A 144179-nucleotide genomic window follows, 5' to 3' on the forward strand; every position below is an offset into this window, starting at 1 on the left:
CAAGTAGAGGAGAGGCTTTTAGGGCCATTTCTAAGCTTTAAAAAAGGCTTAAAATTGATGTGGGTATGTTTTCAGGAACTCTAAACCCGAATGAGTTGATCAATTGGATCAATGAACTAGAGCAATATTTTGAGTATGAGGATATTAGGGACTCAGAGAGGGTTAAGTTTATGAAGGCCAAAATGAAAGACCATGCAAAAATCTAGTGCCAAGAGATTTAGCTGGAAAGGAATAGAAGAGGAAAGGAGAAAATCACAAGGTGGGATCACATGGTGGAAAAACTAAAGAAGTAGTTCATTCCTATTGATTATGAGCTTGATTTGTTCAAGAAAATGCAAGGGTTAAAGCAAGTAGGAAAATCTATCTAGGAATATACAGAGGAATTGTCTTGACTTCTTATTAGTGCAAGGCATGAAAAATCTAATAAGGAGAAGGTTTCTCATTACCTTAGTGGGTTATGACCTAGCATTCAGAAGGAGTCAAGTTTGGTTAGAATGGCTAGCATTGAAGAGGCATACCAGATTGCCCTGTGAGTTGAAGAGACAATAAAAAAAAGGTTTGACAAAAGGAAAAGAGGGTGCAATCAAGGAGGAAGGGGTAGTGGTAGGTCATTTTGAGGCCGAAATCAGACCTAGAAGAAAAATGAAGATGTGGGTACTAGCAAGAACAAGAGGAATGAGGGTTTCAACCACTCCCATGATCAAAACTTTGGAGATTAGAGAGGAAGAGGTAGATGACATGGAAAAGGTTAAGGAAGAGGAGGGTTTCATGGTACTTTTTTTTATTGCAATGAAGAAGGTCATTGAGCATTTGAATGCCCTCAATGACAAGGAAGGATATATAGGAGAGCTAATGGTCAAGAAAGGGTTGCTCATGTGGATGAGGATGCATAGTCATTACATTCTAAGGATGCAAAAAGAGGAGAGGTTCTCATAACTATAAGGGTCTTACTAAGTGGTGAGATTGAACTTGGCCAAAGGAGGAGTTTGTTTTGTACCAAGTACAAGTGTGAGGATAAGTTTTGTGATGTGATTTTTGATGGTGGCAACACTAACAACTTGGTGTCTGAGGAGATGGTCTCTAAGATAAAGCTCAAGAGAGAGAGAAACCCCCAACCCTATCAAATTTCTTGAGTGAAGGATGATCATAAGGTCCTAGTCAATGAACAATGTTTGGTGAAGTTCAAGATTGGGAGTTACCATGATGAAGTTCTCTGTGACATTATTCGAATGGATGTCTACCATTTATTGTTGGGAAGACCATGGCAATTTCATAGACATGCTATACATATTGGTCATGAAAATACATACTCTCTAACAAAGGATGGAGTTTGCCACAAACTAAAGCCCTTGATAAAGGAAGGTGAAAAGATATGCATTAGTGCTAGGATATGTCTTGTTGATGGCAATTTTTTTTTGGATGGTATGAAACATCAGTATATATGTTATGCTTTGATTCCTAGAAGAGATATGAAATGTAGTAGTGAAATTCCACCTAAGGTTTCAAGCCTATTAAGTGAGTATGGAGATGTCATCTCTAATAATGTTTTAGAAGGGATGCCACTAGTAAGGTAGATCAGTTATTAGATAGATTAAATCCCTAGAGCTAGTTTGCCTAACAAGGCTTCTCATAGGATGACTCCTACTAAAATTGGAGAGCTAAATAGACAAGTTTAGGAGCTATTGAGGAAGGGTTTGATTCAAGAGAGCTTGAGTCCATGTGTAGTACCTATAGTACTAGCACCAAAGAAGGATGGAGAGTAGAGAATGTGCATAGAATCTTGAGCTATAAATAGAATAACCATCAAGTATTAGTTTCGTTTGTCAAGAATGGATGATCTTATGGACTGCTTGAGTGGAGCTCAGTAGTTCACAAAGATAGATCTCAAGAGTGGCTATCACAAAATATGGAAACAAGAGGAGATGAGTGGAAGACTACATTCAAGACTAAGGAGGGTCTATATGAGTGGTTAGTCATGCCCTTTGGACTGACCAATGCACCAAGCACCTTCATGCAAATTATGAATGAGGTACTAAAGAAATTCTTGGGAAAAATTGTTATTTTCTATTTGGATGGAATTTTAATTTTCAATAAGACTTTGGATGAAAATTTATTGCACATTCATACTATCTTTGAAAGGTTGATGAAAGAGAAAATGTTGATTAATTTGAAGAAATATAGCTTTGTAAAAAAAGAGTTAGTCTACTTAGAGTTTGTTGTATCATCTGAAGGTCTCAAAATGGATCTAAAGAAGGTAAAGGCCATCTTGGAATGGCCTACTTTGAGGTCTACTATTGAGGTGAGATCATTTCATGGTCTGGTTATTTTTTATAGGAAGTTCATTAAGAATTTCAGTGGCACATGTGCACCCCTGACTGAAATAATAAGGGGGAATAGGAAAGAGTTCAAGTGGACTACAATAGCTACAAGGAGTTTTGAATTATTGAAGAAGAAGGTGTCAGAACAACCTATGTTGGCACTTCCTAATTTTAGTAAAGTGTTCCAGGTAGATTGTGATGCTAGTGGTAGTGCTATTAGGGTTTTATTGAGCCAAGAAGGTAAGCCTATTGCATATTTTAGTGAAAATTTGAATGATGCAAAGAAGAAGTATTATGTTTATGATCAGGAGTTCTATGCAATTTTTTAGGCCTTAAAGAAATAGAGGCATTATTTATTACCAAAATAATTTGTCTTGTATATTGATCACTAGGCATTACAGTACCTAAATAGCCAAGGTAAATTAAACTAGAGACATATGAAGTGGGTAGAGTCATGAAAAGCTATACATTTGTGTTGAAACATAGAAGTGGAAGGTTTAATAGGGTTGCAGATGCATTGATTAGGAGATAGTCATTGGTTATAGTAATGCAGGTTGAAGTGGTTGGGTTTGATGAACTCAAGAACCTATACCTGGGGGATCCTAATTTTGCTGAAGTATGGAAGGCTTGTAAAGGACCTATTATTGTAGATAGAACCAAGTGGCTAGATTATTTGATTTAGGATGGTATGTTGTTCAAGGGTAGTCAATTATGCATTCAAAGGAGTCCCATGAGGGAAAAATTGATTAAGGAGAAACATAGTTGGGGAATGGTAGGACACTTTGGTCGAGATAAGACCATTGCCATTCTTAGAGAACATTGTTTTTGGCCTCAAATGTCACAAGATGTGAAGAAATTTATGCAGAGTTGTCAAGTATGTCAAGCAGCCAAAGGATTTAGTCACAATACAAGACTTTATCAGCCATTGCCCATTCCATCAAAGCCTTGGGAGGACATAAGTATGGATTTTGTTCTTGGATTATCGAGGACATAAAGGGGTAATGACTCAATATTTGTGGTGGTTGATAGGTTCTCCAAGATGGCACATTTCATCCCATGCCACAAGACTCATGATGTTGTACATATTGTAGATTTTTTTTTTAGAGAGGTGGTGAGACTACATGGTCTCCCAAAGAGTATTGTTTCTGATAGAGATACTAAATTTGTGGAGTATTTCTAGAGGACTTTATGGAAGAAGTTGAGGATAGAATTGAGGTTTAGTTCTACACATCATCCGTAGTCTGATGGATAACCGAAGTGGTAAATAGAAGTCTAGGTAATTTGCTGAGGTGTTTAGTGGGAGATAAGCCTAAGGGATGGGATTTGATTCTGCCACAAGAAAAAATTTCTTACAATAATTCTGTAAATAGGAGTACTATTAGATCACTATTCCAAATTGTGTATGAAAGTCACCCAAGGATTGCACTAGAATTAAGGAAAATAGAGCAAGGGGAGAGGACAAGTGCTGAGGTAGAAGAATTTGTTGAACATATCAGGAGCCTACATGAGGAGGTCCACGCACACATCACTAAGATGAATCAATGATATAAAGCTAGCATAGATCAAAGGAGGAGATATAAGAAGTTACAAGTAGGGGATCTAGTTATGGTACACTTATGAAAGGAATGGTTCTCAGTGGGTAATTACAATAAGTTGAAGATGAAGAAATTTGGCCCCTATAAATTTTTGAAGAAGCATGACTCAAGAAATGCATATGAGGTGGAGTTGCTAGATGCAATTCGCATTTCTCCTATCTTCAACATTGCAGACTTAAAAAAATATCATAATGATGGTGTAGATGAGGGGTTGATTCTAGAGCCATGTCCAATTCCTGCTTCTAAGAAGGAAGAGATAGAAGAGATTCTAGATAGTCGTGTGGGTAGGAGTACCAGAAATAGATAGTATGAAGAGTACCTGGTGAAGTGGAAGGGACGACCAATAGAGGACTCAACTAGGATATTAGTAGTGGAGGTTTCCCATTTGGGTTTTCCTCTACCATAAAGTGATAGGGTCCCTTTTCAATCTACCCTAGGTGTCTGATGCAGGAGCATCCCGTGGTGTAAGGGCAATCCTGTATCACCCAAAAATATACTTAGAGATAGTTTCTGTTTAATGTGTTTTTATTTTTGGATACCCATTTGTGTCAAATAAAGGTTCCAACTCTCACAGTTCCACTATTAGTTTTTTGGGTTAGAGTTTTTAAGCACCTTGGGATATGTGTAAATGTAAAAAATGGGTTTATTTTGTAATATAGCCAAAATTGTGCTGATTTAGAGGGTGTAATTTGGAGGGATGATTAAACTTGTAATTTAAAGCGCTTCAGAAAAAGAATCAGGTCAAAAGACTTTACAGTTAGAAAGTTATTGTAGTTTTTAGTTTCTTGGAGACCACCTAAGAGCACTTCAAAGTCAAATTTGGGGCACTAAACAGTCTCATACAGGGCCAAAAAAGGGGGACAAGTGAAGCTAGTCCATAGGGTTGTAGAGGGCTTCAAGAGCTTTTCAAAAATGTAATCAGTTCGTCAATTAAAGTCCCAGTTCAAAAGTTATGCCTCCCAGAAGCTGGACTACTATTTCTGGATTCTTCTAATTTTACACCGACTTCTAACATGACTTCTGGAACCTTTTTTTTGTGGTGGATGCCAACTAGCATATTCTAGAATGTATTCCTAACCCTAAACAAATTGCATCTATTTAAGAACATTTCTTGCATTGTAAAGGCAATTCTTCGTGGAGTTAGAAAGAAGGTACTATGTGGAGGATTTCTTTCTCCAGAGTCATACTATTGAAAGCCCATAGGGAAATTTTCATTGATAATAATATTTCCCTTTTCTTGTGTGCTCATTCTGGTCTTTGGTTGTGTCTCCATTAAAAAATTAGTAGCTAGTTACTTGGTGGTTTTTCCCATATTGGGTTTCTATGTTAAATCTGGGGTCTCAAGTGTTCATGTTATTTCTTTTATGTTTGCATGTTAATCATTGTGAATCTTTAAATATCAGTAATAAGTTAACATACACTACATCTACCTAGTTACAACATTTTTTTGTATGTTTATTGAGTGACAACAGTAACTAGTTTATTAGACATCTAAGGGATCTGTGAACTTGTTTTTGTACCTTACCTTTTGACTATAACTTAGCTCTTGAGTGAAACTTGTCTCCTAATTGCAAAAAAAATCACTAATTCTTGTTGATTAAAAACTTGACTTGTAGAATTATCATCATTAGTAGACATTTCTTCATAGTAGTATATAATGGTTCTATAATTGTTAAGTTCCTTCTTTGGTCCATCTTCATGCACTTCTATGTATTAATCAAACTTTACATTTGCACTTTCTATGACTTTTTAAGTGTTAGTATTTAAACACTTATAAGCTTTACTTCTTGTGGAATAGCCTAGGAATATACCTTCTTCACTTTTTCCATCAAGTTTACCATTTCTATTGTCCTTAAGCTTGTAACACTTGCTTCCAAAAATCTTAAAATATTTGATATTGGGTGAGTATCCATACCATAATTGAAAAGGTGTGAAATTTGTACCTTTCTTGACTTGTACTCAGTACAAGGTATAGATAGATATACTAAAAGCTTATTTCAAGTATTTCAAAGAAATATTATTCTCCATCATTTGTGTTCTACCACAATCTATTACATATGTGTTACTCCTTTCAGCAATCCCATTCTGTGGAGGGGTCCTAGGTGTAGACACTTTTCTCTTGATTACTCTATCATTGCTAAAGTTTTCAAACTCATTTGATGTAAAATCTCCACCTTTGTTAGATCTCAAACATTTTGATCTTTTAACAGTTTTCTTTTCAAATTTTTCTAGATACTACTTAAATTTTTGAAAAGAATCAATTTTTTTCTTATAAGTACATTATTGTCATCATTCTTGAGTAATAATCAACAAATAAGATAATGTACTTGTCATCTTTGTAGCTTTGCTCATCAATTGGTCCACATAAATCAGTATGAACTAATTCCATAATTTATTTTGAAGTATGAGTCTTACTTTTGAAACTATACTTTTTCATCTTGCTTAACTGATATTGTTTGTAAGTCATATTATCAAGATAGTTTAATTTTTCCAAATCTCTAACTCTTTTCATCTTACTAATACTAACCAAATTGTCAAAATTTACATGACATAACCTCTTGTGCTATAGAGACACATCATCAAATTGTACAAAAAGACAAGTAGCATCATTTATATCACTATAAAATAGATTACATCTAGTATAATCTCCACTTCCACTTAGTTTTCCATCAGTATCATAGATCTTAGCCTTTTTGTTATCAAATTCAACTTTACAACTTGAACTATTCAATTGTGACACACTCAATAGATTATAGTTAAGTCATTCCACATAGTAAGCATTTTCATACATGATCTTATCTATCAATCTTATTGATCATTTTCATTTCATCAAATAGGGTACACTATTTCTGTTGCAATACTCAAGGGTAATGAACTTGCTTTTGTCTCTAGTCAAGTGATGTGAACAATCACTCTCAATGATCCATCTATCACTTTTCTTCACATAAGATATCAATTTAGTTGCCTCATTTGCATTAGACTCGTCCTTCATAGCAACATAGATAACTTCATCATCATGATCTTCATATTCATCATTGGATTATTCTTCAGCAATGTAACAAGCCTTCTTTCCCTTGTCCTTGTAGCCTTTGTTAATACCATCTTTTCTACCTCTAATTTTTTTTTCATTCTTGTTGTTTGACTTATCAAGACATCTTTCTACAATATCACCAACCTCATGACAATTAAAGCATATTATGGGTAGCTTACCTTTGTATTTTCCTTTGCCTCTATGAAATTTCTTAGCCAACAATGCTTCTAGTTCTTCTATCTCTTCATCATCTATATCATTGTTACTAGTAGTAGGTTTGACAGTTTTCTTTTTCTTATCTTTAGGTTCTTTTAGTGTTAGTTTATCTTTGAAAGAAGATTCAACATTCTCAGATTTGAAATTATCAAAATTTTAAATTTTAAAAGTAGTGAGTCTACTAACTAATCCTTCAAGGGTTAGATTACTACTAGGGGTACACCTCAGAGCTTTTATAGAAAAAACTCTAATATCATAGATAGGAAACAAGATTCATAATACCTTGATGATCATAGTCTCATCTTCAATCTTTCCATTAGATCCTCGAGTTTCATTAACAATATCATTGATCCTTGGACAATACTAGACTATAGTCTCACCATCTTGCATTTTGATTTCATTAAATTTTCCTCTTAGGCTTTCAACATTGGCTCTTAGCACATTCTTTTCTCCTCCATAGATCTTTTGTATGGCATCCTATATCTTCTTAGTAGAATCTTACTGCTTGGTGTCATCAAACTCTGAGTAGCTGAGGGAAGATGCAATCTCCAAAATTTTCTAAGTGTGTTCCTTCTTCTATTTCAATTATTTAGTAGTTGGGGGCTCCAGTTGGATCAACAACTCAGTGGTTATAGTTGTCTATGTGTAATATTAGGGACCTCCTAGATGTAGCTTCATCAAACTTTTCCATGTAGGAATTTTTTCCTTATTTAACTTGGGCACCTTCTTTATGTACATCTTGATCTTTCTCTCAAGCACTTGGTGCTTTGATACCAATTGTTGGAATACCTTATAATAATTAAGAGGGGAGGTGAATTAGTTATCTAATGTCCAAATGTAAAAATAAAACATCTTAGTACTACAACTTATTCTTATGCATGCATTGACCATTCAATATCTTAAGCATATAAATAGTGTTGTCCTATGTTAAAATAACTTTGTAGAAATGTAAACATGCAATATCAAAAAATCAATCACATATTTTGATACTATTGGTCACATTTTTACTTCATGCCTTTTTGAGTATGTTTCACAATAAATGTTTCTATTTCCTTGTTTGCAAATTAGGGTTTGGTCTATTTTTAAAAAAATTCTAACCATAAGAAAACCCTAACAAATTATTCTAAAAATTTGTGCCCTAAGAAAGGCTTTAAGGTCATTTGTTTCTTCTTTTAATTGAGCAAGACAATCATTTTAAAATGACCTTTTTTTGGAGCTTGTTAAAAGGTTTTGTTTCATTCCCTAAAAATCTTGAAATAATCTTGATCATCAAATTTCTTCAATATATATGATGGTCTCCATATTGCTAAAATAACTTGCATATATTTTATAGCACATGAAATGGTGACCAAGCAAGTATCACATATGCGACCCACTTAGCAAATGAATATGGTTTCGAGGTGGTTCAGCCACACTGTCAAATCTTTTGAAGATCAACGATGGTCACCATCTCACAACAAAAAGTTGTAAGGTTTTTACCGCACATGATATAGCGATTATTGCAAAAGAAACACAATGGAACCGACTCAAAATAGGGGTGCCAAGATTTTAAATGCTATTTGTAGAACTCAGTGGCATGATGGAATTTTGGACATCTCAATTGCAATTAAAGAAATATCTTAATGAGAAAGTTCTATTGATCTTTACTTCTGGATTTCCTTGGCATCGATGGTGGTTGCTATGTCTCAGATAAGGAGTTGCAAGAAATTTACTAGTTGTGACATGGAGACCTCTTGTTAAAAGACAATATAGTGGGACTTGTTTTTAAAAGTAGCACCGTAAATATTAAATATGATAAATGGCCCTACTAGCATGTCAAGGTGATCTAATGTCACATGCCACTATGGAGTTGCAATCAAAGAAATATACTTGTTGATTTGTGTTGTCAAATCTCTCTCAAATCAATGGTGGTCACTATGTCACCATGGATATTTTCTCAATCTTTAGTGCTCATGACATGAAAACCAAAGGGAATATAGAAGGACCCATCACATTTACAATAAAATAATCATGAAACATGCATTGTTCGATCAAGGCAACATCAACAGTGGTCACTATGTCACTATAAGGAGTTGCTCAATGTTTATGCTTAGCAACATAGTGAGAGCATGACATATGTTCAAAAGTGCTAGTGATCTAGTATAACTTGCCAGTAGTAAAAGGAAAGGCCATTTGGAAGATTTTTATTGGGTTGACCACCAACATGGAGGATTGAAAGTGAGTCATTAATAGTTTTATTCCTAGATCGTTAGATTTTAAAAAAATTGATAGTTTATTTTTAATATTAGAAGATGGTGCCACCCTATTGTTCCTTACAATCCATTTATGAAAATTAAGGCTCCCTATATGAAAATAGAACCAAACATATATTGGAGGATTTCACAAGCTCTTCTTTATGTAAACAAATTTAAGATTTTCAAAGAGCTAAGAGTCCGTTGAAGAGTTGTTTCTCACCTAATTAGAGTTGCAAAATAATTTTCAGTATCCACCATTTTTTTTCAGAGCTTTGATAAAAAGTAACAAAGAGCCAAGTAAGTATCTTAATCCATCAAATAGATCAAAGAGTTTTGATATTATGCATTATTATTGAACATATCTCTAAAGAAAGGTTTTTCAAGAAAAGTAGAATATGCAAATAATAATATACATGATGACTTTCTTGAATAATTAACTTAGTCTACAACTAAGTTAACCCATGTTAAAAAGATAATTCTTGTGAAACTTAGGCTCAAAATTGTAGATGAACTATATGATAAAGGGAATTGGGTTAGTGATGCCATGACTTCCAAAATAGGGCTCCATCTTTTTAATTAATGGTCTTCAGAAAGGAAGTTGTTTGCCCCCCATGGGAATATTTGAAATTTTGATTTAGGTAAATTAGTGGTACTAGGGGTTTTCATGGACTGAGATCTTCTTATAGCTATAGCCAAAATTATGATGCTAGAACTGCGAGAGTAAGGAGAGTGGATGGGGGACCTCTGATAAGGATTAATGCTAAAGAAATCTGAGACTTCTTTGGTCTAGAGCCACTATCAGATTATCATGAACCCATTGACTTTTAGGGTTTAGAGAAAGAATATGTGTCCAAGAAATATTAGGCTAGGCATGGTGAATTGAGAGAACACCTTGCCACAATTAGAAATTTTACTTTTGTTATAGCATCCACTAAAGAACCTTTTAAGAAGGAATTTTTTACTAGCTAGGCTATAGATATTTATATGACCTTGTGTAGGGTTTTGGGTGAGGACAAACAAAAATTTATGCCAGTAAAATTCATGTACATGATGACATAGATCTCTTCTTTTGGTGTGGGCATCATTTTTATTTTGCATCTTATATAGCAAAAGAAAACCATGTAGGATTAAATGGGATTGCAAAAGGTAAGGTGGAAAATAAATTTGGTCATTATTCATTGTTGATGCACATGTTCTTGTTTAAAGGGGTTACCTATTTTGAAAAGAAGATGGTTTTGAATAGAGAGTATGAAGGAAAGGCTATGTCAGTCTATTTATTGAGTGCAAACATGACCTGGAATGCAGAGGAAGCTAGTTTTGTTAGATTTGATAGATATTTTGCATCTAGGTTAAGATGCCTCATATTGAGGAACAATTCTCAAATCCCTAAGACACTGCTAGATTTTATAAGGCCTATGGATAATCCTTTTGGTTTCAAAGTATACAACAACTAGGCTGACATTATATCTTACATGTTTTCTACATTTTTTTAGGGTTTATGGTTTCCAAACGACTCCCCACATATTGTGCTATCAAGTACCTTTAAAAGTAGGGATTGCTAAAATGTTGTGGTAGATAGGAGGATTGGAGGAAGCACAATTGACTGGTAGATCTAGGGGCTCAATTTTTCCTACTTGTACTATAGCTCACTAGTTCATAATCACTAAGGGTGGTTGGGTGTTTCTGTACAAGTTCTTGGATTAGTATAAGATGGCTATATCCCATGCCCATTTTTGTGATAATAAGGGATTTTTTAATGTATTTAGGCAAAGAGCTAAAATTGGTGCAAAGGAACATCAACCTACTTCCCTGAAGATGTGATAAGAAATGAGTTCTCTTTGAAAGAGCAAGAGGTAAAAAAGGAGAAGTGGAGGGTTTACTCCAAGGTAGTGGAATTCATTCATTATTTTAATAATAAATATAACCCTGTTGATGATGCAAAAATAGAGGCAAATAAATTGAATAAGCTAATGACTAATTTTCCTAAAATTATAGAAGTCATGAATGAGAAAAATTTTATTCTTTATTAATTCTTTCCCTAATAAGGCCCAAGAGATCATGAGGAGATTGTCGTTCACCCCTACAGTAGGATCAAGGCAATTAATTGTTTAAAATAGACCTAGTTATACTGTGATTCAAAATGAAAGGGCTATAATAGATAAGGGAAAACAAATAATAGGGTCAACTAGTGTTGTTATGGAGGAGAGACCTAATGAGCCCATGCCCAAGAGGTAGAGGATAGAAAAGGAACAAGTGCCCCAAGTAGAGAAATATTCACCCACCCAATCCCCATTACACATAGGAGATGAACAACTCACTAAGGAACAGGTGGAGCAATTGGGATTCTAGAGTGGAATTTTCATTAATACTTTAGAGTTTGTGAAGAGAAATCCCTAGGAACGTTCTATGCCATGAGTTGATTTAACATTTGCTGATTATAGAGGAAGAAAGTTAGACCCACTGGTGGAACAGGCCAGCCAAGAATTCATTTTTGATGATAATTTTGTTAAATCTAGAGCCTTCTACTAGTTTTCTTGGAGAAAAAACATTGGATTGTTCAAAGAAAGGTGTAATAAATTGAAAAAAGAACATCCAAAGATGGAGGAAGTAGCTATAAAAAGCCAAATAAAGGAAGATATGATGCAAGAATTTAAAATCTTGACCCCTAAAGAAGGGAGACAAATGATAAAATCATCTGGGGTTCTGTTGCTGCTTAATTGAGATATTGTAGACACAATGATTTTTAAGTTTGTTACAAAGAAAATGAGTACATAGGAGAAGGGGAAGAAAGAAATGAAAGGTGCCAAATTTAGTGAAGACCATGCTACATTTGTAATATGGTTAATGACAAAAGGATCTAGGACCAGCTCTTCCCAGCTTGATGACACTGGCATAATATGAAACTTGATTGTGAAAAGAGCAGAGGAGAATACTAATGTAGAAGTTGCACAATTAGGTGTTGGATCAGCCAACTTCACCTTAGCCACAGCTCAAAGATATCAAAGGGAAAGGTTGGAATTACAAGACAAGTATGAGAAAGTTCTAGCTACTTAAAATAAAAAAGTTCAAAAATGGATTGAAATGGAAGATAAATTAATGGGACATAGAGGGCAATATAGTAGGCCCAGAATCACCTATCCCTATGCACCAGTGGATCCTTTTAAATCCACTCCTCATATTGAGATTCTAAATACACCACAAAGACCTCAATACTATATTGTAGAGGATTTTGAAGAAGAAAAGGCTAAATTGTGGGCATTGCATATAGAGTTAGATATTCAACACAAGGATAGGCTAAGGGAATCTATCATATATTTATCTTGGAAAGTATTAGAATGTTAAATTTGAACTATTTCTACATGCTATAGATGAAAGGGATAAGTTGAAAAATAAGGAGGATTGGGCCCACAAATTGAATGATCTATTGTGCCTTCAAATGAATAAGGTTATAAATGAAAAGAGAAATGCATGGTGGGTAGCCACAATGGAAGAAGTTGTGAAAGTTCAATTATTCTTTGAATCTTTGAGGTGCTATTTTGTTGAGATTGACAAAATTGGAGAGTATGCATTGAAGAAGTAGCATGATATTCTACACTTTGATTGGCCAAATGACACACTTTTTGACAAGTGGATGGAAGAATTAGCTCATGCAAAGTAGTTAGAATATGGTGAAACTAATGATGATGAAATGGATCAAAACAAAAGTAGAAGAGGACAAGGGAAAGAAACCAATTGCAATTAACAGAGTAGAGCCCCAAAGTGATGACTTGACAACAAGACAACTGATGGTGACTATTAATTTGTCAGTGCAAGAGGACATGGATGGAATACTTTAGGTCTAGCTTAGCCTACAAGTACCATAATGAGGCCCACAATATGTAGAATCAATAAACACACATTCTGAGGAAGAACAACAATAGCAAGAAAAATCTTAAACTCCTCTTGGTAGCAAAAGCTACAATTGAAAGTGGCCCCCACTAAAGAATATTCATGATGAAAGACTTTCTGTTGCACAAATCTTTGTTTTTTTGGGACAAATATCAATATAAATATCTTCTTGTCCTAGGGATAGTAGTCAGTATCTTCTATGCCAGAAGCTTGTTGCATCTCAAATTATATAAGTGAGATTCCAAGGATGGAAGAAGGGTATGAGTCACTGTACATTTTAAAGTCTTTACTAAGCTTTCTTTGGTCCAATTTTTGGTATAAACTTTATTGTGTATTTTCTATTTCAAAATTTGAGAATGCATTAATGTTACAGGATCATAGTGTCTTATTTTTCTGAGTTATTTTGAGTTCTACTCCAATTGTTAAACCAATTTTCAAAGAGAATTAGTAAAAAGATGAATTGTCCCCATATCATTTCTTTCTAAATCTTGTCTCCATTTTGTTACCTAATTATCTTGAAATTACATAAGCAAAGCTTGTTCAATTGATTGCAATTAGGATAAAATTGTACATCACTTCATTATTGCTTTTAATTCAATGAATTAGGTAAATTCTTCAGTGAATATGATAATATCTCTAGGTAGTAGGAAGGGTATATGTGAGAATGAGTTTCAGTGAGGATCGTTGACAAAATTGATTGTAATACAATCAATTAGGTCAAGGAATTGGATAGATTTTGAAGCCCAATGGATAAGGCACTAATCAATTAAGGTCAGTCTATGATTGGAAAAACCATGAATATGCATCAAGCTTGAAATTTAGTCTATTTTACTTTAAATGTTTGAAGAATATCAATGCTGGTCAGCACTTGTTTGCATTTGATCTCTGAGTCTTAGTTAACTACTACTACCCAAAATTATCTGTAGATCTAAGAAGAATTGTGACCAATCTTTTACTAGGGATGAATGTTATTAATATGTCATGAAATGAGTTAAATATGAATATAATATCAACATTGTGAATTATGATGTGAATATCTGTAGTTAAGCGCGCTCAAGCTGGAGTAGTACTGGGATGGGTGACCTCCCAGGAAGTCTTGGTGCTTCACCCCTGTGAGCATCACCTAGATCCAATGAGTGTTAAGTGTTCCATTTATTCTCATGAGAGATGGATTCATGTTGAATCACTACTCATGAAACATGGGTCAACGAGTTTGACTCAAAATCACACAGTTAAATCCTAATATTCACATCACAATTTGACTTGCTATGGAAATTATCTCCTACTTATAAAGATTGTGAATCTTTTATCCCTCAAGTGCACCCACCTTGGTTTTGTAGAGCCAAAAGAGTAGAAAATCTTTCATGATTTTGTTGAAGTTGGGTCTAGATTTGAAGAACATATAGTTGTTTATAGGAAGTAGCTAATCCTTAGGTTATTTTGATCTTCATCATCTGGGTATTAAGTGTTTTGTTGCTTACTAGTGTAAAAACACCAACAAAATGGTGACTCTACTTGGAAGTTGTACAATCCATGATTATATGTGAAGTTTTCTACAATTTCTTTGGTCATGTTAGTATACATTTTCTTAAAATTACCCATGGTTATATTGGAATTTTCTAGTGACAAATCTTGACAAATTAAAAAAACAAAAAAAAACCCTAAGTACCACTGGTGTACAATAATGTATACAATCCTTATAAAGTGTCTTATCTATCAAGAAAGAATCAGAGTTTGTTTTTGTGTCAAATTTATTTATATTATCACATGGTATTTTCCTAGAGTCAACAAGTTATTGTATTATTTATTTTCCCTAGAATAGGGTGACAACTCGGTCAAGGTTTTGAAGTTACTATTTACTGACAAGTAATTCCCATAAATGGCTAACAAAAGGAAGAGCACATGATCATATGGAAGATCCAATCCTGACATACCATTATATAGTGATTTACCCCTAGGTGGTAGGAAGAACCAAAAAAGAAGAAGGTAGATATAAATCCTACTTGGAAGCCAAGGGGTAGGACATCAGTAAACTCTCAATACCAACTAGTGGTAGGTAGAGAATCTTCTTCATTAAGTTTTGACTTAGAGACCACAAGGCTCTTAGGAGGGATGTTTAGTAATCCATTACAAGAAGATCAAGCTTACCAAGATAAGAATGTTTTCTCAATGGGAGATGCATTACATAGACCAAATGTGATAGGAGAAATGAATCATAGGCTAGGATATGGGAATGTCATGAAAGATCATTTTAATCCTAGAGTAGTTCCATATGGGGAGACAAACCTTATAGATCTTGATAACCCTACTAATTTGAAAGAAACTTCTATGAATTTAAAGGAGGTATACTCAGAGATAGGACTCTTAAAAAAATGGGTCATAGAAGAAGAATCCAAACATGCTCATTTGGAAAAAGAAAGAGAGTAAACTACAATGAATGCTCTCCTTGAGAGAGACAATTTTCTTAGAAGGATGGTTGCACTAAAGGATCAAAATAAGAAATTGGAGAAAAGAACTTCAGTACTTCATGCTTATGTTTCTAGGGATATAGATAGTTTGAGGGCTAAGGTTCAAGAATAAGAGAAACTCATAAGCCAAAGAAAAGAACATGTCATATCTCAAGTTCAACCCTACAAGCCTATCTAGATAGACCATGTAGAACCTATTGTGAAACCCATAGATAAAGGAAAAGGTAAGTTTGTAGGAATCCAAATTAATGAACCTCAAGTTATACAAAGTAAATATGTAAAACCTCCCATGTCAAAACTAGATCTGGACTTAGAAAAGACCAGAAAAGAGAAAGAAGCTCTTGCAAAGGAGCTTGAGAAAGTGGAGAATGAAGCTCAAGTAGTAGAAACTAGGAGAAAGATTCAATTCATCAAGTCCAATTCTACCTTAGCTTCATGGCCCAACTTTTCCACCCAAATCACAACTTTTGTACTTTCTTGTGGACTAGTAGTTTTCGACTAGACTATGTCTTAATCTACCTCTACTTCATCATCTACCACTAGTACCCAGATCCCTATTGTTCAAATGAAACAGTTTGAAAATGTTGTCCACAACCAAGCTAATGCAACAAGCACAAAAAATTTTGTCATTTTTCAAAAGAGAGCTATATACATGGAAAAGTACAGGAAGATATCATTCTTAGATATCTTGAGTTTCCCACATCTAATATCATTTGACCTAAGAGACAAAGTTGTGAAGTTTTCAAGAAATAATGTAGTTACTAGTGAAGAACATTTGAGAATCATTATTGATTGTTAAATGATTTTGAAGTCGAACATGAAGATGTAGTGATCAAAATTTTTGTGCATTCATTGATAGAAGATGCAAGGAATTGGTTTAGGAGACTGTCGGATGATAGTATTGGTTCATGAAGTGATTTAGAAAAACTATTCAAAGAGCAATATGGAGATAACACTAATGCTAGTTTTATGTTGAATGAATTCAACAATATCAAAAAGAGCCCTAATGAATCTACATTTGATTTTAAAGTAAGATTTCATAAAGGAATATACAAATTATTCTAGGTTATGAGATTGAATGAGGATGTATGCCTTTTAACATATTTCAATTCCTTTGATAGTAAAATGACTTATTAGCTAAGAGATAAAGAACCTAAAACTTTAAGAGATGCTTTTAAGATAACTGTGAACATTAAGAATAATAGAAAATAATTTGGTAAGCTAAGAAGGAGGGATGACCCAATGTTATTTAATCCTAAGAAAAATAAAAAAGAGAATGGTAAAAATCTTGCAAGAAAGAAGCCCAAGGAAGCCACCATAGACCATGTATTGGACTTATTGAAGAAAATGAACCCACCAAATTTCAACATACACAAGTCAAATGTTGGTGAAAAGGCCCCAATGAACAATAACCATTTGACTAGACAACCAAGAATGCAAAATTATCCTTATACTACTCAATGGAAAGATGGTAAACCAATTCCTAATTAGACCCAAAATGTGAAAGAGAGGGCTACCCCAGATCCCCTACAAAGAAATTCTATCAATATGAATGATGATGTGCCATGCTACATCATATGCCAATCACGTCACTTCTTAGATTATTGTGTAGTTGCTCAATCATTTGGTGTAGACCAGAATATACATAATGAAGAGGAAGAAGATAAAAGAGCCATGATGATGTAAGCTATAACATGGTTAGTATGTTTGATGACTCTGAAGATTTTAACCTAGAATAACATGGAAATAACATTGCCAATTAGAGAGATTTTTATCAATTACATCATCAGAAAATATTCTTAGAGGATGAAAATTATGTTGAAGATAAGGTATATTTTACATCCTCAGCTGTTGATCATGTAAATTTGAGAATGTCTTCTAAAGAAGAGATTGATAGAATCACTGTAACAATGATTTCCCATGTTCATAGTAATTACAGTTTGAGAAACAGAATAGTGAATAATGAGGTTGGTAAGCCTTTTGGTATTTTCATAAAGGACATTACTCATAAGAGTAAGGATGACAGTAAGAAAAGTAATGTGGAGACAACAGAGGTGAAAGAGAGTAATGTTAAGAAATCGGAGCCTAAAAAGTAGGTCCAATTTCAGACAAATGAGAAACTTAGAAAAATGGTGCCAATACATGGCCATAGTAACTATTGTTCAAAATGCTACACCTCTAGGTATGCTTGCAAAACCTACTATGTATGAACCCATTGACATGATATCTATGTTGTCCCAAATAACTATCAAAGTTCCTTTATCTAAATTGTTTAGAATTGATGAACACAAGAGTAAAGCCTTCTCATGGTTAGGTGGGATGGGTAGTGGTAGAGATGTTGCTAAAAAAAATGTCATGTAGTGAACCCTAGTGGTGGTTGAAGATAATGGCATTGTATCTCAAATCCCTCAAATGTTTCTAGATGATTCATCTATGGCTTATTTACAAGATATTGACCCATTTTTTCTCAATCTGATTATAAAAGGGAAAACTCTAAAGAATTGTATGATTAACTCAAAAGCCTCTAACACCATTATGCCTTTCAAAGTTATGGAAGCCTTAGGTCTGAAAGTAGATACCAAACAAGGTAGATTTAGAGGTATGGATGCTAGGGAAGTCCCTGTCATTGGCACTATCAATGCATTACCCTTCAAATTAGCCACATACCCTAATGTAGAATTGAGAATGTCAGTCATTGTGGTTGATATTCCTCCACATTATGTAATGTTGCTCTCTAGGAAATGGAGTGCTACTATGGAAGGTAGCCTACAATGTGACTTATATTATGCTACTTTTCACATAGGTGAGAAGGTTGTTAGGGTAGACAGGGAGTCAAGAGTTATTCATATTTTGGGAGATGAGACTGATAAGGATTCTACTTGCTTTCTCGACACTGGTGCAAATACATTCATGGTTGAGCTAATTATTCAAGAAGTTGATAAAATCCATTTTGTGATTGTGCATGAAGTAGAATGTTTTATGGACTCACCAATTCTATGGACCATGTACTTTGATGGAGCCATCTCTAAAGAGAGTTCAGGGGTAGGGGTGGTTTTTTGGCCCCATGAAAAGAACACTTTTAGGTATTCATTTACTTTGAATTTCTCTTGTACCAATAATATAGTAGAATATGAAGTTCTCTTGTTAGGATTAAGAGTTTCAACCCATCATGGAATCAAGAAATTAAATGTTATTGGTAATTCTAAATTAGTGATTTCCCAAGTTAGAGAAACTTATGCATCAAAAAATTAAAGGTTAAAATAGTATAGAAATGTTGTATGGGATTAGATTGAGTTATTTGATGCATTTGGTATTTCTTGGATGGAAAGGATTCAAAATAATATGGCTGATCTATTACCAAATGTAGCTATCAAGACCAAGGATATATCATTTGTAGGGATTTCACAGATTGAGGTGCATAACTGGCCTTCAATACTTGACAATATAGAGCATTGGCAAGTATTTGAGGATGATAGAGATATTTTAAATTTCTTGTCCAGTAACGATAAATACCATGGCCAAAAATTAGATTTTAGTGCTTTAATTGAGACCATAGATGATAAGGAAATATTTTTTTGTCAGGAGATTATACAATAAAAAACCAACAAAGTACCTAAAGGGTTAGTAGTTTTAGAGAATATGTTTGATAACTAGGATAGGGTGAAATCTAGAAAAAAAGAGATCATAAACCCCAAGAATTAGAAGAGATAAACCTTTGAACTTCTGAGACCCCAAAGAAAGTTTATATTGGTCAAAATCTATCACCCAAAATTAGAAAGCCTCTGATTAATTTTCTAAGAAAGTATATACATGTTTTTGCATGGTCTTATGATGACCTTAATGCCTATAGACAATATTTATTCCAACATGTCATACCACTCAAAGAAAATGTCAAACCTTTTAGGCAAAAGAAAAGACTAGTAAATCCCACTTTAGCTACTAAGATGCAAGAAGAGTTAAAGAAACTAAGGGATGCGGGGATAGTTAAACCGATTAGGCATTCCACTTGGGTAACAAACTTCATCCCTATAAAAAAGAACAACATAGAAATAAGGCTATGTGTAGATTTTAGAAACTTTAATATTCCCTACTTAAAAAGATAATTATAGATTACCAAACATGGAAGCCATGTTGCAGCAAGTAACTAATTCTAAATTGATGCCTATCATGGACAGATTCTTAGGATACAATCATGTCCTTGCAAAAGAAAAGGAAAAGTTTAAGACGGCTTTTACAACTCCATGGGGCACTTATGTATATGTGAGAATTCTAGTTGGGTTAATAAATGTAGGGGAAACTTTTTAGAGAGCTATGGATGTGGTTTTTCATGATTATATTAACAAGTTTATGGTAGTGTACCAAGATGACCTCACAACTAAGAAGGCTACGGACCATTGTAGGCACCTAGAAAATATTTTCATCAAAACCTTAGAATATGGAGTAGCCTTGAACTCAAAGAAGTGTACTTTTGGTGTAACAAAAGGATGATTATTGGGATATATCATGTCAAAGGATGGTGTAAAAATAGATCTTGAAAGAGTGGCTACCATTGATAAGGTTTCTAAGCCAAAGAATGTAAAAGGAATATAGTCATTCTTTGGGAAAGTGAATTTTTTGAGAAGATTTGTTATAAATTTTCCTAAAATTAGTAGACCTATATCCAAAATGCTAAAAAAGGGGGCTATTATAAATTGGAATGGTGAACCTTCACAAGCTTTTCAAGGCATTAAAACTACTATTAAAAATGCTCTAGTCCTTAGGACCACTAATTATACAAAACCAATGCACATATTTTCTTTTGCATCTTTCCATATTGTGGCAATAGTTCTATTGGAGAAGAATGAAGAAGGGTATGAATACTCTATTGCATTTTTAAGTAAGTTCTTCAACCTTCTAAATTAAGGTATGAAATTTATGAAAAATAGGTGTATGCCTTGGTAAAAGTTGTCAAAGCCTTGAGTTGTTATCTGGTAGGTGCCATTATTATTGTATTTGTACTAAGTGTAGTTGTTAAGGGCATATTTTCTCAGCAGGAGGTGTCAAGTAGAAGATGTAGATGGATCAATAGTATTCAAGAGTTTAATATTGACATTCAAATTACCAAATTGGTAAGAGGTCAAGGACTAGAAAAGCTTATGGCCCAATCAAACTTGGATGCAAATCAAATAAATTTCCTAATAGATGATTTAAGATTAGGGTTATGTGATATGGATCATTGTGAATGGTACACAAATGTCATATATTACTTGCAACACATGGAAGTTCCATCTCATTTGATAGATAATGAGAAAAGAGGCATAAAATTACAAGCCATTAGGTATATTATTATTAAAAATACTTTATGGTGGAGGAACTTTGAAGGAGTGTTACTGAAATGTGTTGATCAAGAGAAATCCAAAGAAACATTAGATGAGATGCATGCAAGAGTTTGTGGAGGACACTATATGGCTAAAACCACTACCCACAAAGTGATGAGAGCTAGATTTTAGTGGCTTTCTCTTTTCATAGATGCTCAGGTAATGGTTATAAAATGTGATTCTTGTAAGAGATTTGTAGGTAAGCTAAAATTCTCTATGAATACTCCTTTAAAACTAGTTGAAGTCCAAACACCTTTCCAACAATGGGGCATGGATTTTATAGGTGAAATTTATCCCGAATCTACTACTGGTTATTCATGGATCCTGGTGGCTATTGACTATTTTACAAAATGGGTAGAGACTATTCATACAAGGAATGCCACAAATAAAGTTGTCAATAATTTCCTTCTAAACCATATCATTTCAAGATTTGGGTGCCCATAAAAAATTGTAATTGACAATGCAAAGTGTTTTAGGTCAAAGCAGTTCATAAAGTTATGTGATAGGTATGGTATGAAAAGATCAACATCTTCCCCTTATCATCCATAGGAAAATGGACAAGCTAAATCCACAAATAAAAGATTGTTAAAAGTAATAAAGAGAACCCTACATGATAATAACAAAGCTTGGGATTTAAAATTATAGTTAGTAGTATGGGTAGATAGGGTGATGATAAAAAAGGCCATAGGTGTTGCACCTTTTGACATTGTGTATGAAATCTAAGAAAGAATGCCTTAGAAAAATCTAGTAGGTTTCTATAATTACATCCAAATGTACAATGAGGACATTATTGATGATATGTAGGAGAGGATGGATGAGTTGGTATAATTAACTAAAGCTAGAAAGGATACCTATCTTAGAAATGCAAAGTTGTAGTTATAGGTTAAAACACTATATGATAGAAAGGAAGTGAATAAGGAATTTGAAGTTGAAGACCTAGTTCTCATGTGGAATGCTAGGATTGAAGATCGATGAAAACATGGATAATTGGATCCAATATAGCTAGGGCCTTATCTAGTCGAAGCTACATGGAGGAAGACTCTTATATTCTGAAGGATCTATCAAGCAATATTTTTGAATTTTTAGTTCATGGATAGTTCTTAAAAAGGTATTTTTGCAAAAATACTTGTCTCTTCTATGAGCAGTAGTTTAGGGATTTTTCTATATATTTTTAAAAATTCTTTATGTCTTGCATAGCCCTTGTATATTTCCTTTCTTGTGGTTGCTCTCTTAGAGTTTTCAAGTAAAAAATTGGTCAATTTTGTGGTCTGCTTCTCCCAAGGATTCTAAGCCCTCATATGAACATGCATTTTCATCATCCCCAAACAAAGCCACTGTTAGTCATGTTTTTACTTCATTCCTTTCTAAGTATGTTTGCAAATAAATGTTCTTATTTCCTTGTGTGAAAATTAGGGTTTCGTCTATTTTTTAAAATTTTGCTAGTTCCCTAAGAAAACCCTAAGTATTCTACAAAATTGTGCCCTAAGAAGCCTTTTAGGTCATATGTTTCTTCTTTTATTCGGCTAGGAAAATCATTTTAAAATAAAATTTTGTGGGAGATTGTTAAAAGGTTATGTGTTTCATTCCCTAAAAATCCCAAAATAATCTTTACCGTCAGATCTCTTTGAGATCTATTGTAGTCACCATATCGCTAAAAGAACTTACGTGCATTTTATCGCACGCTACATGGCGACCAAGCAAGTATCACATATGGGAGCCACTTAGTAAATGAATATTATTTGAAGGTGGAATACCTACATTGTCAGATATTTTGGAGATCAACAGTGGTCACCATGTTGCGACCATAACTTGCAAGGTTTTTACTACACATAACATAGCAACCACCTCAAAAGAAACATAATGGGACCAACTCAAAACATAAGCATCAAGATTTTAAATGCTACTAGTAGAAATTGGTGGCATGATGGAATGTTAGACATGTAAATTGAAATTAAAGAAATATCTTAATGAGAAAGTTCTATTGATATTTACCGTCGGATTTCCTTGGCATTGATGATGGTTGCTATGTCGCTATAAGAAGTTGTAAGAAATTTACTAGTCGTGACATGGCAACCTCCTATGAAAAGAAAATATGGTGGGACTTGTTTTTAAAAGTGGAATCATAAAGATTACCTATCATAAATGGCACTACTAGCATGTCATGGTGATTTGATGTTACATGCCACTTTGGAGTCACAATTAGAGAAATATACTTGTTGATTTGTGTCATAAGATCTCTCTCATATCAATAGCAGTCGTTATGTCACCATGGATATATATGCTCGATCTTTAGTGCTTTTCATATGGTGACCAAAGGGAAGATAAAAGGTCCCACCACATTTGTGATAAAGTAATAACAAAACATGCATTGTTCGATCAAGGAAAAATTAATGGTGGTCACTATGTCGCAATAGGGAGTTGCTCGATGTTTATTCTTAGTGACATAGCGAGAGCATGACACATGTTCAAAATTTCTTTTGGGTCTAGTGTAACTTGATAGTAGTAAAAGGAAAGGCCTATGTGGAAGGTTTTGATTGGGTTGACCACCAACATAGAGGATTGAAATTGAGTCATTAATGGTTTTTTTCCTAGATCGTCAAACTTCTAAAAAATTGACAACTTGTTTTTTAAAATTAGAAGATGGTACGACCCTATTGTTCCTTACAATCCATTTATGAAAATTAAGGCTCCCCATGTGGAAAAAGAATCAATGATATATTGCAAGATTTCATAAGCTCAGATTCTTTGCACAAACAAATTTTAGATTTTCAGAGAGCTAAGAGCTTGTTGAAGAGTTATTTCTTGCCTGATCAAAATTGTGAAAGAATTTTTCGTATCCATCATTTGTTGTAGAACTTTGATAAAAAGTAACAAAGAGCCAAGTAAGTATCTTGATCAATCAAATCGATCAAAGAGCTATGGTATTCTCCATTATTATTGAGCTTGTCTCCAAAGAATTATTTTTAGGAAAGGTAGAATATGCAAACAGGAATATACATGATGAATTTCTTGAACAATTAACTGAGTCTACAACTAAGTCAGCCTAGGTAAAAAGATAATTCCTGTGAACCCTAGGCTCAAAATTTCACATGGCCTATATGACAAAGGCGGCTGGGTTAGAGATGCCACTACTTCCAAAATAGAGCTCCATCTTTTTAAGAATTTTTTTTCAGAAAGGAAGTTGCTTTCCCCACGTTGGAATATTCATAATGTTGATTTAGGTAAATTAGTGGTTCTTGGGGTTTTCATGGTCTCAAATCTTCTTATAGCCATAGCCAAGAATTATGATCCCATAACTAGGATAGTAAGGAGAGTGGACGGGGAACCTCTGATAAGGATTAATGCTAAAGAAATCTGAGATGTTTTTGGTCTAGAGCCATTATCAGATTATCATTAAACCCATTGAATTTTAGTGTTTAGAGAAAGAATATTTGTCCAAGAAAGATTAGGTTAGGCAAGGTTCATTTAGAGAACAGCTTACCACAATGGGGAATTTTACTTCTGTTACAACATCAACTAAAGAACCTTTTAACAAGGAATTTTTCACTAGTTGGGCTATAGATATTTATATGACCTCATGTAGGGTTTTGGGTGAGGAAAAAAAAATGTTATGCCACTAAAATTCATTAACATGATGACATAGATCTCTTCTTTTGGTGTGGACATTATTTTTAATTTTGCATCTTATATAGCAGAAGAAATCCATGTAGGATTAAATGAGATTGCAAAAGGTAAGGTGGAAAAGACATTTGGTCATTATTCATTGTTGATGGACATGTTCTTGTTTAAAGGGGTCAGCTATTTTGAAAAGGAGATGGTTTTGAAAAGAGAGTATGAAGGAGAGGCTCTACCAATCTAGTTATGGAGTGCAAACATGACCTAGGATGCAAAGGAAGCTAGTTTTGTTAAATTTGATAGATATTTTGCATCCATGTTAAGATGTCTCAAATTTAGGGAATATCTCAGAATCCCTAAGGCATTGCTAGATTTTATCAAGCCTATGGATAATCCTTTTGCTCTAAAAGTATCCCACAACTGGGCTGACATTATAGCTTACCCTATTTTTATAGTTTTTAGAATTTATGGTTTCCAAGGGACTCCCCATATATTTCCCTATCAAGTACCTTTAAAAGTAGGGAATGTTGAAATTTTGTGGTGGATAGGGGGATTGGAGGAAGCACAATTGACTGGTAGATCTAGTGGCTCAATTTTTCTCACTTGTATTGTAGCTTACTAGTTCATAATGACTAAGGGTGGTTGGTTCTTCTTATACAAATTCTTGGATCAGTATAAGATGATTGTATCCCATGCCCATTTTTGTGATACTGAGGGATTTTTTGATGTATTCAAGCAAAGAGACAAAATTGGTACAAAACAACATCAACCCTACTTCCCTAAAGATGTAATAAGAAACGAGTTCTCTTTGTAAGAGCAAGAGGTATAAAAGGAGAAATTGAGGGTTTACTTTAGGGCTATGGAATTCATTCATTTTTTTGATAAAAAATTTAAGCCTCTAGATGATGAAAAAATAGAGGCAGATAAATTGAATAAGATAATGACTAATTTTCCTAAAATTATGGAAGTCATGAATGAAAAAATTTATTCTTTATTAACTCTTTCCTTCGTAAGGCCAAGAGGTCATGAGGTGTTTTTCTTTCACCTCTGTAGTAGGATAAATGCAATTAATTGTTCAAAATAGACCTAGTTATACTGTGATTTAGAATAAAAGGGCTACAATAGATAAGGGAAAATAAATAATAGGGTCAACTAGTTCTATTATGAAGGACAGGCCTGATGATCCCATGCCCAAGAGGCAAAGGATAGAAAAGGAACAAGTGCCCCAAGTAGAGGAATATTCACCCACATAAACCCTATTACACATAGGAGATGAACAACTCACTAAGGAGAAAGTGGAATAGTTGGGATCCCAACATGGAATTCTCATTACTACTTTAGAGTTGTAGGAGGGAAATTCCTAGAAACCTCCTATCCGAAGCCTTGATTTAAACATTACTAATTATAAAGAAAGAGAGTTGGACCCGATGATGGAATAGGCCAACCAAGAATTCATTTATGATGATTACTTTGTTAAATCTAGTGCCTTCTATTAGTTTTATTTGAGAAAAAATATTAGATTATTCAAAGAAAGGTGTAATAAATTGAAAATAGAACATCCAGATATGGAGGAAGTAGATATACAGAGCTAAATAAAGGAAGATATGATGTAAGAATTTAAAATCTTGACCCTTAAAGAAGGGAGACACATGATAAAATCATTCAAGGTTTTGTTGCTAACTAATTGGGACATTGAAGATGCAATGATATTTTTAATTCTATTACAAAGATAATGAGTACAGAGGAGAAGGAAAAGAAAGAAATGAAAGGTGCCAATTTCAGTGAAGACCATGCTACATTGGTAATATGGTTAATGAGAAAATGATATAGGACCAGATCTTCCCAGCTTGATGAACTGGCCTAATAGGAAACTTGATTGTGAAAAGAGTGGAGGAGACTACTAATGTAAAGGCTACAAAATTAGGTGTTGGATCAGCCAACTTCACCTTAGCCACAACTCAAAGAGATCAAAGGGAAAGGTTGGAATTACAAGACAAGTATGAGAAAGTTCTAGCTACTTACAATAAAAAAGTTCAAAAGAGGATTGAACTAGAAAGTAAATTGATGGGACACTGAGGGAAATCTAGTATGCCTAGAATCACCTATCCCTATCCACCAATGGAGCCTTTTAAATCCATGCCACATATTGAGATTCTAGATACACCACAAAGACTTCAGTACTATCTTGTAGAGGAATTTGAAGAAGAAAAGGCTAAATTATGGGCATTGCATATAGAGTTAGAGATTCAATATTAGGATAAGCTAAGTGAAGTTATCCTATATTTAGTTAATAAAATTGATTGGCCTATTTTCTATGAGCAATTAACTAAAGTAATAAATACATGGAAGGAGATAAAGGAAAATGATGATGCCCTAAAGCCAATTGTCAACAAAATGGAGTAGAAGAATAAGGAAGTTACTCTTTTTGTGTTTTTCTATAATTATTTTATCCTATGAGAATATAGAAAAAAAATTATGATCTGACCAATGATATAACAAAATTTGATGATAAGAGAGTTGCATTGCAAAGAAGCATCATATGTTATCTTGACAAGTATAGGAGTGTTAACTTTGAACTATTTGTAGATGCTATAGATGAAAGGAATAAGTTGAAAAATAAGGAGGATTATGCGGATGAATTGAATGATCTATTGTACCTTCAAATGAATAAGGTTATAAATGAAGAGGGAAATGCATGGTGGGAAACCACAACTAAAGAAGTTGTGAAAGTTTAGTTATTCTTTGATTCTTTGAGGCGATATTTTTGTTGAGATTGAGAAAATTGAAGAGTATGTGATGAAGAAGCAACATTATATTCTACACTTTGATTAGCAAGATGACACACTTTTTGACAAGTGGATGCAAAAATTAGTTCATGAAAGGTAGTTAGAATATGGTGAAACTAATGATGATGAAACAAAACAAGATGAAGTACAAGTAATTGACACATCAATAAAAGTAGAAAAGGACAAGGGAAAGAAACCAATCATAGTTACCAAAGTAGAGCCTGAAAGTGATGACTTGACAATAGGACAACTAATGGTTACTGTTAATCTATTAGTGTAAGAGGACACAAATGGAATACCTCAAGTCCAACTTAGCCTGGAAGTACCATAACAAGGCCCACCACATGTAGAATTAGTAATCACACATTCAAAGGAAGAATGACAACAATAGGAAAAATCATAAACTCCTCTTGTTAGCAAAAGTTGCAATTGAAAGTGGTCCCCACTATAGAATATTCATGATGAAAGACTTTCTGTTGCACAAGTCTTTATTTTTTGAGACAATGTCAATGTAAATATCTTCTTGTCTTAGGGATAGCTTTTAGTATCTTCTATGTCTAAAGCTTGTTGCATCTCACAATATATAAGTTACACTCCAGGGCTAGAAAAAGGGTATGACTCATTGTACATTTTTTAAGTTTTTACTAAGCTTTGTTTGGTCTAGTTTTTGGTGCAAACTTTTTGATGTATTTTCTCTATCAAAATCTGAGAATACATTAATGTTATAGGATCATAGTGTCTTATTTTTCTGAGTTTTTTTGAGTTCTACTCTAATTTTTATACAATTTTCAAAGAGAATTAATAAAAAGATGAATTGTACCCATATCTTTGAACTTTTTGAATCTTGTCTCCATTTTGTTACCTGATTATCTTGAGATGTCATAAACAAAACTTGTTCAATTGACTACAATTAGGATAAAATTGTATATCACTTCACTATTTCTTTTAATTCAATGAATTAGGTAAATGGTTCATTGAATATGATAAGTTCTCTAGGTATTAGGAAAGATATGTGTAAGAATGAGTTTTAGTGAGAATTGCTGACAACATTGATTGTAATGCAATCAATTAGGTCAAGGAATTGGATAGACTTTGAAGCCCAATGGATGAGGCACCGATCAATTATGTTCAGTATATGATTGGAAAAACCATGAATATGCATCAAGCTTGAAATTTAATAAATTTTACTTTAAATGTTTGAAGAATTTCAATGCTAGTTAGCAATTGTTTGCATTTGATTTTTCAGTCTTAATTAGCTGATACTACCCAGAATTATTTGTAGATCTAAGAAAAATTGTGACCAATCTGCTACTAGGGATGAATGTTGTTAAAATGTCATGGAATGAGTTAAATATGAATATATTATCAATATTGTGAATCTTTTATCCCTCAGGTGCACCTGCCTTGGTTTTGCAGAGCCAAAAGAGTAGAAAATCTTTCATGATTTTGTTGAAGTTGGGTCTAGATCTAAAGAACATATAGCTATTTATAGGAAGTAGCTAATCCTTAGGTTATTGTGATCTTCATTATCTAGGTATTAAGTGTTTTGTTTCTTAGTAGTGTAAAAACACCAACAGATACAAGGATTTTATGCAAAATCCCAATTTAGAAAAAACCACCAGTAACATGCTACCAATTTTCACTCTTATGAAGTGAACCCTCTAAGGAGCCAAACCCTATTAAATGTTACAATTCACACTATTAAATGTGACCTAGTTAAATTATTTCAATCACTATATTAGGAGTGAGTCTTGTGAGAGGAATTTTGAGCACTCCATTAGAATGTCACCCTACTAAAGGATTTACTAATGATTGTTAGGTCAACCTTAGTCTAAAGGATTTATCCAAATTGATACAATTGTTAGAGAACAAAAATAGGACTTGATCTGATAATAATAAAAACTTAGTTGTAGATTAAAAATCCCACATTTAGTCCTCCATTTTGTTTGGCATTCCCCCTCTTCATCTCTGATAGCTTGTTCACCCTTCAATCATTCATCACCTTAAGATTTCTTCCTTTATATGCCAACTACAAACTATTCTATTTAGCCAACATATGAAGCAACTATTAACAATTGGCTAATAGTGATATGTAACTATTGTCATTTATGGAAACACATGATTTACATGATTGTAGTATATTGTTTTGTTTATAAATTGTTGCTGACATCATATTATGACTAGAAAAGTTAGATGGAGATAGTATACATGTTGATGATGATGTACATATTACCTCATAAGTTAGTACAGACTATACGAAAGAGAGATAATCATGTTTGAAGGAAAACAAGATAGCAGAATTGAAGCAAAGGATAATTTTTTTTACAAGATAATTACTTTTCCAATTAGGGCTGACATACTAGATGTATACTATAAGTTGGAAAATTGGATTATGGTCTTAGCTCACCCAACAAAAATTTGTGAAAAGGATTTCTATTTACACAAAGGATATTTTGTGGTAGGAATGTGGAAATGTGAATTGTAAGATTGTGATTATGATTACAAGTGCTATCTTATAATTATGATTATATGCAAACTATTGAAAGTGATATATGAAAAATTTTATATGAGCCATTTGGTGATCTAAGATCAAAGATCAACCAAGGAAGAAGATACAATACTTATTCTAGAAGTTTGATTACTTGTTTGGGTAGCTAGCTCTTCCTGTAATTAGAAGTGCATGTTTGGGTAGTGGGCTCATCTTGTATCTACTATACCACAACTCCTAATAAGGTTGGAATCTCCTAATAGGGATTCAAATTCTCCTAATAGGGACTCCTTATACTAAATTTTCTCATTAAATCCTAACAAGGTACTTATATTATTATATTATTTAGTGGGTACCATCCCCACTAGGGTTTTCCCTTGGCCAAGGTTTCCCTAGTTAAAACCATATGGTGTTATGAGTTATCTTTGTGCATTGTTACTATTACCATTCAACATTACTTTATTACTTTTTTATGCATGGTTTAAAGTAAGAAATAATATCCAGCTGGCAACTAAAGTTTGTAGATTACTAATTCACCCCCCTCTCAGTAATCCTTATTTCTAACAATTGGTATCAGATCATAGTTATTTTGAAGAGGCTTAACAACTTGAGTAAGATCCCTATAGATATGGAACATTTGATGAAGAACCTTGAAGAAGCTCTTGAACAAATTGACCTCTTCTTGAAGAAAGAGATAATCTAAAGGACAGATATGAAGACTTCGAAGTATACATTTGTCAATTGAATGAAAAGATTGAACATCTTAAATCCAAGCCTAAATCTACTAAATCTAGAACTAGTGATGATAATTATTCAAATTTGAAGACAAAGTACAAGATCTTGAAGCATGAATTGAAGATTACAAATCTAAAATTCATTTTGACAAATTATCCTAGCAAAGTTGAATCTAATTTGAAGACTTAAAATGCAGATCTAAGAGCAAGTATAACAAAGAAAACATTTGAGTTTAAAACATTGAAAGAGGATCATGAAGAACTTCATTAGTAAAATACCATTGTGAAAGGTGAATTAACTTAGTGCAAGTAGTAGCTTGATGATTCAATGTCAATATGGAGACCTACTTATGATAAGAATGGTCTTGATTGTCTAATTAACATGTTTGTGAAGAAACCTGAGATTATATTAGATCTTAAAGAAAAAGAAAAATCAAATGATAAGATTGAATCCAGTAAATCTTTTAAAAAATCCAAAGAAATTGAGAAAAAAAAGGAAGTTGAAATTTTGGATGAACCAAAGCATGTGGAATCTCCTAAGGAAACTAGGTATGAATTTAGAGGTAAGTGCTTTTTATGTAATGAAATAGGTCATATGAAAAGATATTGTACAAATAAGTCATTTATGTTGGAAATATAAGAGGAGTAACCAAGAGGGGAGGGGTGAATCAGTTACCATTAAAATAAATTTTAGATCCCTTAGATGTCAGTATAAAGCAATTCAATGGAAACTTATTTATGTTGATGCTCGACAAATAAAGAAATGTTGTAACTCAATAAACATTGTAATTGCTTGGCAAATACTTAACATGGAAATCTTAAGATGTTATCTATGATTACCATTACTTTAATTTAGTTACAAAAACATAAAAGAAATGAACACATTTTTCACCAAGATTTAACATGGAAACCCAATTTGGTAAAATCCACCAATTGTAACTAGTTATTGTTTTCACTCTTCTAAAGTGAGCCCTGTTAGGAGCCAATCATGTTAAAGGTCACAAAACACTCTATTACGTGTGACCCTGTTAGAGGATTTAATCACCCTATTAGGAGTGGTCTCGTTAGATGCCTTTAGACAATTCAATAGAACTTCCACCATGCTAGAGGATTTAGAAATACCTATTAAGTTAAATCTATTGTGAAATTTAGATCACCACTACAATGGTTAGAGAATAACAATGACGTGACCTAATTTGAATGCAAATGAATTTCTAATTATAGATCTTAATTCTAGCTTGTACTTGATCCTTCCTAATCAAATGTATACTTTTAGCTTCACAAGGATATTCTACTTATCCTTCTAATTTTCTTCCTTTTTCCATCATTAGATCTTCAAAAATCTTCCATGCATTCAGACATACTTCACTCTTTCTAGCCCACAACTTGACCTTTTAATTATATCTTTTATTTTGTCAAGTTGGCTCAAATACAACTTAGAATAATTAGTATTCATCTTCTTAGTCAGCTAGAACCATTAGATAAATCAATTAAACTTAATATACCAAAATAAGAAAATCCTTCCTTGGTCGACCTTGCTTAGTAGACACCAACTTATAAATATTTTCCTATGTTAACAAATTAAAAGTCAGTCAATACTGCATACTATCAAATTTCCTTCAGTAACTGAGCAAGCTTAGTTAACACTGGTTCCATCCAACACTTCCTTCATTAACCGAGTGAGTTTAGTTAACACTCATCTTTCACAAACTTTCCACTGGTGCCTGAGTGAACTCAGTAGACACTACCTTCTGAACTAGGAAAACTTTGGAACACTCAACAGACACAAAAAACTATCTTTACTATATCAGTGAGCTTAGCATACACTGACTATTGATTCAATATGACATTTGTATAACATAAAAGATAATATAAAATTAATCAATTGCATTCAATAATCTCCCTCTTTGGCATTAATTAAAACACAACATGTCATAATGCAATGAATTTTTTATTTATTTTTGAAGCAAAAATATATACTTATTTTATTTCTAATTCTCATACATGGGAACTCCCTCTGTCAGTGTGAACTCTTTCCATATTTAGTTTCTCCTTTTGTTAGAAAACTTTTTTCTACAACAACTTTTTCCAAGTTCTCTCTCTCTCTCTCTCTCTCTCTCTCTCTCTCTCTCTCAGACAAGTTTTGTCTTCTAATTTCCCTCTTTCACATCTCTTCACTATGAAAAGAAACTTCTCCTCCTTTACACCTGAAATTTCTATGATATATGACAATATACTTCTTCCTCTTTGAAAACACATGCCAAAGATAATACTTGGTGAATATCAATGTACCTCAATTGCTGATTCATTTGCAATAAGCCCTTGTCAATTCTGCATCAACTAATTGTTCTTTAATAATACTCTAGTTGATGCATCACTAAACTTTATTTAGTGAGCTTCAATAGGGGAATGACCCCTATCTTACCTCTTAGATACATAAATGCATCCTTAGATAATGGCTTCGTGAATATGTCTGTAATTTGTTATTTTTGTATTTACATATTCCAATTTATCTTCTTTATCTTGCACCAACTCTCTTAAGAAATGATATTTTATAAAAATGTGTTCTATTTTAGTATGCGTCACTAGATTCTTTGATATATTAATTGCATTAGTGTTATCACAGTATGTGACTACTAGATCCTTGATCTCTATCATTGTTCCTACCATCAATTGTTTGAACCAAACAATGTTAGAATAGTTAACTACTACTACCACATATTATGCCTCTACTGTGGACTAAGAAATACAATTTTTTTTTTCTTTCTTGTCCAAGACATTAGTCTTTTACTAAGGAAGAATGCTCCACCACTAGTGCTTTTCTTGTCATCAATACTTCTTTCCCAATCAGCATTTGTAAATACTTTGAAGTCCAAATTGCCTCCTATTTTGTACCATGTTTATATTCTTTAGTTCCTATCAGATATCTCATGATTCTTTTGACTACCATTAATTGATTTTCTTTTGGATTTTCTAAGAATCTTGCCACCATACCAACTTCTAATATCAGGCCTTTTATGCACTATATATTGCAATTTTCCAATCATTGATCTATATGTGGTTTGATCTACCTCTTTGGAATCATCATTTTTAGAAATCCTATATCCAATAGACATAGGGGTTCCAACTGGTCTTGAATCCTCCATTCCAAATTTCTTTAGTATTTCCTTGATGTACTTAGATTGAGTGATGTAGATACCATTTTTTTTCTATTGAATCTACAATCCAACAAAGAATTTTATGTTACCAAACATAGAGATTTCAAATTCTTTACTCATTTCTTCTAAGAATGCTTTGGAAAAGTCATCATTTCTTGTAAATTAAGGTATCATCAAAAAATATTTCTACGAACACAATCTTCTTGTCTGGTCCTTTTTTGGTATATAGGCTACTATTATCATTTATTCTTTGAAAACCAATATGTACCAAGTAGTTATAAAATCTTTCATACCAAGCTCTGGGAGCTTGCTTGAGACCATATAATGTCTTGTGTAATTTATAGACCATGTCCATTTTGCTGGGATCTACAAAACCTTCTAGTTGTTCAATGTAGACTTCCTCATCAAGAATTTCATTGAAGAATACAAATTTTACATCCATTTGATAAACTTTAAATCCTCTGTGTGCTACACATGCTAGCAATGTTCTCACATCTTCTAATCTTGCAACAAGAGAAAATTTTTTACCATAATCAATACCTTCTTCTTGAGAATAGCCTTTATATACTAACCTTGCTTTGTTTCTAGAAATTTTTCCATCTTCATTCATCTTGTTTCTTAATACCCACTTTGTGCCAATTACATTTTTATCCTTGGATCTAGGAAAAAGAGTCCAAGTTTTGTTCTGCTCTATCTATTTTATTTCTTCATTCATTGCTTCAATCCAACTTTCATTATCCAAAGCATATTTAACATTTCTAGATTCAAATTTAGCAAGTAAACATGTACCTTTCAATTTGTTTCATGTCATTGTTCTATCTGATTTTTTTCCAATGATTTGATTAGGTGCATGATGCTTGTCTTTTAATTCCTTTTTCAATGCAGAATTCATTGAATTTATTGGAGATGAATTCACCACCTCTATCTAATCTCAAAAATTTCAATCTTTTTCTAGTTTCTTTTTCTACTCTTGCCAAGTACCATTTGAATTTTTTAAAGGCTTCTGATTTTTCTTTTAGATACATTACAATCATCATTCTAGAATAATCATCAACAAAAAGTGATGGAGGCACAACCCAAGACCAAAATGAACACAATAGGAAAAAGAAACTATTATTATTAGAAGTGATTTTCTATGACATTCAGTACACTGAAAATAGACTCTAAGACATGCCTTATGGGCTTACAAAGTTGTCTGAATCTAGAGAAAATCTTCCTCCAATACCTTCTCCCAAACTCTACCAAGAACTACCTTTACAATGCCAAAAATGTTCTTAAATAAACCCCAATTAGGTTTAGAGTTAGGAAAAAATTCTAGAATATGCCATTTGGCATCCACCACCAAAACAGAAGGTTCTAGAAATTACATCAGAAGTCAGTGTAAAATTAGAAGAATCTAGAAATGGTAGTGCAACTTCCTGGAGGCATAATTTTTGATCCAGGACTTCAATTGATGAGCCGTTTATATTTTTGGAAAGCTCTCCAAGTGCTCTATAGCATTATGGACTAGATTTTCTTGTCATCCATTTTTTGGTCTAGTAAAAGGCCATTTAGTGCCTCAAATCTGACTTTGAAGCACTCTTAGGAGGTCTCCAAACAACTTAAAATTGTAATAACTTTCAAACTATATATCCTTTTAACTTGATTTTTTTTTTGGAGTGCTTTAAATTACAAATATAATAATCCCTTGAACTTACACCCTCTAACTCATCAAAATTATGGATCAATTACAAAATAACCCTTTTTTGCATTGGTACATATCTCAAGGTGCTCAAAAACTCTAACCCAGAAAACCAATAGTGGAACTATGAGAGTTGGAATCTTTATTTAACCCAAATGGGTATCCAAAAATGAAAGAACTTTAAATAGAAACTAATAGTAAGCATAATTTTGGGTGATACAAGATTTCCCTTATGCTATTATATGCTCCTACATTAGACACCTAAGGTAGATTGAAAAGTGACCCTGCCACTTTATACCTCGTAGAGGAAAACCCAAATGGGAAACATTTGTTGTAGATATCCAAGTTGAGTCTTCTATTGGTCATCCTTTCCACTTCACTAGGTACTCTTTAGACTGAATATTTTTGGTACTCTGGCCCACACGACTATCCAAAATTTCATCAATCTCTAAATTTGCAAAAGTGGGAATCGGACATGGCTCCAACATCAACCCATCATCTACACCATCATCATGATATTTTGTTAAGTCTACAACATTGAAAATAGGAGAAATGTGAATCCCATCTAGCAACTCCACCTCATACGCATTTTCTGAGTCATGTTTCTTCAAAATTTTGCTAGAACCAAATTTCTTCATCTTTAGATTGTTGTAGGTACCTACTAGAAATCATTCCTTCGTTAAGTATACCATAACAAGATCCCCTACTTGGAACTCCCTATGTCTCATCTATTGATTTGCCCTAGCCTTATACTATCTATTCATCTTGGTAATATATGCATGTACCTCCTCATGTAGGTTCTTGACATGTTTAGTGAATTCTTCTACCTTGACACTTGTCCTCCCCCCTTGCACCATCGTCCTCGACTCTAGTACAATCCTTGGACTACTCCCATACACAATTTGGAATGGTGATCTACCAGTACACCTATTTATAGAATTATTGTAAGCAAACTCTGCTTGTGGTAGAATCGAATCCCATCCCTTGGGCTTATCTCCTACTAAACACCTTAGAAAATTGCGTAGACTTCTATTTACTACATCCATTTTTCCATCAGTCTATGAATGATGTGTAGAACTAAACTTCAATTTTGTCCTCAACCTTTTTCACAATTTCCTCTAGAAATACCCCCAAAATTTAGTATCTCTATTAGAAACAATACTCTTTGGGAGACCATGTAGCCTCACCACCTCTCTAAAAAACAAATCTAAAATATGCACTGCATCATGAGTCTTGTGGCATGAAATGAAATGTGCTATCTTGGAGAAGCTATCAACCAACACAAATACTGAGTCATTACCCTATTGTGTCCTTGGCAACCCAAGAAGAAAATCCATACTTATGTCCTCCCAAGGCTTCAATGGAACAAGCAATGGCTTATAGAGTCTAGTATTTTGACTAAATTCTTTGGTTGTTTGACATACTTGACAACTCTGCACAAACTTCTTCACATCTTGTGACAATTTAGGCTAAAAATAATGTTCTCTAATAATGGCAATGGTCTTATCCTAACCAAAGTGTCCTACCATCCTTCCACTATGTTTCTCCTTGATCAAGTTCTCCCTCATAGAACTCCTTAGAATACACAATTGACTACCCTTGAACAACATACCATCTTGAATCAAGTTATCTAGCGACCTAGTCCTATCTAGAGTAACAAGTTGCTTACAAGCCTTCCATACTTCTGCAAAATCAGGATCCTTAGGGTACAAATTCTTGAGTTCATCAAACCCAACCACTTCAACCTACATTACTGTGAACAACAACTATCTCCTACATAATGCATTTGCAACCCTATTAGACCTTCCACTTCTATGTTTCAACACAAATGTATAGCTTTGCATGAACTCTACCCATTTCAAATGTCTTTGATTCAATTTACCTTGGCTATTTAGGTGTTGTAATGCCTGGTGATCAGTATACAAGACAAATTCATTTGGCAATAAATAATGCCTCCATTTCTTTAAGGCCTGAACTACTGCATAGAAATCCTGATCATAAATAGAATACTTCTTCTTTACATTATTAAATTTTTCACTAAAGTAGGAAATAGGCTTCTCTTCTTGGCTCAATAAAACCCCAATAACACTACCACTAGCATCACAATCCACCTAGAACATTTTATTGAAATTAGGAAGTGCCAAATAGGTTGCTCTGCCACCTTCTTTTTTAACAATTCAAAACTCCTTGTAGCTCTTGTAGTCCACTTGAACTCTTTTCTATTCCCCCTCACCGTTTTAGTTAGGGTTGCACATATGCTATTGAAATTCCTAATGAACTTCTTGTAAAAACTAGCCATACCATGGAATGACCTCACCTTAGTAGCAGATCTTGGAGTATTCCATTCCAAGATGACCTTTTCCTTCTTTGGGTCCATTTTGAGACCCTCAACTAATACAACAAACCCCAAATAGACTAACTCATTTGTCACAAAGTTATAATTCTTCAAATTAATCAATAATTTCTCTACCCTCAACCTTTCAAGGACACTAAAAATTTGCAATAAATGTTCATCCAAAGATTTTCTGAAAATTAAAATATCATCTAGATAGACAATAAATTTTTTTTCCAAGAATTTCTTTAGTACCTCATTCATAAGCTGCATGAAGGTGCTTGACGTATTGGTTAGTCCAAAGGGCATGACTAACCACTCATATCGACCCTCCTTGGTCTTGAATAAAGTCTTCCACTCATCTCCCTCTCATATTTGTATCTAGTGATAGCCATTCTTGAGATATATCTTTGTGAAGTACTGAGCTCCACTCAAACAGTGCATTAGATCATCCATTCTTTGCAAAGGGAACCGATACTTGATGGTTATTCTATTTATAGCCCAAGAGTTGGTACACATTCTCCACTCTCCATACTTCTTTGGTGCCAACACTATAGGTACTACACATGAACATAGGCTCTCTCGAATCAAACATTTCCTTAATAGTTCTTGTACTTGTTTGTTTAGCTCCTTAGTTTTAGTAGGAGTCATCCTATGAGCAGCCTTGTTAGGAATACTAGCTCTAGGGACTGAATCTATTCTATGACTGATTGGCCTTACTAGTGGCAACCCTTTTGGAACATTTTCAGAGATGACATCTCCATACTCACTTAATAGACCTTAAAATTCAAGTGGAATTTCACTACTACCTTCCTTATCCTTTTTAAGAATCAAAACATAACACATACACTAATGTTTCATGCCATCCAAAAAATTTCTTCCATCAACAAGACATACCCTAGCACTATTGCATACCTTTTCACCTTCCTTTATCAATGACTTTAGTTTGTGGTGAACTCCATCCTTTGTCATAGAGTACATATTTGCATGACCATCATGTACACCATACCTATCAAATTGCCATGGCCTTCCCAACAATAAATGGTAGACATCCATTGAAATGATGTCATAGAGAACCTCATCATGGTAATTTCCAATCTTGAACTTGTTCACTAACCAAGACCTTATGATGATCCTTCACCCAAGAAATCTGATAGGGTTGGGGGTGTTTCTCCCTCTTGAGCTTTAGCTTTGAGACCATCTCATCTAACACCAAGTTGTTAGTGCTTCCACCATCAACAATCACATCACAACATTTACCCTCACACTTGCATCTAGTACAAAATAAACCTCTCTTTTATTTAGGTTTAGTCTAGCTACTTAGTAAGACCCTTTCATTAACTAGACCCTCTCCTCTTTTTGCATCCTATGAATGTGATGACTATGCATCCTCATCCACACAAGCAATCATTGCTTGACCATTGGCTCTCCTATCTATCCTTCCTTGGCATCGAGGGCATTCAAAGGCACAAATGGCATTCTTCATTGCAATGAAAGTAGATACCATAGAAGCCTCCTCTTCTTGAAACTTTTCCATTTCCTCTACTTCTTCCTCTATGATCTCCAAATTTTTGATCATAGGAGTGGTTGAAACCCTCGTTCCTCTAGTTTTGGCTAGTACCCACATCTTCATTTTTCTTTTGGTTCTCATTTTTGCCTCCAAATGACCTACCACTACCCCTTCCTCCTTGAATATGCCCTCTATGCCTTCCATCAAACTTTTTCTTAATATTCTCCTCAACTTGTAGGTCAAACTGGTATACCTCTTCAATGCTAGTCATTCTAACCAAACTTAACTCCTCCTGAATGCTAGGTCTTAACCCACTAAGGTAATGGAAAACCTTCTCCTTGTTTTCTTCTGCATGTCCTACCCTAATAAGAACTTGGTAAAATTCCTTTGTATATTATTGGATAGATTTTACTCTTTCCTTTAACCCTTGCATTTTTTTGAATAAATCAAGCTCATAATCAACATGAATGAATTGCTTCTTTAGTTTCTCCACCATGTGATCCCATGTTGTGATTTTCTCCTTTCCTCATCTATTTCTTTCTAGTTGAATCTCTTGTCACTAGATTTTGGCATGTCCTTTCATTTTGGCCTTCACTAACTTAACACTATCAGGGTCCCCAATATCCTCATACTCAAAATATTCCTCTAGTTCTTTGATTGAGTTGATCAACTCATCTAGATGTAGATTTCCCAAAAACATGCCAACGTCAATTTTAGGTCTTTCTATAGGCTTAGAATTGGTCCTAAAAATCCTCTCCTATGCCTAGCTTAGGACTTCTTTGTCTCCTTCCTCTTCCTATCCAATGTTTCCTTCTTTATTTTCTTCCTCACTTTTTTCACCTACGACAACAATCTCCTATAATGCTTGAACTTGTCTCTAGAAAGCTCTAACCTTAGGAGTAACAAATCTAGCCCTTTCACCATGCTCCCTTCATGGAGGCATCTTCTCACCATATCAAAACCCACAACCACATAGTCTTGGTGCAAACTACCTCATAGTTAGCACTTTGTCTACACACTCAGGAGAACCTACTCTAATACCACATGATGGAGGCACAACCGAGGACAAAAATGAATGCAACAAGAAAAGGGTAATATTATTATCAGAAGTGATATGCTATTACATTTAGTACACTAAAAATAGATGCTAAGACATTCCCTATGGACTTACAAAGTTGTCTAAATTTGGAGAAAATCTTCCTCCAGTACCTTCTCCCAAACTCTACCAAGAATTCCCTTTACAATGCCAAAACTATTCTTAAATAAACCCTAATTAAGTTTAGGGTTAGGAATACATTCTAGAATATTCCATTTGGCATCCATTACCAAAATACAAGGTTCTAAAAATCACATTAGAAGTTGGTGTAATATTAGAAGAATCTAGAAATGGTTGTGCAACTTCCGGGAGGCATAACTTTTGATGTAGGACTCCAATTGATGAATCATTTACATTTCTGGAAATATCTCCAAGCACTCTATATCCTAATAGACCATATTTTCTCATCCCCTATTTTTTAGGCATATACAAGGATATTTAGTGCCTCAAATCTAACTTTGAAGCACTCTTAGGAGGTCTCCAAGCAACTTAAAACTGCAATAACTTTCAAACCGTAAAGCCTTTTGACCTTATTTTTTTTTAGAGTGCTTTAAATTATGAATATAATGATCCTTACAACTTACACACTCTAACTCATCATAATTATGGCTCAAGTACAAAATAACCCATTTTCTACACTAGCATGTATCGCAAAGTGCTCAAAAACTCTAACCTAGAAAACTAATTGTGGAACTATGAGAGTTGGAATCTTTATTTTACCCAATTAGGCATCTAGAAATTAAAAAAAAAATTTAATAGAAACTAACACTAAGCATATTTTTGGGTGATACAGGAGTACCCTTACGCCACTAGATGCTCCTGCACAAAAAAGAATGAAAAACTTTTCTCCACTATAGCTCTCTATTCCAATAGGTCCACATAAGTCTATATGAATAAGACTTCTTTAGAATGATAGCTTTTTCTTTTGAAACTAGTCTTTTCCATCTTACCAATTCAAATTTTTTTGCATAAACCCATATCAGGCTTCTTCAAACTAGGAATACCTCTTACTCTTCTATGTTTGCTTATCTTAACTAGATTATCAAAGTTTGCATGACATCATCTTTTGTACCACAACTAGCTTTCATCTATGAGCAATACAAGTTCATTACTTAAAGAGATACATCCTCTTCCTTTTACACAATGAGGTTGATTATTTCCAAATCTCATAGTACCACCATCATAGTGTTCAAACTTTTTTTTATCTCTAGTCATATGATGTAAGAAACCACTATCAATAATCCATGTATCATTTTTTCTAACTTGAGAGATAAGTGTCATCTTATCTCCTTCCTCATCTGATTCATCTTTTACAACAATATAAACTATTTCATCTTCAATGTTATCAGAATCTTTATCCATAGAACACGATTTCTTACTTTTGTCCTTGTGATCCTTGTAGTTCTTGAATTCCTTCTTGCCTTTATACTTTTTACTTTTCTTTTCATCTTTATTCTCTGTATTTGGACACCTAGCAAAAATGTGACCAATTTCTTCACAAGAAAAATAGATTATCTAAGGAATCTTTCCTTTGTACTTTCCTTTGCGTTTGGAATATTTTCCTACAAATAGGGCTTCAAAAACTTCAAGATCACTATTAGAACTTTTTTCTATTTCTTCTTCATTTCCTAATTGATTGGTCTTTGATTTTTTACTCTTTTCCTTGAGTGAGAGTTTGGCTTCAAATGTAGGCTCAATAATTTTGAAACTAGGAACATAGTTATCATAGTTATCCAACTCAAAAGCTATCAATCTTCCAACTAGAGAATCCAAAGCTATTTTTTTATTTGGATCACATCTCATCTTTTGAGTAGAAAGCACTCTAATTGTAGACACCTAAAATCCCTTAGAAAATAAAGTATTTTTATTTTCTAAAAAAGTCCCTGATGACATCATCATTTATTAATTAATTAATTATTTAATTTATTTATTTATTTTTATGCCATTAAATCCCCTTGTCTTAATTAAAAATATTTAATTAAGGAATCCCTACCAAAAATGTTTAAATCTTATTTAAACATTATTTCCTTATTTATTAATTATTTAATTAATAAATTGACCAAAAATTCCAAAATAAATAATTAATTTTTTTTTGCCCAAAACTTGGCCAATTTTCTTAAGATCACTAACCTCTTCCAAAATCTTCTAATCCTTCTTTAATTTCGATTAAAGGCTAATCCCATCATTTTCTACCCCTAATCCCAACTCAAAATATCTTCTCAAACCAAACCTATGAGATAAATAAACTTTATTTATCCTAACCCTAAGCCTATCCCTAAACCCCCTTTTTTAGCCTAATCCACCCCATCCACCCATAATAACCAAGCTTAGCCACTAACTCACCCACCCTCATTGAATGCCATCCACTTGCATATCTCTAACATCCCTAATCTAAATACTAAATCACCTCTAATCCCACCCCTAACCTTGTCACATTCCCTAAGCAAGCTTAAGACTTTTCTAAGCCAATAAAAGTCAACAATCTCAACTCCCTCCAAAATATCCCAACCACCCAACTATGAATGCTCTTACAAAGCCATAAAGACTCTTACAGGCCCATTCATTGCTCTTACAAGCCATTTATGAGGGTCTTTAAGACCTTCAGCCTCCTTTGTTGACTCATCCTTGCCCTTTCCTCCATCCACTCACCCTATGACATGTCTCACTCTCTGATTGGCTATAAGGAAGCACAATCAATGTGCTCTCCTCTCATGCAATCTAAGCCCTCCATGAGCTTTTCCCCATCCTTGCATCTTAGCCCTCAAACCCTCAAGCCTTTTGCCTATAAATTGAATCCCCTCCCAACCCATTTCATCGCAACCTTTAAGCTAAAGTTATAATGCTAGTGTGAGAAACAAAGCCCTTAACCATACCCTTATAATTACAAATTGAGAGCTCACAAAGCTACCAATTTGCCATTTTCCATCTCCATTGAAGCATAGTTTGAGTATCTTGAGCACACATCCCAAATCATATCAAATAGACACATCCCCAACTCAAGAGAACAATCTCATTGAGAGAGCCCCTTAAATGGCTCATATTCTCATTTGAGAGCTTCTCTTTTGTCTATCGTGAGGTTATGTTAATTTAGTTTAATGCTAATGCTTTTATTTCATTAGATTAGTGTTTATTTGCATACTAAATTAGTATATACACTAATTGCATAAATAGGAAGAAGAGTCCTAAGTACCTTGCTTACAACTATTTTTTCATCAATTTCTCCACCAATTGTTTGGATTGCACTCACACTTGCTTTAATTCTTTCCACATATTTTGCAATGCTTTCATCTTCTCTCATTTTTGTATGATCAAATTGGCCTCTAAGACTTTTTACTTTGGCTCTTCTCACCTTTCCATCTCCTCCATAGATGTCTTTCAGTTTGGTCCACATTGCATGAGCTATTTTGCAATCTTCTACTTCATCAAATTCAACATAACTAAGAAAATATGTGATATCAATCATCATGATGTTATGATTCTTCTTTTCAACAATGTCTTTCTCTGATAATGTTCTAGTAGGAGTTTGTATTTAGCATCAAGAAATTTGCAACCTAAATCACGGATGGTTGCTAAATGTAACCTCATAAGTCCTTGCCATGCTACAAAGTTGTCTCTGTTTAGCCTATGAATCTCTCTTCCATAAGATATCCTGATCTTTAGCTTAGGTCCTTAAAACCTTCTCTACAGGGATCAAGAGCTCTAATATCAATTTTTGGAAATATAAGAGGAGTAATTGAGAGGGGAGGGGTGAATTAGTTACCACTAAAAGAAATCCTAGATCCCTTAGATGTTAGTATAAAGTAATTTTGTGGAAACTTAATTCCATTGATGCTCAGCAAACAAAGAATGTTGTTACTTAGTAAACATTATAATTTCTCAGAAAATACTTAATATGCAAATCTTAAGATGTTATGTATGATTATGATTACTTTAATTTAGTTGCAAACACATAAAATAAATGAACACATTTAACATCAAGATTTAACATGAAAACCCAATTTGGTAAAAACCACCAATTGCAACTAGTTACTATTTTCAATCTTCTAAAGTGAGCCATGTTAAGAGTCAACCCTGTTAAAGGTTACAGAACACCCTATTAGGTGTGACCCTATTAGAGGATTTAATCACCCTATTAGGAGTAGTCTTGTTAGAGGTATTTAGACAATTCAATGAACTGCCATCTTGTTAGAGGATTTACAAATAGTTGTAAAGCCACCTTTGTTAAGAGATTTAGATCACTGCTACAATGGTTAGAGAGTAACAATGACATGACTTGATTTGAATGTAATTGAGTTTTTGATTATAGATCTCAATTCTAGCTTGTACTTGATCCTTCTTGATTGAATGTATCCCTTTAGCTTCACAAGGATATTTTACTTATCCTTCTAATTTTCTTCCTTTTTGCATCATTAGATCTTCAAAAATCTTCCATGCATTCACACATACTTTACTCTTTCTATCCCATAACTTGACCTTTTATTTATATCTTTCATTTTTTCAAGTTGTCTCAAATACAACTTAGAATAATTAATATTCATAGTCTTAGTCAACTAGAACCATCAAATAAATAAATTTAATTTAATATTCCAAAATAAGAAAATCCTTCATTGGCTAACCCTACTTGGTAGAAACTAACTCAGAAATGATTTTCTTGTGTTAACAAACTGAAACTCAATCAACACTACATACTAGAAAATTTCCTTTGGTAACCAAGTGAGCTTGGTTAACACTAGTTCCATCCAATGTTTCCTTCATTAAGTAAGTGAGCTTAGTTAACACTCATCTTTTGTAGACTTTCCATTTTTGCCCAAGTGAACTTGGTAGACACTACCTTCTAAACTAGGAAAACTCTGGAATTCTTGGTAGACACAAAAAATTGTCTTTACTACCTAAGTGAGCTTTGCATACACTGATTAATAATGATATGACAATTGTGTAGTATCAAAGAAAATATACAATTAACTAATTAAATTCAAAAATTTAATCATGTTAAAGACTTTTACTATCATAATTGTCATGGTATGATTCATAATGCAATTGATTGTAGGAAACCTAAGTATGATAATAATAGAAAAAATGGTAGAATGCCTAGAAATGCTAACCCTAAAAATAAAATAAGATCTAATGAAAGCAAATAAAGAGAAGGAAGATATTATGAAGAAAAAAGATAGATTATGTGTTATGAGAGTAACAACTTAGATATATTACTCAGAATTTTCATGCACCTAATGATCACCAGAATCCTAGAAGCAAAGTACCAATATGTCAGTTATGCAACAACTTTGGACACATAGAAAAGTACTACAGAATGGACTAAAAATTTGGAGATAGAAGTAAAAATGAAAGAAACTTTGAGAATAGAAGGAATAATGGAAAGATCATCAAAAATGACAAAAGGAACTTTGAAAGGAACTCTGAAACTAACAAAGACATGTTCAGATTGTTGAAACTAGATTAAAAGAGGGAGATTGTTGAAGAGGACTATGTGTTTCAATCATTGTTTTGTCACTTATGTCAAACCTACTATTTTCTAGTAAGACAACGACTTATAATATTCTAGTACTCTCACTTATTTGATTAATGAAGAAAATTTGATCAAAAGATATAACAATATCACGTAGAGGAAAGGTTGAGTTATGATTATGTAAGATAGTGATGATATGATGTATTGATAATCAACTTAAGGTTACAAAGGTTGGTTACATGATGAAATTTTAGAAGAATAAGTTACACAAAGTTTGTCTCTCAAGATTGACCAAGTGGATAGTAGATGCCAAGAAAAGTCAGAGAAATCCAAGCAAAAAATTAGTTGGAGATCAATAAAGATTCATTCTAGTGTATGCCAAGTAGAACAGTGGATGCCAAGTAAAGTTTAGTTGATGTTGAGCACTAGTAAACATTAGTTCATGCCAAGTAATTTCACAGTGGATGCTGAGCAACATAGTATGTGTCGAGCATCAGAAGCTTGATAATGCTAAGCTATTGCATTATTTAAAAGATTATGGATTCGATGAATTTGAGCTAACAAGTTTGTTTTCTTTGATTGTGTGAACTAGGTAGAAGATAAGGTTGATGAGATGGTGGCACAAAATTCAAGGTAAACCATTTTTAGGAAAATTCAAAATGGATTATAGGAGATTTTTCTAGAAGAGATATGAGATATAGGGTAGATACATTTTATCCTACCTAATCCATCCAAACCCTAAATTGGATGATGGAGAATGAGCAGCAAAATATCTTAATTTCCTATTTATAGGAATGGTTGGTAATGAAGCAAGGTTGTCATGTACAAGAACCTAAGGGAGACAAGGAGTCAAGGGTTTTTTTTTTCATCAAGTGACCTAAGAGAAGAGTCTACAATGGTATGTTAAGAAAGAAGGCTTAAGGAGATGAATTCTTGGAGGGTGAACAAGCTATAAAAGCTACAAAGTATGAAGGCAAAGTAGAATTGAGGAATGAACAAAGATCTATAGTCTAGAAATGAAGTTTTAAGTTGTATCAAATCAAAACCTTACTATTATTCTCTAAAAATTGTATTAGTCTAGGGTAAATTCTTTTGATTAAGGTTAACCTAAAAATCATTTCTAAATCCTTTATCTGGGTGGCATTCCAAGTGAATGGACTAATGTCCTCTAACAAGGCTCAGTCTTAACAAGGTGATTGAAATCCTTTAATAGGGACACATTTAACAGTGTGTATTGTAACCTTTAATAGGGTTGGAATTTCATTGGACATCACTTTAGAAGAGTAAAAAGAGTAGAAAATTATTGGTGGTTTTTCTCAAATTTAGTTTCCATGTAAATCATTGTGCCAAGTGTTTTGATGAATCTATTGTGTTTCATGCTTTACATTTCTGCAAGTTGATTTGACAGTAACCTAAAAAAATTTAGAGATTGCATAGTCTTATGGATGCATGCATGAGTATACATGTTTTATGGGCTCACTAAGTTGTGAACAACTTTTTATTCTAAAGTATTCCAACAAGACAATGAGGAACATAGAAATATTGTTAGTGAACTTTGAGAAGAACTTAATGAGATAATGTTAAAAGGAGTAGATATCTCAAAGGAAAAGCTAGATGTTGATGAGATAGGAAGATCAAAGTTAGTTGTTGAGTTTGATTCAACCAAGTTGAATTAAGCTTGTTCATAGCATCAAATTTGAGAACTTCATCTAGAGATCAAATTATAGGTAGAAAAGTTTGGAAAAGGTGTATCTAATTGTATTTAGATGTTACCTAAGCTTGCTTTTAATTTGGAGCTCATCTAAACAAGTTATGATGGAATTCATAGTTACTAGTATTACAGAAAAGGTTAATTCTATAGCAGAAGATGAAAAGAAGGTTTTTTCATGATGCAAAGTTTAGTAGAGTTTTGTCATGATGGAAATTAGCTATGGAAAACCTCGGGTGACATTTGAAGATTGGATAGATTATCTTGAGCAGTTGTCTAATTCCAGAATGTAATTGAGAAATTTTTCATGTTTACAAAGTATGCAATTAATGCAAGTTCAAGTTGATGGAAGAAATAGAGTATAGAATTGATTTTCACTTCATTGTGAATGCATCAGAAGAGAAGAGCACTCAAAAGAAACTTGTTAAGGTGATTTTGAAACAAACCTTATTTTTAGAAAGAGGTATTTTATCATTTTTTCATGAATTTAATTGGTACAAGTTCTTGTTTGATAAAATCATGGATATGTTAGTATTGTAGAGTGTTGAGAATGAGAATAGACCTTAGTTAAAAGTTGTTTTCATAAAACCTACTGAATGAAACCCTAACTTAGCATTTTCTATCACTCTGAGCAATGTAGTATATCTTAAAGATGTAGGAAGTTAGTTGAATAGTAAGTTTGAATCAATTGGTAGTGAATTCATGAACAAAGATATGGAATTTTTTTTCAATCATGGCATGACTATGAAGCCTAGATTTAAACATTTAAGGGAACCAGACTTGTTCAAATATCAGTTCTACCATGAGCTAGATACAGATGAGTGGACACAGATCATATTGAGCAAGATACATAATGGAAAATTATGGATGCAAGACAATGTAGTTGATATTTCTATCGATCTTATTCATGAGGTAACTCATCTTAGTAAACAAGGTAGTGTACCTATACGTGAGAAATTGGTCAAGAAGACAATTGAAAGTTATACTAAAAATGTGTATGATGGAAAAGCTATGGTGATCAGCACCATCAAGAAAGATGATGTAATATTTTGACTAGAATTATTGCCTATTCTATTTTTGCAAGTTCAAAGATTGATGAACTTTCAGCAGGATTCATCTATGCAACATATAATATATGTGTAGAGAAAGAGAAAGTGAATCTTAGTGAAATATTGAGAATGCAACTCTTAGAAAACCTAGAAAAGATCAAGAGAACAAAGAATGGTGTGTTTAGAATCCAATCATTGATCAATCACATATTATTTCATTTACTTAAAAGATTTCCTTATCTATCAATCATAGACATAATGAGTAGTGATAGATGCATAATGGAGAAGATTATAGAAGTATGTAGAAGGAATCCTATAGATAATGTATTAGACAATGAAAACTTGACAATGAGAAAATTTTAGAATGAAATGAAACATAGACTCAAAATTTCACCTACAATTGTGGACAAATTTAAGGATGAAATTTGTATTTTGGTTGGTACAGATTATACCTATATTCAATTAGTAGAACCTCAGAAAACATTTCTTTATCCCTTGAGTTATGAATTAAATGGTGATATAGAAGTTGGTTATATTCATGTGTTGTTGAATTCAAATAGAGACAAAGGAGAATACAAATTTGGTACATATGATGAGATCACACAATCAACTTATCAGGGATCTTATCGAGGAGGCATCACACAAAAAAGTAGAGTCTATAATGTAGAAGGCACTATCAGAGGTTGAAATGATAGAGACTGAATCTAAGGTTGTAAGACAAATGATGAAGCAAGGAATACTAAACATTCAACCTTTGTTAGTATCTATTATAGAGACATCTTCAGAATAGAGCATTTATATGCAAAACTATCAAATGTTTAGCCTAGTGAACCGAAAATAAAATCTAAAATATTGGTCGAAGCAATAACTACTAATACCAAGAGGGTCAAACAACAAGCCACTAGACTAGGAAAAAGATAGAAAAAATTTTTGACAATTGATTGTAGTAATGAAGAAGTAGAGGAACAAGAAACCAAGCAAGAAAAGAAAGTGACTCTAGCAAAGAAATCAAAAGACAAAGCTCGACAACCTTGTAAGCCGAACATAGAGAAGATCAACACCACTATTGCTAATGAAGGTAACTTTTTTTAGATGAACAATTTTTATGATTTGTATAACAATTTTCAAAAGGATCAAATTGATATATCTACTATGAGATATACCATAGCAAAAAATCCAAAATTGAAAGATCTTGAGAGCATAATTAACCAGAAAGTCTATGAGAGACTCATTCAGAAGAAGGCTCCTACAAGGGAAGAAGATCTAGAAATTTAAAAATCTATGCTTAGAACTATTTGCAAGACTAGTGATGAAGAAGAAATTAAAAGACTATTGAATAACCTTGCACCATACTTAAGGAATAAATTGAGACTATTTCTATTCATGGTTGGTGAAAAGGATAAACTAAGAAGTAAGATTGCAGCTATTATTAGTTAGATGTTGATAGAGTCAAAGGAAACATCTCCTCTAGCACCTAGAACCTTAGAAGTGTCAGTGATCGATGACACTATGAAAATTGATCAAACCAATGTTACCACTAACATTGATGATACCAATTCATTTGGTGGTTCCAAACCTAATGAACCAGACACTAAGGATATTTAGGACAAATTCAGATAGAATGAAGAAGAGTAAAGGCATCTTGAAGAAGAAAAGAGAATATTTATAGAAGAAGAGATGAGGAAGAAAATAGAGGAAGATGAGAAGAAGAAATTTGAAGAGAAGAGAGTAAAGGAAAGAGAGGAAAGAGAAAAGAAAGAAGAAGAAGAGAGAAGAACAAAAGAGGTGGCTAAGAAAAAAGGGAGGATGATACTACACCATGTAGTTCATCTACTTCACTCTCTCTTACTAGTTTGGCTACTAATGATGATGATCAAAAAAATCTAATCTCATCCCTAACATTTAAGCTTATTGAGAAGAACAGGAAAGTGAAGAGTTTACCAATTTATTGAATGTTGTAGATGTAAAGACACATATTTCCCATGATGCTAACTTTTTTTAGCACCATCTATCAAAACATCAAGAATGATATGATTGTGATGTCCCCACTTTGACATATAATTTATAATAACAAATAAGTATTATATATAAATTATTAATAATAATATTTTATGATTAATATTATATATTATCATATAATAATATCATCACATTATAGCAATATGGAAGTATGAAATGAATTAAATGATAATCTAATATAATTATAAATAAATTACTATATTATAATGAGTAAGATATGATTTAAAATAGAAATACTATAAAGAATTATAATTTAATAATATATAGTTAATATATTATTAAGATAATATATGTTACAATATAATATAATATACATTATGATATTAATTAATTTAACTAAGCTTATTGATGTAAATATATAATTAATTATATTATCATTAATATAATTAATATTAATGGAATGACACAACTCTATGAAATGCACATATAAATCTAGAATGTCAAGGATATGATAGGGATTATTATGAAATGTATACAAAGAAATGGGAAATAACTAATATCTAAAATGAGACATTACAAGTGGTATCAGAGCTCAAATCCAGCCAGCTTGTGATATAGATATTAAAAGTGCTTTTCTGCATTGAAGCACATGTGGACATTTGAGGATCTGAGAGAGTGAGTTTGTGGAAAGTGTAGTCAATAGAGAGCACCTAATAGCTTCTTGAAGGGAGATGAAGCATCATTACATTGTTGATGCAGTACAAAAGCTCCTAGTACCATCCGTGGTGTTACATATACTCTTACTAGAGACAGCACTGAAGGGAAGATATTTTGTAATGTAAGCTATCAACTTTGATTTTCAGTACAAGATATTCCCAGCAAACATTAACATTTTGATGGCAACTTTCATTTTGTAACACTAGAGATGGGTTCGATAAAATTGTGGTTGAATATTATTTGTTTAACTTTAATGAGCTTTTGTAAGAAAGCAAGTATTTGTTGTACAACTCATTCTAGTGTTACCATCAATAATAGTTTCTTCCTTTCCTCTGCTACCAAATCTTCAATGTTGTAATGATTGGCCTTCAAACTATCTGATGGTGGTGAAAATAATGCTCCTTACTAGAACCAACATAATCGCATGTGCCAATATCTAAAGAATCCTAACTTGAAAAAATTGAATAGTTTGGAAATATCATTCAAAAAAGTTAGGGGTTAAAATCCTCACCAAAAATTTGGTTTGCTAAGGAATAAACTCCTTTGATTTTACTTCTTTACCAAATATAAATCTTAGCCTTTAGAATCTAAAGTTATGTCTCAATATGTATTCAAGCTTGATGGTCTATTTTTCCTCTATGATGCCTAGTTCCTATGAGTTTCCATATTGGACGACATTCTGGACTTTAATACAATCACCTTCAAACCTTATGCATTCATGCAATACTGCATGTATTACTCTCAATTCCTCTAGTTATGTTACAAGATTTTGATGTTACCATAATAAGAATATAACATGCAGCTTACTGAATTCACAATTTATACAAGTCTGTTAATGATTATTCCATCAAACTTTTAGTCAAAATTAAGTTCTATTCAAAGAGAGAAGAATGAAAATTAGAACATAAAAAATCATAATATTCATCCCCTAATGGAATAATGGTAGATGCCAACTACTCGATATGATGTATATTACGTGAAAGATTATTTAATTTATAAAGTCAGATTGGTTGGAGCTATAACGAGAGAGTGGCAATGGATGGCCCAAGTTATAACTTAACCTACTCTTGAGTATCCCATTATGATATGGATCTATGGCAAAAGTATTTTCTAATTTACAATCTAATTCAAAGACGATATTGCTTAGGCAGGACATATTGAAATCAAAACCTCTAGGAAAACAAAAATATGAAGATAGTGCAAATTTATCATGTTCTTGTCTTAAAGTGTAACCCTAAAAAAACTATTCAACATAAGCTTATGCTAATAGATATATCACACCTTCGTGCTTTAATTCACCTGTGGAAAATTGTTAAACTTTATTAATTTACAAAGAATAGTAGGAATCAATGATAGAGTGATTGGGAAAGGCAAATGATTTTATAAGAATAGAATAGGGAACAAGTATTTGTAGGAAGCATAATCAGTGTCAAAGAATAACTCTAACACAAGTAGCATATATTTTAATAAGGAAAAGACAAAAAAGATATAAACATCAAATAAAGAGAAAGATTGGGTGGAAAAAGAGGAGTCAATAATTATAAGAGCAAGTAGGCAATATAGTCAACACAAATAAGAAATATATATCAACATTCTATATACACTACCAAACAAGACCTATTCAGAATAGCTATTGAAGTAGTGTCACATCAACATCACTTAGCCAATGTCTTGTCAATATTGTCGAAGAAAATGATCAAAAACATGTGGAAGGTACGCTGACCAAGGTAAGTAGGAATCTCTGCCATGAGACATTGAAATAGAAGACTATAACCACATGCAATTTTAATTCCCAAAATTATAAGGAGTCCATAATGTGAGGTATGTGATTTTCAAAAGTAATATGTTTTATTAAATAAGAAAGCAAAATTTTCTTATAGAAGGTATTATAAAAATATATATTATAAGATATTTCCATGTAAATATTCTAACATAGAATTGAAAATGTTATTTTATTATTGACTTGAATATACATACAAGCTATTTTATATTTATTTTTAATATAATTTGACATTATAAGAATATGATTTTTAAATATTTTTTGATATATTAATATTGAAAATTATTAGTGAATCAAATTACCTCCTAAATAAACCACCTTGATGGATGCCAAGGTGCTACTGTCAAGGCCAAGGGGGCCAAAGTTTTTCTCTCGGGCTTAGGTAGGACACTTATGAAGAATAAAATTTTCATCTAAGTAGACCACCTTGAGGGATGGAAAAGTGTTGCCATCAAGGCCAAGAGGGCCAAAGTTTCACTCTTGGGCTTAGATTGGAAAAATAATGTTCCGACATCTAAGTAGACCACTTTGATGGAATGATAGGATGTTTCCATCAAGGCCAAGAGGGCCAAAGTTTCACTCTTGGGCTTAGATTAGTCAAGCTAAGAAGAATTGACATCATGTCAAGCTAATTCAGCTAAGTATCTGCCAAGTAAACCACCTCATTGGATGACTGATGCCTTCCATTGAGGCCAAGGGGGCCAAAGTTTTGCTCTTGGACTTGGTAGGATATTGGTTTAGAACTAATTTATTATGGCTCATCTTTTCTTTGGAGCTATTATATACATGTACACGCTAATAATTATTTGTGCTTGCAAGATCCATGATCAAAAGCATACTAGGCAAGTATATTTTATAAATCATTCCCTTTACTCTACTTCATTGTGAAAAAATAAATTATAAAGAATCACAAAAAAAATGTATGATGTGTCTGCATCATGTTTACCTCATGTCTTCATCTATCTACACCATGTTTGCTTCATGTTTTCATCTGTCTACATCATGTATGCTTTGTGTTTTCATTCATGTATATTTCATAAATCTTTTTGATCTTTTGAATGCAAGTATGTTTTGTGTCTATGAAAAGCTTATGTATGAAAGATTTTGCTTGAGGGCAAGCAAATTCGAGAGTGGAGGACTATGATGTCCCCACTTTGACATATAATTTATAATAACAAATAAGTATTATATATAAATTAATATTAATAATAATATTAAAATAATAATATTTTATGAGTAATATTATATATTATGATATAATAATATCATCACATTGTAACAATATGGAAGTATGAAATGAATTAAATGATAATTTAATATAATTATAAATAAATAACTATATTGTAATGATTAAGATATGATTTAATATAGAAACACTATAAAGAATTATAATAAAATAATATATAGTTGATATATTATTAAGATAATATATGTTACAATATAATATAATATACATTATGATATTAATTAATTTAACTAAGCTTATTGATGTAAATATATAATTAATTATACTATCATTAATATAATTAATATTAATGAAATGGCATGACTCTATTAAATGCACATATAAATATGAAATGTATACAAAGAAATGGGAAAATAACTAATGTCCTAAAATGGGACATTAAAAATTGACTAAAGATATTGATAGTTAGATAGAGGGAAAGATGAGTGAGTTGGAGGCTTTATCCAGTAAGAGCCAGTATCCATCTTGCAAAGTAGATGATTTTAAAAGACAAGTGACTAGTATTCATAGTGACATCAGGAACCTAGAACTTTGGAAGGAACAAATTTTGAAAAGGATATATGATTTCAGAGAATCTATTGCTCTGAAATTATCTTTTTTTGAGAAGAAGTAAGAGGAATGTGTCAAGGCCAAGGACACATATTCTAACTTCCTATATTCCAATCTTAATGCATTTGAGATTACATCATATACTTTATGTGCAATTCTGACCTTAGCGGAGTCCACTAAGGAGACATGGACTAAGGGTATGGATAGTCTGAAGGAAAACTTTGATGATTGCATGAAGATCATAGTTGAAAAAGTGGATTATGGTCTTAGCCAACCCAACAAAAATTTGAAAAGGATTGTTATTTATGCAAAGGATATTTTATGTTAAGAGTGTGGAAGTGTGAATTATAACATTGTGATTATGATTGCAAGTGTTATCTTGTAATTATGATTATATGCAAACTATTGAAAGTGATATATGTAAAGTTTTATATGAGCCATTTGATGATCTAAGATCAAGCTAAAGATTAGAGATTAGTCAAGGAAGAAGATAAAATACCTATTCTAGAAGTCTGATTACTTGTTTGGGCAATGAGCTCTTCTTGTAATTAGAAGTGCATGTTTGGGCAATGGGCTCATCTTGCATCTACTATACCACAACTACTAAAAGGGTTGGAATCTCCTAACATGGATTCAAATTCTCCTAGCAAGGACTCCTTATACTAATTTTTTTTTATTGACTCCAAATAGGGTCCACCATCTAACAAGGAACTTATATATCAATATATTATCTAGTGGGTATTATCCCCACCAGGGTTTTCCCTTGGCCAATGTTTCCCTAGTTAACAAAATATGGTGTTATGAGTTATCTTTGTGCATTATTATTTTTATTTTTCAACATTACTTTATTTCTTTGTTATTCATGGTTTAAAGTAAGAAATAATGTCCTATTGTTGAGTAAAGATTGTATATTATTGATTCACCCTCCCCAATAATCCCTATTTCTAATAGCAACACCTTAGATTTCTTGTCTTCCTTAGATTGTCACACATGACAAAAATTTCTTCCATAATGTTATCTCTATAAGTAGAGAACTTGGATCTTTTGCCACTTAATCACAATTTTCCATTCTAGGGTTTGGTAAGATTTAATGAATCTACCCACTTTTCCATTTTATTCCCTTCAAGAAATTTCCTTTATAATCATCTTTTCAATTCACCTCAAAATGGTTTATGCTAAATTTTGTGTCACTAGTTCATCATAGTTATCTTCCACATGCTTCACACAATTCAAGAAATCAACTTTTTCAAGTCATATTCATTAAATTTTCAATCTAACTCATTTTACTAGCAATTGACAATAATAGTTTATTTTTTAGGAAAACACTATCTTCTAATTCTTGGCTAATAGTTGGTTTCTGAACACCTACTAAGTCTTTATTGGTACTCAACACATACAAAATTTCTTCACTTGATACTAACTAGATTTCTCTTTCTTGGAACATACTAAAATTTCTTCACTAGATACGCACTATAATTTTCTTGCTCGAAACATACTAAACTTACTAATCAACTTCAACTAATTTTCTGGTCTATGTATACTAACTTTTCTTTGCTTTCACTATTTGTTCAATCAAGCTTCATAGACACATTTTTTTAATTAACCTTCTATTTTTTTTTCAAATATCCTTTCATTATAAACTTAAGTATATAAACAATACACTATATCATCAATATCTTTCTTGATATTAGTTTTCCTTTTATACACCATATAATTCAACCTTTCTCAAGGTTCTCTTGTTATCCTTTCTTTTTAAATCCTCTTCATAAATCAATCAATTGATAGCATTTAGAAAAAAGTAAGAAATTGTCTTACCAACAAGCAGTACATTTAACATTAGTGAAAAAATAATGATTGTTCTATGATAGATTTCATCAATCTTCTTCACTTCAACAATCTTGTTTCAACAAGTTGTACTTAACAAATAAAAACCTATTGTTACTTTCTAACCATTGTAAATTGTATTTGAAATTCTTTAGTCAAGGTTGACCTAACTATCATATGTAAATCTTTTAGTAGGGTGACATTCAAGGGAATTTTCTAAAGTCCTCTAACAAGGTCACATTTAACTATGTTTTTTAGATTAAGGTAAAAATAGGTTTTGATGGGACCCAAAACCCTTATCAAAAAAATAAAAGATGTTCAACTACGCACAACCACATTTTACAAGGACCTGAAACCTGCAATATGAAAGTTACAAAACCAAGTTTTATAGGGACCTAAAACCACAACAAAGGACTAGAAAATGAAACTAGATTCTACAAGGACCTAGAACCTAGAGTTTAAACAAAAGGAAGAAAAACTAGTTAAGAAATTCAAACTAAAGACCAATTACCAGAACCACCACCAGTTGCTATTACAACTCCTTGATCATTTTCACCACCTCCTTGACCACTTATACAATGTTTTGGATAATGTTAGTAGTAGAGAATCCAAATCTTAAAGTTCCCTCAGATGCCTTCTTCCTTGAACTCATTCTTTTTCTTTTGCTTGGCCCACCAGGAGACATGATTTCCTAATTATTTCTCTTACCTAAGCTAGCATTAGCTGCATGTTGGTAAAGATATTGTTCTTCTTTTAATTCTTCTCTAAATTTTCTCAATTTTTTATAAAGAACAATTGTATGCAACAGTTGGGAAAATGTTTCTAAGAATATCTAGTTTCCCTCTGAATTAAGGTACAACTCCCTGTATGGAAAATATTCAGTGAATTATGTTTCAAATCTAATCCCTACTACAAATAAGTTCTTAACCAGAGAAAAATAGAGGAAAACTGAGTTCCACCTAGACAAGTGAAATCTTAGGCAAGATTTAGATGCAAAATACTATGTTGTGATCTCCAAACTCTTATGAACTTCTCAACAAAGAAATTATGAAAGATGCAAGTATGAAATGCAATGCAAGCTTAACTATGCAGATGAAACAAAAAATAGAGAATTTTTGTATTCAAACCCTCACAATCTTATGACTCCTAATGCACAACAGAATACCACAATGATTAAGAAGAAACAGGATGGAATGCATACAAATGAAACACTTAACAAAAATATTTCCCACAACTAGTTTCAACTCTCTGATTGATTTACCAGTTCCATTAAAATGAAATAACAAAATGAAACTCTGTTCACTTAATTACTTCAACATAACATTTAAGGAAATATAACATACAGAAGAAGAAAGTGGACAGTAAAGAAATGGCACAAAACCTAGTTGTCTCTGCAACAAGATTCACACCAAAAATTTGTCGACCATTCATTAATCATTTAGCCTTATACATATAGAGATGAGAGATGACCGTTACAATAGGAATATCAATTAGTTCATCTCCTCATAAGACAAATGACAAGATGTCAATTTTTCATTTACAAAATTTACAGAATAAAACAAAAGAAAATGAAAAAGAGACATTATTTTGACTTCTTCCCCTTTTCCATTTTCACTCTATATGCCCTGGCAGCAACTATAATAGGAATTATCTCATCATTGCTAGACACGTGTACATTTGTGAATCTTAAGAGCCATTTTGAATGCTCTCGAGATAATTCCTTTACAGAATTCATATGACTTTCTCATTCTTCAGCTGCCACGTGTATGCATCCGCTCAATGTCTGTAAATATGTTATTATCTTTTAACTATTAGGAGCGATGCTTGACAAGTTACTCAAATATATAGAGAAGTTAAAGAGAACAAATTTCCACAATCCATTATATTGTACTGGTGTGTTTCTGGATTCGATTGTGTTAAGATTTTTACCATCAACGTTTCAAATCACACTACGTGATCCATCATTAGGATGAAGAGCAAGAGAAGCACAAAAAATATAGAGAAGTTGTTTTTCATCACTTCTATTCCAATCAAAGCCTTTCCTTGACCACTAGTCTGCGGTTCAGAATGCAGTCCTTTCATCAACTCAAAAGCTCTGTCCTGAGTCTTCTTTACTTTATCTTCTGTTTCCTTAAGCCCCTTTTTTGCTTCCATAATCATCTCCTGTTTGAATTGCATGCCTTGAAGCCATTCAAACTGGGGTTCATTACCTTTCTTCAGAATCTTTGCTTCAACTACTTCTTTTTCCTTCATCTGAATAATCATCTTCAGAAGGGAAACACACTCTTCACATCTTCCTCTCTCTGTGGCTAGAGTATGTTGATTAGATGTGAGGTTATCTTTCTTAGTTTTTAGTTGAATGATAACATTTCCAATCTGATCAATCAACATAACTCCATCCTAATTGAGCTTGTCAATCCATTCCTTCCTGATCTGATCGAAATGTCGATCCTTTTGCAGCTAGGAGATGAAGGCTTGTACTTCCTCTACCATGGGATTTTTAGTAGCAGGTATAGTAGTAATAGTTGCCAATGGGAAAACTAACTGCCTAATGAACCTCTTAAGATCTTCTATCTCAGACTTCATTCTCATCTTTGACAACTTGAGATCCTCCAATTTATTTTCTAGGATCTCATTACCTGATCTCCATAGGCCCACCTTTGTATCATGCTTGGCTTCTCCAAGATCAATAGAATGCAGAGTAAAATCTCTAGGAGTTAGGTCTTCAATTCACCCTACCTTACTGGGTTTGGCAATCTCAATGGTCAGATGTCCTGTTTCTGGATCTTGTCCTAGAATTGACAAAGTTTTCTGCTTCTTGACCTTCACCATGGTAGAACTAGATGAACTGCCTAAGACACAATGTCCTTTGCAGGAACATGTTCATCCTTTCTTTTCCTTTTTCTTTCTAGTGAGTCTTCAATCCAGGACTCTATTCCAATTACCTTAGAAGCTTCTCCTAATGATTTGATGGTGAACATCTTCTTCTTCACTGGAGTCTTCACCATTGTTTCTATGGAGAAAGGATTCTTTGAATCTCTAGAAAGAAGTCTAGATGAGCTTGGAGCTTTTTCCTCCTCTTGTGTTCCTCCTTCAGCTGTGTCCAATTCAGTGGATTCACTGCTACTAGAGTCTCTATCTCCAATCTCTACTACCCGAAACTGAGAACTAGGTGGCTACAAAATGGGAGCCTTCTCAGATAGAATAGGACTATGATGAGGAGATGAAAGTGGTGTAGTATGAGGAGAAGGGATAGGTGTATTTTGTGGAGATGGAGATGGGTTAACATGAGGAATGAAGATTGGAGGAGCACCACTATCTTTTTCCTTATCAGTCTCTTTTTCTTCAGTAGTACACTAGGTCCCAATAACTAGTAGAGAGCCACCTTAACATGTAAGAGTTATGGGAATGTTCTTCTCAGGTGGTTGATCTCCTCCTCCTGTAGGCATAGCTAGTCCTTGAGTCGCTGATATTGATACATTGGGTGTGGCACTGTGCGAAGAAGTGGGAGTGGCAGTAGATGGAGATTGTTGAGAAGATTTTCCCTTACTTCGGCCCTTCTTGGCTGTCCACTCTACCCATTTTCCTATTCTTTTGATGATCCTAGCCACCATAACATCGAGATCTTCATCTATATTAGTGTAGGGCTCTGAACTGACTGGGGTATTTCTCAACCTTGTTAAATATGTATTGCTATACATATTCTAGCCATCATCCTCTAGCCCTTCTACATCCAAATTGATACCATAAGTCTTTACTTGATCCACCATGAATCTAGCAAAGGCATGATCTCTACTCTCCAGCTCATCTTTACAATTTGCGCAGTAGTCCTCTATGGTGGTGATATGTTTGATCATGCTTCCAATCTGAAGCACATCTTGAGCATACCCATTCAGGTCAAACATGGGTCTCAAAACTTCATACTCTTGTAATTTGAGCCTTCCTTCAAATGCTTTCACTATGTTCTTAGCATCTGACCTGGATTCACAATCGTAAGCTCCAACCTTTATAGGAAATTCATATCTCAATAGGTTTTAAATCATTCTCATCATTGAAACATCCCAAAATTTAGATAATCTTATGCAAAACATAACTCTTCTTTCTGAATTCATCCTGTAGATTGCATTTACATTTCTGATAGAGTTTCACCTTTCGACTACGAAAGTCCGTAGGAGGAGAAGTTAGTTCTGAGTTTTCCGCCAATGCCTTTTCTGATCACTTTGGCAATTTTTGAATGATTCCCGTGCTAGAATATGATGATAATTAACTGACTTGTCGATAACTTCACTCACCTTTCTATTTTGAAATCTACAAATCATATTTAAAACTCATTGTGAAATTTTACCTTCAAGGTGCGAAAGTCCACAAAAGGAGAAGGCAAAACTAAAATTTCTGCCCCTTCATCTTTCTTCATATTCAGTCTGAATGATCTGCAAGTAAATTCATCTGAGGTAGTATCCTTTGAGAATCTCCATCGAGTAAGGATCTAGACTACCCAAATGAACTATGACCATGAGGAAAACCCATCCGGCTATACAATGTGTGAGAAGGGGGAAGGATGGAAACCCGATGGAGAAAATCATCACCTAAAGAGGGAAGACTTATTGACTTGATAGGACCAAATATGATGGAACTTCTACTTTGCCAAATTACTATGGGATTAAAAGTGGGGCAACAACTTTCTCTTACTGGGGACTTGGGTAGAGAATACCCAAGTGAGGGATTCAAAATCTCTAGTTTCGCAAAAGGAAATAAAACGCGGCAACACAACAAAACTTAAAGAAAAAAAAAGAACAAAGGAAAGCAAAAGCAAAAAAGGGAAAGGCTAACTAAAGCACACACAAAACACTAAACCTACTATATTACAATACAGGGGTTACCTGTTTTCAATTTGAAATTTGATAGGGCTTCAAATCCAGACCATTATAGGTCAGGGGTAGTACTTCACCATCTTCATAGGCCAATTTGAAGGAATTTTTCTCAAATGCTTGATGAATTGTCAAAGGACCTTTCCATAGAGTGTCAAACTTTTTATGCATTCCTTTAGGAGCATTTCTCTTGTCCCAAAGCAATACACTGTCTCCCACCATAAACTTTTGTGGTCTTGCTCTTTTATCAAATAGTTCTTTCACTCGCCTCTGGTGTTGTGTAATATGGTCAACAATTTCTTCTCTTTCCTCCTCAAGTTTACTTAAATACAACATTCTCTTTTCTAGGCCATCTTTATAAATATCATCTTCAATCACTATTTTGAGTTTGTTTGTGGCTAGCTCTAAAGGTAGAGTTAAACTTGCTTCAGTTCCATACACCAATTCAAAAGGAGATACACCAATTGCTCTCTTGCGTGTCACCCTATCTGGCCAAAGTGCTTCAAAAATTTTCTTGTGCCAGTTCTTTTGATTATCTGAAACTAGCTTCTTAATGATATTTACTAAGTTTTTGTTGCTAGACTCAGCCTGACCATTCCCTTGAGGAAAATAATCTGATGAATGACCAACACTTATTCCATACTTAAAACAGAAATCTATAATTTCAATTAAAGAAAAATAGGAAGCATTATCCGTTACTAATTTGATAGGAACCCCAAACCTAACTAAAATATTCTCCTTTATGAATTCACATACAACTTCAGAAGTGGTGTTCTTTGTAGCTTTGGCCTCCACCCACTTAGTGAAGTAGTCAGTCGCAGTTATTATGTATTGGTGACCAACACTGGATACTGGATTGATAGGACCAATAAAATCAAGGCCCCATTGCTGAAAAGGTCCTTCAATTACAACAAGCCTCAATGGTAGGGCTGCTCGCTGAGGATGTCCAAAGAACATTTTACATTTTTCACACTTTGAAACCCAAGCATATGCATCTTTAAACATTCCAGGCCAATAGTAACATTATCTTAATATCTTAAAAGTTGTGGTTGAAGAAGAAAAATGTCCACCACAAGCCTCATCATGAAAGGTCTTCAACAGCTTTTGTTGCTGTTGTTTATCCACGCATCTAAGAAAGGTGCCATCAATAGCTCTTTTGAAGAGTCTACCATCCCAGATTACATATTTGGCTACCTTCAGTTTAAGGTCTCTTCTTTGTTTTTCATTGAGGCCTTTGGGACATTCACCATATGTTAAGAAATAGGAGATGTTTTCAAACCATGGGTCATAGAGACTTACAGCTAACACTAGTTGTTTTTCACTTAGTTCCTCTGACTCACCAGCAATTTTATTTTCTACAATTGCTTAATATAAAGCATTTCCTCTTACTAGCTTAGTAGGCTTAATCTCTATGTCATATTCTTGTATCTTTGCTATCCATGCTCCCCTGACATTGCAACCTATATCTTGTTGAGTCAATACACTCTTAACTGCTATGTTTGGGACAAAAACTATTGAAAGTGAATGCAAGATATAGAACCAAAATTTTTTAAGGGCTTTAACCACTGAAAAAGCATGTTTTTCAATCTAGGAATATTTGAGTTCATGATTATTTAGGGGAATGCTCATGAAAGCAATGGGAGCTTGTATTCCTTCCTCATTTTCCTATACAAGGATAGCTGACAATGTATGTTCAGAAGCATAGCAATAAATAATAAAGTCTCTTTTATAACTTGGATGACACAATACAGGGGCATTGGCAATAGCAATTTTTATATCTTGAAATGTTTTCTTTCCCGCCTCATTCCATTTGAAGTTTGAATTTCCTTTCATCATATCCACTATGTGTTTAGTGGTTTCCGCAAAATTAGGTACGAATCTTCTGAGAAAATTCACCTGACCAAAGAAAGATTTAACCCTTGTTTTACTTGAGGGCAGGCTTAATCTCTGAATAGATTTCACTCTTTCAGGGTCAATCTTAATACCTTCCTAAGAAACTATATGACCAAGGAGTTTTCCTTCTGTCACATAGAAAACTGACTTCTTAGGATTAAGGGATATCGTATGTTCTCTGCATCTCTATAACACCTTCCTTAGATTTTCCATATGATCTTTCCTTTTCTTTGAAAACACAGTGAGATCATCTAAATATATAACTATGATCCAATCTTTCATATCTGCAAAGGTTTTACTCATACATCTTTGGAAAGTTGCTCCAGCATTGGTCAACCCAAAAGGCATCCTGTGATATGCGAATGTACCCCAAGGAGTAGTAAACACTATTTTATGTTGATCTTTCTCTTCCACTTCAACCTGGTTATAACCCAAAAAACCATCAAGCATAGACATCATTTCTGAGTCCACTACCATTTGCAGTAAATAGTCCATATTAGGAAGAGAAAAATTATCTTTTAGAGATGCTTGGTTCAAATTGTGGAAATCAACACATATCCTTATCTCTCTATTCTTCTTCCTGACAGGAACTATATTAGCTATCCAAGTGGAGTGATGGATGGGATACATTATTCTTGCTTTCAACATTTTATCTACCTCCCAAAAAATGGCATCTGCAACATTGGGGTTATAATTCCTTTGTTTCTGTCTAAATGGGACTGCATCTGGCTTAAGTGGGATTTGATGTTTTACTTTCCCATCTCTGTAACTCTTCAAGTCTTCATAACTCCATGCAGAGACATCTTTGTATTCTTCAAATAGTTGCTTTGCAACTTTTGTTTCTTCAGGAGTACAACATTTTCCAAGATTAATCATTTTAGGATCATCAACTTCTCCAATGTTCACTCCTTCATATTCACCTATAGTAGGTCCTTTTTCTATTCTCTTTTTTTTTTATATAAGCATCATGTCTATTGAACAGTTTTTCCAAAGCCACAAAATATGGGGGAATGATATTACATTTCAACTGAACTTCACCATTTTCATGAAGTTTCATATTTTCATGTTCAAAGCTGAGCTCCTCATTCTCAAGGAACAACTGCAAACTTTTATCATCACTGAAGACTTGCCATGATTATGTGTTATCTGGGACAGCAGACCGATACACAATTTCAATCTGATACTTTTTGTCTTTGAAATTTGGATGAGGAAGTAATAGAGAAGCTGAGACCACTAATGAATCAGCTTTAGCATTCATTTCTCTTGGTACTGCTTCAATAGAAAAAGCCTCCAGACCTTCAATTTTGTCCCATACTCTGTTTCTATAATTTTTCAGTTTTTGGTTTTTAACAAAGTATTGTCTTTTTACCTGTTTCACAATAAGCTCTGCATCACCTTGAGATTTTAAAATCTTTACTCCTCTGTCCTTTGTTGACATGATTCCCAGAAGTAAGGCCTCATATTCTGCAGTGTTATTTGTATTCCCAAATTCTAATTTGAAAGCTAAATGTTCAATTTTTCCTTCTGGGGATATCAATACCACACCCGCTCCAGATCTTGCAGAAGCATAGCTTCCATCAAATTCTAGTGTCCAAATGCCTAACACATCTTTAATTTCATTGAAAACCTTATCAATCTTCTCTTCATTTGTTTGTTCATCTAGGTCTCTTTTAGTAAAGAGCATGTAATTACCAAATTCAAGCCCTTGGTACAAAATCTGGGCTTTAGGATCATCTGACTTTAAAACTATGAATTTGGCCTTTTCTTCAGGTTCCAATTTGATTTTCTTGTTTCCAATGGGTATCACAGCTTGAGACTATTCTAGCTTTATTTCACCCCCTAAATCATGATAGAAAATTCTACTGAATAATAGTCCATAACTAGCTGGGATGTCAGCTATCAAGATAGTCAACAAGAGCTTCTTCTCGGGATGTGCAGCTAAGGCTACTTGAGCATCTTTAATTTGCCCAACTAAGGGAACCTGTTTGGCATCCATGGAGTAACACCTACCATGTACTTTAGTGAGATTAATTCCTAAGACTTTGGCTACAGACTGAGGGATAACGTTATCTGAGGCACCTGAATCTATTATGCAGTTACTTAGCTTGCACCCATTGATATACAATGAGATATAAAAAGGTTCGGGTTTTTGTCCCAGAAATGTTGCTAAGATGGTAGAATATTCCTAATTGAATAGGTCAGATGTTAAGGTCTCCTCTTCTTTCTCAACTGTCACATTATGATTAAAATTTGGGACATCATTTTTTACATCTATCTACTAGCTTTTTCAACTCAGCAGGGTGAGATTTCAAATAATTGATAGTAGAAATTTGAACTTTTGATTCTTCACAGAATTGAATAAAATCAAAAGATGTCTTGTCTTTACCCATTAAAGTAGAGGACATTCCTTGATCAGTATCTGCCTTGCTCGTAGAAGGATTGGAATTATCTTTGTGAGGGTGAGTAGAGGTCTAATTCTTCATCCTTTGCTCATGAGTCAGCACTGTGTATGAAGTCCCATCAATGGTTGCATAACACTCAGCCTTAGATTTAGAATCTGATTCATATTCTAAAAATAAATTTCCAGAGTCGCCATTTGAGTATGTATCAGGCTCTGAACTAGGACTTGCACTATTCAATTCATCAGTGGATAACAACTGCATCATGCGCGCAGTTTTTGGACAACTAGTACTATCATGGTCTGTAGTAAGATGAAAAACACACATATTTCCCTTTTTGGCCACGGCCTCAATTTGTAACCTAGGTTGTGAACCTTGAAGCTGTGGGAATTTTCCATCATTGTTCCTTCCTGGTGGATTTTGATAATTCCTCTAATAAGACTGGTTAAACCTAGGCAATTGTCTCTTCATGGCTATCAATTCATTTGATAATTTTTGTATCATTTCCTCAGATGATGTAGTATTGCTAGAGCTTCCTTTTGTTTGAATTTTTCGCTTCCATTTTCTCATGGAAATAAGATCATCTTGGAATTATATGGCCTTCCTTTGCGCATCTGCTAAATCTGTGGGATGAGCTCTCCTTAGATGATAATTGATATTCGAAGGCATAACACTAATGAAGAAAGTCTTCAAGTTACCAATCATGGGTCTATCAATAGCGAGAATTCTACTATTAATCTTATTAAACTTACCCACAAAATCCCTCATGCTTATAGCTGGTTTCTTCTTAATCAAAGTCAATTGTGTCAGTAAGGCATTTTCATCTTCTGCAATTTTGAACCTTTCCTTAAATTCGGTTCTCATTGAGTCCCAGTCAATTATGGAATCATCAGGTAAATGGTAGAACCAGTCTGTTGCACTCTCTGTAAGGGTCTCTACAAATAATCTTACAACAACATCTTCATTTCCCACCCCTAATATATGGGTAGCTGTAAAGAAGGCTTTAATGTGTTCATCTGTAGTAACTTTCCTGTCACCCGAGAATTTAGGAAAATTCTTCCTTGAACCCGATGGAAGTGGGTGATAAGCATTTAATCCTAATGGTCCTATCGCTGTGGCCCATGGAGTAGCGATGATTGTTTTGGCAGCAAACAGAGGAAAATTAACAATAGAGGGAGTGTTGATTCTGTGTAAGGCCAATACCTGATAGGTAGATTGAGAAGCACTAGTGTTCTGATTCTGAATAGGGGAAGGCGGTCTACTTCGACTCTTTTGTTCACCTTTCCACTTTAGAACTTCCAGGATGGGAAAGCCAAGTTCTGTAAGCTTATCAAAAATGGGGTCTTGACCACCTTGTTCCTTGGTACTCCTTAAGAACCTTTCCAGGATGCTGGGTTTAGTTTATCTCTGAGCCTATTATCTGAGTTGTCTTTCTGCTCTCTGGATCTCTCTCCTTTGAACAGCTCATTCCAAGTCTTCAGCTCTTCTTTCTTCTTCCTCTAATACCTGGCTAGCATTCTGATAGTGTTCAATATTTCTTCTGTGTCTCCAAACAAAAGTATTCAGGGATGAAATAATGTCCTCTTGGTCATCTTGAAAACCAAGGTTAGGTTGGAGCACTGGAACTATGTTTTTGTGAGGTAGTACCATTTTTCCTCATGACATAGGTTTTTCTGATCAAGCGACTCTTCGTTTCCCCAGCAAAGTCACCAAAAATCTGTTGGTAAATAGATTGTTCTTCTTTTAATTCTTCTCTAAATTTTCCCAATTTGTTATAAAGAACAATTGTATGCAACAGTTGGGAAACTGTTTCTAAGAATATCTAGTTTCCCTCTGAATTAAGGTACAACTCCCTATATGGAAAATCTTTAGTGAATTATGTTTCAAATCTAATCCCAACTACAAATAAGTTCTTAACCAGAGAACAGTAGAGGAAAACTGAGTTCCACCCAGAGAAGTGAAATCTAAGGAAGGATTTAGATGCAAAATGCTATGCTGTGATCTTCACACTCTTATGAACTTCTCAACAAAGCAATTATGAAAGATGCAAGTATGAAATGCAATGCAAGCTTAACTATGCAGATGAAACAACAAATAGAGACTTGTTGTGTTTGAATCCTCACAATCTTATGACTCTTGACGCACAATAGAATACCACAATGATTAAGAAGAAACAAGATGGAATGCATACAAATGAAACACTTAACGGAAATATTTCCCACAACTAGTTTCAACTCTCTGATTGATTTACCAGTTCCATTAAAATGAAATTTTGTTGACTTAATTACTTCAACTTAACATGTAAAGAAATATAACATACAGAATAAGAAAGCAGATAGTAAAGAAATGGCACAAAACCCAGTTGTCTCTGCAACAAGATTCACACCAAAATTTTTTTGACCATTCATTAATCATTTAGCCTTATACATATAGAGATGAGAGATGACCGTTACAATAGGAATACCAATTGGTTCATCTCCTTAGAAGACAAATGACAAGATGTCAATTTTTCATTTACAAAATTTACAGAATAAAACAAAAGAAAATGAAAAAGAGACATTATGTTGACTTCTTCCCCTTTTCCATTTTCGCTCTATATGCCCTGGCGGCAACTATAATAGGAATTAGCTCATCATTTCTAGACACATGTACATTTGTGAATCTTAAGAGCCATTTTGAATGCTCTCGAGCTAATTCCTTTACATAATTCATCTGACTTTTTAATTCTTCAGCTGCCACATGTATGCATCTGCTCAATGTCTGTAAATCTGTTATTCTGTTTTGACTATTAGGAGCGATTCTTGACAGGTTACTCAAATATACAGAGAAGTTGTTTTTCATCACTTCTATTCCAATCAAAGCCTTTCCTTGACCACTAGTCTGCGGTTCAGAATGTAGTCCTTTCATCAACTTGAAAGCTCTGTCCTGAGTCTTCTTTACTTTATCTTCCATTTCCTTAAGCCCCTTTTCTTCTTCTTGAATCATCTCCTATTTGAATTGCATTCCTTGAAGCCATTCAAATAGAGGTTCATTACCTTTCTTCAGAATCTTCACTTCAACTGCTTCTTTTGCCTTCATCTGAATAATCATCTTCAAAAGGGAAACACACTCTTCACATCTTCCTCTCTCTATGGCCAGAGTATGTTGATTAGATGTGAGGTTATCTTTCTTAGTTTTTAGTTGAATGATAACATTTCCAATCTGATCAATCAACATAACTCCATCTGAATTGAGCTTGTCAATCCATTCCTTCTTGATTTGACCGAAATGTTAATCCTTTTGCCGCTGGGAGATGAAGGCTTGTACTTCTTCTACCATGGGATTTGCAGTAGTAGGTACACCAGTAATAGTTTCCAATGGGACAACTAACTGCCTAATGAACCTCTTAAGCTCTTCTATCTTAGACTTCATTCTCATCTTTGACAACTTGAGATCCTCCAATTTATTTTCTATGATCTCATTACTCGATCTCCATAGGCCCACCTTTGTATCATGCTCGGCTTCTCCAAGATCAATAGAATGCAGAGTAAAATCTCTAGGAGTTAGGTCTTAAATTCGCCCTACCTTACTGGGTTTGGCAATCTCCATGGTCAGATGTTCTGTTTCTGTATCTTGTCCCAAAATTGACAAATTTTTCTGCTTCTTGACCTTCACCATGGCAAAACCTGAACAAATTGCCTAAGACACAATCTCCTTTGTAGGAACATGTTCATCCTTTCTTTTCCTTTTTCTTTCTAGTGAGTCTTCAAGCCAAGACTTTGTTCCAATTACCTTAGAAGTTGCTCCTAATGATTTGATGCTGAACATCTTCTTCTTCACTAGAGTCTTCAGCATTGTTTCTGCAGAGAGAGGATTCTTTGAATCTCTAGAAAGAAGTTTAGATGAGCTTGGAGCTTTTTCCTCCTCTTGTGTTCCTCCTTCAGCCTTGTCCAATTCAGTGGATTCACTACTACTAGAGTCTCCATCTCTAATCTCTACTACCTGAATTGGAGAACCAGGTGGCTGCAAAATGGGAGCCTTCTCAGATAGAATAGGACTATGATGAGGAGATGGAAGTGGTGTAGTATGAGGAGAAGGGAAAGGTGTATTCTATGGAGATGGAGATGGGGAAACGTGAGGAATTAAGATTGGAGGAGCACCACTATATTTTTCTTTATCAGTCTCTTTTTCATCAGCAGTAGACTGGGTCCCAATAATTGGCAGAGAGCCACCTTGACATGTTGGAGATATGGGAATGTTCTTCTTAGGTGGTTGATCTCCTCCTCCTCCAAGCATACCTGGTCCTTGAGTGGCTGATATTGATACATTGGGTGTGGCAGTATGAGAAGAAGTGGGAGTGGTAGTAGTTGGAGATTGTTGAGAAGCTTTTCGCTTACTTCGGCCCTTCTTGGCTGTCCACTCTACCCATTTTCCTATTCTTTTGATGATCCTAGCCACCATAACATCAAGATCTTCATCTATATTAGTGTAGGGCTCTAAACTGACTAGGGTATTTCTCAACCTTGTTAAATATGTATTTCTATACATATTCTGGCCATCATCCTCTAGCCCTCCTACATCCAAATTGATACCATAAGTCTTTACTTGATCCAACATGAATCTAGCAAAGGCACGATCTCTACTCTCCATCTCATCTTTACAATTTGCCTAGTAGTCCTCTATGGTGTTGATATGTTTGATCGTGCTTCCAATTTGAACCAATCTCAAGCATACCCATTTGGGTCAAACATGGGTCTCAAAACTTCATACTCTTGTAATTTGAACCTTCCTTCAAATTCTTTCACCATGTTCTTAGCATCTAACTTGGATTTGCAACTATAAGCTCCAACCTTTATAGGGAATTCATATCCCTTCTTTCACAGTCCAACACTCAACGCGTTCACCTGGAGAGCCTGTCTCACGATCTCCATCAACGTGATCATGTCATCCGAGTATCTAGGCATCTTCAAGGGAAACCCATCGAATGCTGCAAGACGCAAATAGGAGAAGGATGAGAATTGTATAAAGAAGCAACCAAACTGACTGATTACCGCCATTGCTTTTGGGCTGAATCTCTACTCCGGACACCCTTGGAGTTCCCTACAAATTCTCATTGTGAATGCATCATTAACTCTGATAAAATTTGCATAGCTATTTTGTAGCTGCAAGCACGGATAAAATTCATAACTTTTAACATTTTTTGGCGCATCCTCAATTCTAGGGAGGCCTGGCCTTAACTGTAAGGAAGCCAACATATATATCAGCAAGGAAGACATATAAAATGAATTATAAAACTTGGCTACATTGAGAGCCCTACATAATTGCTCACTGACGTCAAATGCCCAGTCAATATACTGTGAATCTGAGCAAATAATTTGCACCAAGAAAAAATATTGCTCTACAAAATTAAAGGCATCTACCTCACCTTTGAGTCAATGCAAAAGAACCATAATATTTGCAATCTTTGGCTTGAGATCTATGCCAAATAGGGTTTTAGGGACCTTACTCTTGGCTCCCCTTGGTTTCTGGAACCAAGACTTCATGATTTCTTTCCTCCATATCATCTTTTTTAGAGAGAACTCTGATATGGCTCCTCCAACTGTTAATGTGGAGAACTCCTCATGTTCTAGGATTCAAAAAGAGTTCACCACTGCATGCCTATCAACTGAAATCAATACACTCTGATTAGGCAATAGAATATGCTTAGTGTCTGGATTGTAATGATTGATACATTCTACAATCAACTCCTGAGCTTGAACTACCATAGGAAATCTAGCTACCTCCACCAATCCACTCTCGTGGAGATTCTCAGTAATAGGATGAATTGGTTCAGTCCTTATCCTTCTCTGAAAATCTAGAATATCATAAAAGTCGAGTGAAGTATCTGTGATGTTCTGCCATGTTGATCGAACTCCACCCAAACCATCAAATCCAGAGAAACGAGCCATTTAATCAAACAGATGTAGACTATGAAACTTGAGAATGTAAATGATTGCAAGAAATAGCATTGCAAGTACTATATTAGCAATGTTCAATTCAACAGCATAATGATTCAAAGCAAGAAAATGGTAATTTGAAAATCGGTTATACTATTCTTTATATAGAAACCTCAATTTACCCGTTAGGTTTTCAGGATCCGCGCCACACAAGCAAAATAAATGATCAATCTGTTAGACTGATGGTTCTAACGGGTTCCTCCATGTCTTTTCACTTTTTCATTGGCTTAATGGTAATTTCCTTTATTACTGACTTACTTTCCCGTTTTAACCCTATTTCAGAAAAACCAAAACGGAGTACTCCCTAGGGCAAAATCTACTTAGCTAAATTTCACTTGAAACAATCTTATAATTACGTACTTTGTGATCATGCTCACAGTTATGATTTTCAGTCAGATGTGGAAAATAGATTTGAAGGGTAGAAAACTTGCCAAGGAGAAATCAATTTCCATTTCTCTGCTTTATCTTCACTTCAAGTTTTCAAAAAACCAAGACGAAGTACTCTATTGGTGGAAATCCACTCAGCTTGTTTATGCATTTAGACTCCTTTTTAGATGTGACTATTCACTTCCCTTGTATCCTTTAGGCTTCTTGTGATTAATTTGTTACATAACCAAGCCTGGAAGATTAATATTCTGGATAATGCGGAAAATCGCCTCTGAAGGTAGAAACTCCGCAAAGGAGAAGGCAATTTCCAATTTTCTGCGAAGCCTCCGTTTAGTCTTTTCTATTTTAACTATTTCGCTTTAAGCCTTCGAAAAATAGAAAAAGTACTTTGCCAACAAAAGTGGGGCCCACTGACTTCCTTTACTTTCTTTAGTTATGCCTATTCGAAAAATTGACTTCTTGGTGCGAAAACTTGTAAAAGGAGAAGCTATTATTCAGTTTTTTGCAAATATTCCTTTTACTCATCTCAATAGGTTTTAAATCATTCTCATCATTGAAACATCCCAAAATTTAGATAATCTTATGCAAAACATAACTCTTCTTTCTGAATTCATCCTGTAGACTACATTTACATTTCTGGAGGAGTTTCACCTTCCGACTACGAAAGTCCGTAGGAGGAGAAGTCAGTTCTGAGTTTTTTGCCAATGCCTTTTCTGATCATTTTGTCAATTTTTGAATGATTCTCATGCTAGAATATGATGATAATGAACTGACTTGTCCATAACTTCACTCACCTTTCTATTTTGAAATTTTCAAATCGTATTCAAAACTCATTGCGGAATTTTACCTTCAAGGTGCAAAAGTCCGCAAAAGGAGAAGGCAAAACTAAAATTTCCACCGCTTCATCTTTCTTCATATTCAGTCCGAATGATCTGCAAGTAAATTCATCTGAGGTAGTATCCTTTGAGAATCTCCATCGAGTAAGGATCTAGACTACCCAAATGAACTATGACCATGAGGAAAACCCACCCGGCTATACAATGTGCGAGAAGCGGGAAGGATGGAAACCCGATGGAGAAAATCATCACCTAAAGAGGGAAGACTTATTGACTTGACAGGACCAAATATGAGGGAACTTCTACTTTGCCAAATTACTACGGGATTAAAAGTGGGGCAACACTGCACAAATACTTGAAGTGACCTATTCCATCTTGGTACCACTCTCTCTAATCAAAAGATGGAGCTCATGTTCATATTCCCTTAACTTCTCTAGGATATTGCCCACCTAAACTTCTAGTTGGATGATCTTACCTCAGTCAGTTTCCTGGTCCTACTACATCTTTCCCATTTTTTTTTTAGAGTCATTAACTCATTGTACATCTAAGAATCACCTTGGAGAGAGGAATCTACCTTTAGCTTAGTAGTGTGAAGGAAAGAAAGTGTAGCACTCTTACTACTTGAGTCATCCTTCTCCTTCTTTGTATCTTCCTCCATAAGAATAGCACCCTTACTAGTTAGGTCATCCTTCTCCTTCCCTATATTTTCCTCCAAATTTTCCTCCGTAGCTTTCTGGGGTTGCTCAATCTGGTTTTTATCCTCTTCTCCAATATTTTTCAACCCTATATTTTTGGTATAACTTTCCTCAACCTCATCCTTTCTAGATTCACCTTTTCTACCATGGTAGCCCTCCAGGTTTGAACTAAAGTCCCCCATATCTATATTCTCCTCATTCTCCATATTCATTTCATCATTTTTGTCTAAATTATTAGATTTAGTAATTTCCTTAGCATTTTTATGAGGTGTGTCCTACTTTTGACTATTCTTTTTACACTTACCCCTTCATCTTCCTTGCTCTTCCTTGAATGGGTTTCACTAACCTAACCTCTCTTTTTCTTAGAGGGCGGGGAAGATACAATTGTCTTAATCTTACAATAATTTTCAATTAAAAGGATTAGCTCTTAATGTAAAACTAGATGGGATTCTTTTTCCTATGGGCTTGAAGGCTTTGAAGCAAGGAGTACCTCAAATAAAATAGAAAAGAGATCCTATCCCTATACCGAAAATAATTCAGGGAAACAAAATGAAATTTATGAACTCTTTTTTTCCTACAATCTAGAATGAAATACTCATGAATGCAAGAGAGGACGTCCTGCCAAATAACTTTTATTTGACTTAGCTCATAAAAATCACCATTTTTCTCCAAAAATTTGTCCTCCTCTTCTATCTTCAAAAATTTATGGATTGCAACATTAGAAATATTGGTTTCCTTGCTAAAATTTATGGCCTCCTTAGGAAGCCTCGTAACTTTGGCAATGAAATCTTTAGTCGAGTGAACTGTAACACAATGCATAGAAACCCTATTTTCAAACCAATTTTTAAATAAGGCTTCTATGATATGTGATTTGTAGCCATGAAGGCACTCAAGGTAAGTAGTAAAATTACCCTTCTCCAGAATCTGCCAAACAGAGGCTTTGGCCTTCCATGTTTTACAGTTCTTTGGTTCCTATTTCTTAGTTCCCCACCCATATCCAAAAATTGCATTTCTATGTGAAATGCTAAGGTAGAGTAGACTAGGAGACATGTAGATTTGAGAAAATTTGAGGTGCTCATTTAACTATGTGTTTTGTAACCTTTAATAGGGTTAAATCCTAATAGTGCTCACTTCATATGAGTGAAAATTAATGACATGTTACTGGTGGTTTTTCCCAAATTGAGTTTCCACGTTAAATACTAGCATCAAACTATTTTTAATTTTATTTATGGTATTTTAATGACTAATTTTTACATTCTATAAATCTATTATATGTAAGAGAGTATATAGCTAGTTGATGTTATGTTGGTTAAAAGTTTTTCCCTCTTACTAACTTGGCTTTACCTTGACTCTAGATGCCTAGAATGTGAGGAAACAAAATGATGTCACCAAAAAATGGGCTAGTGTATGTGTTATATCACTACCCTCTAAACTATAAGGTACAGCTCCCTTATATGAAAGATATGCAATGAATTGTGTCTTTAATAGATCAATGGGATGGGGGTATGCTCTTAACCTAAGAGAAGAATAGGATAGACTAGGATGCTCATAACTTCAAACACCCTAGGCAGAAATAGATTTGGACAACCTATAGCACATAGTGGAATTGATATCACAAGTTACCTTAAAGCACTTCTAATACTACTCCTACTCTAATCTAAATGCAAATTAGTCCTACTGAAATGTAATCTAGGGAAAGAAGAGTAGAGATGCACATGAAAGATGAAATGGAATCCACCTTCACTGATAACCCTCCACTAAAATGGAATCTAGTATGATATCACTATCTTCAAAGACATCTATCCTACAATCCCATAGAGACTACTTTACTATGCATGGTTAGCTTAGTTGTAGGAGAGAAATACATAGAACATGAGAAATACTTATCCCAAAAGGAATTAAGATCACACAAGTCCTAGTTTTAGATATCAGTCAAATCCTCCATTTCATACAACCTCTCAATTCTCACTTAGTATCTAGAAATACAAGGGGAGTACATGCATAAAATTGTCGATCTTTGTATTAACTATGAAAGTTACATTTATAGTTTTTTTTAAAAACCAATTCATCACTAGGAATCCAATAGTCATATTATGGAAAGGAAATATGGTTAAAACATGAAAAGATCAAATCTGCAACATGATATTGACTCTTGGCATCTTCTTGAGTGATGATCCTAATCTTATGGCACTTTTGAGAACACTTGATAACTATTGATCTTCAGGAAGCTTCAAAAACCTTGTGAAAATCTTAATTCCTTTTGTATTTTATTGTTGGTGCCAAATCCATATAATTCATACCTCAATAGTCACAACAATTTTGAATCTCTATCATTGATGTCCTATCAACGATCATGATTTAAACATGACAACCCTTTCATCTTTCCTTCTCTACCTTGAAACTTAACTATGAGAAAAATGTTGTGAAGTCAAGATCAACTACTTTTGCAACATCACAACCCTTTAGAATAACTGTGACTTTAACTTTAAACTCTCAAAAAAAATTCATCCTAATCCTTGTCTCTTCTTTGCAACTATCCATGATGTAATAATTTTAACCCATGTGATGATGTGATCTATTAAATTTAACTATTTTGGCTTTATATTGTCACTTCACATCTTGAAATTTTTTGAATGCCTTTTAGCCTGCAACCTTGTGATAACTATTTCAATCTAACTATTTCCCTTCATTACAACCTCATAACTTCCATTCTTAACTCATTTCTTAACCCTATGAAGCCACGATCAAAGCATATAATTGTTTCATCATCTTAACCTTAGGTCACCTTTAACTTCTTATAATGATGTGATGATAGGCCCTCACTTCTTCACTGTCTTTACTCAAGGTTGACTTTAACTATTTACAAAGATGTGATAGCCTTAATTTAAATATCATGTACTCTTTGCAATTCTACAACTTATAATCTTTTCTTACGGCTTAAGGTTACAATGGTGTGATCTATTAATTTTACTACCCTAGGTTTGTTAGAATCTGAAAAGATTAATAACCCAGAAAACTAGTGCAAAGAGTAAATATCTAAACTATGAATGCAAATGATACAAAATCAAAATAGCATCATAGAGTTAGCCTCCAAGAGAGTAATGCAAATGCTGGAAGCAAAATAGCATTAAGAGGATGCAAAAACCAGAGATACAAATACAAGCCAGGTAGCATGCTTATATAGGCTAGGAAGAGGGAGGAGGTGGCAACACCAACCAATGAGGAGCAACCATATATTGGACTAAAGATAGCAAAGTATCTTCCCAAGATAGCTAATGGATGCTCACATGTAGGAAGGTGACACCTCACAACCATTCCCCTAATAAGACATGCTTTATTAACCTAAGCGAGATTATTAAAAGTGTAGGAAAAACCTATCAAAATAGGAAAAATAAAAAACTACACTAACACCCCCCCATAAGCAAAGCTTAGGTGGATGTAGAAATGGGTCCCAGAAAGTCAAGCCTGATGAGGTACCCATGTACATAAAATTCCCCCAAAAGAGAGAGAAAAGAGACTCCCCAAAGAAAATTAGGACTCCAAGTGAGAGGAAGAGGCCCCCCAAAAGATGAAGCATCTCGCACCTCTAGCAAAGCTTGCAAATTTTGTCCCGTTGATCCACTTACATCGAACAAGTTTTCTTCCCTTAGGAAAAGGGACAAGATCCCAAGTATGGTTCCTCATCAAGGAACTATACTCTTCCTGCATAGCTATATCCCACTCAAAAATATCAAAAGCCTCATGAAAGGATTGTGGATTTGAGGTAGTAGCAATGAAGATATGTAGAGCATCCTTGAATTGTGAATGAGTCTTCTTGGTGTCTGATGGATCCCCAACCCAATCACCTACAAACTGCAAGGTCTGTCTAGCCCAAAGTGGACCAGAAGATGGAGAATCTAGAGGAGAATCATCAACCTGTAAATGATGACTAGGAGAGGAAGGAGGTGAGTCCCCTGAATCACTCTCTACATCAAAAGTGGAGGTAGAAGACTGCTCAAGTGAATCTGACCCATCAAAAGATCTATCATGTATTCCAAGTGACTCCAATGTCAAAGTAGAAGGAAACCTTGTGACCACGCTCTTCTGCTTAAGCTGATGCAAGTAGTGGAAGTTAAGATGACCAAACTACTCATGCCATAATCTGCTCACATCATTAAAGTGAGTGAGTGAAACAGTCAAAGGAGGATCAGGAACAAAGTGAGAAAACATATAGAGTCGCGACTGATGATCTGCTCTCCCAACTGCAACTGTAGAATCATTGTGCAACTCACATATCTCCACTGAACTAGGAGTGAACTCAACCCACTTGCCTAAACCTGTGTGACTGATCTGGTGTACCGATTGGATATTAGTTGACAATGAGGGTACATAAGGAACATCATGGAATGTACCATCCCCCACATCAATAGACCCTCTCCCACACACAGAGTGTTATCACCCATCAAAATAGAAGGAATAGTACATGGCTCCAAGGATGCAAGTTCTTCCTTAGATGAAGCCATGTGGTGTGAAGCACCTGAATCAAGAACCCAAGTGGATGGTGAGGAAGCAACTGCAAAAAGGGCCTTGTTCTTTCCTTTCCCCTTGCTATTTTCTTTTTCTTTGTTAGACCCTTCATTAGAACTTTGTTTGATAGACTCAGGAACACTGATATTATTCTTCTCAAGAATGTATGTTAAGTGATCAAGTTGTTTCTGAAAACATTTATGTTCATCATGACCAGGTCTTTTACAATAGGCACATTTGACCTTTTCTTTCTTAGGCTTATCACCCTTGGAAGATGGTGTATCAATAGTTGCTTTTGAAGAAACCAGCATCTGATCCTTCTTCTCCTCGCTATTCTTTTGTTTCTTGTCCTTACTATTGTTGTTACTACTTTGTCCTTGTTGTTCTTTTGTGCCTTGGTTGGTAGCCAAGGCATGTAACTTAGAGGACTTAAGAATGCCCATCTGGATTAGCTTGTCCTATTCTTGAGTGAGATTGACAACAAAATCATCTAAAGATGGCATGGTGAATTGAGTACCAAGTGCACCCTTAGTAGCATAGAAGGTAGAGACAAACATAGAATATTTTGAACTTAGCTTAGAGAGAATACTAAGAATCAGTTGTTCATCTTTCTTTTCAATTCCACATTGTTTTAACTATAGCCTTAGTGATTTCAATTTGCTGAAGAAATCTTGGATTGTGTTGAAATTCCCTGGACTCAAACTAATTAATTCATTTTCCAACATATGACCCCTCATTGAATCTTGTGTGCCAAATAGTGTTTCTAGCTTTGTCCATACTTCATTTGGTGTATTCAAAGACTCAATGTGAAATAGCAAGTCAGGAGAAATAGACAAACACAATGTTCCAAATGCCTCATCAAATTTGTTAAACCACTTAGGCTTATCTTCATCTTTAGCAGGTTTAGTTTCAAGTCCCATACTTATCCTATTTAATCCAGCTTTCCTTAAGTGAATTGTCATGCGTGATTTCCACTCAAAGAAATTGTATGGAGTTAGGATGGGCATATTTGTTTGATCCATGATGAAGAAATGTAGAGAAGAAATGCTAGAAAGAAGAGAACCCAGCTACGACAATGCCCCCCCTCTTTACTTAATCAAAGAACCCACCCCCCCAAGAAATATGATTTGGCACTTTATTTTAGTGCGTTTACAACTACTACTAGAAAGAAATACTTAGTGGTATTGATTTCAATGCATTACAAACCCTCATGAAGAGCATATGCTAAAAGTGAAACTTGGACACAATAATCAAAGAAACAAATAGAACCAATGCGATCTACTCAAAAAATCATACACTTTCAAAAAAAGAATCACCTCGATACGAGGTCATATGATAAAGTTATGATCCTCCGAAGTTTCCAAAACGAGAACTGTGCATAGTCATGGCTGAGAATCTGCAATTTCTAAAGAATTCATGCATGAAAATCAAAAACCAACTCCACTAGTGGATAGAGCACAAAAAAATAGTTAAGTTCATAACAAGAATCATCAAAATTGGAGTCTGTATGAGCAAGAACGAGACATTTGAAAATTGCTTTCAAATCTGCGACTACCAATGGAGAGGGGTATGGCTATAGCTTTGCATGCTCAATTCTGCAATATATAAAACTTGCATGCAAAATCTAAAAGACACTCAGATGGTTTTTCGGGGCTGCGAACAAAACCCAGAAAGTGTTTTTCTTGTCGATGTACAAAAGATGTTGCTGTAGTGTAAATCAGACACCTTTAACAGCAAAAAACGGCTCCGAAAATTAAAAAATGACCCCAGCAACCAAAATATGACATGCAAATGTTGGATCAGCTTCTTAAGTCCATCAATGGCATGCTGGAACCTACAAAACTGATTGAAAACTCCAAATATGCAAGTTGGTTGTCAGATTTGAGATTGAAACCCCAGAGAAAAACTATTTTTGTCAAAACTTTTCTGATTCTTAGTATCATCCAAAGATGCAAGAGAAGAGCATACTTCATTTTTCAAAAAATTACAATAAAATTTATTTGCCCCCCCCCCGAATCTCTCAAATAAGGAAACTAAAATCTACTCTTGCACATAGAAAAGCTCTGATACCATGTTAGAATCTGAAAAGATTAATAACCCAGAAAACTAGTGCAAAGAGTAAATATCTAAACTATGAATGAAAATGATACAAAATCAAAATAGCATCATAGAGTTAGCCTCCAAGAGAATAATGCAAATGTTGGAAGCAAAATAGCATTAAGAGGATGCAAAAACCAGAGATATAAATACAAGCCAGGTAGCATGCTTATATAGGCTAGGAAGAGGGAGGAGGTGGCAACACCAACCAATGAGGAGCAACCATCTATTGGACTAAAGATAGCAAAGTATCTTCCCAAGATAGCTAATGGATGCTCACATGTAGGAAGGTGACACCTCACAACCATTCACCTAATAAGACATGCTTTATTAACCTAAGCGAGATTATTAAAAGTGTAGGAAAAACCTATCAAAATAGGAAAAATAAAAAACTACACTAACACCTTGTGATCAAGCAATTACCATCAAAATGACTACCTCACATCTTCATTATGGTTTGGGATTTAACATTTCTTTCATTTTCAATGTGGAGATGGCTTAAACTTTAACCATTATGTTGACCTTTCACACCATCACAACTTGAATTTATTTAGGCTAGAATTGAGTCACAATCATGAGATCTTCAATTTTTTCTACTTTGCAACTTAAAAATTTTTAAATACATTATTACCCACACTGATGTGATCACCGAATAGAAGACTTATTTGTCACCTTTGACTTAAATTTTATGCTCTTCACTCCATCACAACTTGAATTTGAAAGTTAACTTGAAGATCTACAACCCTGTGATGACCATTTAGAGCTAATTGTTTCCTTGTTTGCAAGCTCACAACTTAAAACTCTAACTCATCATTTTACCTTGTGAAGCTACCAATACTTTCTTTCACTCCCTCATAACCCTAGCCATAAGTTACTTTTAACCTCTAGCAATGATGCAATGAAGAACTTTTTCTGCTTCACCACTTTGATGTCAATTCAATTTAACATGAGTGATGATGTGATAACCTTTGAGCTGTAATTGTCATTTGATTCTTCACATCCTCCCAACTTGAAATTTTTAAACTATTTTTCTACCCATGATGTTGTGCATAATCATCTTGAGTTTAACAATCACCCTATACATAACTTCTCAATTTAATATTTTAACTCCCTTTTAACTATGTGATGTTGCAATGACTACACACTTAACTGCCTAGGTCACTTTTCATAGCTTCATGACCTATGTTTCATCATATGGAATATAAGTCATGATATTGCAAATTAGGGACTATCACTACTTCGCAACATAAAGTTGAGAGTTTAGTGGGTCGCTTGCAATGCTCTAAAAACCTTTGATCTAAACCTCATCTGATGGTTAGGAATCCATCTCTAAGGGAAATTGACCTTTCAACTAGTGACATGGAGATTTCAATGCATTCTACATCATTTATTTGATTTCCATCTTTTCTCTTGCCATCTTTGACCATGGTGTTCATTGTTGCTAGATATTTTAATTCTTCTTCTATATTGGATTTGAATGCTCTTCCTTCTAAATTTTTTCCATGATCTACATAATATGCTCTAACCTATATATCAATGTTAGCTGTTGCATTTTTCACTAAATATAAATGTGATCTTCTTTTTTAATGCATCTTGTCTTCACCATGAACACTTGATCAAAGAATTATGATTTTAGAATAACTTCCCTATCATCTAGGAAATGGATAGATTTACCCTCTCTTTCCTAATTACATAATATGAATGAATTTATTAGATTGCTTTTGAATGCCCTCCTAGCTACACATAAAGGGATAAATGAGAGGAGAAGTTCCCTGAGTGCAATCTAGACATAGACATGACATTGCATTGATTCAACCTTAATCCTAGAAGTTTGAAAAATATAGGGGAATTGAAAGTTCTCTAATAGGCTCATGATGAGTACTTGGAAAAATTTAGTAAGCATGCGAAGCTAGGTACTTGGAATTGCAAAACTAGGAACATTGATAGAACAATGATTTCACAAACAGAATTGACCTAGAAAAGTGTATAGATAGATTTGTCAAGACCTAAAAAATAGAACACTAAAAGTATCTTTAGAGTGGAAAATATTCATACAATCTATTTGGTTTCATCTATCATGGATTTAGAGTTATGAGATCTTGAATAGGGCTACTGATCAATCTCCACTTCATCGGTAAAACTTTATAAATTGCATTTGGAATCATGTTTGAAAACTAGTCAAAAAAATTTGTCATACGATTAAATATGGAACATAGAATGTGTCTAACACCTAGAATACAATGCAAAAGGAATTTTCTCATTTTATTCAACTAGGTCAATGTTATGATTGGTCAAGTAGGGCTTCCTAGAATTCTAAACAAAATGCATCAATATGACAACAGCAAACAACTAGCTTTTACATATTCAAAACATAGTTAAATCAAATAAAAAAGATTTGAAATCTGAATCTTAGGTTCTCTAATATGTATACTAAACACTTCTCAAGTGAGTCATGAAACTTAAGTGGATGCAAGATAGTCAATTAGAAACTAGGCTTCTTGTTGATGTTTGACACATTGGTAAAAATGCAAATTTGAACAATGCTCAAAATGACACTTCACAAAACAATTGGGAATGAAAATTTTTCATCATGGGATGCATGCATACACTAAATATAAGGTGTTAGAAACATAAAACACTTCATAGTACTCAAAGTGATAGTTGGGTACACATGCATGAAAAAGTGCTTATAGGGGCTCAAATTGACTCAAAAATTTGTATGGTACTGAAAATGACGGTTGCATTTTTGAGTCCCAACACCACCATTATAGGGTGAAGTTTAGAAAGAAGGAGAAAAGACTAAAGAGTATATGTTTACTACTACATCTAATGAGTAAACTTCCATACAGAGACTAGTTAATTTGTTAGTTTCTACTCCTATTAGTAGTCAAGCTCTTCAGTGGTTGAGTACATAGGATATTCCACTGCAAATATCAAGGTTGAGTTCCAACACACTCAAGAGTTTTGAAGTTACATCATTTGAATATGTAAGCTTAAATGAGGGTATTTAGCTATCAAAGTTTCATTTGAACATAATTACAATTGAATAAATGAACATTTTTCAAGATGCTCTACAAAGGAAGAAAAGGCAAGAAATCTTAACGTGGGAGGACAAGAAAAAGAAAGTTTTACATGAAATCAAAGACATATTCATTGATACTTTTATCCTCCCAGAAATAACTAAAGATGAGCCTATTATAAATAAACTTGTCAGCATTGTGGACAAGATTAAGGATGAAGACCTAGACACAAATGTTAAATTATTAGAATGCTCTGAAAGGAAATTTCATACCAAGGTTTTGGAGAAGATATCTAGTGCTACTACACTCAGACAAGTTGATCTAGCAACAAAAATGGAAAATGTAAAGAAGGTGTTAGAGAACATTTTCTCTCTATAAAAAAAGCTATGCAATGTTGAGATATTTACTAAGGAGACTCAATGTGCTATTGATCAGCTACAAGGAGATTTGTAATTCATAGGCACCATATTGCAACAATCTCTAGGTAATATTTAGTTACATTTTCAGAGGTTACTTTCATCTCATAGTAGGCTTGCTGAGCTGCAAGCATAAGATGCAAATATTTGGTCTACTCGTATTAGTATCTAGTCCATCTAAATACCTCACATGGAAGAATTACACAAGGAACTAGCCTATTCAAAGACACTATTGAAGAAAGAATCCCATATTCCTACACATGAAGGCTTAGTTCACTTTTTTTTCTAGCTAGATATTCAATATCAATCCCTAGATGCAACAAAAAGAAATTGGGATACAACATTGAGGATAATAATGGAGCTATACAAGCCATTTTTTGATAAACGCATTGTTAGTGTACAACCCAATTGACATAAGTTTCAAAAAAGGGGGGATTATAAAATTTTGGAGAAAAAAGTTTGTCAAGGTAGATATCTACTCAACAAGGGTAATTGAAGCTAACATAGAAATGAAGTACTTACTTAGGAGGAGTAATAAGGTATGGAAGATAAACAACATTTTTATATAAATGCAAATTTTGAAAGTTTCCTATAAAAGTCGAGTAATGTATATACATTGTCTAATTTATACACAAAATAAGGATGTATATGCCATGGAAAGGTGTTTTTTCTACTCATGTCAAAGGAGGAGATTGTTGATCTCATTTTGGTTTTGACTAGGAAATGACAAAACACTTAATCATTATCTATCAAAATTATAGTGCATAGTGTATGTCAAGTGATCAAAGTATGTTGAGCATAAGTTTTGAGATAGTACAACTGAGTAATATGACTAGTCAATAAAAAGCACTAGTATGTGCCAAGAAGATAGTATGTGTTGCGTCACTCAAGTGCTAAGTAGTTTATACATGCAAAGTGATTCAAGTGTTGAGTAACAGTTAGTGTTAATTTCTATAGAAAATGAGTTACAACATTCAGAGCACAGTGAAGGCCAAGCATTAGAGCCTTTCGATGTCGAGTAAATAGTTTTTGGTATACTTGTTTGTTATGGCACAAACTCCTATATAAGCCATTTTTGGTTGAAATAATCCTAAATTTATGATTATAAGAGATAAGTATGTAGTCATATTTCAAATCCCTATGTAATACATGCAACCAATCAAATTAAGGGAACCATTAGGCAGTAATATAGATCAACCACACCTATTGATTCTAACTTAGCCCATCTCCACCTATGTTTATTTAAGAAAGGAAAACCCTAAGAAGTTTAATCATTGCACAAGGAGATGAATGCTAAGTGTTGAGAAGGCATTCATGGTGGCTATGGTGGCTATGATAGAGTTATGCAAAGAAAAATTGGTCTAAGACAAATAGAAACAAGTAGTGAGAGGATTATAAAGGATAGTAATGATCAAAAGGATCAAGATATAATTAGTAAAGAGAAGATCTAATATCAAAAAGAAAGGTGCTAACCAAAGATTAGGTGTTGAATCATTCTAATAGGTGATGCAAAGTGAATCCCTTAACTAAGTAGTCCTAATAGGATGTTGTAAATCTCTTAACCAAATGCTTACTTAATCGTGAGTTGAAATCCTTTAATAAGGTGAGACAAAATAGTCTTTGTAGGTCTTTAACAAGGAAGAACCCTCATAGGATAGATCATACATTATGATCAAACACTTTGTAGCCATAACTGGCCACACTTTACAACTATAGTACTGAAGATTTGTGGGTGTCATCCCCACCCAAATTTTACCTTCTTGTAGAGGTTTTCTTGGTAACCAATTTATCATGTGATGTGTTATTTACTTTATGCTATGGATTTGATGCATGTTAAGTTATTTCAATTTATATGTTAAGTTATGAGATGGATGTTGGTGATATGTTTTAGAGGCAAAAGTTTTAAGTGTTTATTCACCCCCCACCCCACTCAGAACTTACTTTCCCATTGTTATTTCCAAAAAATTTGATCTAGAAGGAGAATAAATTATTTTTAAGTGAACAATGCCTTGTTAAATTTAAAATTGGGAATTATCATGATGAAGTCTTGGTGATAATATGCCTATGGATTGTTGTCATATAGTTTTTGGTAGACCTTGGCAGTATGATAGACAAGCTTTGCATGATGGTAGATTGAATCAATATAACATTTAGGTTGATGGAAATAAAAGAATAATTTTCCCTTTATTAGAAAAACTTGAGAATCACTATACCATAGTCAGACTATGTTAGGTTTAAGGTAATCAATTTGTTAAAGAGCTGAAGGAACAAAATATTTTTTTTGCTTTGATTCCTAGAACAACTAAGAAATAAGATGAGTTAGAGAATGCACCTAAAACTGATCATTGTCAAAAAAATTTCAAGATATTATATCTTATAATGTACCTAGTTTTTCCCTCCTATAAGGATTATAAGCCATTGTATGAATTTGATACCTAGAGATAGTTTTCCTAATAAAGCACCACATAGATTGACAACTGATGACAAGAAATAATTGAATCTATATAAGTGCAAGAGTTTCTTAAGAAGGGTCTAATTAGTGGAAGTTTGAGTCCTTGTATAATACCTACTAAGTTAGAACCAAAAAATTATAAATAATAGAGAATGTGCATGGATCCCAAATCTATAAACAAGATAACAGTGAAATATAGATTTCCTTTACCTTGGATGGATGACATAATGGATATTTGACTAGAGTGAAGTATTGTACTAAGATTTATTTGAAAAGTAGATATCATCATATTATAATTAGAGAAGCAGATGAATGGAAAACTACCTTTAAGACTAGTGAGGGTTTGTATGAATAGTTGGTTATTTATTTTGGTTAAACTAATGCACCTAGTACTTTTATGAGGTCGATGAATGATTTTTTTGAAGAGATTCTTGGATAATTTTATAATTGTATATCTTGATGACACTTTGATATTCAAGAAAATTAAGGAAAAAAAACTTGACCATACTAGACAAGAATTACAAAAATTAAAGGAAGAGAATTTTTTAATTAACCTGAAGAAATGTCCATTCATGAAGAAAGAAATTATGTATCTTGGTTTTATCTTTTTAGCTAATGGTTTGAAGATGGATCTTGAGAAGGTAAAATTTATTCTTGATTGGCCTACACCTAAGAATGTCAAAGAGGTAAGATCATTTCATGGATTGGTAAGTTTTTATAGAAAGTTCATCATAAATTTCAATTCTATTTATAATGCTATGACTAAGACTATGAGAGGGGATAAAAAGGATTTTAAGTGAACACATGGAGCACAAAATAGCTTTGAAACATTAAAACAAAATTTTATAGAATCTCCTATAGTTTCTTTGCTTGATTTTAGTAAAGTTTTTTGATTTGAATGTGATGCTAGTGGATATATTATAGGAGTTGTTTTGTGTCAAGAAGGAAGACCTGTAGCTTTCTTTAATGAGAAATCAAATGATTCTAAGATAAAATATTTAGTTTATGATCATGATTTCTTTTCAATTATTCAATCTTTAAATAAATGGAGACATTATTTGATGCCTAAAGATATTTTGTATACTAACCATAAAGTTCTATAGTATTTAGGAAGTCCAAATAGATGGAGTCAAAGACTCATGAAATGGGTTATTTTTTGTGGAATTTTTCCTTTTCACTGAAACACAAGAGTTGACAGTCAAACAAGATTGCTGATAGTTTAAGTAGAAGAAGGAATTTTGTGAGAGAAATGAGAGTGGAAGTACTTGGTTTTAATGCTTTGAATTATTTGTATGAAATTGATCTTGATTTTGCTGAATCCTAGAAAGATTATAAAGATCAGATGGTAAGAGATAAGTGAACTAATTATTTTATTCAGGAAGATATGTTGTATTGGTGTTTTGAAATGTTATATTTAAAATTATCCCAATTAGAATAGAATACATCTAGGGGTAACTACTTCCCATCTACAACATATCCTTCCAGATACTAAGCCAACTATAAGGTTGGGCCCTTCTTCTACTTCATGCTTTGCAAACCCTAGGTGGGTATACCTATAGATTCTTCATATAGTACCAGTGCTAAAGCATACACTTGAAACTAACAAAGTAGATTAAAAAACCCTAAATCTTATGTATTTATGCAAAGATCATAGACATGAAATAGCTAATAACATGACCTAAGAAATTGATAAGCTAAGTGAGGGTAAGACTTTTCAACTCTTCAACATGAAATGGAAAAGATTGATTAATGATGTTGAATATTAATATAACCTAGACATGAACAACTAAAACTTTTATCCTAAAGCTGATTAGTGCCTTATCTATTGGGCAATTCCATCAACCCCTAACAAACATCTCTAAAAATCATTGATATATCTCATACATTAGGATTTCTTGATCTATCCATTCACCTTGTGAATCAAACATCTACATCTTTTTGAATCTCATACTTAGCCTATCCCTTCATGAGATCTATGATGATAGAATAAACATTTACACAACTTCTTGGATCATAAGCAAACAATATCAACACATACAACCTCAAACAGGATGCAACTAAGTTTTATGCTCTTTTTTCACCAAACCTAAAAGATTGCAAATAACATGAATAAGAGATAAGATTCAAACTAAAGATTAACTTTCTATTGAACTTTTTTTTATTTCCTTGAAAAAAAATACAATAAGATGTATGAAATTGAAACATAAAACTAGCTAATGGACCAAAAATATCTATAATCTTATTACTTGTTGTTCATTACAAGAGAAATACTAAAGAAATGATCTAAATACAATTCTCGATCCAACCTTATGGTATCATAGACTAACTGCAACCAACATGGTATCATAGCCATGAAAAATATCAAAAATTGGAACCCTTATAATGAGAGAGAAAGAGAAGGATATAGGAAAGGAAGAAGAAGTTGAATCTGATCTGGAAGTGACATGTGTTCACTTGAATCTCCATTCCCTATTGTTGCAAATAATATCTCATGTTTCTACAACCAAAATCTAATATGATTCTCATCATTGTTTGTTTAACAAACTTGAAATATCTTCTCCTAATGATGAAAAACCCTATTCTAACAAAAGCATTAGATATACATCTGAAATGCTGATAAAATATTCACTAAACTGACTTGGAGGTGAGAAAATATTCCCCTAATTAAATTCTTACTACCTCTAGCACACATCAAGTTCACCAACTTGCTAAAAATAAAATTTGAACTACTATACCTAAATGTGGTTGAGAAATGAGCATCTGGTACAAAACCCTACATAGCTCACATATATTTCTTCCTATGCAAAAACAAACAACAAATATGGAAAGTCTATTCTCTCTTGGTTCCAATGGTATATGATAGTACCATATCCTCTTATCAGGAATGCCTAGAATATTAGTTTTAAATTTAGGTTCCTAGACTAGTTTTAAGGTTTGTATCTCATTTCAAACATTTTATGTAAATATTTAAAAAACCCTCATATTCAAACTTTATGATATATCCCTTCTTGATTTTAAAAAATTTCTACATGTGTTTTCATAAAGAAAATAAAGAAAATTGTTTTTTCTTAAATTCAAATTTTCTCTCTTATTATACATTTAGGTTAAACTTGGTTTGACCCTTGTGATATGTGTTACAATAGATTAGCTGACCATTGCATCATTGTTTCCACCTAGATTCTACATAGCACCCTTTGCTTAGGTCTACCAATCCACCATGTGGTAGTATTTCATTGGCTCTCCTTACTACTTGGTCACCTGTCACATCACCATCTATAGGGCACCTACTAGGTCACTACCATGTGACATCTTGTTATTGGCTTGGTCTCTACCCTTTTAGCATCATTTTTGACTGAGTCTACTTCAACATGTTGGCAAGGTTCTTTCTCTCATTGTCTAATGGTAAAGTAACTTTACATTGCAGGAAAGTGCCCTCTGTTGGATCTTTCCACATGGTGAAATCTAGAGCATTGAATTCTAACCTACCATGTAATCATCTTTCTAAAATGTGTTTCAGTTGTTGCATTATAATTTGTCTATCTGACCATGTCATCTTTCAATTTTTACATCCTTGATCTGCATGTTTGTTTAAAATTATGTTTTTATTCTCCCCCTCCAGCTAACCAAGTGAGCCTTGAGTGAGCTTCTTGTGTCTCAAAAGGGCCAAGCCTTTTAGACACTTGTTAAGAGAGTGGTGAGGTATATAAATATTTTCAAATTCCTCATCCTACTCAATGTGGGATAAAAAATGAGGCTTTCCCTCTATTCTTAAATGCATAGCAAGTCTTTCCACTCCCTCTCTTGTAGCACACAATTAAAGGAAGATACCTAGTGAGGCAAGTCTTGCTTATTGCCAAATCAAAAAATCTCATTATGCCCCTTCCACTCTATTCTAGATGGCTCTTGGTTCAAATGCCTTCCCCTCAAACTAGAAATGACAAAAAATCTATCATTTTTTTCCCATGCTCACATCTTCAAAAGCATGTTGAAGATTCTCTCCAAACCATCAACATCTCATGGTCTACATCGGCAAAGACTCTTTGCGATTTCATACGAATGGGATTAATGTGAAAAGAATGAAAGGTGCCACTTCCCACTATTTTCCACCATGTAAATACCCATCTCTTTCCTTTGTTTACAATCACCCACAATTTTTTTGAGACTAAGGACACCTTCTTGATGCAAGAGTATTAGGTCCTTGCTAGATATCCATTGTGCAATGCCTATTTAATGGCCTCCTTAGATCTAGCTTGGAAAAAAGATACATTGAATGGAAATATTCTTTTGCACTCCTTGCACAAAGAGGTGGGTGATTAGCTGCCTTCTATGGAGGCACTACTCCTTGCAAGAAAAATGGCACTCTTTCATTTCCAACCAATGCTAGCTTGTGTGCCTCCCCTCATAGAATCCTTGGGCACTCAATAATTTTATGTGGTAGCTTTAAAGATTATAATGAATCATTTAACTTTTGCCATAAAAATTGAACTTTCTCCCTTTTGAAGTATGCATTCAACATGAATGGATGGGGGATAGAGTGGGAAAAAGGCTCTAGCACAACATTCAATCACCTAATCTTTGTCAAAAAATTGGCTAGCCTTTAACATTTTGGGGCTATGCACATGAAGCAACAAGAAAATGCAAGTTGTTGGCTGAGATGCATTGGTTTGGTCATGACTCCATGACTTCCTTCTTTTTGTCCCATCTTATACATGAACCATATAAAGTCAACACAAATAGTCCTTTGTGAAACTTAAAAAAAATACCCTCACTACTAGGTATGTGCACAACTGCCACTACATGACAAAAGAAAAAGAAAGTTTCATTTGAAAAATGGAAACAGGGAGTTGCCAAGTGTCAAAACTTCCTATGTGTAATGGATTGTGAGCCTATTATCATACCCTTGCACACCATCTAAATATCAAAACTTCATTAAAAATAATAAAGTAAGTACACTACAGGCACAACTGTTAATTTCAAATGCCGACCAATAATGTGCCACATTTATCCACTATTCATCTATAAAGGGAGTGTATGATTTTATTCATTGAAAAATGTGGTAACCATAAGTAAACACTAATCTTCATACATTTGGCCAAAATTTTATCCTAATTTAAAACCATTGTAATCTCCTTTAACCATCCAACTTCCAATCTATGCCTTATTTATCTGATGAAGTTAATCAGGCCCTTGAGTGGGTCTAACTAAAAAAAATTTTAAATTGAAACACCTAACCTCTTGAATTTACCTAGTGAGCACTTGTTACTGATCGAGATTGAATTTCACCACTGACTGACCATTCAAAGCTAAGTTCACCTCATTATGTAAATAGTGTCTTTTCTGATAGGGAGGCCTATATGCTAGCTTTAAAAATTGTCCAAAACACTTGATTGAGCCCTAAAATCAGACATATTGATTCTTTGGTTCACATTCTTTTGCCCTATTAGATTTCATTTGATGATGAATTTAGAGTCAAAATATATTAGCTATCAAAGTTGCCTTCTTAGAACTACCTGCAAGCAAACATGTGAGAAAATAATAAATTGAGTTTGATTTTGGCTTTGGAAATAGGTCAAACTAAGACATGGGGGCATGAAAAATAGAGAATTGGTTCAATTTCATAAGGATACTATAACTCTACGATTTGATTTGATGATGAATAAATGGGTAAATTTGGAAAGAGATCAAAGTGAGGTAATCAGATTTGCAGAACTGGAAACAATGGTAGAATCATGATTTTTACAAATGGAATGGACCTGAGAAAATCTGCAGATGGATTTGTCAAAACTTGAAAACTAAAACACTTAAAGAATTTTTAGAGTATAACACAATGGTATAATCCATTTGGTTAATAATATCATGGATTTGGTGTTATGACTTCTTGAACAAGGGTATTAATCAACATGCATTTCTTGACACCAAAAAAACTTTATAAATTGCATTTAGAATCATGTTTGAAAACTAACCAAAAAAAAATTTCATAAGCTCGAATATGAAACATAACAAGTGGTTGACCTCTAGAATGTAATTCAAAATTAATTTTCTCATTTTTTTCAACTGGTTTAAAGTTACAACTAGTCAAATAGTGCCTCCGAGAATTCTGAACAATTTACATCAGCATGACAACTATAAACAACTGACTTTGAGGGATTCAAAACCTACTCAATACATATGAAAAAAAATTGAAATATGAAACATAGGATCTTCAATATGCATACTAAATATTCCCAAAGTGGAGAGTCATGAAACATTATTAGGTGCAAGATATTCAATTGAGAACAAGGCTACCTATCACTATTTGACACTTGGACAAAACATAGAATTGAACATTGCTCAAAATGGAGGTTCATAGAATGACTCAGAATGGTAGTTTATCTTCATTGGATGAGTGAATACACTGAATTCAAGCTGTTAGAAATATTAAACACCTCTTAGGCCTCAAAAAAATAGGTAGGTAATTATGCATTAAAATGCACTTATAGGGCTCAAAAGCTTGGAATGGTACTCAAATCGGGAATGTGATTTTGAGTCCCAACATGTTTTTTAAGGGAATTCAGTTGTGTATACTTTAAGGATCTATGTTATCAAATATCATGAAGGATAATCATAGTGGATAAATTATTGGATATTCTAGGATTAATAAAAAAATCAATTTGACATCAGATAGATACTTTTGGCCACAAATTTGTAAGGATGCGCAAAAGATAGTGAGAAGTTAGAAAATATTTCGAACACTTAAAGGAACTAGTTAGAATATGGGATTTTATTCACCATTACCTATACCTAATAAGACTTGGGAAGATATTAATATGGATTTTCTTCTTGGATTTCCTAGAAGTTAGATAAGTTATCATTCTATTTTGGTAGCAATTGAGATATTTTTAAAGATGGATCATTTCATACCTCATGTGAAGACATCTGATGTAGTACACATGACTAAATTACTCTTTAAGGATGTGGTAAGATTTCATAATTCTCCTAAAACTATTGTTTTAGATAAAGATTCTAAGTTTACTAGCTATTTCTGGAGATACTTTGGAAGAAACTAAATATAGTGTTAAAGTTTAGTTCTAAAATCATTTGCAAAAAGATGGACAAACCTATGTTGTGAAAATAAGTTTGGGTAACTTGTTGAGATGTTTGGTTGGAGATAAGCATACTAATTGAGATTTGATTTAATTGGCATAAGAAGAATTCACATATAATAATTCTATGAACATGATCAATAAGAATAAATCTTTTGAGATTGTTACTTGAATGAATCCTAAGGGAACTATAGAATTAAGATATCTGAACCTTGAGGCAAAAATAATTGATGAAGTTAAGGATTTTGTAGATTTCATGAATACTTTACATGAGGGGGTTAAAATCAATGTGGGGGATAGTAATTTGGGATACAAATAGAGAGATGATAAAATGAAGAGATATGAATCTTTTGAAGTTGGAGATGAGGTTATTATTCATTTAAAAAATAAAATATTTCTAGATGGTACCTACAATAGATAGAGGATGAAGAAATTCAGTCCTTGTAAGATTTCGAGGATGTTTGAGAGTGGAAATGCATTTGAAGTTGAATTACCAAAAGATATGGATATTCAACCAATATTCAACATCTCAAATATCTTTAAGTATTTTAAATTAGATGATGAGCTGAAAAATAACTTGGATTATCCTAAGAAGAAGATGAATAGCATTGAGAAGATCCTGAATACAAAAATAAGAAAGAGTACTAGAGGAAAAGACTACATGGAATAATTTTTTTAGTGGAGATACAAACTAGTTGAAGATGTTATTGATTCCACAAGATGAGTTGGATCTTTATGCTTTAGGTTTGAATATCAAGATTTCCTGATATGGGCAATAGCTCTTTATTAATGTCAAGTGTCAGATCGAGGAGTATCTTGGTTCTTTCAACAATCTTGCATTATCTAAAAATATTTCTCATTTCATATACCATTTTGTTATCTATGAAGTAGTCATTGTTTATTTTTGTTTTGTGTTGTGTGCATTTGATATCATATCAATGACCTATCCTTGATCCCTATCCTAAGTCTACAAGTTGTTATGTTTCATTTTCTTTGAGTTATGTTCCATTATTTTTAGTCCCTATTTTCATCCATTATAGTGTGTTGATCTGAGTAGCTTAGTTTCCAATGCTTATGTGGCATCTTAAAAATTTGGGAGCCAACTTCTAATACATGTGAAACTATCATTAAGTTTGTGTGGTTTAATATTGTCATTTTATCAGATTTTGGTTTAATTTATTGGTCTTAGATTGGTTTTGACAATTGAGTGTCAACACACTTAACCAATTCTCAAGATGATGCCAAGCATTACACATATGTCAAGCTATAGTATGTGTCGAGTTAGAGATTCAATAGGTGCCAAGTGAACTTCAAGTGCTAGGAAAAGTTCAAGTGCCAAGTGATATGTAATTCTGAGTCACTATAGGTGTTGAGAAAAGTATAGATGTTGAGTGAAACAGAGTTACTATAGGAGCCGAGTGAGATAGAATTCCTATATGTGTCGTAAATCAACAAGTAGTAAGTGTCGAGTAACATAGAATCAACATATGAGTTTGTGCCTTCACAAACTCAAATGTAAACTATTTTTGAAGCCAACTTAAGATGAATCTCAAAGGATCTTGAAGATAAGATCAAATCTTTTGCATTTCCTATGTAATCAGCATGCAGCCAATCAAAAAAATGGAGAAGACATGCAACCAATAAGAAAAGTGAATGAAATGAGTGGGAAATGAAGAATGAATATGGATCATAGATTCATACCTAACCCTAAGTATTTGATTCCTTTGAAAGAAGGAAGAAACCCCATTGTGTATGCATATGTGAGAAGTGTATGGGTGAATTAAAGTGAAGTGTAGAAGGGTGTAAAGACCTAGATAGAGAAGAACAACATTATAGAATTTAGTTGATCAAAACAAAGAAATCAAAATTTCAAGGAGAGATATATTAGATTGAGGAAGGATTAGAACAGATAGAGTAGAACAAGGATCTAGAATCAATAATTGAAGTTGCAAGTCATCAGGTAAAAAATTTCTAATAATCTCTAGCCGTTGTATTAGGAATGAAAAATCCTTTGAGGATATGTTTTTTTAATAGCCATGTTGTAAGCCTTTAAATAAGGTGTTAAATCCTTTAACAAGGTAACATTCCAAGTGAATGTTTGTAAATCCTTTAACCAGGTCACTTTTAATAGCGTGTAAAGTCTTTAATAGGACAGGCCTTTCATAGGGTAGACCATTGGAAGTGGAAAAACTTTGTAACATTGAATAGTTACATATTGCTACAGTGATACTTTGTGGGTGTCATCCCTACCCCAGTTTGACCTTCTCATTTTGGAGGGTTTTTAGGTTGCCAAAATCTTGTGTCATTCACTTTCATGCATATCTTTACTTTATGTTTTTAGATGAATTAGATGCATATGAATGATCTTAGTTAAAAAAATTTAAAAGGTAAAATATAGTTACTTATGATTCACCCCCCCTCTCAGAAGTGAATCTTCCCACTTCTAAATTCCAACAATTGGTATCAGAGCCAAGTTCTCTTAAGGATGAGCCTTACAACTTGGAGAAAAGATTTGGAAATGGAAGTCTACAAACTTGGGAAGATCATAGAGAATTAGGCAATTGATATACAACTTGCTCTACACACTTTAGAAGAAGCTAGAGAACAACTAAGAAAATCCTTAAAGAGAAGCAGAGACATTGCAATAGCTGAGAATGATACACAATACAAGGAGATTGACAATTCAAAATCATTTTCAAATGGAGATTCGAAGGAGTTTGATGCAATAATAGTAGACCTAATGGAGAAGAATAGAGCTCAAGTAGAGGAAATCAGAACACTCAAGCTTGAACAAGAATCACAAGCTATGATGCTTTTGTGAAGTGACTGAATACAAGAAAAGAGCCATTGAAGATAAGGCTATGCTTGAAGAAGATAAGAGGAATCTTGCAAAAAGTAAGGACATCAAGCACATAATTGCAGGACTAGCACTATTAGAACAACAAGATTTAAAGGCCACTACAAAAATTGCAAGAAGTATGGTCATAAATCTTTTGAGTGCAAATCAAAGCCTATGTGGACACCTAATCAGTTAGCAAGAGGAAATAACTATGGACATCACTACAATTAGGATTACAACACCAGGTATAGCTATCATTACTATCAAGAATATGGACACATACCTCAGAACTACATTAGAACACATTTTAGTGGAAACTATAGTAGATGGTTAAACCAAAATACATGCTTCATTTGTTTGAAGATTGGTCATATCAATAGGAATTTCCCAACAAGGTCAAAGGCACCCAACTCAAAGATCAACAAAGGAAAAGAGAAGATGTATGTTGAAAAAATTAGAGGAGAAATGAATAATACATGGAAGAAGAAAGATGGGAGTAGCATATCAAATGAAGGGATCACTTCACCTAAAAGGTCAAGTGATCACACTTCATCAAACTAAGTACAAGAAGGTATGAGGAACTGATATGCAAAGCTTTATCACACATCAGATCCTAAACAAGCAAGTACTAAAAAGAGAAGATCAACATGAATAGAGATGCAATGTAAAACTTCAAGATTTCATAAGTGTTGTTGAGTTGCCCTCAGATGTCGAGTAAAATTCTAATACATGCCAAGTTGATTGCCAAAGATAGTAGAAGCTGAATGATTAGTTGTAGCCTAGTTGGTAGTGGAAGTTGAGTGCAGAAAAAATTCATTTGAAGCCAAGTAATGTAGAAATGCTTAATAAGCTGAGTGGACAGCTCTAAACACACTAAGCATTAAATGCTATGAAAATAGTGTATATTACCACATTTTAAATCATTTTTATTCATCCAAAATGAAGAGCAAGGACAAAGAATAGTGCAGAATGACTTCAAACCAAAGAATCCAACATTTGAGCCAACTTCAATAATGATTCAACATAGTTTCATCAAATTCAAGGTATTTACATTTGTCCTGAGCTACGTAGTTTGAAGTTTCTTTGTGTCAAAACCCTAGCTAGCACAAGTGGCCTCTAGTTCTAGGAAACCATAGGAGAAAGAACCATTTGAGGTACAACTAGTGTCAAACAAAGTAAAACAACTAGATTTCTAGACAATCCTAGAGGTGGCATACAAAAATGACGCAGCTAGAGCTCTATCTATTATACCCCCTAAGGTAGTTATGGTTCAAGATGTTAGAAGATGTTACAACTACAAAATTTGAGGCATAGGAGATATGGAGATGAGGGAAGAATATGAGAAATTGTGTGAAAATAGAGTATTGAAAGAGGAATACCAAATCATTGAGAAGAAGGGTTTGATAAGTGCCCTAGAATTCCCCACATTTTTAAAAAATAAATGGATTAGGATAGTACATAGCAAAATTCATGATGAAAGTTTATGGTTGGAGGATGGTCCAATAAAAATGAGCAAAAGAATTGTACATAGAGTGACAGGGTATCCAACCCCAGATTTTCCAAAGACCCTTAGACGTGATTTTAAGGAAGCAATTGAGAAGAATACTAATGCTAAATAGAACAAGAGAGGAATGACAATAGACACCATCCAAGACCCTCTTGTTGACTTTTTTGTTAGAGTTATTGCATAAAAATTCTATCAATCCAATAGACTTAATAGTGTACCATGCATTGCAGTGGATGTGGGTTACAAACTTGTAAAGAAAGATCAAACTTATGATCTTGCAAAACTTTAATTGCAACAAATCAATGAGAAATTAGCAGCAATAAGGAGAACCAAGGGAGCCTAATGCAAGTTTGGAGCAATTTTTATTTCCATATTTTTCTATGTATAGAATGAATTTCCATCTTTTGGTAAAGTTGACTAAAAGGAAAATAGGTTTATAATAGCTCAAGTAAATGAATACATAGAACAAATGGGAGCTAATTTTGAAACCCTTGTGACTAGTTATTTTGAAGACTTCAAGAAGACCATGAAGTAGAGGCTAAGAATACCAATTTCCTTGGTAGAAAATCATGTAAATGATGTTTTCTTTCTTATAGATATTGATTACACTTATATACAAGTAGCCACACCAAGATTTAGATGGTTAAGACCTCTTGGCTATGAAATAAATATAGATGAGGCATCAATAGCTATAACTACATTATTAGTTAAGGAAGTAGACAAGAGTACACCACATTTTGGGACATTTGATGTGGTCAGATCAAAAGTTGTCATGGAACTGAAGACTACCTCCACATTGAAGAAGAAGGATAAACTTGTAAAGAATCTCAAAGACAAATTTGGTGAGGGCACTATAGAAGGAGAAGAAGAAGATGAAGAAGTTGAGGATGATGATCAAGGACAAGGACAAGAAACACTTTCTTTGACCCCAATCATGGGTGAGGATATAGAAGAAGAAGAAGGTGCCAAGTAGGAAGAACCAAAGCTAGAGCCTAAGAAGAGAAAGGCACAAAAAGAACCAGTTGCTCAACCCAAGGGGAAGAAGAAAGCAACAAAGCCAAGCCTAGCCAAGCCAACTACAAGGGAAAACACAAGGGCAAAAACACAATTGGCTAAGGAATAGGGGAAGAAAAAATCTACAAAACAAGAAGGGCTTGTAGAACAAAAGAAAAGAAGAAAATATGTTGCACCCCCAGGGTTAGATGAAGAAAAGACAGAATTTGACATTGATCAATTCAGATTGGTAAGACATTCTACCAAGTCTAAATTGGAAAATGTTTGTAATAAAATTAGAGATAATGCAAATTTTTTTTTTTTAAAGACCATTTATTTTAATAAATTGTCAAGAGAAGAAAAAAACATAGTGGAAGAGTCTATCTACACTATGATGGCTAAGTTCAAGACTACTCCACTTGAACTAGACAATTCCATGCCTAAGGAGCTAAACTCCTTTGTAGAGAATAAATGGCATTACTGCCTAAAAATGGAAAATAAAATAAAGGAGTCAACATTGGCTCATGTAATGCCAAACCTCACAAAAGTTCAAATTAGCAAGTCTAACAAGAAATATGGGAGCAAATTTGCACCCAAATATTGAGCCTTTAAGATTTTGCAAAATCAAATTGAAGATGTTGTGTAAAAGTCCACACAAATGTGGAAATTGATTTATGTGATAACAACTATCAAGGAAGGATAGGAAGATCCCTTTGAGGGAAGGAATAATGGAGAAGAGGAAGAGGAAAATGAAAAAGAGGAGGAATGAGAGAAAGAAAAAGAAGAGGGAACAGTGGAAAAGACACAACAAGGTGAAGAGTTGAACAAGGTGAATAGTTGGGGAGCAATAGCTAGAATAAAGTGTCCAAGATACCCAATTGCCACTACCAAGTCCTCCACATATAGCTCCTACATCTACAGAAACTATAATTTTAAAGGATGTTCTTGGCACCTCAGGTTAGAAAATCAATCCATTGACTACAGAGGATCTCAAAAAGATCCTTCACCAAACAACATTGCAATCACAATTGTGCACAAATCTTTTTTTGGTGAGTGTGGATGAGTTACAAAAAGCTATAGTAGAAATTTCCAAGGAGAAGGTGAACACACAAGAACCACCTTCACAACCTCCCATAGCTACAAATGATCAACCAAAAGAGAAAGCAAAACAAAACCCAACTACTAAGGTTGATTCCACAGTAATAGTAACAACAACTACTGACGAGTCAACAAAGGAGCAAATAGGACAAGATGTTCGTACGGCACAAAGCCAAGGTGCATCTCCTAAAATAATTATCATTGATCAAGGTGGAAGAGAAGAGGATAAGGAAGAGGATAAAACCCCTAAGGAAAGAGAACAAGAGGCAATACAGACACTGGTAAACTTGCCTACCGCAGGGACTCCTACCAACCAACCAAGCATTGATGTAGTACAACTATAAATTTGAGCACCAAGCTCAAGCCCGAGCAAGGTAGCAAGGGTACTTCACTATGGAGACCCTACACTTGATGAGGAAATAGTCATACCTAGTTATGACTAAAAAACAATGAACCTGGCATAGATCAATGAAGTGCAAGAGGCATTGGAAAGGAAGAAGAAACAAGAGATACTCATAAATAAGTATAGACAAAGCCAAGAATTAATAGAAATTAAAGACATCTTCCTTGATTCATTTAGCTTGCCTATACTTGATGAAATAAAGCCCATCATGGAGCAATTGTCCAACATAGTGGACCAAGTACAAAATGAAGACCTTGATACTAATGTCAAATTATTAGAATGGTCTAAAGAGAAGTTTCAAATGAAAGTTAATGAGAAAATATCCAATGAGATAGCACTAACACAAGTGGAACTAACCAAGAAGATAGAAAAGGAAAAAATAGTACTTGGGAACATATTCTCATTGTACTCCAAATTGTGTGACTCATCATATTCCACACAAGAAACTAGCCAGAGAATACTAAGCTTGGAAAGGAATCTTAAGATATCTAGCACATAGCTACATAAAGATCCAACTAAAAATGAGAAGCATTTTGTAACAATGCTTCACACCCAAAAGGAGTTAGCTATATTGACAACAAAAGAGGCTAATGTTAAGGCCAAATTGATGCAAATTCAGTCTGGTATCACCCCACATATGGAAGTACTACATAAGGAAGTGGCCTATTTAGAAATTTTTTAAAGAAAGACCCCAATCTTTCTACCTTAGAAGGCCTAGTACATCTTATAACAAAGACAACCATCCAGCTCAAAGCATTAGAGATTACCTTAGATAATTGGGATTCTTCTCTAAAGATGATCATGGAGGTAAATAATTTTCTTTTGGCTAAATATTCCATTCATTCTTAGGACCCTTTGACATAAGTTTCAAAAAGAGGGAGATATAAACCTTTAGCATATAATAAGAATGGGGGAGAAATTCATTTTTGAGATAAGCAATAAAGAAAGGAGGAGATATACCTAAAAAGGGAGAGATATTAAATATTGAATTTTGAGGAGAAATAAGGAGATATAGAGCAGAAACAAAAAGGAGAGTACAAACAGACTAGAAATAGGGTACACAAAAATAGAGACAAAAGAATGATAAGGTAGATAATGATACATTAGCTAGAGATAAATTTAGCTTAAGGAATTTTGGTTATAGGAATGGCACATTAGCTCATGGGGAGATATAAAATTTTGAGGTATATAATCTACTAAATAGATTTGAATTTTTTTTTGAAATTTTGTACATATGCGAACAAAATGTGTATTATACTTGTAGAGTTAAAATCCATAATGTTTATTTAAGAGTTTTTTCCACTCATGTCAAAGAGGGAGACTATTCATCTCAGATTGGTTTTGACAATTGTGCACCAACACGCTTAACCAATTCTCAAGATGATGATGAGTATAACACATATGCCGAGCTATAGTATGTGTCAAGTCAAAGATTCAATAGGTGCCGAGTGAACTTTAGGTGCTGAGAAAAGTTCAAGTGCCAAGTGATAAGTAATGCCAAGTCACTATAGGTGTCGAGAAAAGTATAGATGCCGAGTGAAATAGAGTTACTATATGAACCGGGTGAGACATAATTACTATATGTGCCAAGCATTAGCAAGTAGTAGGTTCCAAGTAACACAGAATCAAAATATGAGTTTGTGCCTTCACAAACTCAAATGTAAACCATTTTTGAAGCCAACTTAAGATGAATCTTGAAGGATCTTGAAGATAAGATAGAATCTTTTGCATTTCCTATGTAATCAACATGGAGCCAATCAGAAAAATGGAGAAGACATGCAACCAATAAGAAAAGTGAATGAATTGAGTGGAAAATGAAGAATAAATATGGATTGTAGATTCATACCTAGGCCTAAGTCTTGGAAGTTTTTAAAAGGAGGAAGAAACCTCATTATGTATGCATATGTGAGAAGTGTATGGGTGAATTATAGCAAAGTGTACAAGAGTGTAAAGACTTAAACAAAGTAGAATAACATTGTAGAATTTAGTTGATCAGAGCAGAGCAATTAGAGTTTCAAGGAGAGATATATCAAATCGAGAAAGGATTAGAACGAACAGAACCAGACAAGGATCTAGAATCAATAATTGAAGATTGCAAGTCATTAGGTAAAAAATTTCTAATACTCTCTAGCCATGTATTAGGAATGAAAAATCATATGAGGATAGGTTGGTTTAATAGCCATGTTGTAACCCTTTAAACAAGATGCTAAATCCTTTAAGGGTAACATTCCAAGTGAATGTATGTGAATCATTTAACCAGGTCACTTTTAATAGGGTGTAAAGTCTTTAATAGGATAGGCCTTTCACAGGGTAGACCATTGGAAGTGGTCAAACTTTGTAACATTGAATAGTTACATATTGTTGCAGTGATACTTTGTGGGTGTCATCCCCACCCCAGTTTTACCTTCTCATTTTGGAGGGTTTTTGGGTTACCAAAATCTTGTGTCATCTACTTTCATGCATATCTTTACTTTATGTTTATTAGATGAATTAGATGCATATGAATGATCTCAGTTAAATTCCCCCCCCCCCCCCCTCTTACAAGTGAATCTTCCCACTTGTAAATTCCAACATAATTTTCCAAGCTTGGACCTATATTGTAATTAAATGGTTAACTAGACAACTTATGGCTTAGCTAGCTATAAAAGAAGCTTGGTTAGATGTAGAAATATAACATTTCTTAGAGGGGAGAGGCCAAAAATGTGAGCTTGGACTCCAAATTTTTAACTCTAAATTTTGTATAATGGTGTAACCTTGAAGGCCTTATAGTTAGGCATGTTTTTTTTTGTATGTGAAGTTAAAACACTACACCTATGACTATATTGCATATGGCCTTGTATTCTCTATTGATTAATTTTAATTCCATACAAAGCTTCCATATGTGATACTGAGAAGGGAATATTAAAATGTTTAAATTGATTTTATTCCACATGTTTCATGATCTTTCTATTTTCTCCTTTTGTCAACTTTAAATATTTCCAAAAGGAAATGAATTAGAGCAAAAGTTTTCCAACTAGTTTAGTGAAGAGATTCAAAATCAAGTGCATTACGTGTTTTATTTAACTAGGAACCATTGGTTAACACCATTCATTTACAAATTCAAAGAGGAAGAGACATAAAATTACATAGAATAGTTAGTATCATTATAGGAAAGATTAATCCTACAAGGGTTTGTCATGTTAGAAAGTAAAGCCTACTAGGATAACTAAGATCAAATCAAAAAAACATTTATTAACATTTTTAAATGTGAAACATGTAATTGGAAAAAGTGCAATAACCAAGAGAAGGTAACTAAACATAATAACACTAGATATGTTAACTAGGGAAACCCTTGATTAGAGGGAAAACCCTAGTGGGGATGTTACTCACAAAATGATATAATAATACATAAGTTCCTCACAGAAGGATGGACCCTGTTAGGATTCAATGAAATGTATTCAATAAATATCATTCCTTTTTAGGATACTTTGAATCTACATGAGGAGACTCCAACCCTATTAGGAGTTGTGGAAGGTAGAAGGAGACAATGTCCAAACAACTTCAAGGGAAAGACCATCAAACTTACTATCTAATTGGCCTCTTTATTATTCCTTTGAGAACAATACCAAAAGATGAATTGTCCACTAGTACTCTCTATAATCATTATTCTCATTCATTATGCTTTTGCTATACCAAATAATTCTCAGATCTCAAAACTAGATCCACAAACTTGCACTGATCCCTTAGATCACTTACTCGCATGTAACCAAACTTGTCACTATTTTAAATTATCACACTTAATCACAAGGAAAACATATCTCCTTTATACCAAGTCACCAAAATAAATAATTGAGTTGGCCTTGAGTCTTTCCCAATTTACAATTACTATAGGACCTTATCAAGATAAAATAATACATGTTACATTACATCTTTTCATATTTACATAACAGTGTTGGCTCATATTCTTTAAAAATATTCACATATGAAACCTTAGACTTCATGCACTCACTAACATAACCATCATGATGTCTTCTATCTATGTCTAAATATGCTTAACCAAATTTTATCCATGTTAGGAGATATAACCCAATTACTAGAAACCACTTCTCAAAAACTCTATTTGTATACTATCTTCTATAAATATTGAATAAATTTCACTAGTGTTTGACTTTATTTATGTACTCTTATCCATGGAATCAAGAAAATCTGCAGAACATTTCCTTAACTACACTTGACCTTATCTTCAACTCTCAAACTATACAACCTCAAACATTGTTATTTGTTCTATCAATCTTCAATATGTTGACATCAATGAAAACCACTACCATGAATGCAACATATAATCACACTAAAATTTTCCACATGGTCTAGAAATGATAAGATACTCTTCAATAGGAATATTATCATCATTCATTCTAATAATTTCTCCATTTATCATCAATCAAAATATGGATTAAATTTTTTTTTTTCCAAGAATACCAAACATACCACTCTATTGTAATTGTTCCACAATTGTAGTCATCTTCTTTTTAGAACCTCTTCATTAATCAAATTAATCTCTCAGGAAAAATTCTTTATCAACACTATATCTCCCCAATTGATTAACTTTCCTTGTGACATCAATATTTTCTCTAACTCTCCCCCATATTTAGGAGATATTTTTCATGTACTCCTCTCCCACATTGGCATCAATGAAAAAGGAATCATTATATCAATTCATCTTCAAAAATATCTTCATCAAGATCAAGTCTCCAAAGACTCTATTAAATTCCAAGATTCATTCATGACTCAACTCAAACACAGATACTCCCCCATAGAGGAAGCATCCAAAATCCAATCTAGATAAACAATAGCATTTCATACCATTGGACTAATGCAATCTCTACATCATTTACTCAAAAGTGCGTATAGACTTAACCCCAAGTATACATCTCAAATATTCAAATGTATCTTTTGGAAAAGGCTTTGTAAATATATCTTTATCTTCTCCTTTGTACTAATATTCTCTAGTCTAATTTCTTTTTAATAACCTTCTCTCTCAAAACATGATATTTAATAGATATGTTCTTCATCTTACAATTTAACACAAGATTTTTAGACATGTTCATTGTACTTGTGTTATCACAATGTATCAGAAAAAGCTCTATAAACTCAACTCAAATGATCTTATTGTAATTATTTATTGTTTTTACATACTTTTCTTAGATTGTGCTATGTGAGATGCAATATTTTTACTTTTTTAACCAAGAAAACAAACTTCATCCTAAGAAAATATTCCAGAACTTGTACTCTTTTTGTCATAGATACTACCTTCCCAATCCATATCTCTACATGCACATAAGGTAAGGTTATTCAATCTATCATACAATAATCCACAATTAGGAGTTCCCTTCAAATATATGAAAAATCCTCTTTACTACTACATAATGTGACTCTTTAGGATTAGCTTGAAATCTTGCAACAATGTCAACTACATTAGCTATATACAAAGTTGTATGAGTCAAATGGTGTAAACCTCTAGTCAAAGATATGTACTTCATTTTTCTCAATAGTACGAGTTTCATATTTTCTAGATAACTTGTGACCAATTACCATAGGTGTACCAATAGGTTTACAACTTCCCTGACCAAATATTTTCAATAAGTCTTTTAAATACTTTTTTTTAGAAGAATACACCTTCACTGCTTTGCACAATCTGCAAACCCAAGAAATAATTCATCTCACCAATCATGCTCATTTCAAATTCCATCTTCATTTCACTAAAAAATTTCCCACTTTCTTCATCCTCACCTGTAAAGATTATGTCATCCAAAAACACTTCATTAATCACTAAACCATTTTTAGTTTCCTTCAAATTTTGCACCTTTTAGTAAATTTTAATTTTGTCAAATACTTGTCCAGCCTTGCATACCAAGCTCTAGGTGCTTGTTTTAATCCATATTGTACTTTCTTCAACTTCCAAACCATGTCTCCTTAATTGTCAAAGGAAAACCTTTAGGTTTCTCAATGAAAAAATTCTTCTTCAAGTTATTTATTCAAAAATTATGACTTGACATCTATCTAATACACTTTGAATTTCTTGTTATCCACATATTCCAAAAACATTCCAACTACTTCTATTCTAGAAATAGGTCCAAATGTTTCCTCACAGTCAATACCTTCTTTTTGTAAATACTCTTTACATATGATTCTTTCTTTATTTCTCAACATCTCGCCTTGTTCATTCATCTTACTCTTGAAAACCCACTTAGTTCCTATAGCATTATTTTCCTTAGGCCTAGGAACTAATTCCCTTGTATCATTCTTCTCAATATATTCTAGTTCTTCTTGTTGAAACTAAAAATTGAAAGAATTGCTATGTTGTCATTGATGTCAAATCTACTAATGAGACATGTTTCTATTTGATCTAAATGTCATATCTATTTGATAGATGAAGAGGATTTGAGAAGGTTCTCATAAAAAAAGGACCTAGAGTAAAGGTTGACTTATGAAAAGAAAGCTATAATAGATGTTTGATCGATTATACTTTGACAAGATAATTTAGTTGTTTACATTATGAAGACATGAGAAGAGAATTATAGATTATAAAATATTTACCAATTAATATAACAAAAGATGAAGGAACTTAAATTTCATGTTAAGGGTTGCTAGTGTTGACTAGGTGCAAGAATAGAGAAAGTTGAGTGCCAGTACAAGCCAAGTGAAACTTAGTGTTGACCATGCATTAGCTTTGACTAGGTAATTAATCTAACTATGAGGCAAGAAATCAAGTGATGACTAAGTGATCTAGTGATGACTGAGTGTAAAAAACCAAGTTATGATCAAGTGATAACATTTTGAATGTGTATGAGAAATTGTGATTTCTAGCCGACAAAGTTAATTTCTTGGGATACAGAAAGCATCTTGAAGATAAGGATTGATGAGTTGGATCATTCAATTCAAGGAGAGTATTAGGTAAGTTACAAAAGTGATAAATTCAAGAATTGTATAGAAAAGGAGAGATAAATTGAATGGCAACTAGATATAATGAATCTATTGGATCGAATTATAAATCCTAATATATAGATTGTTTATTAAGAAAAAAAATACTAGAACTTTCTATATAAGGAGGAATAGAGGTAAAAATTTAAAATAAATGTGAAGAAGAGAAGAGAGTAGAGTGGTTATGTGTGTTTGAAAGAGTTCCAAAGAGTTGGAGCTATTACTAATGTTGTCAACTAGTGAATCTAAGAAGGCTTAATCAAGTTGAGAAGAAGTGTAAGGTGATTGCTTGAAGAGTTTCTAGTTGAATATGAAATGATAATGGAGGAAAGACATTGAATCAATATTAGGAGAAAAAGAGAGATCTTAAATTGCAAAGTGAGTTGTAATCATGCAAATCATACCCTATTGTTTTCTTTCCAATCTTCATAAATAGTTTATATTGAAATTCTTTTAATCAAGGTTGACCCAATAGTCATTATGGACTTAACAATCAGTGTAACTCGTTTAATTGAGTGACATTCTAAAGGAATGTTCTAAAGTCCTTTGACAATGCCATTCTTAATAGGGTGATTAAATCATTTAAAAAGGTCTCATTTAATAGTGTGTATTGTAATAGTTAATAGGGTTCTCTTCTAATAGGGCTCACTTTAGAAGAGTGAAAACCCATCTTAAATCCTAGTGTCAAACTTGTGTTGAATGTTAGTATGGTTTTTTACATTTCAATGTTTACATTCTGTAAGTTTGTTATATTAGGATAGTGAACTACTAGTTAATATTATTATTTAGATTATAGTAGAGACTTAGTAGTAGGATAAGTAGAACATAAAACTTTTTAATTATTTGATTGTTCAATTGGTACTAATGGACATTAATTAACTGATTCACCCCCCACCCTCTTAGTTATTTTAAACATTATAAGAATTGACATCAGTTTTATTAATGCTGATAAAGAGAAGTTTGAAGGTACTGAAAGCTAAAGATCATGACTCACAAAAGGGAGGTACCAAAACTAAATAAAGAGAACTTTCCTACATGAAAAATATTCATGAGGCTACATATATCTAGTATTGGTAATGCTGCAATAAATTTTGTAGACAATGAATATGTGAAGATAACAATTGTTCCTCTGATTACTTAGGAACTGAAAGAAATGAAAGAACAAAATCACACGATGATGAAGATCTCTTCAACCCTAATTTCTGCCGAGTTTGATGATATCAAATATTGTAACAGTGCAAAATAGATGTGGGACAAATTGAAGACCACATATGGTGGATATGATAATGTCCTAATAGCCAAATTAGAGAGCTTGAGGGGAAATTTTGATGAAATGAGAATGACATGAGGTGATAACATAGTGCAATATTGCACAAGAATCAAGGAACTTGTCAATGTTATTCAAGGTGCAAATGGAACAATTGGAAATTAAATAGTGATAAACATGGTATTGAGGATTCCACTTCATCTATATATCATTAGGGTTTCTATAATACAACAACTAAGATGAACTCTAGGTAACAATCTGACTCTAGAAGGTGTAATTGGTAGACTTACTATGTTTCAGATGTCTAATTTTGATAACTATACACCTACTACTATTGAATCTACTTTGAACTCACAATTGGTTCTTAGCAAAAGAAAAGGAAAAAATGTGAAGAGTGATAGTGACACTGTTGAAGATGAACTTGATGAAATTGAAGCACTTATTGAAAAATATTTGGAAGAGGTAGGGGTAAATACAAAGGTAAATTACCTATAATTTTTTTTTCATGCAACAAGGTTGGTCATGCTACTACAAGATGTCCTGATAGGGAAGACAAGTATGAGAGAAAGGAGATGAAGTAGAAAGGAAGGAGAAATGACTAAAACTACAAAAAGAAAAAGGATGATAAAGGTAAGAATTCCTATTACATTGTTGAAGAAGAAACTAACACTGAATCTAAAAGTAATGATAATGAAGTTGTTTATGTTGCTATGAAAGAAGATTCTAATGAAGATGAGAAAGGTGCTTTAATTTAAAATGTGAACATAAGTGATAGATTGATAATTGATAGTGGTTTCTCTGATCATATGAGTAGTGATAGAAAAAAATTTGAGGACATCAGAACATACAAGGGTGGTTGTGTTAAATTTGGTAATGTTATTCCATGTATTGTGAAAGGTAAAGGGACTATTCGATTAACTAACAAAATCAAATGTGCCAATATTTACTAGGTGGAAGGAATTAACTATAACATGTTGAGTATTTCATAGTTAAAAAAATCAAGGTACAAACATAAATTCTATCACAAAAATGGCAAGATATATGATGTTGATTGCAAGCTAATTGGAACTGGTAATCAAATGAGAGGTAGCTTATTCTATGTAGATCTAGCTAATGAGACATGTTTTTTAACACAACAAGAAGATATTTGGTTATGTCACAAAAGGTTGTGTTATGTAAAATTTGAAAATTTGGTGAACATTATTAAAATAAGGAAACTAAGAGGGTTGCCAAAACTAAAGAATCCTAACAATGGTATGTGTAAACAATCTCAATTGGAAAAAATGACAAAGTATAGTTTCAAGAGAAAAAATCCACATCTAGTGATATTTTGGAATTGGTTCATACTAACCTATGTGTACCTATTGATGTTTAAAGCTATTGTGAAGATAAGTATTTCTTTTTTTTTTTATGATTACTCTAGGATGATGACTATGACATTTTGTAAAGCTAAATCTAATGCTTTTCAGTTATTTAAGTGGCATTTTCCATAGTTAAAAAAGAAACAAGGAAAATTCTGAAGTGTCTTGGATTTGACAAAGGTGGTTAATTCATTTCCAACGAGTTCAACATATTCTACAATCACAGAAGAATTAAAAGATAGATGTTAGCACCAACAACCCCTCCTTACAATGGGATAGCTAAAAGAAGAAACATATTAATAATAGACTATGCTAGAAATTTGATGATGGAGAAAAATGTGTCACTGAAATATTGGAGAGGCTATTATTAATGATATCTATACCTTGAATAAAGTGCAAATCAAGAAAGGTACAAATGCTACACCTTTTGAACTATGGTATGAATATTCCCCTAATGTGAAATATTTCATAACCTTTGGAAGAAAATGCTACATATTTAAAGATAAAGGGAATATAAAACTTGATTCTAAGAGTGATGAAGGCATATTCCTAAGATATTCCACCAAGAGTAAGGCTTACAAGTTTTTAAACTCTAATGCTAGAAAAGTTGTTGAAAGTGCAAATATGAAAGTTGATGAATTTGTGAAAAGAAATAATGTTGAATGTAAGAAAGAACTTGAAGATTATAGTACATTTATACATGTGGATATTGGTTCTCCCAAGACTCCTACAAAAAAAGAGACCAACTTAGATGCAAAATTGCAAAATTTGCTCATTTCTTGCAAAGTTGTCACTAACAACTTTTGTAACTTTTATGTAAAAAAGAAACTTTTTTGGTGGGAGCCCTTCAACCAATTAAATTAGTTTTAAACATACATTCCAAGCCTATATAAGGTATAATTCAACCTTTTCAATATATTGGAAGAAGGAGAAATGGCATTGTACGGAATGTAATAAGCATTTTTCATTATTACAATAGTTTCTTGTTTTGAGTGTTTTTTCATGCTTTGTACAAATCATGCTTATGGTTTTTGAATTGGTAGTGTTAGTGGAGCTTTTTCTTCATTTATTTATTTAGCTTGTGTGTTGTTTCAAATATTTTTGTATGTTTAGATAAATTATCTTGTAAGTTAGTAGGTTGTTGTTCTGAACTCGGCAGCCAACACGAAATGGAGTCTTAGGGCCATTTCCCACCATATGAAATCTGTGGACTCTTGGGATTTTCAAATAGACTCCTTTTACATGATGTAAAGAAAAGGAGAGCCCATGGGAAGCATGAAAAACACTTTTATTGTGATTTCCTAGGCAAGCAAACAATGTTTGGTTAGGGATCACAAATATGAAAAAGAGCATGTGGAGTGGATTGAAAGGTCTAATTCTTCAATCCAAGAATGTGGTAAGTAAGCAGATGGTGAGGGATAAATCAAAGCTAGAGGAGGAGTCTTGGTAAGGACTTTTAGGAGGTTTATAACCAAAACAACTCCAAAATTCTTGAAACCCTCAAATTAAGCCTAAAATTGTGCTTGGGTCATACGAACAAGTTGCGGGCTTAAGAGTTACAAAATCTTCCAAGTACTCTAAAAAGAGTATCTAGAAAGGGTTTTTTTCTGGGACTTTGTTAAGGGATTTTTTAGACTATCTCATTTTAGTGCATTTTGAGGGCTAATTCTTGTAGCCTTTTTCCAAGCAACTGAGTATAAATTGACCTATGGATTGCAATTTGAATAGGGTTTTGCACTTTTTTTTTATGTAGTATGTTGATGTGTAACCTAAGGCATCTCTTGGTATTCATTTGACCAAATGGGAACGTCCAAGGAGCATTGGGGTTATTTGTGTGTTTGTATAAGTTTGAGCAATCTTGTACTAACTACTTGTTGTGCACCAACTGAAGAAGTGGGATCTCTTTGATAGAATCCTTAGAGTCATATGATGTGAAAGAAGACCTATTCAATTAGGTGAAAGATATCAAAAGACCCTAGAGAGCTTAGGTTTTCGGGAGAAAGATTAGTTTTCACATTAGAGTGGTATCAAAGAAAGTTAAAGATTTGGGAATAGATGGTGGATGTCTACAGCTACTAGAGAGTTAGTAGGTGAAACCAACATGGTGAAAAATGAAAAACTAGACAAGGAAATTGATGAAAAAAGGGAGAAGAATAGATTTCTTGAAGAATCCCTAGCAGAGGTGAAGGTAAAACTAGATGCATTTGCTGAAGAAGCTAGGAGAAAGGAAAAAGAAGAATTTGAGAAGGGTAAAGAGGTAGTAGAGGAGGATGTAGCCCCTAAACCTAAACCTATCTTGAATAAAGAGCCCTTCTTGAAGGCTATGAAAGCCCTAGGAGGAAAAGATTTGGAAGGTGTACTACTTTTCAGTGGAGAGATGGAAATAGATGCAGACATGGACTGGATAGATGGCATGGAGAACTAGTTTGAGTGTGAGGGGGTATCAGAGGCACAAAAGGTTAAATTTCTCAGTCAAGACTTAAATTATTAGCTCTAACATGGTGGAAATATGTACAATATTAAAGAATTAGCATGGGTAAGACTCATATTGCTAATTGGAAGGCTATGGTCACTAAAGTGAAGGAGAACTTCCTACCTAAATAGTTTGAAGTTTATCTCCACAAGAGAAGGTAAGGATTGAAGCAAAATGACCTAGATGTGGCCTCTTGAAAAATTTTAAAGGTTATGTCTAAGATCCAAGTGGCAAGATATATAGGTGACTTAAAGTGAAATATCCAAGAGGAGCTCACTTTTTGGGCACCTACCATAGTTCAAAGATGCCATCAACTAGCTCTAAAGGTAGAGGAAAAGAAAAAAAGGAAAGGATATTCTAACTTCAAGAATAGAGGCAAGGTCAAAAAATAAAGAGGACAAATAGGTGGCTACCAAGGTAGAGGTAGTGAGCAAAAGAATCAAGGTGAAAGCAAGTTCATAGAGAAAGCTAGTGATAAATCCTCAAGAGGTGGTTACAATAGAGGGAGAGGAAACCAAGGAGGATAAAGTAAAGGGATAGGATTAGGTAGGTCCAATTCATAATTTGCAAGTATAAAATGTTACAATTGTGGTCACTTGGGTATTCTAGCCTATAGATGCCCATAGAAGCCTTCTTCTTCAAATCAGGACAAAAGAATGGCATATGTTCAAGACGATTGTAGAAATGAATCTGATGTAGATCACATTGAGTCTAAAAAAGGTGAAAAGATAATATGTAGGAGAGTACTAATCAAACAACCAGCTCCTAATGAGCCTAAACATAGGAGGGCATTGTTTAGGATAAAATGCAAAATCCTAGGAAAAGTATGCAAAGTAGTGGTTGATTCTAGTTCTACTAATAATGTAATATCAGAGGAGGTTGTTACTAAGTTGAAATTGTAGAAGATACCTCATGAAAACCCTTACAAGGCTACTTGGATCAACAAGGGACAAAGCATCTTTATGAATGAGCAAGCTTGGGTGGAATTCTTCATAGTAGGATACAAGGACAAACTATTGTGTGATGTTTTCCCTATGGATTCTTGTCATCTTTTTCTAGGTAGGATTTGGAAATTTGATAGGGAAGTTGTGTATGGTGGTAAGGAAAATTCCATAAATTTTAAGATAGGAGGGAAGAACTTCATAATTCATTCCTTATTAGAAGGAAAGGAAACACAAGAAAAAGTGCCTAGTGTGCTATTTTGTATTGGGAAAGAGTTTGTTAAAGTCCCAAAGGATGAGGAATGCCAAATTTTTGCTATAGTGTTGAAGTCTAAAGAAAAGGAGAATGCAACTAAGGAACCCTTACCAATTGAAATTCAAACTTTTCTCTAAAAGTACAAGGACATAGTGAGTGATGGTAATCCATCTACTCTACCTCCTAGGAGAGTTATTAGTCATCAAATTGACTTTTTTCTAGGTGCTTCCTTGCCTAATAAAGTAGCATACAATTTGACTCCAAATCATGACTTAGAAGTGGCAAGACAAGTCCAAGAATTGATGGATTAAGGCTTGATACAAAAGAGCATAAGCCCATGTACAATGTTGGAAATATATGTGATAAGCTAAGTTACTAAGAGGGGAGGGGTGAATCAGTAACCTATAAAACTTAATCCTTTATTAGAAATTAATCCTCTTTGTATATTGTCATCTACTTACATGTATGAAACACTAAAAGCATCAAAACATTCATAACACTTTTGACACACAATATGGTGACCCAAAAACCTTCCAAATAGAAAGTAAAACTGGGGTGGGGATGATACCCACAAGCTTTAGTACTATAGTATAAAGTTGGCTTAATAAAGCTTACAATGATCACTTCTAATGATTTTTCCTATTAGGAGCAGTAAGGACTGTTAGGTCCACCTTGCAAATGGATTTAAAAATATAAAATGAAGTATGTAGTTAGTAAAGAGATTTACAAAAGACTATTAAGTCTACCTTGTGAAAGGATTTAACTAATCCACCTATTAGGATGAAAAAATGGCTGATTTTTTATCTACAACTTGGTTTGTTGAATGAGATTCCTTTGAGTTTAATGTTCAACTTGTTGTGATAGATAAATCTTTGTTGCTCCTTATACTATTGTAGCCTTTTTACTTTGTACTTTTTTTCTTCTCTACTTGTCACATTAATTCCATACTATTATATATTGAATGTGATACAAACATTACATATATACCAATCAAAATTATAATTAAAAAAAGTTTGATACAATACAAGTTTCCACAAAATACAAAAAGTTGGCCCAACTACAAGAACTCAGGTTTTGAAGACTAGCTCAATGACGTTTTGATACTTGGCATCTACTATCAATGGTCGACATCATCATGGATTTGGTATACATAGAAGCTTGGTCCATACTAATCACTCCCAAGAAGTCTAAACTTGGTTTGCACTGGTGACTTGGTGAATACTATGAAACTTGGCATATAAATAGAATCACTTGATTCACACTACATATCTTGGCCAATGCTATCACAATGAGCTTGGGATAAATTGAATCACTTGGTTAGCACTACATGGATCAATCAACACTAAAATCACATCACTATAGCTGTGAACTTGGTAAGAACTGTACAACTTAGTTTGCACCAAGGAACTTGACATAAAATGAGATGCTTGGTTTATACTACTAATCACCAACTTGGTAGAAACTGCTTGGCACAAACTAAATATTATTCATTGAACTTGGTAGCAACTGTAGAACTCAGTAAATCCTGAAATGCTTGGTTAACATTGTTAACTATACATTAAGCTTGATAGATACTTGTCTAAATAAGTGTGCATCACTAATAACAAACATGAATGTAAAGTCAACAATGTCCCTCCTTTGGCATTAGTGACAAAAAAACTTATTAGTCAAAAATGAATTCAAAAAGTTCAAGAATACCTTTTACTCACCATATTATGTCTCCAACTTGGTAGACTACTCTATTTTTGGGATTTTTCAAACATTCTTTTGTAAGAGATGTTTCTCTGAGTATCTATATATGATATGATAATACTCCCCCATACATATATATACAATATACTTTACATCTTTTCACATCTGATATATACATTTTCTCCCCCTTTATGTATACTACATCTTATATTATATCTTATCCTCTTTGCAATATACATCTTCTCCCCCTTTTTGATATTAATGCCAAATATGTATGTTGTATACTCTATAGTAATGCCAAAATGTGACAAAAAATTTGAATGCACCTTTACAATCAGTGTCATTGTCTTGTCCCAATTTTCTTATAACATCTTGCATGTATGCAATGCAACTTGAACTTCTGTTTAAAGTTCTATCATGTGATCTACAATTGAGAAGTTGTTATGATGGATGAGAGTTTTAGCATGTACAATATGTTTGTGAAATGCATCCATGTTTGGGAGAATCATGCCCTATATGTTTACCAGTGTAGCTCTTATTCTAGCTTCTTCTCTTAGCAATTCTACTTGCATATTAGTTAAAAATTTGATCTTTATGTAGTGGGCAGAGCTGTAACTAGGGTCAAGTTGCAACTATTGTGCACTTGACTTTAGATCTTCATCAATATTTGAAATTTTATCTTTGATTTCCATGGTGAAAATTGAAGTATCACAAATTTTATCGAATGAAGTCACATTGTTGCAAGAGGTCTCCAATGAGCTTAGAATAGTAGATAGATCTACTTGATGAATTGCAATCTTTTGTGCAATTAGCTCAAAAAAATTATTCTCAAATTTCTTCTTCACTCTCTACAAAAATTTCTCCTATCTATTTAAATCTTCATTGAATTTCTAGACTACCTCTACTAACTAATCCAAAATTGGTTGAGAAGTGTCAACCTCCATGTTGAGTGCCTCTGCTAGAATATTCTTTGCATCTTCAAGAACATGGAATTCTTTATTTCTTTCTTCTCTAAGCCTCTGCTACTTAGCTTTTTTCTAAAGTAGCTCTCCAAATATATGCATTTGATTAGGATTAAGATTGGACATGTTCCAATTTGGAATAGCAATCTCTTCATCAAGATCAATTTCCTCTTCTTTCTCTTTCCCTTTACTCAAAAATTTTGTACTCGGTTGAGGTTTTGTCTTAATTGTCTTTGTACTTATTATTTGCATGATAGGAATGGAAAAAATGGTAGAAATAGTAGGACTGGCTGAAAATGTAGATACTGCAATTATTGATGAAATACCTTGTGTAACCAAAATTGATGGAGGAGGAAGTTTTGTCTACTTGATAGATGAAGTGCTTGACACTTATGTCAATGAATTACTAATCAAAGCAGGTGCAAAATTTGATTGAGTGCTTGTACTTACAATGTTTGAAACAATCAATATTGTAGTAGCTTTCTCTAAGCTTGATGTTTTTAATGCTTCACTCAAAGAATGAGGAAGTGAGGCTATGACCGCTGCTACAATTTTCTTAGGGTTGGTCACTTATATATTCTAAACTTCAGGTATGTTGGTGTAAATAAGTATTTACTTATTACACTTACTTAAGTTTACTTAGGTTTATGCATTATTTATTTATTTTGCATTATTTTCTTATTTTTATTTGTGAGACACTTAGGAGTTTGCACACCTTTTTGAGTTTTCATGTAGACAACATAGGAGTATGCAACTCTATTTAAGCACATGGTGTCTAGAACACTATTTTGCGTGTCACACCCTTGTAGGCTTATCCTCTCATTACCACACTTACTTTCATGCTTAATGGAGGATAACCTGTATCTGGTGGACATGTGCTTGGTTGTATGACACATCATGGTGTTTATTATGAGGCATTCTAGATGTATCTCAGAGGATTTTATATATAGGCACTCCTAGTGTACTTTTATATTGCATGAATAATAGCATATTACATACATTGTCATTCTGATCATACTCTCGCTCTTTGGTCTACTGTGTGCTTGTGTTTGAGTTCTTAGTTCCTGGGTGAATTTTTCCCTTAAGAAAATTCTTACATGGTATCAAAGCAACTTGGAGAATTTCTCATCACATAGTCATTCAAGACCACGCTTGCTTCAGCACCTTAGCCCGAATTTGAAGTGTTGCAGAAATTAGGATTGTCTAGAGCTAGATCTGACCTCACCATTGTGTTTGAAATGCTAAATTGGTAAAAATTGACTATAAACATGCCTACTTTAGCCTACAATCAACCGTGAGGAAAAAAAAATTCAAATTGGAACCTAGAGGCCCTGATTTGCATAACGGGTATGATGTTTTTTTAGATCTGTAAATTAATTATTTAGATCTGCATTTATTTCTCTGTAATTTTCATGAGCATTTTTTGGATTTAATTTACAATAGAGAAATTTTTTTAGCAGACCTGGGCAGTGACACCCTAGATCTGCCATTTTTGGAGGTATATGATTTGTCGCAGGCATTAGTACAAATTAATCACAGCAGAAGCTGAACAAAATTTTGGCAAATTCACCCAACCACCGGCCGAGACATCCTCCCTCACCAGTGCCATCCACACCACATGTCCTATCTTTGCTAAGGCATTTGTGGATTTGTGTATAAAAAAAGCACATTCCATGCTCATCCACTGCATGTGGGATTTTTACTTCAATAATCGACAACACCAAAGTAAAACCCGATGTCACGAATTTTAAAACTCAGATTGTTGCAGCTTTGCTAGCATCAGTCTCGACACTCTGCAATTTGAAATTTTTGGCACTCATTGAAAATCTTGATGGTCATTGTTTCTTCCCTGCCCGTGCTTGCAGATTTGAAGATTTCAACAGGTTTTAAAACTTTGTGACCCCTGCGCATTTTCGGTGAATGCTGCTTTCAAACTTCTACTGACAACTCAATTTCCCAGCTAGGTTTGCAAGTTTTTAGATTGAGCTCACAGTGGTTTCTCAGCATCCTTCAATCATCCACATCATGTTTGATAGTCCCTATCACTACCCATCTGTAACTGACACACTCGATCAGCCAACCCTCCACATGGTAGTAGCCACATCTGCACGCCATGGTAGACATAGTGACATGTCAGTAGCCACCCAATCAACACTCTAAGATTGCCACATCACCCGTGGAACCTAGTCGTATGTGCCACATCATTTTCCATATAGTACGGATAGACACACCATCTGCTATGTCACCCAGGGCACATTTTTCTTGTTGACATCATCTTTTCTCAAGGTTAAAATTGATGACCATTTGATCGTCAATCCCAGGCATTTTAAAACTATTGTGACGGTCGTTTGACCATCAAATTTATACTAGCAATTTTTCTTTTAGACCCCTCTCCAAATTGCTTTTTAGTTTGGTAGCCTGACTTTGCGAGCTCATAACTTGGACATCTAGACTTCAATTCAGGTCCAATTTGTTTTGAAATTGGGTAAAATTTCTTGAATTTTCTAGTGGTGGTGTTGGTTTCTAGTTTTGGTGCATAAATTTTGCAAAAATTGCATTCTTTGGTGACTGTACCTACATAATCCTACATTTTGCAACTTGAGAAGCTCCTTACGAGCACATCTGGTCACTTTTTTAGGTTCTATTTTATTTGAAAGTGCATATTTTTTTCATCTACTTTCCAAATCTAAAGTTAGATTCTAGTGTTGTGTGAACCAATTTCTCACTGTTAGAATTAGGCCTTCTTTGGCATTGTAAAGCTTTGATTCTTTTTCAAAATTGTTTTAAAACTAAGCTACAGTGCTTAAGTGATATATTTTAGCCTCATAAGGCAGTTGTAAAAGAAAAATTAGAAAGTCCACTTTGTTCATTTTCACAAGTGGCCCATTGTAAATGTACTACTTATAAAGTGCCAATAGCATCTATTTTGGGGGGGTCTTTTGATTGAGTGAAAATGGTGGGTGTGTACTATGTGCTTGTGTTTGATTTCTTAGTTCCTGGGTGAATTTTTCCCTTAGGAAAATTCAGGGCAAAAGAATCGATGTGTTAGAAAATCTACTCAAGAAGAACAAATTCAAGTGCTAGGTACTTCCAAGGATTCTACTCCAACCTCTTCAAAAGGTAAAGGTCAAGCACTTATGGAAAACTCAAATTCTTCTTTGGAATGGATACTTGACTCAGGTGCCTCTTACCACATGGATTCTTCAAGAGAAGACTTTTCTTCATTGAAGCAGTCAAAGGTACCACACATCTTCGTCAGAGATGATGCTAAAATGGAAGTTGAAGGGAAAGGACATGTAGAAATGGAAAATGGGGAATTCAAAGATGTTCTCTACATTCCAAATCTAAGCTCCAATATCCTATCAGTTTACCAAATCACTCACCTTGGAGATGGTCGTAAGATTGAGTTCCTTCCAGATTTAGTGATGGTGTGAAGTCTCAAAGATGATTCATTGGTAGTAGTGGGGAAATTCAATGATGACAAGAGGCTTTATTCCTTCTCCCACTTTGTGCCTAAGAGTCCTTCTGAAGCCTTGTTGACTCACTCTACTTCTCAAATCAACTTATGGCATGAGTGGTTTGGTCACCTTGAATTTTTCTCTCTTCAGCAACTTTTCTCTAAACATATGGTCAAAAGTCTACCTAATATTAGATTTTATAAGGGAGAGTGTTCATCTTGTTTAGTGGATATGAATCTCAAGGAGAAGTATGATAAAGGGAAGTCTTCTCGAGCTCCAGTTGTTCTTCAACTAGTTCACATGGTATTAGTAGGACCCTTTGCAGTGACTTCAGTCAACCAAGGCCGCTACATACTAACATTTGTTGATGACTTTCTGAGATTCACTTGGGTCTTCTTCCTTCATCATAAGAATGAAGTGGTTCATAAGCTTCATGATTTAAAGACTCATGTTGAACACAAGTCAAGAAAAGCCATCAAAGTACTAAGAGGGGATAGTGAGAACAGATATGTAGACAGAAGACTAAAGAACTTTTGTAGAATTGAGGGGATTGATCTTTAGAACTCACCAGCATTTAGTCTATACAAGATAGATGTTGTAGCTATGAGGATTAGGACTCTTAAGACCATGGTAAGTTGCATGATTAAGGCCAAGTATCTAGATCCTACACTTGAAGTTGAAGCCATTAGTAGTGCTACTCACATACTTAATAGGTCTTCTCATCTAGCCTTAGATGGCAAGACTCCTTTTGCATCATGGTGTGGCAGAAAACCAGTTGTGAGTCACCTTAGAGTCTTCGATTGTCTATCATGGGCAAACCAATCCTCCAGGAGTTGCAAGGCACTAGCACCTAGGCCTTGTACCTTCATCGGTTATGAAGACAATGTGAAGGCTTACAGATTGATGGATCTAGAGACACATGATATTTTTGTGGAGAAGTATGTTCACTTTGAGGAAAGTTCTCCCAGCTTGTCATCTACTCCTCTCTGTACATCATACATAGTGGAAACTGATAGTGACACCAATTATAGTGCTTCAATAGGTTCAAACACATGGGGTTCTATTGATAGTTGTAGTGAGAGGTCACATTAGTCTAGTCCACATGCTTATATTTCCATAGTGAAAGGTCCAACATAGCATGGTACATCTCATCTTCCAGCTACAGCTTCAGTTGACTTGGGAGACAAACTTGAGGACTTACATCTTCTCATTGATGATAATTCTTCTACAGTTGTTGCAAGGGCTCACTCTGACCCTCATGTCCATTCTCTTCATGATCAATCTCTTCACAGGTTGGCATGATTGTGGATCCTTATGAACAACAATTAGTGGAGGTCTCATTGTTAGTTGAGGAGACAGATGGTTCAGTGGAATAGGTTCAATAGACATCCTTGCACGATTGGCATTCATTCTTTTCAGCACAATTGGAAGAGGTGAACTTTAGCATTACTATAGGGATACTTGAGTAGGTTTCAAGGCCAGCATACATCTTTAGGAGTGTACCTTTGCCATTTTTTCTTCCTAAGGAGAGGAACATCTTTCTGCATTCTTGGACTAGCTTCTTCATCGGAGCAGCTTTCACTTGTTGGCATTCTTCTTTTGGGGGGGGGAGCCTATTCTATCTCTCTTCCTTCTTTCATTCTCTTATGTATATACTAGATGTATGTCATAATGGGGGGGTCTTGATTACTCCATCTATCAATGCATCCTTATTTATCTCTCTTTTTGGGGGAGGGTTTTTTCCATGAGGTTTTCCCTCTTTCCCTATTTTATGGGCAATTTTTATTTTCATTATGTACATGGGTACGTAACATGGCCTTGTACCTATGACCCATTATGCATCTTCATCCTATTTTGTAAGCTTAAGGGCATTCCCCTAAGTTGAACTTAAGAGGGGGTGTTGGTGTAAATAAGTATTTACTTATTACGCTTACTTAAGTTTACTTAGGTTTATGCATTATTTTATTATTTTTATTTGTGAGACACTTAAGAGTTTGCGCACCTTTTTTAGTTGTCATGTAGACAACATAGGAGTACAAAACTCTATTTAAGCACATGGTGTCTACAACACTATTTTGTGTGTCACACCCTTGTAGGCTTATCCTCTCATCACCGCACTTACTTCCATTCTTAATGGAGGATAACCCATATCTATGGATATGTGGTTGGTTGTATGAAACATCATGGTGTTGATTATGAGGCATTCTAGATGTATCTAAGAGGCCTTTATACATAGGCACTCCTAATGTACTTTTATAGTGCATGAATAATGACATATTGAATACATTTTCATTCTGATCATACTCTCGCTCTTTGGTCTACTGTGTGCTTTGTTTGAGTTCTTAGTTCCTGGGTAAAATTTTTCCTTAGGAAAATTCTTACAAGGTAAATCTTCCTTAGTAGCTTCCTACCCTTATTCCTTATCCTCATCATCTATACTATCATTATGTGTTTCCTATTCATCATCATTACCTTCTTCTTCCTTGTCATCATCATCACCTTCATCATCATCCTCCTTATCACTGACATTAACAATAAAATCACTTTATTTGTAAAGATTATAAATTTTCCTCCATGTGTTGGTGGCATTCCTTACCACTCCCAGTTATGTTGAATTTGATGAAGTAAAAGACTGCAAAACAACTCATGAAATGTGGATCAAACTAAAAGACATTTATGGAGGAGATGACAATGTAAGAAGAGCTAAAGCATAAAGTCTCAGAGGGCATTTTGATCAGATGAAAATGAGAGCAGATGAAAATATTGTAAAATGTATAGAAGGAATCAAAGTAAGTGTGAGTGCAATCAAAAAATCTAGAGGAGACATTGATGACAAAATAGTTGTAAACAAGGTATTTTGAACTCTTCTTCCTATCTATGCAATTAGACTATCTAATATTCAAGAAATGAGATGTGATCCAAACAACAAAATATCTTTAGATTCTCTAGTTGAAAGATTAACAACTTTTGAGTTGAATAACTATGATAACTATGTTCCTATTCCAAAGGTATTGAGTTAGCATTTGAAGGAAAAATCTCACTCAAGAAAAAGAGTATGAAACCAAAGTCCAATCAATCAGAAAGTGAGAAATAGAAGAAATTTTTGACAGTGATCTTGAAGTTGTTCAAGGCCTACATGCAAAGAAATACTCCAAAGGCAGAGGAAAGTACAAAGGCAAGATTCCTCTAATCTATTTTTCTTGTGAAGAAATTAGTTACATTGCTACTAGGTGTCCAAATAGAGAAAACAAGAATGAAAAGAAAAGAAATAAGTACAAAGGCAAGAAGGAATTCAAGAACTATAAGGACAAAGGTAAGAAATCTTGTTTTATGGCTAAAGATTCTAATAACATTGAAGATGAAATGGTATATATTATCGTAAAAGATGAATCAGATGATGAAGGAGATAAGATGATACTTATCGCTCATGTTAGAAAAAATGATACATGGATTATTAATAGTGGTTGCTTGCATCATATGACTAGAGATAAAACAAAGTTTGAGCACATTGAATACTATGCTGGTGGTAGTGTGAGATTTGGAAACAATGAACCTTGTTGCATAAAAGGAAGAGGATATATCTCTTTGACCAATGAACTTATATGTGATAATGCTTATTGGGTTGAAGGACTTGTTGGATACAATTGTTCAATTGTGTGTTGTTTTTTGTGTCACACAAATGTCATATCAGTCATTAGATAGTGTCTATCGAGCTCAAAAGGTCAGCAAGGCAAAGGATAGTGTCTACCAAGCTCAGAAGGTCATCGAGGCAAAGGATAGTGTCTATTGAGCTCAGAAGGTCACCAAGGCAAAGGATAGTGTCTACTGAGCTTAGAAGCTTAGCAAGGTAAAGGATAGTGTCTACTGAGCTCAGAAGGTCATCAAGGCAAATGATAGTGTCTACCTAGCTCAGAATGTCAACAAGGCAAAGGACAATATTTACCGAGCTTTCAAGGTAATCAAATAAATTTAGTTCTTATCGAGATCACCTGGTAATCGAAGAAAATGTGTCAGAAATAGTTCTTACCGAGTTCACTCAGTCATCAACAGTAATTTAGAAGAAGCAGTTCTTACTGAGCTCACTCGGCAGCCAAAGGATTTTAAGAATATCACAAAGTTAATTGAGTCAAGATGGTTAAATCAAGAAATTTTTAGAAGCAATATTTACCAAGAAGGGTCAGCTAGTAAAGGATTTCATTATTTTATGAGATAATGTTTATTTGTTCAGAATAATATCTATAGCTGATTGATGTACGATTTATTGGTAAATGTAACATGTAACTAGGTCAACTTGACAATCTAAATGGTATAAGTAAGAGGTCATGTTGCAAATTCTAAAATTTAAGTATGAAATTTGGAATTAATGTGATATGAAGACTGATTATTGGGGAAGTAGATTTGAGGATGATCAGAGATCATTGAGGAGCAACAGAACCATATTTGATCAAGGAGGATCTAATGATGCTGAATAGAGAACTGTAACCAGAAAATTCAGTTGCATCTTGTTCAGGTCAATTCATTGTTGCTTTCTAACCATTGTAGCAGTGATTTCAAATCTCCTGACAGAGTTGGTTTAATAACCATTTTGTAAATCCACTAACAAGGTGATAGTTTAGTTAAATTGTTCTAAAGACCTCTAGCAAGGCCACTCCTAATAGGGTGATTCAATCCTCTAATAGGATCACACCTAACAGTGTGTATTGTAACCTTTAACAGGGTTGGCTCCTAATAGGGCTCACTTTAGAAGAGTGAAAAATTGGTGACTAGTTACTTGGTGATTTTTCCCATATTGGGTTTCCATGTTAAATCTAGTGTCTCTTGTGTTCACTTTATCTTAAGTTACATGCATGAATGCTTGAAAAGAAAGTAATAGTTTAATTTACCAAGTTACAATATTTTTTTACCAAGTATAAGTAGTAACTAGATCTTTAAGACATCTAAGGGATTTATGGATTGATTTTTGTGAGTAACTAATTCACCCCCCTCTCAATTACTCTATCTTTGATCCCAACAATTGGTATCAGAGTTTTTGGTGCTTATAGGAAAAGATTTCAAGGATCTAAGCTAAAGATCAGGATGTCTTACAAAAAGGAAATTTCAAGACTTAACAAGAACAACTTCTCAGCATGGCAAGGATTGATGAGGCTTCATCTAGCTTCTATTGGTGATACAGGGCTGAAGTATCTTGATGAAAAATATGAATTACCTTCTGGTACATTATCTGTCAATGATATTGCTGAAAAAGAATACTCACAATAACATGATGATAGATATAGCATCTGCTTTGAGTTATGAAAAATTTGATGACATCAAGGATTGCAAAACTGCCTTTGAAATGTGGAACAAGTTGAAAGAAATCTATGGAGGAGATGATAATGTGAGAAGAGCCAAAGCAGAAAGTTTGAGAGAGAAATTTGATCAAATGAGGATGAGAGAGGATGAAAACATTGTAAAGTATGTTGAAAGAGTTAAAGCATGTGTTAGTGCAATCAAAGCATCTGGAGGAGATATTAGTGAGGAGACAATTATAAGTAAAGTTCTTAAAACTCTACTTCCTATTTATTCAATCAGAGTCTCTGCAATTCAAGAAAGGAGATGTGAGGCAAATCATAAAATAAATTTAGAGGCCATAGTTGGAAGATTGACTGCATTTGAGCTAGACAACTATGAAAATTATGTTCCAGCTGCCAAGAACGTTGAATCAACATTTGAAACCAAGCTTTCACTCAAAGAAAAAGGAAAAAATATGAAGGATCCACAATCAGATAGTGATGAAGAATCAGAACAAAGTTTAGATAGTGATCTTGAGGTGGTTGAAGCTCTACTAGCAAGAAAATATTCAAGAGGCAAAGAGAAATACAAAGGTAAGGTTCCTCTAATCTGTTTCTCTTGTGAAGAAATTGGACATATTGCTGCTAGGTACCCAAATAAGCAGAAAAAAGATTAGAAGAAAGGTCACAAGTAAAATGGCAAGAAAGACTTCAAATCATTCAAGGATAAAGGTAAGAAAACATGTTTTATGGCTAAAGATTCTAATGATTCTGATGATAGAGAAGAAGATGAAATTGTCTACATTGCTATGAAAGATGAATCTGATAATGGTGAGGAAATGGAACTCATTTCTCATATGAGAAAAAATGATACATGGATCATAGATAGTGGTTGTTCTCATCACATGATTGGTGATAAAACTAAGTTTGAATATTTTGAAGACTATGATGGTGGGAGTGTAAGATTTGGTAACAATGAACCTTGTTGTATAAGAGGAAAAGGAAGAATCTCACTAACCAAGGAACTTGTATGTGATAATGCATATTGGGTAGAAGGACTAAAGCACAATTTGTTGAGTGTGACATAGCTACTCAATAATGGATTCAAAGTAGAATTTATGCATGGAAAATAAAAACTGATTAGATTAGGCACTCAAACAAAAGGTAACTTATTTTATCTTGAACTTGGTGAGTGTTCATGTTTCATTGCTCAAATTTTAAAAATTTGGTTATGGCATAGACACTTGTGTCATGTAAACTTTGAAAACTTATTAAAAATTAGTAAATTCAGGAAAGTAAGAGGTATTCCTAACATAAAGAAACCTGAGGTTGGTCTATGCAAGAATTGTCAAATTGGTAAAATGGGAAAGACTAGTTTTAAAAGTAAGAACTATCAGACTGAAGAAGTTCTAGAAATTGTGCATACTAATTTTTGTGGACCTATTAGCATTGAAATTTATACTGGTGAAAAATTCTTCATTCTTTTTGTTGATGATTATTCAAGAATGATGATTGTCATGTACCTTAGAGAGAAATTAGAAGCATATGAAAAGTTCAAATGGTATTTGGCCAGAGTAGAAAAGGAAACAAGAAAAAGATTGAAATGCTTAAGGCCTAACAGAGGTGGTGAATTCATTTCACATGAGTTTAATAACTTTTGCATTGAAAGGGGAAACAAAAGACAAGTTTCAACACCTAGAACTCCTGAACAAAATGGAATAGCAAAAAGAAGGAATAGATCTATAATGGATTGTACAAGAACCTTAATGATTGAGAAAGGCATTGCTATCAAATATTGGAAGGAAGCTATTAGCACTACAATTCATACCTTGAATTAAGTATAGCTGAAAAAGGACTCCTTCAAAAAACTCTATGAGTTGTGGTATAGCTACAAACCCAATGTAAGTTATCTAAAAGTATTTGGAAGAAAATGTTACATTTTGAAAGAATCTAGAAAAGGAAAATTTGATATAAAAATTGATGAAGGAATATTTTTGGGATACTCTTGCAAAAGAAAAACATATAGATGTTTGAACTTATCTACTCGCAAAGTTATAGAAAGTGCACATGTGAAAGTTGAGGAGTTTGCAGAAAGAACAAAAGAAGAAAGCAAAAAGGAACTTGAAGACTACAGAAGATTTGTTTACATTGAACCTGATACAATGCCAAGTATACCTATTATTCAGGAATCCTCAACTCCAAAGTCTTTAGTTACCAAGTTATAGGAAGTTCAAACTGAGCTAATGCCTCTTAAGCTGCAAGAACTCGAGTTGCAAACAGAAGCTACCGAGTTAGCATCTACCAAACTCAAACAACTAGAATTAGAACCAAAAGTTGAGACATAGAAGGATAACAATGCAAGTCATTCAAAAGGCAAGGAGCCTATCTTAGCCAAGTATGTCAGAAAGCATCATGCACCAAATTAGATCATTGGTGATAAATTAGAAAGAACAATGATAAGAAGTAAGTTAAAAATCGCTTGTTTACTTGCTGATTTTGAACCTAGAAATGCCAAAGATACACTAGACAATGAAAGTTGGATTGAAGCTATGAATGAAGAAATAGAACAAATAGAGAAAAACAAAACATGGACTCTTGTACCTAGACCCAAAGACAAGAATGTGATTGGAACAAAGTGGGTATTCAGAAACAAACTAAATGAAAATGGTAAGGTATCAACAAACAAAGCTAGACTAGTATGAAAAGGATACTCTCAAGAAGAAGGTGTAGACTATGGAGAAAATTTTGCTCCTTTTGCAAGATTGGAAGGTGTTAGAAAATTAATTGTATATGCTACATTCAAAGGATACAAAGTTTACCAGATGGATGTCAAGTCAGCATTTCTCAATGGCATATTGGAGGAAGAAGTTTACATTGAGCAGCCTAAAGGTTTTGTTGATCCAGACAAGAAGGACATGGTCTACAAATTGCATAAGGTATTATATGGTCTGAAACAAAGCCCCTAGAGCATGGTATGAAATATTGCATAAATATCTTATTTAGATTGGTCTTTAAAGAACTAATGACAACAGTAGTTTGTACATAAAGGAAGGACTAGATAATAAGATTGTTTTGGCAGAAATATTTGTAGATGATACTTTGTTCACAGGAAATGATGATCTTTGCAAAGAATTTTTAGAACAATGAACAATGAATTTGAAATGTCAATGTTTGGTGAGATAAAATTCTTTGTTGGTCTTCAAATTCAGCAGAATAAGAATGGAATTTACATCACTCAATCTAAATACATCAAGGAGATACTAAAAAAGTTTGGTATGGAAGACTGCAAACTAGTTGGGACTCCTATGTGTATTGGATTAAAACTAACCAAGGATGATGAATCAAAAGAAGTGGATCAGATATTGTGTAGATGTATGATTGGAAAGTTGCAATATGTAGTACACAAAAGACTAGACATTGCCCTTGTAGTAGGGATTGTAGCAAGATTTTCAGTAAAACCAAAAGAAAATCACATGATGGCAATCAAAAGTATCATGAGATACTTAAAAGGAACTGAAGATTATGGGTTATGATATAAACTTGTAAGAAAATTGGATTTAAAGGTGTTCATTGATGCAGATTAGGCAAGAAATATTGATGATAGAAAGAGCACAAGTGGAGGAACTTTCTCTCTCAAAAAAAGGTTGGTTTCTTGGACAAGCAAAAAGAATAATTGTACATCTCAATCCACAGTAGAGGCTAAATATGTTGCAGTAGTCATAAATTGCTCAAACATTGTGTGGTTTAAAAAATTATTGAAAGGTATGAAGCACGAAATCATAGAACCAGTTGATATATTTTGTGATAACACAAGTGCAATTAACATCTCCAAGAATCCAGTGGTGCATTCAAAAACCAAATATATTGCCATAAAATATCACTTTGTTAGAGAATTGGTGCAAGAAAAGGAAATAAGATTGGAATATGTGCATACAAAGGAACAAATTGCTGACATATTCACAAAGCCTTTACCTAAGGATACATTCTTGTATCTTAGAGGTAAGTTAGGGGTCATTCCCCTATCTAAAGCTCACTAAAATATAGTTTTAGCGATTCATGATGCATCAACAAGAATGGAATTGAAGATCTATCAGTTGATTCAACATACCAATGAAGACATTGCATATGAATCAGTACATCAGGTACAATACTATTCAATTGTTTTGAGTTTTCTTTGGCATGTGTTGTCAAAGAGGGAGAATATACTTTCATATCTTTCTAAAATTTGCAAATAATAAGAATTTGTGTAAGAGGGAGAGATTATTATGAAAGAGGAAATTTTGTATTCTATCATTAAAAGACTTGTTTTTAAATTTCATCCTACTATGACATGTTGTGTTGCCATCAATGCCAATGAGGGATATTTTTGGATATAATTGTTCAATTGTGTGTTGTCTTTGATGTCACACAAATGTCATATCAGTCATCAGATAGTGTCTACCAAGCTCAGAAGGTCAACAAGGCAAAGAATAGTGTCTACTGAGCTCAGAAGGTCAGTGAGGCAAAGGATAGTGCCTACCAAGCTCAAAAAGTTAGTGAGGCAAGGATAGTGTCCACCGAGCTCAAAAGGTCAACAAGGAAAAGGATAGTTTCTACCAAGCTCAGAAGGTCAACAAGGCAAAGCATAGTGCCTACCAAGCTCAGAAGGTCAGCAAGGCAAAGGACATTGTTTACCAAGATTTCAAGGTAATCAAAGAAATTTAGTTCTTATCGAGATCACTCAATAATCAAAGAAAATGTGATAGAAATAGTTCTTACCGAGTTCACTCGATCATCAAAGGTAATTTGGAAGAAGTAGTTCTTACGGAGCTCACTCGATAGCCAAAGGATTTTAAGAATATTACAATGTTAACCGAGTCAAGATGGTTAACTCAAGAAATTTTTAGAAGCAGTATTTATTGAGCAGGGTCAACTAGTAAAGGATTTCATTATTTTATGAGATAACATTTATTTGTTCAAAGTAATATATGTAGTCGACTGATGTACGATTTATTGGTAAATGTAACATGTAAATGGGTCGACTTGACAATCTGAATGGTATAAGTAAGAGGTCAAGTTGTGAATTCTAAAATGTAAGTATGAAATGTGGAATTAATGTGATATGAAGACTAATTATTGGGGAAGCAGATTTGAAGGATGATCAGAGATCATTGAGGAGTAGCAGAGCCATATTTGATCAAGAAGGATCTAATGATGCTGAATAGAGACCTGTAACCAGAAAATTTAGTTACATCTTGTTTAGGTCAATTCATTTTTGCTTTCTAACCATTGTAATAGTGATTTCAAATCTCTTAATAGAGTTGGTTTAACAACCATTTTGTAAATCCTCTAACAAGGTGATAGTTTAGTTGATTTGTTCTAAAGACCTCTAGCAAGGCTACTCCTAACAGGGTGATTAAATCCTCTAATAAAGTCACACCTAACAGTGTGTATTGTAACCTTTCATAGGGTTGGCTCCTAACAGGGCTCACTTTAGAAGAGTGAAAAATTGGTGACTAGTTACTTGGTGGTTTTTCCCATATTGGGTTTCCATGTTAAATCTGGTGTCTCTTGTGTTCACTTTATTTTTAGTTACATGCATGAATGCTTGAAAAGAAAGTAATAGTTTAATTTACCAAGTTATAGCATTTGTTTACCAAGTATAAGCAGTAACTAGATCTTTAAGACATCTAAGGGATTTGTGGATTGATTTTTGTGAGTAACTGATTCACCCCCCTCTTAGTTACTCTATCTTTGATCCCAATAGGACTAAATCATAATCTACTAAGTGTGGCATAGTTGAATAACATTAAATTCAAGGTAGAATTCATAATGGAAAGATCAAACTATTGGATTAGATGGGAAATCTAGTTGGATCTAGCAAGAAAATAAAAGGTAATCTATTTTATCTTAATCCCAATGAAAGTTCATGTTTTATTGTTCAAGTAGATAAAATTTGGTTATGGTACAAAAGATTATGTCATGTAAACTTTGATAATCTAGTTAAGATAAGAAAACATAAAAGTGTAGGAGGTATTCCTATCTTGAAGAAACTTGATATGGGTCTATGCAAAAATTGCCAGATTAGTAAGATGGGAAAGACTGGTTTCAAAAGCAAGAACTATCATTCTGGAGAAGTATTAGAGCTTGTGCATACAGACTTATGTGGACCAATTGGAATAGAGAGTTACAGTGGAGAAAACATTTACATTCTTTTTGTTGATGACTACTCTAGAATGATGACTGTCATTTATCTAAAAGAAAAATCATAAGCTTTTAAAAAAATCAAGTGGTATTTGGAAAGAGTAGAAAAAGAAACTAGAAAGAAGTTAAAATGTTTGAAATTAGATAGAGGTGGTGAATTCATCTCCAATTAATTCAATGAATTTTGCATAGAAAAGGGAATTGAAAGACAAGTATCAGCTCTTGTACACCTCAGCAGACTAATATAGCTGAAAGAAGGAATAAATCCATCATGGATTGTGCAAGAACATTAATGATAGAAAAGAATTTTGCAATCAAATATTGGAAAGAAGCAATTAGTACTATATTTCATACCTTGAACAAAGTATAGCTGCAGAAAGACTCAAATCAAACTCCTTATGAACTATGGTATGGCTAAAAACCTAATGTAATTTACTTGAAAGTATTTGATAGCAAATGTTATATCTTGAAAGAATTTAGAAAAAGAAAATTTGATGTCAAAGGTGATGAAGGCATATTCCTAGGATACTCATGCATAAGTAAAGCATACAAGTGTTTGAATTTGTCTACTCATAAAATCATAGAAAGTGTGCATGTGAGAATTGATGAGTTTGCATAAAAGAGCGAAGAAGAAAGCAACAAAGAGCCTAAGGATTTTAAAAGATTTGTTTACTATGAACCTGATACCTTGTCAAATCTATCTAAGAGAAAGGAGGCTTCACCTCTCAAGTCACCAAAATATCCAAGAGCTACCAAGTTGCAAATAGTGTAACTCATGTCACAGTCTGAAGGACCCAAGTTAGAGGCTACCGAGCTAGAGAAAACTGAGTCAGATTGACCCAAGTCACAAAAAATGGGTCTTGAGCTTGATACAGAAATTCATGATGAAATTAGTGAAACTCATTCCAAATCCAAAGAAACTATGTTGGAAAAATATGTCAGAAGGCATCATGCACTTGATCAGATAATTTGAGATAAATTAGATGGAACAATGACAAGAAGAAAATTGAAAGGTATATATTTACTTGTTGAATTTGAACCTAGAAATGTTAAAGATTCTTTGGAATATGAAAGTTGGATTGAAGAAATGAATGAAGAAATAGAACAAATAGAGAAGAATAAAATTTGGACTCTTGTTCCTAGACCCAAGGATAAAAATGTAATTGGCACAAAGTGGGTGTTCAAAAATAAGCTAAATGAAGATGGAAAAGTTTCTAGAAATAAAGAAAGGTTGGTATGTAAAGGATTTTCTCAAGAAGATGGTATTGATAATGGTGAAAATTTTGCACCTATTGCAATATTAGAATGTGTTAGAACTTTACTAGCTTATGCAATTCACAAAGAATTTAAATTTTATCAAATGGATGTAAAATTTGCATTCTTGAATGGAAGTCTAGATGAGGAAGTCTATATTGAATAGCCTTAAGGTTTTATAGATCCTAGCAAAAAGGACATGGTCTAAAATTACATAAGGCATTATATGGTCTCAAGCAAGCTCCCAAAGCTTGGTAGGAAAGACTTCATAACTACTTGATACAGATTGGTTTCCAAAGAAAAAATGATAACAGTAGTTTGTACATCAAAGAAGGACCAAAAAAGAAGATTTTGTTGGAAGAAATATTTTTTTATGATACTTTATTCATAGGAAATGATGACTTGTGCAAGGCATTTTCGAAAGAAATGAGTAAGGAATTTGAGATGTCTATGTTTGGAGAGATAAAATTCTTTTTTGGATTACAGATTCAAAAGAGGAAAGATGGTATTTATATTACTCCATTTAAATATATCAAGGAGATACTAAAGAAATTTGAAATGGAAGATTGAAGACTAGTTGGAACCTCTATGTCTACTAGACATAAGCTTTCCAAAAATGATGATTCTGAAGAGGTAGATCAGACCACTTATAGATCAATGATTGAAAATTTGTAGTACATAGTACACACAAGGCTAGATATTGTAGTAGTAGTCAGTATGGTGGCAAGATTCTTAGCAAATCTCAAAGAAAATCACATGATGGCAATTAAAAGAATCATGAGATATCTGAGAGGTACTGAAGAATATGGTTTATGGTAGAAAATAGGAGGCAATTTGGACTTAAAAGTATTCATAGATGCTAACTAGCTAGGAAGTATTGATGATAGAAAAAACATTAGTGGTGGAGCATTCTTTCTTACTAAACGACTTGTGTCTTGGAAAAGTAAGGAGTAGAATTGTATCTCTAAATCCGTAAGAAAGGCAGAATGTGTGGCAACAACAGTCAATTATTATAATATTGTTTGGTTCAAAAAACTAATGACAAGTATGAAGATAGAGATCAAGTATCTAGTAGTTATATACTGTAATAACACTAGTGTAATCAATATATCAAAGAATCTAGTGATGCATACCAAAACAAAGTACATTGTTATAAAATATCATTTCTTAAGAGAATTGGTGCAAGTTAAAGAAGTCAAATTGGAATATGTAAATATAAAAGAACAAATTGTAGACATATTCACCAAGCTATTACCTAAAGATGCATTTTTGTATCTAAGAGGTAAGTTGGGGGTCATTCCCCTATCTAAATTTCACTAAATAAAGTTTAGTGATGCATCAACTAGAGCATTATTGAAGATCAATTAGTTGGTGCAATATTGACAAGGGAATATTGAAAATGAATCAATACTTGAGCACATTGATATTAACTAAACATTATCTTTGGGATGAGTTGTCAAAGAGGGAGAAGTTTACCATCATATCTCATAAATTTTTTTTGTTGAAATAATGAGAAGTTTTCTGTCATAGAAATCTTGTAAAGAGATGTCAATAACGGAGTATGAACTTGGTAGAAGCTTTTTGATGAAGAGATAAACTGAAGATAGAAAGAGGTCAAACTGATAGAGGGAGTTCTCATGGATGAGAATAAAAATGAAACTAAGGATATGTTCCTTACTTTATTCCTGCTCCAAAATTTTATTATATTATGACATGTTGTGTTGCCATCAATGCCAAAGAGGGATATTGTTGAAATAATTGATTAATTGTGTATTGTCTTTGATGTTACACAAAATATTATATCATTATTAGTTAGCATATGCTAGGCTCACTCGGGCATTGGAGATAGTTTTCTATGGTTACTGAGAATTCTAGAGTTTGTTTAGTTTAAAAGGAAGTGTCTACCAAGTTCACTCGAGTGTCAAAGGAAAGTTAAGTGTTAACTGAGCTCACTTGGTTAATAAAGGAATGTTGGATGGAACTAGTGTTAACTAATATCACTTGGTTACCAAAGGAACTATGCATTAATGTAGTGTTGACTATGTTTACTTGGTTAACATAGAAAAATCATTTCTAAGTTAGTGTCTATTGAGCAAGGTCAGCCAATGAAGGATTTTCCATTTTTGACATATTCAGTTCAATTGATTTATCTGTTGGTTCTAGTCAACTAAGAAGATGACTATTCATAATGCTAAGTTATATTGGAGTTGACTTGACAATATGAAAGATATAAATGAAAGGTCAAGTTGAGGCTAAGATGTATGTATGTATCAAAGACAAAATGAAGATTTCAAAATGCTATGAGGAAGAAAATTAGAAGGATAAGAAGAATATTCTTTAGATGTTGATAAACATATATTTTATTGGGAAGGATCAAGTATGCAAGCCAAAATTAAGATCTATAATAAAAAATTTAGTTGCATCTAGATCGGGATTTCACTGTTACTCTCTAACCATTGTAGTAGTAATCTAAATCTCTTAATAAAGTTGTCTTATCAACTATCTGTAAATCCTTTAACAAGGTGGTAGTTCTATTGATTTGTCTAAAGACCTCTAAAAAGGCCACTCCTAACAAGGTGATTAAATCATCTAATAGGGTCACACCTAACAATGTGTTTTGTAACCTTTAATAGGTTTGGCTCCTAACAAGGCTCACTTTAGAAGAGTAAAAATTAGTAACTAGTTGCAATTGGTGGTTTTTTCCAAATTGGGTTTCCACATTAAATCTTGGTGTCAAATGTGTTCATGTTATTTATTTATGTGCTTGCAACTAAGAAAAGGTAATAAGTAATCACAAATAACATCTTAAGATTTTCATGTTAAGTGTTTGCTAAGCAATTTCAATATTTATCGAGTTACAATATTTTCAATGTGTTTACCGAGCTTCAGTAGAGTTAAGTTTTTAAAGATTTATTTTATATTGACATCTAAGGGATCTGGGATTTATTTTTGTAGTAATTTATTCACCCATCCTCTCTTAGTTATTCCTCTTATATTTCCAACATGATGAGCCTCTAAATCCCATTATTTTGAGAACTTTTTAAATATATATTTTTTAACAATTATCTTGCAAGAAACAGTTTATGACTCTGTGGTTTAAGAAAAAGAACTTATGTTTTATGAATATGCTATCTATATGTTAAGACATGAAGATTGAAATATAGATTGATAAGTTGTGTTTGCCTAAATCTATAGGTTTTTATGGTTTAATGAAGGATATTACATGTTGATAAATATTTCCTCATCCATGCTATGTTTGGGTAGGTTCCTTCCTACAGCTGTAGGATTTGCAAGAGTGATAATTTGAATAATATACTTTTTCTAACATTGATGATGAAATGAATACATGTATGGAGAAGTTGTTACATTTAATGCTTTACAAGTCTTGTCACACATATTGAAGACAACACCTCAACATTGAGTCAAATCTAACCAAATGATTAATGAATCACTGCATAAGCAGATCATCATATAAATTCTATTATGGCGACACATGAAGATAGCTTCATCAACCTACTACATTCTTGGGGGAATTAAAATGTAGTTAATAAGTGTTTCTATTGTAAACTTTATTATATGTAATTGATCCTTGTTGATGGAGTGATGATAGGAGTAGGAAGTTGTTGAAGCTTTCCTTTAAATAATTTCCACTATAACCTTGAAATGGGATTTTGATCTTTTCCTAGTTTGACTAGAAGGAAATAGAGTAGGTTGTTCTATTTAGTAGAGTAGAATCTTGTTTTCAAATGTAATCTCTTATTATGAATGAATAGAAAAAAGAATTCAAGTTTCTACCTTCAGATTTGATTGTTTTCTGTTCACTCATCTAAGGGGGCCCACTTGGTGAGTGAATTGCTTTGTTAAAATAGATTCCCTTTCTTATTTTGTTTCCTTGCAAAGTATACTTTTGTTATTCCTATAGCCATTGATAATAGAATCATTGAACTTTTCCTATAGCATAAGTGTTTAAGTAGATTTACTATTTGCAACATTACTCTAGGCTTTAAGGTGAATATTGTTTTAGTTCCTAGCTTATTTTCCTTTAACAATCCTTTTCTAGTTGTAGTTGTAATAACTTAAAGAGGAATTAGAGCATATACTTTGTAGCAACCCTCTTGATCTTACACTCCCAGGTTGAAAAATAAAATGAATTTAGTATGTTATTCTTAGGAAAACACATGATTTTGCCTAGTCATGGAGTCAATGTAGAAGGATGTCCAATCCTTTATTACTAAGGTATTTAGCTAACTGGACACACCCAACCATAAAAGGGATTAAATTGTTAAATATTTGATCATTTCATACATTAAAGAGGCACGAAGGGTATTGGCATCATGCAAACAAGGCCCAAGAAATTGCTATACCATGAAGAACTAGCCTCGATAGCACAAAATGGCTGCAAGAAGTTGATTCACACTACTAGTAGAAAACACCATGGGGTGGGATAACATGATGCTTTATCCTCCTACAAAATGTAGGGTTGACACTAAGGGGAGTCTAGTTTTCCTAAAAATTAATGTTGGTCATAGATGTAGATCTTCTCCTCATAATAAATAGCTTAGATGCAGCAAGAATCTCCCCCAATGATAGATTAAGTTTCCACTGTTGATCAAAGATCTTCCTTATTTCTAGTTGACAATTGAGATGTCATAGGAAATGGGACCCTCTATTATGTGGTACAATTTTGACTTCTAGAAAATTGAAGAAATACTACAACATGAAGAAATTTCAAAATGGAGATATGTTGTAGTATCTCATGTGTTTTAACGAGCCTAAGGTGATACTCCAAGAAAGCATGGGATGTTGAAAAAATATTAATACAAGTATGAATATGTGTTTGAATCATTTTTTTGTTACTGATGTCAAACTTGCTACTTTTTGGTAAGATAATTTCTTAGATGATTTGAGTATTATCATTTATTTAGATGATTTCAGTACTATCATTTATTTGATTGATGAAGATGATTTGATCAAATGAGGTAATAATAGAACCTAGAGGAAAGGTTGAGTTATGATATGGAAAAGGAGTACAAGGATGGGCTAAGATAGTAATATTATAGTGCATTGATAATCTACTTAAGGTTGCAAAGGATGGATACACTAATTAAGCTCAGAAGAACAAATTAAATGAAGCTTGTCTACCAACCTTAACAATCTGCATAGTGGGTGTCAAAAAAAGTTACTATAAGCCAAGTAAAAAATTAGTTAGAGCTAAGAAAAGTCAAAGTTTGATGTATGCCAAGTGATACAGTATAAGACAAGTAAATTTTAGTTGATGTCAAGCACTAGTAAATTTTAGTTCATGTTAAGTGTTTTGATAGTGGATGTTGAGCAATGTAGTATGTGTTGAGCATCAAAAGCAAGTTAATGTTGAGTGTTAGCATTATGAGAAAGAACATGAATTCAATGGATCTAAACTAAAAAGTTTGATTTCCTAGATTTGTGAGCCATGTCGAAGATACACTTGATGAGCTGGTGGCACCAAATTCAAGATGAACCATTTTGAGACAAATTCAAAGATGATTGAAAGAGAAGTTACTAGAAAGGAATGAAATGAAATTATGGGTAGATTCATTGAATCGTACCTAATCGAACCTAACTCTAAAACGGAAAATGGAGGTTGAATGACAAAAGATCTTAATTTTCTATTTATAGAGATGGTTGGTCATAAGAAAAAATTTTCATGTGTGAGAACCTAAGGAAGATAAGGAGTATAGGGTAATGTTTCATTTAGTAACCTAAGAGAAGAGACTGCAATGACAAGAAAAGAAAGAAGGCTTAAGGGTATAGATGCTTGAAGGGTAAACAACCTATTAGAGTTGAAGTATGTAAAAGCCAAGTATAATGGAGGACTAAAATAGAGATTTATAATCTACGAGTGTGTTGCAAGTTTTTATTAGATCAAGCATTACTGTTACTTTCTAATCATTGTACTGATCTAGGGTAAATCTTTTGGATTGAGCTTGACCTAACAATCATTTGCAAATCCTTTAATCATGTGACATTCCAAGTGAATGATCTAAAGTCTACTAACATGGCTTACTCCTAATAGGATAATTGAAATCCTTTAACCAGGTCACATTTAACAATGTGCATTGTAACCTTTAACAAGCTTGACCTTTCACAAGGAATCACTTCAGAAGAGTGAGAATGAGTAGCATGTTACTGGTGGTTTTTCTTATATTGGGTTTCCATGTTAAATCATTGTGTCAAATATATTATTAAATCTATTATGTTTCGTGCTTACATTTCTACAAAGTTGATTTGATAGTAACCTACAAGTTTAGGTGATTATATGATCTAATGGATGCATACATGATGAAAATGCTATATGGATATGGGTTCACTAAGTTGTGAAAAATTTTAATTGTACATCTAGACCTTAGATAAATAATTCATCTCCTCTCTCAATTATTCTAAATGATTCCAAAAATTGGTATTAGAGTCATCTAATTAAGAGGACTAGTTTGAAGGTACTAGCAGAAAAAGATCAAGGTGTCAAAAAGAGAGGTACCCAATCTTAATAGATATAAATTTCTTGGATGAAAATTTTTGATGAAGCTAAACCTAGGAGGTCTTGGACATCATGCACAATCTACCATCACCACGAAGCATGTTGATCCTACTGGATGCCTAATTGCTCTAGATCTGAAAAAAGAAGAAAGAACACAACCAAGCAATGTTGGAGATTGCCTCTACCATAAGTTATGCCTAGTTTGATGATATCAAGGGTTATGACAATGCAAAGAAAATGTGGAATTCTATTCACACTATTTATGGAGGAGACACAATTTTCTAAGAGCCAATTCTAAAATTCTTAGAGGTAAGTTCAATGATATGAGAATGAAAGAAGGTGAGAATATTGCACAATATTGCTCTAGAATAAAAGATGTTGTTAGTACAATAAGAGGAGCTAATGGTAAAATATATGATGAGAGTATTCTAAGAAAAAGTTTTGAGAACACTACTACTCACTTATACTATTAGATTTTCTATAATACAAGTATTGAGATGTGTACCAAGTTCTAATCTTATAATTGAAGGTCTGGTAGGTAGGCTCACTACTTTTGAGCTATCTAATTTTGATAATTTCAAACTTGAAATTGTTGAATATGATTTCAAAGCCAAGTTGTCATTGAAAGAACCTAATGAAAAGAAGAAGAAAATGGTTAAATATGTGTCTAGTGATAGTAAAATAGATGAGGAGGATGTATAACAACTTCAAGCACTACTAGCAAGGAGATTTCATAGAGGTAAAGGAAAATTCAAAGCTAAATAACCTATCATGTGTTTCAATTGAAATGAAGTTAATCATATTGTTGCTAGATGTCCAAAGAAGAAGAGATGAAGAAAAAAAAGATTATAAAGACAAAGGCAAGAAGTCGAGCTACATTGCTGAAGAAGAAACAAAAGATTGATTTGACAATCACAATGATGAAGTGTTGTATGTTGCAATGAAGGATGAATCTGATGAGGATGAGGCAACTACACTAGTGTCTTGTGTGAAAAAAAATAATAGATGGATCACTGACAGTGGATGTTCACATCACATGACTGGAGATAAAAGTAAGCTCATTACCTTGAGTTATTATGATGGAAATAGTGTAAGGTTTAGTAATTATGCACCCTATTAGATAAAAGGAAAAGGTCATATCAAACTGATAAAAAATAAATTATGTGATAATGCTTATTATGTTGAAGGACTTAATTATAATGTATTGCATGTTTCACAACTGAATAATTTAGGTTGTAAGGTTGAGTTTGAAAATAACATTGCTAAGACATATGATACTGATGGAAAACTAATTGGAAAAGGTAATCAAACTAGAGGTAATCTATTCTACCTTGATATAGGGGATGCTACTTGTTTAGTTGTATAATTTGATGATGTGTGGCTATGGCACAAGAGGTTATGTCATGTTAATTTTGATAACTTGGTTAGTATCAATAACATGAGAAGAGTTAGAGGTTTGCCTAAGTTGAAGAAACTTGACAATATAATTTGCAAACAATGTCAATTAGGAAAAATGACAAAGTCATGTTTTAAGAGTAAGACTCATACCTCTCAAGAATATTAGAGATTGTTCATATTGTCTTGTGTTGACCAATTGATGTTAAAATCTAAAAAGGAGATAAGTATATTATGCTATTTGTTGATGATTATTTTAGAATGATGACAGTTATGTTTTTGAAATAGAAATTTGATGCTTTCCAAATGTTTAAGTGGTACTCTACAAGGTTTGAGAAGGAAAAAAGTAAAATTCTAAAATGTTTGAGATCTAACAGAGGAGGAAAATTTACATCAAATGAGTTTGAGATGTTTTGTAATGACAAAGGAATCAAAGGACAAACACCTACTCCTAGGACCCCTCCACAAACTAGAATTGTTGAAAGGAGGAACAATTCTGTAATGGACTATGTTAGGATCCCTCATGATGGAGAAGAATGATACTTTAAAATATTGGAGAGAAGTTGTAAGTACATCTATTTATACCTTGAATAGTGTGCAATACAAGAAAGGTACTCATTCAACAACTTTTGAAATATGGTATGGATACTCACCCAATGTAAAATATCTTAAGTTATTTGGAAGCAAATGTTATATTCTCAAGGATTTCAAGAATGGTAAATTAGATGATAAAATCGAAGAAGGTATATTGCTTGGTTATTCCAAAAGAATTAAATCTTGTAATTGTTTAAATACTAACACTAAAAAAGTTGTGGAAAGTGAAAATGTGAAATTTGATGAATATGCAAAAGTACATGAGGTTGAATCTATGAAGGAACCAGAAGAATACAAATCATTTGTATAATTTTATGAAGGTATTATTGTGGATGAAGATGTTGTAAATCATGTCACAAATCAATAGCAAGTTTCAATGACTATTGAGTCACATACTATGAATGTCAAGTTGCATTCAAGAACTGAGCTATGTTTAGGTGTCAAGTTACAAAATAAAGTTGAGGCACATTTTGAATCTAAGATTAGTGTACATGAAAGAGATTTTTAACTACCTAATAGAAATTTATATAGTGATTTAGAAGTTGAGAGACCAAAGTAGAACCAAGATTGTCTAAGTATGCCAAGAAACATCACCCTACTACACAAATCATTGGAGATAAAGATGCAAGACCGATGACAAAGAATAAGTTGAGAAATGATTCATGTTTTCTTAGCATGTACAAACCTAAAATAGTGAAAGATACCTTAGAAGATGTGGACTAGAGTAAAGCCATGAAAGAAGAGATTGAAAAAATTGAGAAAATAAGACATGGAATCTAGTTCCTAGACCAAAAGATAAAAAAGTGATTAGCACCAAGTGGGTATACAAAAACAAGTTAGATGAAAATGGTGAAGTTAGAAGGAACAAGGAAAGATTAGTTTGTAAATGATATGCACAAAAAGAAGGGATAGACTATGGAGAAACATGAACTTATGATTGCTTACTCTGCATACAAAGGTTTCAAATTTTACCAAATGGATGTTAAGTCTGCATTTTTGAAAGGTATATTGGAGGAACAGGCTTATATAAAATAGCCAAAAGGATTTTTTGATGCTAATAGTAAAAACATGGTATGTAGACTACACAAAGATTTATATGGTTTGAAGAAAGCACCAAGAGCATAGTATGAAAGGATTCATTATTATCTTGTGAAGATTGGATTTGAGAGGACTGATGATAACAACAATTAGTACTTGAAGATAGAGAAAGGCAAAGGTATTTTAATATCTTAATTATTTTTTATGATATCATGTTTCGAGGTCAAGATACTTTATGTAAATCTTTTGCAAATGAAATGAAGAAAGAATTTGAAATGCCTATGTTTGGAGAGATCAATTTCTTTGTGGGTTTGCAAGTACATAAGATGAAATATGGTATTTATATCACTCAGTCAAAATATTTAAAGGAGATATTGAAAACTTTTTGATTGGAAGATTCAAAGTCAGTAAGAACACCTATGGTGATAGACCATAAATTTTCAAACATTATATAGGTCTATGATTGGAAAATTGCAATATGTAGTACACAATAGACATGATATTGCATTATTTGTTGGGATAGTTGCAAAATTATCTACTAATCCCAATGAGAATCATTTGATGGTTATTAAAAAGAATAATGAGATATCCAAAAGGAATAGAAGAGTATGGTCTATACTACAAGAAAAATGAGAAATTTGAATTGAGAGCCTACACTGATGTTGATTGAGCTAGAAATATTGATGATAGAAAGAGCACTAGTGAAGGAACATTTTTCTTGGGCAAAAGGCTAGTTACATGAACTAGAAAGAAATAAAATTACATCTCTCAATATACTATTGAAGCTAAATATGTTGTTGGTATATTAAATTGTACAAACATTGTATGGATCAAATAGCTACTCAAAGTTATGAAGAAGGAAATCACTAAACCTAGGATACTTTATTGTGATAATAGAAGTATTATAAATATATCAAAGAATCTTGTAATGCATATAAAAACTAAGCACATTGCAATCAAGTATCATTACCTGAGAGAGTTAGTTCAAGATAAAGAGGTAAAGATGGAATATCTTAACACAAAAGATAAAATAGCTTATATCTTCACAAAAGCATTACCTAAGGATGCTTATGAGTATCTAAGAGGTAAACTAGTGGTGATACCCCTATCAAAGGCTATGTAAGAAGCATCAAAAGTGCCTTGTATCAAACAAGTTGATTGACATATGTTACACATTGATGTAGTGGATCCTACTTTAGGAGTTGTCTAAAGTAATCAATGAGCTAGAGTTACAAATTAGTCACAAGCTAGGTGAATAAGGGAGAAACTAAAAATGTTCATATCTGCATACTAAGATAACATGTCTTTGGCATTTTTGTCAAAGAGGGACAAATCTTGATCCTCCTAATCTTGCTCAGGGAGAAATCCTAACTACTAAGGGAGATGAAAGTAAACATAGAAGAAACATGAATACCTAGTAAGAGGGAGTTAGTTTCAAAGGAAATATAAGAAGTGATCTAAATGGAGTCATAAGGATGAGTTGATTGATTATCTATTGATCAGAATAGAATTGTGTAACCTATTTAGAGGATAAAATTAGTTGATAGAGGGAGAGATTTCAATAAAAAGAACTATTTTCTTTATGGTATTTGGTTAGTTATACTAATTAAGTTTGGTCATATTGGTTTTCCATCAATGTCAAAGAGGGAAATTCTAAAAAATAAATTGAGACAAGTATGAATATGTGTCTCAATAATTGTTTTGTCACTGATGTCAAACCTACTACTTGCTAGTAAGACAATTTCTTAGATGATTTGAGTACTATCATTTATTTGATTGATGAAGATTGATCAAATGAGGTAACAATAGCACCTAGATGAAAGGTTGAGTTATGATATGGAAAAGGAGTAGAAGGATCAGTTAAGATAGTGATATTATAGTGCATTGATAATCTAGTTAAGGTTGCAAAGGATAGATACACTAATTAAGTTCAAAAGAACAAGTTGAAAGAGATTTGTCTACCAAGCTTAACAATCTGCATAGTAGGTGCCAAGAAAAGTTAGTGTAAACTAAGAAGAAAATTAGTTGGAGCTAAGAAAAGTCAAATTTTAATTTATGCTGAGTGATATAGTATAAGTTGAGTAAAGTTTAGTTGATGCTGAGTTCAAGTAAACTTTAGTTTTTTTTTTGAGTGTTTTGATAGTGGATGTCAAGCAACACAATACGCATTGAGCATCAAAAGAAAGTTAATGCTAAGTGTCAACAATATGAGAAAGATCATGAATTTGGTGAATAAGTCAACAAGTTTGATTTCTTGGATTGTGTGAATAGTGTAGAAGATAAGATTGATAA

The sequence above is a fragment of the Cupressus sempervirens genome, chromosome 10, assembly GCF_028749045.1.
Source record: "Cupressus sempervirens isolate cs-2001-9-10 chromosome 10, ASM2874904v1, whole genome shotgun sequence".
Taxonomy (NCBI): domain Eukaryota; kingdom Viridiplantae; phylum Streptophyta; class Pinopsida; order Cupressales; family Cupressaceae; genus Cupressus; species Cupressus sempervirens.